Raw genomic sequence first — 142,465 nt, 5'->3', positions numbered from 1 at the left:
TCTCAGATGTTGGCCAGTACAAATGTTGATATTTTCAGTGCAGAGGCGCTGAAGAAACTGCTGGTTTCTCTTCCCTGAGAAAGGAAGAACATGATCAAAGGAAATAGGAACCGGCCCCATGTCAGGGCAAGACAGGGCAGAACCAAACCCCTTTGAATATCTGAAAGGGCCCATATAAACTACCAGGGACTTCGTCTCTCCTAAACTCCACTTGCATAAGAAAGTGGATGCTGTCTTTCGACCTCCCATGCTCATGGATTTCCTTGAGGTCAGGAAAAGTGACAATATATTTTGAGACAGTTTATTCAGGGAAGCCTTGGAGATCACGAAGCTGGAAAACAGCATTTGATCAAGTCCAACAGAGAAAGCACCAGACCTGTTGAGGCTCTGAAGTGCAGCATCATCCAGCGAAATAGCTCTTCAGGGCACCAAGGAGTCTGGTAGGGATCAAAGAGTTTGGGTGGGGGAAGAAGGAAGCAAGGTAGGGCTGCGATGAAGGAAAGAAGCAGCCTGAACTGAGAGACTTCAGTGTACAGCAGGTAAGAGAGCTCTGGGGATAGTTTAACACGTGTTGGAAGTGTTTTCACATGCCTGATCCAGACTAAGTGACCCTATAGGTAGCTGGCATCTGCAGTAGGATCTTATGGTAATGTCTTTTAAAGAGAAAAGAGCTGTGGCCAGGTTTCAGAAGCGTGGGCTGACAAAGCACTTGCACCTGCAGTCTGCTATGCTACACATGCAGTCTCTGTAAGCACAGAAACAGATTAAATGCAGACTCTAGGTGAGCTCTTGGCTCACGCACCCCAAGAGAACGGCCGGCACTTCTTTAAAGACACTGCAGTGCTCTGCAAGTACACAGCTTTGCTTTCATCGTGGCTTCAACCGCACCTTTTTCATAAAGAGTTTATTTCACTACTTGACTGACAACTAACCCAATCCTGTGGCCAGGGCAGTAGGACTTGTAACTGAGTGTGCTGATCACCACCAGCTTGCTCCATTGCCCCTCATTTGCACAGCCCTTCCTGACTCAGCTGTGATATTAACAGGCTGGGCCTTCTCATCTCAGTTTTCATTGTGAGTGTGCCAAGATGGTTTTTCAATACTCTGCTTTAATCACATTGCATCCTTCAGCATTAGTGGAAACATTGCTCTAAAGCCCTGGGCCAGTGTACCTCATGATTAAAGTACCACCTTGGTGCTTTTCTGGTAAAATAGGTACATTCTAAACTGGGACAAATGTTGGATATCTGATTTCTGGGAAGCAGATCAGAGCACCGGAGTTGTACCAGATACTGTTCATCCTTTGTGCTCTCTTATTCTGTTTGTTCTTCCCAGTGTGCATTCCCTGCTGCACTAATGCTATGATGCCAGCTAAAATTACCTCATCATTTGTCTATTGAATTAAAAGATCATCAGGGCATTAAAATGTAATTTAGTAGCTGCTGTTTACACAGATTGGTCATTAAAGATTCCAAGCTCCATTTAGCTTAGAGCTTACAAAGCAACTCATTAAGCTACAACTGCAAGGCCCCCTTTCAGCAAAGTAACTAGCACGTGCTTATGTCCCATTAAATTTAGTGAGCTTTAGGCTTCGATTTCTGAATTCTGCCATTTTGTTCATTGGACATTATAGTTGTTTCTAATGGTTACTTGGAATTCAATCTTTTTTTTTAATGCCACAAAAATTCCTGCAAAAATCATCAAAGTCAGAGCATTGAAGGCCATTTTAGAAACCAACATCCATCCAGTCATACCATGAATAAAGTAGTGTTTGTATACACAAGCTTTGTACTTGAGTGTAAAACCCACAGTTTGTGCATTGCCATTCGAGAGGCGGCAGTGACTGGGAAACACCTTGGCCACTGTTGACTCAAGTGTTACCTTTCAGTAAGGTTGAAAAAATTAAACCAAGTCACAGAACACCTGCATCACTCATTTATTATGTTATTCAATAGAGCTTTTTGTGTTGGCTTCTTTGTTTCTCTCTCTCTGTTGATGCTATCGTAGATTAACTGGCACCATGGCAAATGTTCACAGCTGTCTACAAGATGTTGGTGAGTGCATCATGCCAGTCATGCATGCCATCACCAAGGAGATGAATTTATTTCATTCTTCAGAAAGATAGGGCTGTAATATGACCTAATAAAATAAAATCTTTCAGCAAGAGTTGGGAGAATATCCATCAGTCTTCAGGTTAAACCAAGAAAGCCAAGCTTGTGCTGATACTGCTATGATTTAAACAGCCATGCACTGAAATTTTAATAAAGTGGTTGCAGGACAAATCCTAGTACATAATATAAGCAAGGTGTTTATTAAATTTGATATGTATAGAGCTTCTTGTGTGTCTCCAACCTGGTCAAAAAGGGAATTAGTTTATATACTTTATATGAATACATACATGTACGTACACATACATGTTTTGTATGAATTATAAAGTTAGCAGTTATAAAGTTTTTTATATTATAAAGTTGTATATGGCAGCTAGGGTGATTCATGTTCTCTAATCCACCGATTCACCTAAGCATCTCAGCCAAAGCAACTCCAGTTCATGCTTGTTGACTGGAGTGCTTTTGTGTTTTGCTGAATATTCGCCAGCTGAAACATGTGCTTATGGCCGCTATCTGGATCCAGACCTGAAGTGTGAGGTTCCCACAGTCTGCACCCAAGTTTTTGCTTAAAGACCTCTTGGTGAACTACTAGAGAACTTGTGTGAGAGACTTAGAGACTTCGTATGTGGTACTTTGAGCCAAACCCACACCTGATTTCTGGTCTGGCTGCTGGTTGGAGTGAGTGAAGAGTGCAGGCTGCAGCAGTTGGCCTACTACTTTGATTCATGTGGGATGTCAAGGAACCTCGGGTTTATTTAACTTTTTTTTATTATTTTTTTATTTTTTTTTTAGCCAGAATTAACCAGCCTGTAGCCCAAAACAGCAGCTCTTGCTCAAGTAAAAGTGCTGTGCTGTCCTGTCAGGATGTGTTTGGTGTGCTGAAGCAGGTGGCTATGGGGAAGGCCATCAGGCAGGAGTCAATGCTGCCCACCTGTAGTCCCTCACTGCTCTGTGCAAGTGGGATCTTTTCAGATTGAATGGTAGGTCAAGGTGTTTTCACTCAGTGATTAACACAAACGCAGCTCTTCTCTGAGAGAGGAGGCTGAGGAAACTAGGTGGCTCTTGTGGGGGATCCTTTTGGTTGGGAGTTGAGGCTGGAGTGGAAAAAAGGATTCCTATGTTTCCAAGAGAAAGCTTAGCATGTAGGTGACCTTGCACCCTTTTCTACGTGAAGACAGAAGACCTGTGTATGTGTGTTCATCCAAGGTAATGAACGTGTATGTGTGTTTAACCTAGAGTGCTGATGGAATTGGAAAGTTATCCCCTATCCAGTTCTTCTGAGGAGTCTTTGCAGAAAGTCTTGAGTTATGCTTCTTAAAAAAAAAAAAAAAAAGCTTCTTTTTTCTTGCTATAGGTTTTTTCATAACAAAGGCAGTATAATATATCCTGTTTAATGTTATATTGACTTACTATAACAGACTGCCTGTTTAGTGTAGCTAGAATGGAGTCATTATACCCTCTATCATGTTTCAGAAAGTAGTAACCTTCAATTACATCTACACAGACTTGTTTTTTAAATGACAGAATAATTTATCTAGGAACACTAACCAGATTCATCTTGATTTAGTTCTACAATCAAAAAGAACTAAGCCACTCAGAGCAAAAACGTTTTACCAGCTATGAAATTTTCACTTTTTCAAGTCCAGTCTAAATGCCTTTACAGTGCTCATTCAACGTGATCCTCTCTTAAAAGCACATTACAAGGTCATTGTTGCAGTATTTGTCTTGAGCGATGAGTATTACTTGAAATGATAGTGCATCAGTGTCAAGTATTGGTGTGCTCCCAGTATTTCTAAGTTTCTTGGAAATAAAGTAATAGAAAACCCAGGTAGCATATGTATGGTGGGGAGGTATGAAAGGGAAAAAGAAATTGGTTCATCAAAACAATTCTACTTCATTTTTTTTATGCAAGTCTGAAGAATGTCTGCTGCAAAATACTGGTTTCCTGAATGCTATAAATCTTTCTGCTTCAGTAACTTGTCTTAATTGTTCCTAGCTTTCACTCATCCATGCAGGGTATGTACTCTTAATATCATTCACTTGTGATTTTTAGCCTTTACAAGAGAGGTGTGCAGTTGTGTCAGCAGATTGTGCTCGGCAGAGGTGTAGATGTCTATAACTGTTGTAGTAGCTGTGATTCGCAGCCCCAGGGCTGTTCCACAGCCCTCCTCACCAAGCTGTGATGATGTACTGTGTAGCTGGAAATGAACGTAATTCCAGAGATGGAGAAGGAGATTTGCTGGGCAGTTTGAAGTGGTGGACTTCAAAAATGAAGGAGATGATCTGGAAACTTGCCCCTCTCGTTAAAACTGTGACTGCTGATAAAGTAGCTGGATCCCCACATCTTGCGTGGATTTCTTTGTGCTTTGCACAAGAAAAGCGCCGCAGGGAGCAGTTTTGATGCTCCTGTTAAAGAAGGAGCAGAAGTTATGGTACAAAAACCTTGGAAATGGGACTTGTTTCTGATGAGAGCAGGGCTGTGTTCATATCACAGCAGGTGGTATGGTCCCACAGGTAGGTGAGGCTGATTCAAGGCTTTCAGCAGCTCAGGCATTGCACAATTCCTTGGTCCTAAGGAAGAAGTTATCAGCCTGGCTCTCCTGGTGCTGCCAGCACATCTTGAAGCCTGCGTCATGTCTTTACCATCTACAAATATGTATTCCATAACAATTAAAATGTTGAGCATGCTTTGATGCAACAGCTAAGACAAAGAGTACATTAAGAGTCAAAGAAGTTAAAATTAGTAAAAGCAAAGGTATTTGAACATTTTAACTTTAGGCTACAAACTAAATATCAAAAATAAGAGGTCAGAGAAAGATGTTTCCTGCCACAATTGATGAATAACTAACCATTAGGAGAGTTATATTTTGCACAGTAAAGCCAGGGATGATATTTGATGGGAGTAGACATTCATCTCTTGGTAGAGCAATGCTCTTGTTTCTTGTCTTCTGTAGTAGCAAGAAAATTGATCTAATGCCTTAATACACACTAAAACATCCATATTCTGAGTTCAGTCACTTGTATTGCTACCATGTGTAATTATTGCTTATGGTATTGATTTCTTTAAAAAGGTCTTCCTGTCAGAGTTAACAGCCCTCTTGTAATGACCCACTGATGAACTTTGTTTTAGGGTCTCTACTGCCATGTTGTAGCTGGCTTGCCATCTGAAAATCCAACATCTTTCATCACAGACCCGATAGATTAATGGCAGAAAGGTCCCTAATTCTCAATTACGTTAGCACTCTTTCTTGAGTTTTCAAGACAAAGGGGTGAGGAAGGCAGGGAACTTGGTGTTCTCAGTCTGGCTTCTTTTCTAGTTGAAAGCAGGGAAGCTTGAGTCCCACCCCTGTGGGACTTCATTAATACTTCTCCCAGGTGAACTTAGCCCCTCACAAAAGCTTTCTTTGTATTTTGCCTTTAACCAGCTCTTTGTTTGGGCAGATATCCAGACCAGTAAGAATAAAATGTCAATATTCTGTGTTGTCTGTGGCCTTTTCCTGCTTTACATTTGAAAAGAGAATTTCAGAGAGAGTTATAATTGCACATAGAAATAAATGCATTTTGTGTATATATAAATGAGGAAGAAGAACAGAATTTATATTGAAAATGTAAATTTCAAAGAGGAAGAATTAGACTTTACAGGAAATGTTTTTGTTTGTTTTTAAAGCCACAAGTGTTTTGCACATGTCAGCATGGGCTTTATGCAGCTAAGGAATTGCAATTCTTATTTACAGTACCTGGTAATGTGAAAATAGCCAGAAATTGCCCTTTAAACAGGCTGACCCTGATAATCAAAATGTTGCTATGTAGCTGTGGATAAAGCGAGAAATGCAGAACTCTTAATCCAAGCACGCTCTCCTGAGTATATCCATTAATGGTGAACTGGGAGTGTCTATACCCATGACTTGCTGCTAGTAGGATTCCCACTGGTGGTTCTGCAGGATGGACGAGGCTGCTGGCAGCAGCTCCGCATTTCCCTTGCATGCTGCAGGTTTTCTTACTCCTTTGACCCACTGCACATAGGTTGTGTGTTAAAGCCCTAAGTGGTTCAATTCTGTTCATTTTAACACTAGTCCCTCTACTGATAAATGGTATCCCAAAAAGTCTTTTACTGATAATAACTTCTGAAGATATCCTGAAAATAGTCAACTTCGGCATGAACTGCTTGCACGAACAGGGGACAGACACTGTGCCATGTAGTCCTTGCTGGTATTGTCTCCCATCACTGTGATATCTGAGAATCTGTGACTTTAATGTAGTTTTTCTCTAATTCAGAAGGTAGAGTAATATTACTGTTCTCATTCTAGCAGTATGACAATAGTGGGAGTCACATCCAGATTCATCAAAATATGCCGGTCCCTAATCAAGGACAGGGCAATGAATGCGGCACTTTAAATCTGAGGCTATCATCTGATCTGCTTGGTCTTTTTGTTTTCCCTTCTATAAAACAGTTCATAAGTAGTTGTCTCATCCTGTAAGTGTGGAAGGATTCCTCTTCCTTACTGCAGACATTTATGTAAATAAATTTGCTTTTTCCTTGGTAAACTTGTGTAATGATGGAACTGGAAGGAGAAATAATAATTGAAACGAAGTGTTACTGCTAGGCTAGTTTCTATTTTGGAGTTTAAATAGACAATCTATTCCTGCAAAGGTCCCCTACACCTGAATGTACCATGACTTTTTTATTATTATTTTCCCCCTCTAATGCAGAGAACATGCAACAACCTTGGCAGACAACCACTGCGTTTTGCTATGTTAATCTGGCACTAGACTGAGACCTATCAGTGGCTCTCTTCTAAAGAGCAAAAATAAGAGGAGGAAAAATAAATTTGAAAAAGACCCAAACAACTTGCATTTACTTCATCTCACCAGAATGTAAACTACAGTGGATCTTTGATGTTACGTGCACAGATGTTGTATCCAACACATCTCATGGCAAGCGCCAAGCGAGAAGCGACAGAAGCACAGGAAGCTGAGTAGACCACAAACATTCAACGCTATGAGGATGGCCCAGAGCTGCAACCTACATAAACAGTCATCTAACTCAAGTCTAAATTAAAGCAGTGCTTTCCAAGATACAATAGATAGGCTCAGAAAGATGCATGTACTGCATTCTGCCTGCATGCTGTGATATCAGGCGTTCTTCAAAGACTTAGTATTTTTTGGATAACCAAAGAGCTAATGCATGTCAGTTGCATGCCCACGAATTTAGCCACTAATTTATTAGCTAGACAGAGACTCCTATTTCACAGTTTATTCTGCTTTCTGTTCTTGTTGTATCTGTGGGCAGGAAGGATGTCTTCCTCTTGTCATAAAAATAAACTTTTGTAATAATACTTTTAAAGGCTATTTGAACTTAATCACAGACCCCCTGACTCCACATATTTTAAGCTTAGTATTAAAGTAGGGTTTTGATTCACCCTCTCTCATCACTTACATTCATGTTTTGGGTCTGGGAGTTCAATGTGCAGAGTTATAGAAGCATCAGTTGTGTTGTAAAGGGGTCAAAGCAGGAAACTATTTGCAGAAATTTGGGGGACAGTGTTGCATGGAAAATGAGGAATTGTGAATGTCTGTGTTCACTAAAACACACAAAACCATTCCTTCGTGGGCCAGCAGAGCTTTGCTTTTCTCTTCCTACAAATTGACTGTGTGTGTTTGCATGGTTGTTCTGTGAAATGTGTTTTCCACCTATGTGTCACTCTTAATTCCCCTCTTGAATTTCAGGCAGCTTTGGGAGAAGTATCTCACACTGCTTTAGCAGTGCTCTGTCCTCCAGATTATCTCTGGGGCAATTCGTGTGTTTACAAGCTTAACGTTCTGAACTGCAAGCACTGATGCAGCAAACACCAATGGAAAAGTCAGGCTGCCACAAACCCATTTTTAATGCAGTCATAATGCTCATGGGTTATCTTTTCTTTAATTATTATTTTTCCCCTCCTCTTACATGTTCATGGTCTTATTTTCATTGCCTGTGTGCTTCCCTGTATACTGCTGTAGCAAGATGTTAGTATGCTGCATAAAAAAAAAAAAAAAAAAAAAAAAAAAAAGCCAGTTAGACCCATGCTAGAATAGGCTATTTATAATGGATGTACTTGGATTCCATTGTGTGTACCAGCGACACTATTGTCACTGTCCTCAATATACTCTGTTAGCTTTTGATGGTTTTGACATAGACAGTGGATTGTTCTGATTTCTCCAGACTTGACAGTTTAAAATTAAAAGAAAAAAAAAATCAAGATGATAGGAGATTGACTGACATATTTGGACCTAAATATTATAGATACGTGTAATAAAAGGATACACGCAAGCAGTCGAGATCTAGTGCAAAAGCTGTTGAATGTTACCAATTTATCACCCATGTTAGTATCTCTGTGGGGGGGTTGTGTTTCGTGTCTGTACTTCTGGGCGTTGCAGTGTTCCCAGCAGGGAGTCGGAGGGGACATGTTTGGGACAATGCACTGTTTCTAATCAGCTATACAAAAGTTGATGAATAGCAGCAGATTTATCATCTGAAATTATTCCTTCCAAGTAGTTTTTTATTGTAATACCAGGAAACTGGCCTCTTTTTTTTTTTTTTTTTTTTAAGTGCTTTATTGAAATCATCTGGATATACGCTACCTAATAAAACGGTAGTCTACGGCTGCTGGACTTCCTGTGAGAAAGAAGAATTAATCAGATATGCACAGACACTATAAAGAGGAATGGAAGTTGTATCCATTGCTGTAACATAATGGAAAACGCGTTGGATCTGTGTGTCAGTGGGTGTAAGATGATTTCAGCACAGTGCTGGTTGCTGAAGCCATATCCACTTTCCCCAGCTGAAGATGGCGTGTTTGTGTTACGGTTGCTCTCATTTGAGACAAATTGAGCAGGAGCACTGGTACAAATATTTTTGGGAGTTATTTTCTTTCCCCTGCAGTCAGCAAAAGCAGCGTTTGGAAGCTGTTCTGGGTGGAAATCATTCCAAGTGAGAGGTTTGAAAGCAAGCAGCCTATTGTCTGCTGCTTACCCAGAGCCTCTCGCAAGGACACGTGTTGTGTTGTGGGGTGCCTCGAAGATGTGCGTGCTGAGCTGCTGAGACATCTTGGATGAGTGCACAGAGCAACTTGTGGCTTTGTTGAATGCAAGAAGCAAAAGCAGAATTGGTTCCTAAAGCTGAAAATTGAAGAAGCAAAGAGCTGCCATTCAGGATGTCTGATTTAGTAGTGTGCAAGCAAATAATGGCTTGCCCACATGTCACTGGCTATCTTAAACTCCAGGATGCTCTGCAAAGGCTCTTTCTAGAGGCACTTGTACAATTTAGGTCTGTATTAGGAAAAAAAATAAAATAAAACTTCCTTCCTGGCAGTTCTGTGTATGTTATTGCAGTTGTCTCACTGCTGCAATATCCACCGGCTCACTAATCATGCACCAAGTGACATGGCTAATATAAATCCAGTGTGTTTCTCATCTGGGGGCAACTATCTGCTTACTGCTTTAATTTTAGGGAGGGGTAGGTTTTTTGTTTTGTTTTTCCAAATTTGTATGCTCTTCTGTCTCCTTTAGAAAAGAGACCTGGTTAAAAGATGTGGGGTTTGTTGGCTTGTGGTAGGTTTGGTTGGGGTTTTTTTGAGTACTTTTTTCAATAGAAGAGGAAGAAAGTTAGTAACATGAACCTGGTCACTGCTTTTATGCAAATCATTTCTTTCTTTATGCCTGAAGCAAAAGGCATATGCCTGAAGCTAGCAAAACCTTCTTGTGCTTTTCAAAGAGCCAGTAAGTTAATTTTTAAAAATGCAGACATGCTCTGCGCATTCTCCTCTGTTACCTGCTGGATAAAGTGAAAGTGCTTGAAAGGAGGGAAGAAATCCATCGAAGAGCGAAATGATGTAGACTGTGAGACCGTGAGGAGACCAGGCTGCAAGGCAGACTGATATGGGAAATGTAGTGTCTGGCAGCGAGATAACAGGACTTGTGGTGTCTGTGGCCAGATTGGTTTTGATGAATGACCAGCTTAGTGGTGGTGTCTCTTATGACTCACTTCTTAGCTATCTGAAGAGGTCCCAGCTTAACAGTGCTTGTAGTTTTGTACTCAACAGTTTTCTCTCTCCCACCGGGAATTCAGGGCCGGAAAGCACTTGAATTAGCTCTGTCCAGGGTAAAATCTTGGTTTGGAAGCCTCATTTTATATTAAAACCATATTTTTACTTTTTAAAAGAAGACAAATTCCGAAGTCTTTTGTAACATCCATCTTAAATGAGTGATAGATAATGTGGTGCATTGTCTCCAGCTCCTGCTCATCTTCAAAGGCAGGAGCACTTAACATGCAGGAGGAAGGGCCATTCGCTTGTTTGCACCTTGCTGGAGACGCATACATTGGCAGTCAATCTGGAAATGTCACGCGGTCACGGATTCTTGCTTTGAGCTCATTTTGCCTTATTTATCCCTCGGTCAGGCCAGGCTGGCAGCTGCCTCGGGACCTGACGATTTGCTTCAGTGGTTCCCAGGCAGGGAAAGCAGTCTTCCCAGCAAGTGGGTCATTGAGCAAGGACAAGTTCAGGGGGTTTCTGTGATTTCCCAGCAAGGCAGAGAATAGTGAATAGATGGCTCACCTCCTTTTGGGTGCTGGCAGTGAGATACCCTTCTTCTTAGCCCGTGCTTCCTTCCAAGTGAAAAGAAGTTTTCCGTGTGCCACAAAGAGCTGTGAGAGCGACAGTTACTGTGAAAAGCTGTCTGGAGGATCTGTCTAGTACTCTAGAAAGGCTTGTCTGCATGAGGGCACTCAGGTGACCCAATTAGGGTGATTTCAGTGTGAATTTAAAAGGGTGTTAGGCTGCACTGTCTTGTAGTTAAAGGAAGCTGGCTTCAGTTCTGAATAAAGGTGTCTGCCCGGAGTTTTTTGCTGTAGTCTTAACTCATCCACCATGAACTCAGTGTTTTTGATGAGTGTCCCAGGACAGCTGAGGAGAGGCAAGATGGATAAGCAGACAAAGAAAAGTGCTGAAGATCCCCCTCTCGTCAACTTTATTAATTTTAAATGCATCCTCAAGCCAGCCTCCCGCTACTCCCCTCAGTCTTGGTGGCCTCTTTCATTTCCCTGCCCTAGAACGTCCCCTTCATCCTCCTCACTCTGTACACATTGCAGTTGTGGAACTGCATGGACATTTTTCATGGTTAATTCAGAGTCCCTTATGCCCCTGTATGAATTTTGCACGTAATTTTTCATATTCTTGAGCTATGTCCACAGGCCTCCAGGTGCCAGAATAAATCTGATTTTTTTCCTACTTTCTAATTGCACAGAGTTTGTTTCTGACTTGTAAGGGTTAGGAGAAACAAGCCACAGTCCAGCTGTAAGCCCTGTGAATTTTTATATGACTTTATTCAATAGCACCCCTGAGTAATATTTACAAGGCACTGCAGTGGGCCTCCAAAGCTTGACTTCTGAGCACATGCAAGCAAGACAAAGCGTCTGTGGAGAATTGACTATTAACTCGTACATTTAACTTCAGGCTTGTCACCCAGGCTACTAGGGACAGAAAGGCAAGTCCTCAGAGCTAGAGCGGTCATCCTGTTTCTGCTGGTCACTTTCACCCTGCTGAAGAAAAAATTAAGGTGTTTGTTGGTTTTTTTTTTGGCATCTGAGTGAAATCTGACATCCAAGGACCAGTGATGGCACAACTAGTATTGGGATCTCCTTCTGTGCTGGCTACAGAGAGGGGTTCTCTATGCAGTCATTCAGGGCCTGGGATGAATCTGCCCTCTGCACCCTAAAAAGCACAATCAAAGAAAGTCATCAGCATTAAGAATATATGAGGCTGTTCCTCAGCAGCTGTCTCAGTCTTCTTGTAACCTGGACAGTCTCTGTGGTGTCTGTGGAAAATGATGTAACCTCAGGCAAGTTACGAATAGAAATTTCTGTTAAAGTACATCCCCGCCCTCTGCTAGCTGAAGTCACTGGCAGCAGAAGCTGGTTCTGAATCAGCTTAATGACACCAGGGAAGCAGAGTTTTTCTTTTTCTTTCTTTTTCCATGAAAAGGAAAAAAAAAAAAAAAAAAAAAAAAAAAAAAAAACCTTATTGTGTGGTCTTTGGGAAAAGAACTGCTAATTCAGTTGCATTTGTTAATAGTTTTTCTGTTCTGAGCCTTGCCTGACATCTTGGATTTTGCGTGACCTTTCGTTTTAATTAAAACCAAGGGATGTTGTATTTCTCCCTGACTCACAGCTAGCAAATGAAGTGGGGGTACAGAGTCCATACACATGGCATTGCTTGAACAAGAGGGTGTTGCACTCAGGTGAAACATGCTAAAAACATGTCCTCTGCTTGCTGTGTTGGTTTGGTTCAGCCTGGCCCCTTGTTCCCAGGCATGACTGTGCTGCAGAAGCTGCTCGGGATGGGGAAACCTCTGCATCTCTGGGATGGAGAATTGGGAAAAATGGTCTGGGCTTTAGGGAATCGGTTCTGAGCAGAAATATTCAGTATGGGGGCTTTTGGTTTGGGCCCAGATAAAGGTCCTACTCTAGTGTTCATGAGGGCTTTTCTCCTTTTCAGTGTGCTGTGGAAATCCACCTTTTCTATGATGCTCCCTGAATTTTCGCTCTTTATCAATCAAGAATTAGCTCTGTGCCAAATATTTGAGTGCGAAAGTTTCACCATGGTGTTCTACGAATTCCAACCCTCCATTTAAGGAAAGTTCCATCATTTTTTTTGTTTGTTTGTTTTGTTTTGTTTTTTCCAGGTGTGCCCAGCCAGAAGCCAAGTTTGATTCTGTGCAATGGATCTGATACCCATTTCCTTTTTGCGCTGAGGCTGCAGGCATTCTGGGGACATCCATGTAGATCTCATGATGCCATTGGCACTTGTAGGATGTCAGAGGACGTCAAACTTTGGCAGTTAATTGACTGGTTTGGGAGGTGGTATGGAGGAAGAGGGAAGCTGCCTCTCAGGCAGGGGAGATATCCTTTCTTATCTCAGTTTGACGAAGGTAGATTTGACGTTAAATCTCCAGAAGTCTCATGAGCCCTAGGGATGAGGATGTGAAGCAACTTGTAGTTTTTCTCTTCCATCTCCCCATTCCTCTCTATGCTCAACCAGTTCCAGCTTCCAAGTTGTTTCATTGCCCCAAAGAAAAGCTCTTGTTGTTATCCTGGAACACGCAGTCTGGGTGTCTTGGGGAGGCAATGCCTGTTAGCTCCTGTGTCAGGGATGGGGGAAAAATACTGATCATAAATCTTTGTTTTAAAGAAGAGATATTAGGAATAAACTCCTTCCTTGTTATTGTCTTAAGTAAGCATAAATATCAAAAAACCAATGAAAATACATAATACAGATGAGTGTCCTGCAATGTACTCTCAAACAGTAAGTCTAACATCACAGTACTTGAAAACTGCTGGTATTTTACTGTTTCCCTGTGGAACATGATAAAAAGCCTTTCTCCTTTGGAATATCTTGGATAAATTGGTGAGTGAAGTTGGTCGGTGAAGGCAGTCACTGGTACTGGGGCAAGCCATCCTCCAGGCTGCTGGAGCACAACGGCCAGGAGCTGCAGGGCTAGCCTCTGTGCAGCTGGCTGGGCTCCAGTCCCCTCCTCCCCTTCAAGGGAAAAGGGAATTCCAGGGGAGTACCACCTACATGGCAGGATCGGCTTGAAGTTCACAGCTCCCCTGCACCTGCTGCCCTGGGGAGCCCCGTGACTCAGTGGTGTACAGTCATCTCTGCTTCCTCTGCCCGGGTCCTACACTGTGTACCATGTCCTGACCTTCACCTCTGCCCCTTCTTTACCTCACTGACTTGTTTTGTTCTCTTTAGCAATTTCCTAAGTACACTTTAATTGACTTTTCCCTCCTCCTCTACTTCATTCTCCTGGCTACTCTTCGTCTATTCTTCATGTACCAACATAAATAAACACTCAGAAAGTGGTACAGCTCCAGATCAGAGCTCAGCTAATGCCTTCATCTTCAAAGGCTTCAGCTATCTGGACAAGGAGCTGCTAGTCATGTCCACCTTGAGATGTCTCTGGCACCGGGGAAGGTATTTTTCCTTACTAGACAGGATCCTAATTTTTTTCCCCCCAGGTTCAAAGGCAGGGCTGTTACCTCCAGAGCCCCTCACCACTTGCAAATTAATGTGAATCATTTTCCCTCTGTGCAAGGTCTTTGTTGTTAGAATGAAATAATCATCTTTTTTTTTTTTTTTTTTTTTCCCTTGCCCTTTCTACTTCAAGAAGGGTAGAAATGATGACTGGGTGTTGTGTGCACATTTGGTGAAAGGCCATTCTCCGTACTGTTTCAAAGAGGTAATTACAATTGTAGCTTATAAATCATTGGGGAGGTATCGGACTGTCCCTTCCTAATGTGGCTTTTTGCAAATGAGCGCCGATTATTTGCTTCCTGATGGTGTAACTGTATCTGGTCTGAACTTTCCATACAGATTGCATACCGCTGTGATTAGGTATTCGCCTCTCTGAGGCTGCCAGATCCATACAGGGAAGCATGTGCGAGCTGACCTCTAGCAGAGCCTCTGCAATTGCTGTTCCTTTCCCCTTAATCCCATTTCCAGGCAATGGTATTGCTAAAGCAGGGCTTCCCACCTCAACTGTCTCAGTGGGACAGGGGGCAGCAGTACCTGGGTGCCCTTTATCCCGGGGCAGGATTCTGCAGGCAGTTTGTGTAGCTACAGTAAGTGGCATCAACACTGGGGGGATGCGCTAAGCTGCAGCCAAAACTCAATGGCTTAAGGGCTGCATTAACAGACTTGTAATTAGCAATGACATTTTGGGGATTAGGCACAACATGGCTTGAGCTTGAATTTAGTAGAAATTCAGGAGCAAACTGGTAGAGATCGGTTCTTATTGTGAAATATCCAGTCATGACAGTGTCATACTAAATGGGGTTGACTGGACAGTGCTGAGTGGTGGTTGCTTACACACGAGTAATGCCAAGGAAAAAAATGAACTGTTTAGCTTGCAATATTTCCTCCCTTTACAAATGGAGGAAGCACTGCCTTTGGGATTAGCAGCACTTAACGCAGTACTTGAACAATGATATCTACGTTTTTGGGTGGTCAAGATATCGTACAGAAAATAATCTACTGTTAAACTTCTCTGAGAAGTTGTTGTACCCATGTAGCGTAGCAGAGAAGGCAGCCATTAGCCAGGTCCCATTAAACCCACCAGCTCCAGGGCTGGGAGGTCCTCCCTCTGGTTGATGGGTCCATGCTCAACAGGTCCCCCCTCAGCCCACAGACATTCCCGTCTCTGCCTCTCCCTGGATACTCCTCTGAAGTATCCAGGACACCAGAAACATCAGGTGTCTGGCATTTTAAATAATAAAAAAGTTCATTAAATTTGTTTTTAAGCCATTTATGGAAAGAACCTTTAGACTGGGCACCTTACTCACTTGTATGTCACCTTAATGTCGCTTCTCCTGGAATAGGGCAGGAATTCAAAGCAGAAGTTGCTAAATTTCAAGCTTGCATTCTGACCAGGAGACTGTCTCTGCAGGGATGCTTCCGTTCCCAGTGAAGAAAGGGGAAGGGGGGAAAAAAAGGAACATTTGAAAGAGGGAGGAGAAGGAAACAAAACACTTTGGCCAATCTGGTAATAGGTCTTTTTTTTTTCTTTCCCCATTTAAATCTTTCACATACAGACAATCCATAGAAATCACTAGTAAAAGTCACATAAAGATAAAAATTTAGTCCATCTAAAAAAGAAGTTCTATCACTTCATTTGTAAGTTGGGAAAGTCTGTGGTATTGTTACAAAATTTCCATGAATACCCATCAAATATTCAAACAATTCTATTTCATCATATCTGAAATGAACTCTTGTTAACTTTTGTTTTGAACCTTATTGGTTATAAACTTTGCAAGTATGTTTTCTGTATGTTTATGAAACTTCAGCATCTTTCTGCCATGGTTTTTAACATCTCAACCTCCTCTAATGGCTGTAATGTTTTGAGAACAGGCTGTGTGTAAATCCATGAGTTGAACTTTGGAGGGATCTGTCATAGGATTTATCCCTGCCAGCCTTGTAGCTGGTCATATCCTCAAAGAGACATGGTCAGATATGTCCATTTTGGGGACTTCCAGCTCTAGCTTCCCATTGCATCAATGACTGTTATGGTAATTTCTTTCATCCTTACCATTTTACCTGTGGTAGGGATAACACAACGTTTTTCTGCATGCTTAGTGACCACCAGTGCCTGCAGGTTGCCTGTGTGATCCAAGCAGTCTGGTCACCCACCGTCTCTGCCTGATGCCAGGTACACAAATCCCCATCTAGGGTTGCTGGAGACGCAAGACCCCATGCTTGAGGATGTTATTCAGCTGGCAAAGGTGTCTCAGCCTGGCTGTGAAGCTGTCCTTATGTGTGTGGCATTATGCAAGCAAAACACAGACAGAAATGAGAGGAGCATGTTAATTTCTGTGATGTGCTTTTGCCAGCCTTGTGAAATCAAGGCTTGCAAATTGAGTGCTGCAGTTGTGCTTCATTGTGAAACCAAGTGTGGTGTGTCCACTTCTGTGTTTCATATGGAGATAGAAAGGGCAGTGATCAATACATTTGAAATTGTTTTTTTTTTTGTGCAGTTTCGAGAACCTCTACTTGCCCTCCACACATGTAATTTTCTTGCATCCAAAGGACGTGGCTGAATTCAATCCAGGAAGGAAACTTTTCCATGGGGGAAAGTAGTACTTTTGTTCTCTTCTTTCTAAAGAAGAAAAAAAAAAAAAAAAAAGGAAAAAAAAAAAAAAAGCTACAGAGCAGAAAAATGTTGCATGTTTGTAGGTGTTAGTTAAGAGAGTGGGGAGTAGATACCTGAAATCACATCTGCGTTTGTTATGTTCCCATTAGAGTATGAATATAATGTTCAAACAATTCAGATAGTTTTATAGTGCATTCAATTATCCTGGCTCCTGAGAAGCTTTTGCAAATTAAAGTGAGCTAGTAATTATCCTCCAACTATCCTTCAGTTCTCCAAGTGGCACTGAAGTAGGTTTTACTGGCTCAGATGCACTGTGTGCCTCTCAGCAGGACAGCAGGAGCTTGGCTTTGCTGTTGTCATGGTCTATCTCAGTGTGTCGGTAAGCGTTGGAAGCTGGAGACAGATAATTTTTTCCTTAAAATATGTAGTTAAAATGAGGGAAACAGAGCCAACCAAACACTTCACAGTTGCTGTTGTGGCTTTTCATATTCACTGGTTTAGGAGGAAATATATTTATTTTAGGGTACATTGAGATCATGATTACACTACATTAAGTCTATTAATTCTGATGAATCCAGCAGATTTACCAGAAGTAGTGCTGTTCTCTACAAAACCTCACTTTTCAGCTCCTGTGTTCCCAGTTCTGGCACTCTACCAATGGGGGATTCAGGCTTTGGTGCCCCTGTCCCACTGCCTTCTCTTTCGGAGTGAAGCCTTATCTTTTAAGTTGGGCTGTCACAGAATCAGACGTCTTCCTTCCTTCCCTGTTTCATGGTGACATAATTTGGTCCAGATTTCTAAATCCACTGAAAAATCTGGTATACCTATTGATGCCTGAAGGGTAGATTTTTGGGACACTGCATTTTTCAAAGTTGCTTTATTTGTGTATGTGGCTAGAAGGGAACTGAGTTCCCCTTGAAAAAGCAAAGCAAAAAATCCCACTTAACCTCCTAAAGAAGATTTAGATCCTTTAAACAGAACAAATAAAAAAGCTCTTACATAAATATATCCTGAACTGCACTAAAATCTGTTTACTGTTAAAAGTTATCTCTGAGCGTGCAGTTGTAGGAGATGGTGTAGCAAGTATAGCTGAGCCATATAGCACATACTTTAAAGCAATTTACAGTACTGAGAATCTAATAAAGGTAGCTGACAAGATAATTGCCAAATTATATGAATTCATTACCACCACTCGCACACAAATGCTCTTTAATTATGTTTTGGCATCTGGGGAAAGGAAGAGAAATGCTGAGCTAATAGACTCCATGTAATCCATCTGTGTTTGTTTTGGTGCATCCTGGATTTGTGGAAGATACCGACAAGAGATGTTGCCTGGGGTACAATGACCTCCAAGCACAGGAAAAAAATTGCAGCTTGCTAGCCTAATAGTGTAAAACAAGAGAGTTGCTTGTCTTTGGATTATGACCCGGTCACCCAAAGCATGTGGGAAAAATGTGCGCAGATAAAGGCTACAAAATTGTTAACACTTTTAATTATGTTTAGATTACAGAGCATTATACAACTAGCAGTGTCCATGTTATTGAAAACCTTATCAGCTGCCATTCAGTGAATGGCCCTGCTAATAAAGTGCTTCGTGGAATTTCTGCATGTGTTTGTGCCTGGTGTTTGTCCAGCCACATCTTGGGGGTTTTATCCTGAGGTACCCATCCAACCCTAATCCCAGCCAACAATAGCCAATTTACTCTATTATACTCTATCACGCAGTACTTACAGAAATCGTTTCCTTGCAGTCATTATCAATGCTCGTGTATGCATCACACAGATTAAAATAAGAAAAATGTTTCTTGTTTAGACAGTTGTCTGAAGTATTATTCAGCCATTTGTCTGTTATGCTTTCTTGATCCATTTAGAAAATGCCTTCAAATTACAGTGATAGGGAACTTTTTAATAGCATCATTGTCTACTGATTTCTTTCTTTTCTTTAAATTAAGTCAGCAGTCTATTCTGTGAGCTGTGAAGGGAAAATATTTTTCATGTATAATACCTTGTTCAAAGCTTCCTGCTTCAGGTGGCAGAAGTGAAGGACTTAATGAAACCTGACTTAAATTAGAAAAGGGAACATTGGTCATGTGTTTCTTACATGAGGTGCAAATGGGTGAAAAGCTTTTCTTGTGAAGGATGGCTCTGGTGGTGTAGAATGCCAGTGTTATGTGACCACATATCTCAGGAGAGGGGAACACAGCCCTGAGAGAAGGGGAGAGCAAGGAGGAATGGAGAGGAGGATGGAGGAGAGGGAATTAATGTCATGATTGTGCCATAGCCCTGCACAGAGCACTCTCCTTATCTGTAAAGGAAGGATGAGCTTGTGCACACACAGGGCTGGAGATACCTGGCACAACCAGGTTCTCCCAGAGAATAAAAGTGGTGATCCGTAGAGCAGGGAAGTGATGACAGATAACAGATATCTGTGAACTGTGAGTTGGTTAGAAATCTCTTCCAACCAGAAGCCAAAAGTTTGGACTGCCTTATGGCCCAGGTCGGGGTTTCTGAGTGACAGCTTCCAAGAACAACAAAGGCTTGCCTTGAGGTGTTATTTGAAAGCCATGATTTTGACTTTTTGGGATGGGAATGTTCTTGGGAAAAAAACTTTGTGTGGCAATAATTTTTCAGCAGCAGTCAGAGGGCTGCACTATTTTCTTCTGTTTTCTGTTTAGTCGTTTCCTTGACAATGCAAATCAATCATGTCTTCAGTCACCAGTGGCCCATTCTTTGCAGCTGTGTAGAATTTGGGATGGGCATAAATAATGGTAGGATGGTATAAAATAATGGTAGTGTCCAGACACACCCTAGCTGGGGTTACCATTGCCATCAGACTCTTATACAAGGAAGCTCCAGATGGCAATGTAACTGTATTGTCTAAAACTGTTTATCTATTGTTAAAGGTATAGGACTTCCAAGCAGGTTTATTTGTTGTTCTCAGGACGAGGCCTATCAAATGTGCTTGTGGTTACAGCTGAGGACAGCATGTCTGTTCTCATTAGTTACTCCTGTTTGGTCCTCTCCCTGTGCCAAACAAATCTAATCAAACCAACGAGATTCATCATCCCTGGCTTGAGCACATGGCACAATTGCAGGTTATTTGGCTATGAAGATGTTCTAGCTGGATAGGAATTTTGAACAAGATTTCTACCCAGTTTTACAGTTACCTACTCAAATAAAATTTCCACTGCTATCACTGTCATCAGTGGGAAACCTGCCTCTCTGTGACTACATTACAGCAAAGTCTGAAACTCAAGAACAGCACGCATCTTTGCAGGGGATTATGAAGGGATGTTTTTGAATACCTTGTGTTAATGTCATCTCTAGCACAAAATAATTAATCTTTACATTAAGTCTTTATGTTCACAAATGTATGGCTGAGAAGTATAAGCTGATTTTCCAACAGTATTGATCCTTTAGGTTACTTAAACATGTACACTACATAGATACTGTTATATAACAAATAATGTAATAGCAAGTTTTACTAGAACTTAGGTATTGAAGTGATCTCATTCAGCAAGTATTGGCATGAGAGCTGTTCCTAAGGAGCTTTGTCTTCCATGATCTTTTTTGTTTGCAGACTCCACTGAGCTGAGCTATGCTGTGATTGATAGGGATCACAATGAGCAGGTTATCTCCCTTGAATGCAACTAATTCCCACTTATTTTCTTGATTTCTCTGTTTTTCATCATTCTAAAAGTGTAATTGGTGGGGCACAAAGTTTCTCAGACAAACATCCTCAGTGCACAAAGATCTGCAGAGGCGAGAAATACAGTAATTCCCCACAGGAGATCTTCAGTTCCTTTGAAGATTCTGATTTCTTCCCTCACATGATTCCTACTTTCAGAAATGGTCTAAGTACGTGTTTTCACTCATGTTTTCAATAACCCAAGAATGTCACCAGACTGTGGTTGAATTTTGTTTTCTCTTTTTTATGAGAAATAGGATAAGACCAAGCCACGGTTTTGCTCAGCAGTTTTAGCAAACAAGCTTTGTGTATCATTGTTCTGTTATAAACAACTTTCCAACTGTGAGTGAATCGCTTCTTGTTAAGTTTTTCTTATCTCATGGGGTCTCTGAATCAGATTTCACTCCTGTGCAGTTAAGCATGCTTTACTTAGGCCTAAATACACGTTTAAAAGCAATGGTGTAAATGAGTGTTTTTCTAGAAATAAATGACCATAAATTCATGATGAACTATTTTCTGAAATGTCATTTGAGTCAATTTGCTCATGCACCATGGTGGTCCTGAGTTCTGTATGTCTCTCGTGTGCATAAACTTAACTTGGTGTTTGTGGTATCTGGACTTTGGTTTCAGGTAAATGTTTTGTGAATGTAAGTATTGTCTTTCATTAGTATGCTCTGTTATTTGCTTGAAATATGTTGGTTTTGCAAAATTCCTAGCAAAGAGATTTGCTAAATCTCTTTTGTGAGAGATTTGCTTATGTTCTCACAGCAGCACAACTGAAGCAAACTCATTTTCAGGGTAGGATATGCACACAAGCTACTACAGACGGCAGTCATCTGGATTTCACTGACAGTGTTTTCATTTCAACACATTTGTGATTAGGAAAAAAAAAAAAACCTATGGAGTACAGTAAAAGCTGGGCTAGAGTTTCTCTTTGTGAAGAGAATATAGACACTCCCTTGCTCTCATCACTGATTCTCTGTTTAACATTCATGATACTTTTAAGAGTTACGCTGCTAGCAGGTAGAGTAACAACTGATTAAAGCTGTTTCCGAACTATTTCTTTCTAGCAACTAGCAGGCATAAATATTTACTCTGTAGTTATCAGTAAAATATATTTTTCTTTAAGTACTAATAACAAACCGATCCCCTAATTAGGATATAAAACAGCTGGTGGCATTCACAGAAATGTTTCCCTTTGACAAATAACTGAAAGAAGAGAGAACAGGGCTACTAACAGGACCCTTTCAAACAAACAGGAGTAGAATACATATTTAAGACTCCCTTGCTATGTGCATGTTAACTCCTACATTTTCTGCCCAAGATTATAAACAATGTTTATTGAGAGGCTTTAGATTTGTTCATGTTTCAAAGGGAACGATTAAAAGCGTGGAACATTGATCTTGTGGTGGAACATCAGAGATACCTCCAGTTTGTGCATCCCAAGCTAGATCCTGCTCAAATGCTGGAGGTGCACAACCTTACTCCTTCTAGCAGATCATTCTGTAAAAATGTCATCAGCTACTTGGCTCTTTTTGACATCTGCCTATATGGTGCCTGTCAAGAGAGAGATTGGTGTTGAATAACTACTGGTCGGATCCAGAAAGCTTTTAATAGCTATATTACAACCTCTAGAAACTATTCAGTGATTCTTTAACGGTAGTTAATGATCATCTTAGTGACAGAACAAAATAAAGTCAGGGCAGGCTGAACCCTTCCAAGTAATTTGTAAATCTGAAATAGGAGATAAATTCTAATCTTAACTTCATTCAGCAGTTTATAAATTGATATGAGAATGAGGGTGATAGATCAGCTTATGGCTTATGATCAGCTGTTGTCTCATCCTTTTGAGAGCAAGTAGACTCAAATTCAAAGCATCTGTTGCAAAATTAAATGAATTCTGGTTGAAATTTATTTCTAGAAAAGTTGTCCATAGGGACATTCCTGTAGTAAGTTGAATATTTATTTCTGCTGTGAGACAAAATTGCATCTGCTGTGTGTGTTTTTGATTTCAGCATGTCTGAGGGCCAAATCTCAGTTGCTGTAAATGGGCATAGCTCTTCTCCTTTCTTTTGTTAGAGATTTTTTTTCCTTGAGATATCAAGCCAAGAGAGAGGTTTCTTGTGAGGAGAAGACTTTGGATGTTGTTTGTTTGTTTGTTTTCTTCTTTGTGGAGATAGGGTTAAGCTACAAATAGAATACAGGAAGGAACAATGCTCTTTTGTGGCTGGTAAAAAGCCCAATTTAAAATGCTTCCTTAATAGAAAATAACTTTTATTGGAACAGTCCAAATTTATTTCCTATGAGCACAATAATATTTCATTTAAAAATCTAAACACTTTCATTCAAAATGGTGCTACTGCTCTTTATGGGAGTATGAGGGATTCATGCTCCAATCCTTCGCTGTGGGCCGGGCTCCCAGGCTGGACTGACATCCCATATGGGAAGAAATGCAAACCTTTCCTCTGCCTGGTTTCAAATGTCATATGGTGGTGGGTTATTTGTTGTTTGTTTCAGATGAATACATTTGATTTTTGAATATGCTTTGTTATGCTTTTTGTTAATGTCCATAGCAAGGGCAGCACTTCATCTCAGTGTAAGAGTAGTAAGATACCTTCAGGTTATAATTGTAATACTGAAGACTCGGGGGTGGATTTCAGTCTAAGTTAGTTTCTTAACTCTTCATCTAGCTACTTGTGTATGAAATAATTGATGTGGTTTGGATGTCTACTCAGAAGGCTTTAAGTTCAACTTTTAAAACATTCAGCTTGAGGATGAGAATTTTTTCCCCACTAGCTTTACTTTGGGCTATTAGCCATGGTTGTATCCTGGCCAAGGTTTTTCATAAAGCATCAAGAATTTACTGAGTACATATGTTCAATTTCTTTTTCCCATGGGAATACCTTTCTCCTGCAATCCGCCCTGGAAAAGAAACTTACTACTAAAACAACCTTGACATTTTGCACAATGTTTCTTTTATTTATACTCAGGGGTTCTTCAAGAAACCAGCACCAGTGGAGCCATATACAAAACTGCAAGTAAAATGCAACTTTACAGTTGTACAATTCTTACATAAAAATTACAATTTATACAGAAATAAATATGGGTGTTGGGCATATGCCAGGAGGCAGAATAGAAATTATTTAGCAACATAGTCGCTATGCAGAAATCCCTAATGCTCTATTAACATTGATACCACGTGCCCGTCTAAACTTCAGAAAACTTCAGAAATTGGGAAAGAAATTCCTCATTATGAAGGGTGAAAAGTGGGATGTGTTCGTTCCACATCAGGTGAGGAATTTAATCAAGGCACTCCCTTCATTTGCCTCATTATCCCCAGCCCTCAACAGTGAGTAGGTGTGACTAAGCTGTGGAGCTGGATGTCTTGCAATTGCCACAATGGATCTAGCACCAAGTTTTATAATGGGTTAAGGTTGTTGTTTCTTCAGCATAGACAGAGAACACCTATATGTATATTACCTGCCAGAAAACTGGACTTTTCAGTACCAGGGTTCAGCAAATACTGGAAATGGTGGGAGAAGCTGAGAGCACATTCAGCACCAAGGTGTTCAAGGGACTCATCAGAGAGAGCTACATATATAATTCTTCCTTGTGAATTGGCATTAGGTGGTACTTTCAGCACGGAGATGAGCTCTAGAGCTTGCTGTGTATTGGAGCAGTTGGTTTCGACTGTATGAGGTTGTATGGAGAACATCTTATGAAACCTAGAAGCGAGCTTAGCTTGCTTCTCTGAGCCAACTCCTTCAAGTATTTCCTTTTCAATTTTACATGAATATTTAGTGCTGACATAAGATGCCAGATTGTTGTGTCTCTGCAGCTAAGCAATCAGTATTAGCTGTCAGGCTTGACTTGGTGAAGTCATTTATCAATGTAAGATGTTTGTCCTTCTTGAGACTGATGAAAGTCCCAGGCAGTGAATAGAAGATGAAACCTGTTACATTTTTAATGAAGTGTTTCTTGACTCCTGATGTCCACGTGTAGGGTGCTCAGATTTGCTGCTCTGAGTTACAAAGACCCGCTTCATGTTGATTTTTAACTTGACAAAGTGAGCATGATCTGACTTTCAACAAAAGACAGGTGACCTGGGAAGAAGGCAATAGCCCTCAGCCCACTGATTGTCTTTCTCCTCCAAAATCCTGTCCTTTTCTATTAGAGTTTCATAGGAAACCCAGCCTCATGGCACACTAACCATTTCCTCGATGTACCTTTTCCTCGGTGTCTGTGAGTTATTTACAATATTTAAGATTATCCAGCTTGAAGCAGACTTTCCAGCAAGGATGGAGTGCTCCAGCCTCTTAGGTCCTTCAGGAGGGTTTAAATTAGGCAACCAAAAAATCATGTAAACAACTTATTCATTACACCTGAAACTCTGGGCTGATGATTATTCACTTTATATTAAAAAAAAAAAAAAAAAAAAAAAAAAACTGTTGGTTCTGTTTGGGCCTTGTATCTGAAGTCCAGTCCATATTCTGTAGCTGTCCTCAGCATATGTCTGGATCTGCATAGCGTGGTGTGTTGTGTGGCTTTTGCATGCAGCTGGTTATTATCAAGCTTTCTATTTTTTCTTAAGAAAAAAGCTGTATAGATTTCTTTGTCTATTTTAATAGGGTGCTGTGCTAATGTTAGCAAAAATGAGATTGCTGAATACTCATGAATGTGAAGCAGAGGCTTTCGTGGGTTTGTGTCTTTGTCTCATCTTTGTTGGCTAGACATTTTGGACTGAAAGCTTGGTAGAAATGAACTTTGTCTTTAAAATGAACAGCATCATTCTTTCCATGGTTGTCAACCATATATTTCATGCCCTGGAACTCCAGGGGCTCTTGTAAGTGTCTTTGTTAATAATCACTGAGTGTGGTTGGCTGAGGACGGCGATCTAGAGGTCAGAGTGACAATGTTAGTTGGACCTTTCCCTCCAGCCTGACCAATTGCCAGGCAGGGTGCAGATGTTGTCAGGTAGCCCCACTTGTTGATATCAGGGCATCATTTTATACATTATTGCCCGTGGAATAATTCTGCTTCTGTGCTCTGAGTTGTTGACCTAATTTTCTTATTATTATTATTTTTAAGGAATCTCAGCTAAGTATCACTGGAATCTGTAATAAGTAACCATCCTTGTTTTGTCCTGGAAAAAAAAAAAAATCTACCTTTTTAGCTACATTTATTGCAAATGCTACATAAATGTTCTTTTTCACAATGCAATGGACAAAGCAGAATAAGTTGCTGCAATTTGGGGAGCTCGTATTTGGTATTCAGTTCCCAGCAGGAGTATGAAATTTGATGTTTTTGTCCTGTGTTTTGCAGAGGACTGTCACTAACAATGATAAAAATGACAATATGACAAGGCCACATGTGCACTTAAGGAAGGGGGGGGGGGAGAGAAGAGGCAGGATAATTCAATCTGTAGATTTAATTTCCATACTCCTGCAGTCTCTAGGGACTTGTATGACTGACAACTCTAATAGCAAAAATCTGGATCTGAGGGTCTTCCTCCACTGACCCAGCAAACCATTGCCAAGACATGATGGTTGCCTGATGCACAGCCTGAGTTTCAGCTGAAGAAAGAGAAACACCTGGGATTCAAGAGCTGAAAAATCCATTCACAAAGGAAATACAAGCTGAAGTGGAAGAAGGTCACAGGCAAAGAGCAAGAACCAAGTACTTAAAATTAATAGCATGGAGGAGAAGGCATTGTTTGGAATGGGGCTGTTCCTGCCCCATAGATCGTGTGGATTTCCATCCTGTGTTTTATTACTAGCAATAATATCAGTGCTCTTGTGGTATTACTAGGTCAGGCCTGGATCCTCTCTAAATGTCCATCGTGTAGCAATGCTCTCGGTGATGGGCAGTCCCCGACATCTGAAAAGAGTAGCACCTACGTGCGTGTGCAAGCACAAGGAGAAAGGGTGTACCCAGGAGAAGCAGCCTGCAAAGAAAAAAGCCCTTCTGCCAACTGGGAATGGCACAGAGCTCATCTGCAGCCTTGAACTCCCATTTAATGTGATTTCCAGCAAATCTTGAATCGAGTTCATGGTTATGGCCGGCTAGCATTCTTACGTCGCTTTTTATCAGGATCTTTCGTGTCTCACCCCATAAAAAGTGCTTTTTATGAAGATGTGGAGTGGCCTACTGAACGAGTGACACATCACCTCCCGAAATCTAATAGAGCTGTCATCCTCGTGTCACCATTGTATCTGTTAAAGCCATCAGCTGCACAGCTGTCCCTCCATATTTTATACAGCATGAGCCTCTCTGCCAATTCCCTCCAGCCAGCCAGGTTCCGGGAAACACTGTATTTTAAAGGCTTTCAGAGTGGGAGGAAAGAGGGAGTGGACTTCTTTTATTCATTTTTCAGTCAGCTGTATCTGATAAAACAACAATTTGTAGTTCTGGGTAACCCCAAACATGTAAAAGCTGGTTGCAAGTTATAATGCAGTATTATAATAGAGCTGGAGTTCTTCAGACCCATTCTATTGGAATCACATTGGTCCTGAATTTGGCAAGAAAGCCACCTAATTTCAGTGCTGAAATCTGTAACAGACTGGAAGTAATTCTCCATTAGCATGGAGTTCATATAAAACAAGGCTTCTGCTTCCAAACCTGAATTACCCACAACAGCACAAGCTATCTTTGCTTTTGAGACCAGACATCCAAAACCAAGCATGGCTAGTTCCAGGTGTTCAGTACTCATAATGGAGGCCAGGTTTTCTGAGGCATTTGGATGTGTTGAACAGCTTGTTGCACTCTTTCAGAGAGAAAAAAATAGTCTGCTCTTGGCTGCTATGGAAGGGGTTTTTACTCTTTCAAAAAAAAAAATCTCATCCTTCTCTTGATTCTGAATACTTTTCAGAAAATTTTCAGAAAGTCCTGTTTAGACAGGATCCTTGTATTTGGTTCGATGTTGCCTACAGAAAAGAAATGCCAAGAGCTCGTGACTCTGGCATAGCAGCAAAAAAGCTGGGGAAAGCAGTGATGAACTGGAGAGAGCAGGAAGAGATCAGAGTGCAGGGCACAGCCAGAGGAGCTTGCTTAAAGTCCCTCTTTTCCAAGTGTTGGGGACATGAAACTTCATCACGTGTACCTTGAGCAGAATTTCGTCTCCGCCTAATGAAGCTGGGCTGGATGCTATTAAAATCTAATGGATTTCAGAGCATTAGCTGTGGGCTTGCAGACATGGAATAACAGATTGCTTTTTTGCCCTTGTTTTGATGCTTTTTTTTTGCCTAAATAGCAGCAGGTGTTCTGAACTGCCCTGCCAGCGCTTCCATATGAGTCAGAAATCAAATCAGCTACCAAATACTGACACAAAGTAATTAATTACATCTGCAGTACTTTTCAGTTCTCTCTTTGCAGGTATTAAATTTCTTTTTAATTACAGGCTGTACTTGTCTATGAGGAAAGTTTCCAGGTTAGCATCTGTCTTTTTGTTTTTAGCCTGATGTGAGTCAAAAGAGGAGACATCCTTTCCTGCCCCCAATTCTGGATTTTACTGTTTGTTTTGTTTTTGTTTTTCTGACATGCTTTTACTTATACGTGGTCTGAGAGCAAAACCACATGCAAAGATGATGTATGTTTAATGCACTGCTCTCAGGATTGACACGGGATATGGAGTATCTAAAAGTTCATCTTGAGGGAAAAGTCACAGAGCAGGTAGTTTATTAGCTGTGATGGCTCTTGATATCTTGAGAAACTCAACCTGTTACACCTGTCAAGAAGCACTGCCTCCTGGAAAAGCTAAGGCAGTTTATCTCAATAAATACTTGGATACAGCTTAAAGGACATTTGCTGGCTATGTACCTGCAAACAAAATGGTTTAAGACTAAACCAAGTGTGTGTGTCTGCAGCCTGATTATGTGCTACTGATAAACTCCTAATCAAAGGAGCAGAGCTCTTTTGAAGATCAAAGGAGCTCTTATACATGTGGATGTATGCAACATTTCTGAGTACAGGCAGTGCTCTAGTGATGTCTTACAACAGCAAATAATGTTCTAAAGTTGTGCCGGGGAGGTTTAGACTGGATATTGGGAAGAATTTGGATATCAGATATTAAGAAGAGTGTCTTCATGCAGCAGTCAAGCATTGGAATGGCTGCCCAGGGAAATGGTGCAGTCTCCCCTCCCTGGAGGCATTTGAGATGGGTGGACATGGTTTAGTGATGGGACTTGGTAGGTCAGGTTGATGGTGGGCCTTGATAATCTTGAAGGTCTTTTCCAACTTAAATGGTTCTGTAAGACTGGGGAAACAATCAGGGCCAGTGAGATGGATAGATGAAGGGCTTCAGTGTTTTCTTCTCTTGGCTTTTGCACTCTGATGCAGTACATTGGGGGAATGCATGTTGTGGTCAGGATACCACTTTTCCACTTCCAAACTGAGTTTTTAGAGTCAACTGGAGAGACCTAGGAGGGATAGTGAAACTGTCAGAAACATTTTTTCATGGAAATCCATGAAATCCTTGTAGAGAAAGGGGAGCTGTATCTTCTCTCCCTGCTTTTCACTGTCTGTTGCAAGCATGGCCAAGAACCAGAAAAAAACAGTCAAACTCAGCTAAGACATCTCACATGTTCAGTGCTATTCATGTTGCGTGCTTTAGACTTAGTCCTAGCAGTAACGTACTCTCTGGTGTAGTAATACTAACACTGAAGAGCTCTCAGTGCCCACTTCTGCTAGGAGGGTATACTCTCAGCACACCTCACAAGAAGTGTAACCCTATCTTTCCCCTAAGTTTTAGGGGACAAAAGGAGATTTTTGTAGACTCAGGCCGCAGAGTTCAAGAAGTCCCTGAGACAAAAGCAGTTGTGTGCCAAGGTGAGTGCTGACAGGCTGTGGAGGAGTTTGATTTATATGCTGAAACTTAAGCTGTGTCTGCCAGAGGCTGGTACCAAAATAGCATAAAATTTCATGACAAAAAGATGCATGTTTGAGACATGCTATAGATGGCCTGAAGTTGCCTTCAGTGGGGCTGGTGTACAGTGGGGAAAAATGTGTCTTCTCATATATCTGTGCAGGTGAGCCATTATATTGCTGGTAGATACCAAAAAGCATTAAAAAAAGGAAGCATCAAATATCTAGCAACAGGGATTTCCACTGGGACCACCCCAGTAAGAACCTCAGAAGAGGCATTTCAGTCTGAGGCAGATCAGATGCACTACCATGGGCCGTAACTAATCATTCCTTTCCCCATTCTCCATTCCAGGCAAAATTGCCTGTGCCTTTCAACACCTCTAGGAGTCATGGTGTAAAGGGTCCATACAATGATGCTAGTTTCCTCTAGGATGTGAAGTGCTCGTGCTTTCTTTCTTCCCTTCTCTTCCATGTATCCCAGTGATGGGTTTCCCAGAGCACTTCTGCCTTATTTATAAGCTGTGCTGTCACTGCTGTTCGTCTGCCAGAGAAACTGGGTAGCACCTGAAAATGTGAAGGAGAAGAAAAGAATGGTTTCTAAACTAAAATTTATAACAAATGACTCAAAAGTACATCTTGAGGAGGAGGGAGGTTTATGCTATAGGACAGTAAGGCATTGTCTATTGAAAGTTGGAACTGCTCTTAAGACTCTTCAGTGAAGGATCACGTTGTTTCAAGTCCTGTATCAATGTTGTTTATGACAAATACCTCACAAAGAAAAAAAAATCTCATGATTTTAAGTGTGTCCTGGTCTTGCTATTTCCTGGGCATGTTGAACTGTCTCTTACTCTTTGTGAGGTCAAATTGTGTCATTCTGATAAATCAGAGCTATAAATGGGGCTGGTAGGATGCTTGCTTCTTACTAGTTTTCACACACTTCATGTAACCAAAAACTGAAGCATAATCTGTCAGCGTGAGGGGACTGAGCAGACAAAGAACTTTTTCAAATACTTGAGCAGTTGATGTTTCAGTCTCAACCATGGTTTACATCTGAAGTAATTTGGAGGTTTGTTTTGATTAGAATCTGAATAGTCACTTTTGATTAGCAGGCTGCATAGATCAGAAATGATACTGCAAAACTGAAGCCCCGCAGATTGCCAAAGGTAACACACTATCTTTGCTTACTCAGGCTTTTAGTGCTGAACTTATTTGAAGTTCAGCTGAACCATGGAATATTTGTTTGTTTTGCAACTGTTGTCTACCCATCTGCTTTAGGTTTTGCTCAATTTCAAGAAGGCTTGGATTGTTTGGGCTTTTTGCTTTTATTGAGAACATTAGGTGCATTTATGTTTTGAAAAATCCAAGCGCCCTCAGGATTAATTACAGATATGGGTCAGCTATTTGTTGCACCCTACCCATATGAAGCAGGTGTTTGGGTTGGCAAGTCGCACAGAGGCTCGAGGGGATGACTTGGTAAATGAGAAGAAGCCCTGAGATTCTTTTTGTTTGTAAAAAGGTGTGAGGAGCTCCACTGGTGATCAGTCACCAGTCAAGCATCAAGTCACTGAGCACTGCCCTCTGAGCCTGGCAGCCCACCTATTTGTTCCACGTGTCTCCACATGTCCCCTGAAGGGTCAGCTTGGGTAGAGGATAGTGCATACAAGGTCTGGCAAGGCAAGATGGAAAGGTAGCGAATGCATAATGAGAGGGAAGACATCGCTCGCTAATGGCATTCAAAGGGAGGTGGTAGGCCGCAGTGTTTTCTCTCAGGCAAACTCCTTCAGTAGCATATTTTGGTGCTCCTGAGACTTGGAACCCGGGTTTGTTTTCCTAAGAGCTACTTGGCAAATGAAGAACGCTTCCAGCAGCCAACAGTGCTGCAAATTTGATACAGCAGGGAGCCCTCTCATTAGGTAGAAGGGATTCAGAGTGGAGCAGTTAAATCCAGTGCCGAAGTCCCAGCCCAGCCTCACGGAAGGCCACTCTTAAGAGAAGCGTGTTTGCCAAATGCTGACAGATGACTGTCTTTTCATCAACAACTAAACTCTTGTTTAGCTTTATTTCAAATGTTTACATTTCTGCTGGGATTTCAATAAAAGACCCTTGTCGTGCAGCAGCAGCAAGTCATCCAGCACAGGAATGGGGTCTGTAAAGCTGTCCTCGTTTTGTGCTTGTAAAGCTCTTTGAGAGGGCTGCACTACCCATCCTGTGTTTTGCTTTTGGAAGGAAGTTAAACATACAGCATTTAAGCTATTTTTGTTGTTGTTAGATCATCAGGACAAAAGGGTTGACCGGTAGCAAGCATAAAATAATTGAAATATATGCACCACAGATTTTTTTCAGGAGAAAAAAAAAGTGGGGTAGGGAAAAGAGACAGGAAAAAAAAAATGAAATGGGGGGAGGGATAGGAACTGAAGATCGGTCACTAAGTTTTGAGCTGTTTTGGTTTCTGTCTCTCCTGAGCTCCCATTAGCATGTTGTACAGCTCCATCCTGCTCTTCTCGGGCTACCTTCAGTCCACAGATATAAGGCCAATTGCACAGTTTCTCTGATAGAGCAATTGCTATTAAAAAGGATATTCCATAGTTAGATCATGGATATATCAGGTCCACTGAGAAGGAACCATCCACACACAGTTGTGTGCATTGCTCCTCTCACCTGGTGGCTTTTTCTCCTACACAGTGCTCATCTCCCCATCACTGAACTAATGCTTCAGCAGCTCTGGGCAGAAGCAGAAATCAGTATTTTAAATTTCCACTTGCTTTTTTATCTATTTCAAGATTTAAATGGTGCTGAGCAGTGAAAAAAATGACAGCGTTGAGGCAGGGGCAGGATTAACTTTGGAGCCCAGGGTCCCCCAGCTGCTTGCAGTTCTGTGACTTTTCAGCAGCTCCCACCCCATCCAGAATAAGTACAAGACTGAATTCATCTCTTCTCCCTGACCTCTGAAGGGGGGGAGTCACAGAGGCAAAACCTGCTGTCCCTCTCCCCCCACTGGTGTTGACTAAAGCATGTGAGAGGGATTAAGGAGACCAGTGAAGCATTTTAACCCTGCTCTCACTGCAAAAGCAATGGGGACACGGTGTGTTCACTCAAAAACTGGGCGCGTGTATCAAGCAATATATGGGGGGAACAAGGGGAAGTTTAACAAACAAAACAGTCCTTAATCCGTCAGCTCCAGATGCTGGTGGGGGGGGCAAAACTTGCTGCTGAAGAGCCTATGTTGTGGCATTTTCTGTATGGGAGCGGAAAAGCAATGTGTTCCCTCTGAATGGCGAGCACTAGGGATCCTTTGCTGCTTTTAAGAAGGCAGCAGTGCTGCAGCACGCTCTTATATCTTTTATCTGGAATATCTTATATCTGGAATATCTTTTTCCAGACTGGGGGTTCCTCTCACTGTTCCTCTTTCCCATATGGCCATGACCATCCCAAAGCCATTCCCGTTCCTCCCCGCAGCTTTCCGAAACCTTTTGCCTTTTGATAGCGGCCCAGCTTCCCAGCTCAGCGCCTCGTCTTTGTGCACGCCGCGGCGTCGGGGCTGGAAGGCAGATAATGCTTCCTCAAGTGCTCCTCCAGCCCAGCGGGGGACAGGCAGCCGGCAGCGGCCACGCTGGTTATTAAGCTGCCCTGGAAGCAGACCACGGAGTTGTATGAGTTTATTTATTATCAGCGTTTGTAAGGTACCTGTTGCCTTAGTAACGGAGAACAATGTGGATGGCTTAGGCCATGCAAAACCACCCTCTGGTCAGGGAAATAAAAGATTCATGGCCTTTCCTCGGGAGCCACTCCTCCTGGGCTTAGGAGGGAAGTTGAGAGGCAGAAGAAACGGGGCTGCTTGTTATGATCGCATGGTCCCGGCTGCCGTGCCTTCATTCACTGCTCGGGGACCCCCGCGGGGCTGCTAACAAGCTGTGTGGATATTGAGAGCAGGCAGGAACGCGTTGGAGGCAGGGGGGCAGAGGGGTGTGCAGGCTCGTGTAACCCACACCATGCCCGGCGCCCTTCAGCGCGGGGGGCTTGGGGTTATCCAAGGCTGTCCTCAGCCATCCCTTTGGTCCCCAGCTCCAACAGACCTGTTGCACTGTCCTCATTTCTCTGGGCTTACTGGTTCAGCGTAAAATGGGAATAATAACAAAGCTATTGTAGGTCTCACGATAGCAATGCTCCTCTAACGTGGGCTGAATAAGTAAATGCATTAGATATTTCTCATGTCTGCATCACAAGAAGGTCCTGGGGCCACCACCCTGGGCAGGGAGTTCCCAGTGGGGTACAGGCAGGTCACCCCATGGCTGCAGCAGGGAGCCCAGCACCAGTGAGTGGCCCCCTGCAACTTCAGATGCTCGATGTTTGATATTTCCCTGATGGAAAAATGGTCCACTCTGTATTAATAGCATAACAAGACAAACACTGCGCTCAGCATGACAACCAAGAGAAATACTACAGGGTTGACTTAAAGGCTGAGATGGGTTCGGGAGACAATGTGGACTTTGTGTCGTGGTCAGGGGAGGCTCATCGCACAGGTCCCAGCAATAGCAGGAGATAAAGCAGCACTTTCTGTTGCACATGGACCAGCTAGCATGGGCTTGTTTCTTTTGTTTATTCTATGTGTTGGCTAATGACAATGTGCTCATTGTTCTTACACCTGTTTGCAAAGGGAAATGAATGGAGGACAGAGCTCTAGTGCCTCTCCACGAAGCAAATGGGTCAGTTGTTTTTGCCAGTTAGTACATCTGGGTTCACAAATCTGAGCTGCGGCCCTAGATAAATAGAGACAACTCAGAGCCTTGTTTTATCATCATCTAAAGGATAATAAGGTAAATCACAAAAATCTTCACCGGGGTGAAATAAGAGGGTGAGATTCTGATAGCTCTAAACCGGGCAGCCAACTAAGGGCACCCAATTACTTGTGGCAGTGCAGGTTTTTGCAGCAGAAACACATCATACATGGTAGCCAGCAGCACAGAACTTGCCTTACTTTTGCTCAACATTTGTTTTCACAATTGCTATACAACCAAAAAAAAAGCATCATCTGTTACTGCTCCATACTCCTATTGCCCTCTTGCTGTGGCTGCCACTACTACTTTGCCTGTAACTTTAATTGCCTACGCTGCACTGACCTTTATTCTGACACTGAAAGATTTAACAGTGGAGCGAAGCTACAGAATCGATGTTAACAAGTCTTTATTTGGGACTATTTTATTTAATAGACTCTTATAGCTACTAGAGGTTATTTACAAAACTTATCTTTACTGCCTTTCTGGAAAAACAGAGTATTAGCAAACATTTCTTCAGCCAGTAATGGATCCTTCTTTATTGGGAATCACTGTGGCCCTTAAGTCATGGCCACAGTTTTACCTGCCCAGAAATACTACCTGCTCTAACATTTAACCAGATGCCCCAGCAAGGGCAAGAGAAAACCAAGCTTCTCATCCAGTATGCTTTGAGATGAGACAGGCTAAAGCAGCCGATTACTTGCAGAGCCTCTTCCCATGCCCATCCAAGCTAACAGTGCAGTTTTAAGTGTCCCAGGTAATAGGAGTCTGGACAAAATGCTGTAAAAGAAATGGTACGGAACAGCCAGGCTTTGATGGAGACATGGCTGGCTAACCTAACAGGCATTCCTTGTCTTTAACAACCCTGCTACAATGTGCAATGATATGTGCAGCGTTCAGTTCGATGTGCAGGTTTCTGCTTTTAAAAAGAGAAGGGAAAAATCGCATTGGCATTCTATTCTGGCAGACAACGTGCCATCGGGGCTGTGCTCCCCAGCGGAAATGCCACGGAGACAATCTGTCTGCTCCTACCCATCACATTTCTTTCCATGCCAGTGGCTGGCGGGGCGCTGCCATCCATATGCAAAGCCCAGGCTGCCGACTGCAGTGGTATTTGCAGAGGTGAAATTGTGCAGCTGTTGAAGAAGCTTGCTTGCTCCTGATCAGAAAAGTCGATGAGCATTTTATGGATGATAGGTTTGAGCAGTTCTGAAGTGACTCCACTCTGCTTCCTCTTGCCCTCTGATTCAGCTGTGGTAGCTGCTGTATGTACTTACTACCAAATGATATAATAAAGGGTTATTAAGTGATGCAAATGTGTTAAGAAGTGCTATCCACAAATCAGTATAAAATATTCTAGGTTATTATAAGACCCTATTACAAGAAAATTGAAGGATTTTTGCATCAGTTCATTAGTTACTTATGAAACTGTGTCTCTTACTCAGCTTTCACATGCCATATTAAATGTTCAGTTGTAAATGAAAGAGGACTGGGCCATTTATTGAAAAACAACTGGATGGTTATGATATAAAAAAGGGTTTGTGCTTTTGTGTAGGGATCCTGCCAAGAGGGATAGAAAGAGCAGTCCCCAAAAATGAGAATGCCACAACGTGCCTTTACTCCAAAGAGTCCTGAATGTGCTGTGTTAGAAAAATCTACCTCAGGGACTTGAGTGAAGCATTATCTAACCATCTGAGACACAGCCCTATAATTCATGGGTCATTGACACAGTAGAGAAGATCAGTTCTGTCTATTGTAGCAGCAGAGAGACTCTTAATCCATGGATTATTAACGTGGAAAATTGAAGGGGCTGTTACAGCCTTGTGGTTTATTAGACTATTGTGGATTTAGGGAGCTTTAATTTGAAGATTATGGACACAATGGAGTGCAACAGATCCCTTGACAACGTCAGTGGCAAGGCTTTTGTACAGGAGAAAGCTTCTGCCTGAATTCTGGCCTTCCCCATCCCACAGGATACTGCTTAGGGAAACACTTTTGGGTCTGTAATCACCTTTGAAACTCACTTGATCAAAGCAACTAAGAAACCCAATTTGCTGAAGATAACGTTCCCTGAGCTCTTCAGTCTGGAAAACGTTTCATTCTAGCAAGGCTTTTCTTGCTGATTGTTGTTGTTTAGTCTTTCTGATGCTGTGCTTTGTTAGCTCCACGCGACGCTCCATGTTACTGGCCAGCTGAATGTGTGTTGTGTGTTATAGAGGGACCAAGGAGTGAAACCTGGGATTTACACTAGCAACTGTTTTAAGAAATATGTTCCTGGCCCTGAGCATCATCTCAAAGAAAGAGAGTGAGCTCTTCTCTGTGTCCCATCCACCTTGAAGGACTAATAGAGATGTAGGGCACCAAGGCATGGTGAGGTTAAACACAACCATCGTTCTAAAGGGAGCCAGCCTGCTATGAAAGCTCACCAGGGAGAGTTTCTCGCCTGCCCAAGCATCTCACAGTTAATGTATTATCCTTTTATCCTCTCCACTTCCAGAAGCAGGGCAGAGAACCAGAAATCATTATGGGAAATGCTGCAAAAATTGTTGGGCTTAACATGTAGCAGGGAAAACTCAGAGTAGGCCATAGGGTGAGCTTTGTAACTTCAAGGCCATTTGGGAACAGGAGTAGTTTGCCTCTGGAGGGTGTGAGGCTCCATCACCAGGGTGTCTGAGGGCAGGTAAGGTGTCTGTTGGGAAGCGATCAGCTGTGACACCCTCCACAGCATGACTTGGACAGCCTCATGGACAGACTCTATCCTCTGATGCTTCCGTGTGTGCTTAAGGCTTGTGCAAAGACCCTAAGAGTGATGCAGAGCCTTGGTTAAATCATTGTAAAATTGATTGGTGTATTTCACAGCTTGGGTGATTATTTTAATTGAAAAAAAAAATGTTTAGCTGAAAAAGGTTTTATATCAACTATACTTACATTAAGCAGCTTGGTTTATACTTAGTAGAAAAATGCTTAATGTTCAGCCTGGGAATAGTTGTTTAGCACAAATAGTTATTTATACAATATTAATTTTCACTTTGAATACTTAGATTTTCTTAAATCCCTCCCTTGTCTTCTTCCATTTCCCCTTACCACCCTCTCTCCCTCTGAAAACACACACACACACAAAATAAATAGATAAAATAATAATAATAATAATAATAATCTATATTTCCCAGGGAATATGCATGTTTTAGAGTAATGCAAAGCAAATGATAGATTGAGTGTATTTGCAATGGCCTTTGAAAACTGTCCCAGTATCCAAAGACTGCTCAGTTTTATTCCTCTGTGTTCTGTGCTTACTGCTGCAACATGTCATCTACACAGCCAGGAAATTGTACAAGATATACAAGACTCTAGCCAACAGGATAAAATCCAAGTGAAGTTTTAGCCAGCTCTTGAAATGAATAGAATTTTGTGACCCAGGACTCCAGCAATGAATATTAACTGAGTGGTCAAACCCAGATGGTCCATATGAAGTTTTCTGTGTAACTTCTAATTTGACACGTGAAACATTTTATATCCTTTAAAAATATACTGGGATTTTGAACACTGCATTATTTAAGGAAGTACATATTGTTGCAACGGAACAAGAGCCTTTTGAGAAGTGCTTGTTTGTGGAAGATAGCTAGACTTTAAAAAGGTTGTCAGGGTTTATGTAGTGAAGTTATTAATATTCCAGCCTAATCTGTGGGCTTACGGGCAGTGAGATATTTTGAAGCTGCAGATTGTAAAATCTGCTCAGTTTGAAGATAGCTTACAAAACTGAAGGTTTTGGTGTTCAGATTTGTTAAAGAAGACAGGACATGGCTGCAGATGCTTTTACAGACTGGTCTGTAGTCGGACGCAGTGATATGGGTTAGGGCTGTAGCTGGTAATGGCGCTGAATCAGAACCAGAAAAAGAACTTGAACTTTCTCTAAAGGGGAAGGAAAGCTCATATCTCCACTGAGCAGGCGTACCTTCTGCTTGAGCCAAAGATGTCTGATTTTTGGAATATGAACCTCCATGAAATGGGAGTGCACCTTTCAGTGGTGACAGAGTGGACGTCTGCAAGTTGTTCTGAAAACTTTGGTTGCCTTGAAGCTTTAAACTCTAAAGCAGTGGGAATCTTTCCTTAGACTTTGGCAGATGACTTTGAAATACGCAGTAAAATGTTTCCGTTAGTATTAACAGTAGTTATAAGGTTATGAAATAACCTAAGGTCTGGTTTTTTCTTCCTTTTTTTTTTTTTTCCTCTTGAGCATGATGCTGAATGAACAATAGCTGAATAACTTTTATTGACAGTATTCCAGTCACCAATTGCACTCCCTCAAGATACACACTCACCTGTTTTTCCAGCTCTGCCTTATAGCATGGTTGGAGTCTGGTAAACAGCTGGAGTGGGATGTGGGAGGTAAAAACCCTGTAAAACTGAGGTAGGTAAGATGTTCTGGTGAGTATATGAAGGAAGGGACAACAGAATTCCTGGAATTCTGGCATCACCCTGAGAGAGGATTGTGAAATAATGCATGCTTTGGTTATTTGGTTGCTAATGTTTAGAGCTACATCCCAGCTACAGGGTTTTTTGCTAGCACACCAAGCTTTCTTAGTGCAGTCTAGAGGGCAGAATGGTCCTGTCTGACCCTCACCTTCAGAGGGGCACCTGGGGCTTCGTTGCACAGATTCCTGGCATCATGTGGCAAATGGGATCCACGTGCCATGGCTCCCAATGTAGCATAAGCCTCCAAAACCTGACCTTCAGGGTGCAGGTGCGTAATGCTGCCTGGAAGATTTCACCAAATTCCTCCGATTCAGGCTACTGCTCTCCTGCCTTGAGGCTTTCCTATGCAAGGTCAGATGGAGAGCCTGGAGGAGAGGGCAGGCACCAGTTGGAGCAAGCCTAGCCATCTCTCTTCAGTTTTGCCAAGACAACCACTCTGCTGTGGGGAGAGCCAAGGTGGGGATTTCTTCTTTCTTCACTTGATCAAAGAAGTCAAATTATGTTCTTTGGGAGCTTTGAAATTAGCATCGCGTAACATCTCTTTTCACTTAACTACTTTAGCCATTCATTATCCACCCAAACAGGAACCTGGCAGTGATTCCCGCATTCAAGTTTTTTTGGATCAGTAGTTATATCTGTTGTCGGTCCAGAAAATGTCAGCTTTCATCTCTCTCTCTCACAGAGCTTTTCCTCTTAAACCAAAAGTTTTGTTTAAATATTTAAACAATTATTTATTTAAGTAGCAAATTGATGCATCCTCCGCTCGCGTCACATTTCACTAGGCAGCATTTCTCTGGCTTGGCTTATTGTCCTATGGCTTAGCAGATAACATAATAATGACCTGTAGGAAACCCCCGCAGGATGTATCCTGGGGAGAAAGTGGACAATGTCTGGACTTCTTGATGGTTGTTCACTTGGAAATGTTTCTCAGAAACATGTTATTCAGGTGCAGAGAATGTCTTTGCTGCTTTGCATGTGCTGTAGCTACAAGGAAAGATCTTCTGTGGTCCCTTGTCTTGTATCAAAGGTTGATGGTATTTCCTACAAGAATGCCAAGCTCTGTGCTTACTAGCCTGATAGGTGACTGTCATTTAATATTCTACCTATTCCCCCTAGTACTGGCAACCAGTTCCCATGTTGTGCATCATTTTTTGTGAACTTGTTTCAGTAAATTCCCGTGAATCACCAGTAGAGCCAACACAGTTAAAGTAGACAAGTCAAACTACTTATTATATAGTTAGAGGGCTTTTATTCTTTTTAGGAAACCAGGCTTTAGAGAAGATTTCTGCCATCAGACTGTTGGTCACGTTCTACATCTGAACACATTGCCAAGTTTCATACAAATTTGACAGTTAGATATGTCAGCAGTATTAAGATAAGCAGTGGGGGAAAGGAGAGATGAAATTTGCACATCCCTCTGCCACAAGAGGGGGGGAAAAAAAGGCCTGAAATCTCAAACCACAGTGAATACTCATAGGAGAGAATATTTCCTCTGTAGGAGATGCTTGGATTTGATTTTTACTGTCCAGAGGTTAGCCCAACCCTGAGCCAGGGAGCCAAAGGAAACAAGGCTTAGCAACCTCTGTTTCTTGTGAATTGGCTTGTGGTTAAATACTTTCCTAACTTCCTAACTTCACCTTCAGAAATGCATGCCAGCTTTTTGCTCTTTTCTTCTTTCCTTTTTTTTTTTTTTTTTTTTTTTTTTTGTACATACAAAGATGGTTTTTCTATTAAATATTGTGCAACTGCCCTGGAAGATGCATTTCCAGTATTTTCTTTACTAACAATTTTAAATGACAGAAGGAAAAGAAGCTTGAGGGCAGAGAAAGGTTTCTTGCATCAGGTGGGATGGTGACCAGAGACCACTGGTTTGGGGCAGGGACTTCTGTAAGTCCAAAATGCAAACGAGTCAGAATCATGATATAATGTAATGTTTCCATGATCCCAGAACATGGATGTTTGGACTGTAATGGTCCTGTAATGAAGACTGATTAAAAAAACATGTGTTTGTGCTAGATGCCAGGCATGTTGTGTGGCAGGGAACACATAGGAGCTGTTTTCCAGCTCGGTGGTTTCATAGACCCTCATAACCAACTGCTTGACATATCATTGCTGAGAAAAGGGGTTAGAGCTGAATACCACTGTTGGTTCTGAAGCTCTGCTCCAAGTCTGCACCGACATTTGTTGTTAAATGTAAAAAGAAAGGCAATGTACAGGAAGCCATGATGCCATATAGGCTCTAGGTAGCATCGCCTAATGTGAGGGGAATTTTTGATGTTCTCTTCATACGTTTCTGCCAGCAAGTATTTTATAAATCATTCGTGATGGTAAAGGGGAGAAGCAATATGTTGAACTTTTCCTTCCTCTGTCTCCTTTTTTCAGCTGACTTATTTGTCAGAGCACCTCGCTCTCCTGATCTTTCCTGATAAGGGAGGAAATGACTGTTTTTGCCATTTTTCTGAAAAGGAAGAGCTGGGGCAGAGAGAACTAAATCTGTTGAGGTGAATTAGGAGAGAAAGAAGCACACAGAGCAAATCTCAAAATTCTCCCCAGATGTCCAGCTTCCTTTGGCACCTGGCATTAAAGAAATTCCTATACATTTTCTATCTGCTTCTTTGCAAACCTAAATCCCCCTGAATGCCTGGCACTAAATCATCTACCCCTGGTTACAGAAGGAATTTGAAATATCACAGGGAACTGATCCTTCTTCAGCAACAAAATGGTATGTAATTGCTGGTCTTTCTGTCTGGTGTGGTGTGTTTGGGAGAGTTAGGCAGACCAAGCCGGGCACGTTTCAGCTGCCAAATTCTTTGTTGGAGAACAGTACCAAGAAGCCTTACATCAGTAATAAGTATGTGTGTGTGTGTAAAATATATCTACAATGTCAAGAAAATAAGAAAAGAGAGCTTTTTGGGGTTCCACATCCTCCTCCAAAGGAAGATTATGCTTGTTGGTAGTTGTTCATGAAAGTGTTTGAGCTGAGTTGCATGAGGTTCCTCCTAAAAGCTTATAGGTGGCAAACGAACACAAGTAACTGCTGTGTAGTTCTTGTTTTGTTTTGTTTTTTAACTTGTTTAATTTTTGTTGTAAACTCCCTCCCTCCAGAAGTTCAGCTGGGATTGCTTACTTGAATTTATTTTGCTAAAAACAGGAACTGAGCCTTAAAACCATTATTAATAAACAGTTTATTTTTTACATTGAGGCATCCAATGCAGTTCATAAATTATTGTCCACTTAATTAAAGACACTCACCTTTCCAGCTGTTTCTCAAATCAGCCTAATCCAAAGACCATCAATTCAAGGGATGCTTTGCCAGGAATGTCTGGGACCTCAGTGCAGGCACAGCAGTTTCGGGGCTCCCTCCCTTGTCACCCCTGGGTTACTGGGTCCCTGTTGGAGCTGATTTGCAGAGCCATGTGTCAACTTCTGGGGACTCTGCCTCCTCGCCAGCAGGTTGTCCAAAATGAGGGTTGCCACGTCTGGCCAGCACGGTGAGCCTGGTTCTCCTCTTTACACCTTTTTTCTTATTTTACTTGAATTCAAGAGTGGACCTGTGAGAAATAAATGTAACTTAGACACAGCAACGTTAGAAGAGCAAGTCTGCCTCTGAGGTAGCCAACAACTTGTTCAATGACCCTTTCAGCTGAGCTTGAAGATCTCCTGTGAAATGGAATGGGCTGTTTCAGGCAGCCAGCTGGAGAGAAAAGTCTGTCTGCAACTACTACTGTTTTAAAAAATAATAATATTAACTATATAATTTTTATTCCTTTCTACAGCTGTGAACTTTCTGAGTTCAGAAGCAACCAAATGAGTTAATGGAATACAATTCTACTGATGGCTGTGAAACACCAACATGAAGACATGTCTCTGGCTCCTGAAATCATCTGTGAACTTTGTTAAAGAGGTTTAAGAAGAAATGAGATGGGAAAAAGAAGATAAAGGTAAATGGAAATGGCTGGTTGGTAAAATCCCTCTACTTTAAAAGTGACCTGCAAAAGAGGGGCAGGTGGATTAACCTTTGTTTACAGTGATGTGTCAGAGAAGTGCTTTTTTTCTTCTCTGCCTCTCACCTTTAACTGATTTCTGTTACCAGTCCTCCTATATCCTCATGTGAAGTGATTCAAATGAGGGTAAGAGAGAGCCTGGGATGCCTGCAGGTGGGAGAGGAAAAGATTAATAATTGCAGGTAGCTAGGTATTGTTCTGCAATAATACAAAGTACAACCAGCCAGCTCTGTGTGATCTGCTCTAGCTTTGTCAGGTACCACAAACCTCCCTTGTACCTCCATGATAATATAATAATATAAAAAATGCCAGAGCTGCAAAAGGAAAGAATGAAAAGGTCTGGAAGTTTGTTATTTTTTTATCTCTCATTATGTAATGCTTTTTAAAGTATCCGAACAGTCTCCCCTGACCAAGTAGCCACATCGAAGTGACTGTGTCATCTGTCTGGTGACGTCAGTACTGACTTGCCTTTGGGTGACACTTCTCAGAAAGGGAAATTTAATCTATTGGATTACTTTTCCAAGTAATTTTGCGGTTAAAAAAAAAAAAAAAAAAAAAAGTACAAAGAAGAAAGCTTCGCAAGGTCAGCATTTGCTTTTACTTATGACATCCTTTAAAGCAAGGGTTAGCCATCTGGTCAGACAGCCCGAGTAGGGCCAAGGTTCAAGTAAAAGTAGCAGCCCTGCAAAAGTGTGCCAGTCAGAAGTGTGAGCAAGAGCTGTGTTTCAAGCTATGATAAATCTGAACTGGTACGAGAATCTGTAAGGGATTGTGCTGGCTATTTTGGGCTATTTTTCCACTTTTCAGATTTTTCGTTTTACTAGGGCACGCAGCTAAATTGAAGGGCATGCTTGCTTGTTCTTCACGATCCCTATAAAGAGAAACATTTTAGGTTGGAGGGAGCTGGAAGGGAAGGCTGAAGGCAGCCTGGGAGGCTCTCCTTAGAGGCAGATCTCCTCCCTGCTGGATGACCTGGGTCAGGACTTTCCCCTGGGCAGCCCTGTCTGGCCTTTCCCATCAGGGAGGATCGCCAGCACCGGCTGGAGGGGGCACTCAGGACAAGGGGCTTGCTGTGCAGCTTCGTGCACCACAGTGAAGCTGGAGCTGGTGCCACACAGCTGAATCAGGGGCTGTGCCTGTGGCTTTAACTTCATTTTCTGCTGCAGGCCTCCTGGTATGTAAGAAAGCAAATTCAAGCATGCCGCTATGTTCACCGAGGCAGCAAACTTGGGGGGGGTGGAGAAAATTCCCCTCCTTCTGCAGTTCATGGTGTTCTTCTAAACTATTTATAAATAGGTCTACTGTAGCCAGTGTTTGCATTTGGACTGCTTCACTGTTCTCATTTTCAAGGCTTCTCTTAGATCTGACAGTAAAGGTCAGGTTGACTCCCCTCATCTGAAATGAAGAGGGGAAGAAAATTAACCCTGTAGTCAGGTGGCTCAAAGGCAGTAATTTCCATCAACGCAAGCAAGTTCTCCGTCGTGCGTGGCTGGGGCAGAGCACCGGACCCACAATCCCTTTTGCTCCATTTTCGATTCTCTGCCCTCTTCATTAGCTGCTGACATTTTTAGCTTCCTACGTCCATTTAAAGAGATTCCCCCCGCACATCATCTGGGATTCATGAACTGCAGAGATCTGGTAAGCAGCACAAATCACACACTTCTGGCCTGCACTTGCCAGAAGCCCTGGATAAGTTTTCAGCTGAGTTTATGCTTCGCCTACTTGCAGCCTACAGAGGAATAATATATGGCTCCATTTTCTCCATGAAAAAAAACTTGCAGCAAAAATAACAATCTATTTTGTGAAGGATTATTTTTTGCTGATTGAGAGGTGTTTGGAGATGACAGGCATCTGATCTCATTTTAAGCCTTAAATTGCAGTAAATCCTGTATTTATTTACTTTTTGCTTTAACCAAATAGGACATTATCCTGCCTTTGAGTTAACACTTTCAATGCTTGCTTTGGCTGAGTGCAGCATGCTCAAGGCATTAATATCTGCTGTCACTGGAGAAGGAAGAGTACAGAGCTACTGATTTGTTTATGGAACAGCTAAAACACTCAATGGGATTATGTGGCTCCTAGGACACACGGAATCAGAAGCAGCCTGCTAAGCAGTCTTTATGTTGTGCTGCGGATATTTAACAGTCTTTTTGCTTCTGTAAGGGGCAATTGAAGGACAGGTAAAACACCCTGGAAAAGCCTGAGATATTGTGCTGTGTGTACAAGCACGCTATGCAATGTCTCTTCCGCTTCCCAGTGTTGGCATCCAAAGTCAGGCAGCAGGGAAGGTCTCAATGGATATTTCCATAAGGTCCTGCCCTATATCTGAATGAAGAAAGCATGGTTTTGTATAACAGTGTGCAAAAATTCACTTCTGAATTTACTTTTCTTTCAATTATTTTTTAATAATCAAGTGCACCTTATTCACAGGGTCTGGCTAGCAGCCTTCTTCAGAATAGATGATCTCTGAAGCAAATGGCACACGTACTTTGGTATGGGTCACTGATAAATAGAGGTTTCTAGGTGTTCTGAATGTGGGGAATGTATGTGGTAAACTAGTGCGCTGTGAACCTAAACAAAAAAGACTTATATGACTGATTATCATTTTATTGCCTACGTAAGAGTTCAAGATGAAACATTTGTATAAAGGAAGGTGCATTATCCCAAAATAGTGTTGTTTTTTTTTTCTTCTTCTATTGCTGACGCTACTACAAAGAACCAAAAGCTCTCTGTAAACTCTCTGCTCTGAGCTAAGAATTCAGGGCAAGATGAATTTCTAAGAGTAGGTCCCAAACACGAAGAGCAGGCCCTTGCCTTTGAGGAATTGTCCTGAGCAAGAGGCAGCTGGAGGTGGTCTGTTCAGTTACAGTCGTAGTTCACGAACATTTTTACTTTTGTGTGCTTTTCCACCCAACAATAACGTGTCCAGGTGTAATTTCTTTAACTGCAGAAGCACTAGAAAAATAAAGGTTGCTCTTCTTGGGTGTGTTCAGCTGTTCCCAGCTCTGAACATCCCATGGGCTCTCAGGGCTGATTTCATTGCAGGCAGGAGCTGTTAATCTGGCAAATGAATATTCAGCCTCTGTTCAGAAATGTAATTTTCTCCCCGTGTGTAGTGGGAACAACTGCATGGCATTCTCATCACAGCATTCCTTTTCTAATTTTCCTGCATTTTGCACTCTTGCAATCTCCACAATTATGTTTGGCACAGTAATTATTACTGTACCAGCTGTACTACTTGCAGTAGGGGATCCTAATGCAGCATTACTAGGTGTCTCGTGACCTCCAGCACTGGTGCATATGGACCCTGCTAGAGCTTTTATTATAGACTTTAACTAATTTGTTTGGGTATTCACAGGAAGGCTTTGATGTGATTTACCTCAAATGCTATATCAAAGTGAATTGCCAAAATGATTTACCTCTGAACTATGATGTTTTATCTAGAAAAGTGCAGTTCCTGACAGGTGTTTTGGAATGGGTTTCTGCATAGTGTGTTTTTCTATTGTTTGGTGCCTCAGTTGAATGGTACAGGCTTTAGTCTTCTACATCATGGAGCAAAGCAAATATTTAAAGCATTATTCATGAGCACTATCTCTATTTCAACAGCTGTTATGATTACCACAAAATGAGTTATTTTAACATATGGAAACTTAGATTTAAATTTTTTGTAGATTTATTTCAGCTATAGAAACTAGCTATATATATATGTGTGTGTGTGTATATGTGTGTATATATATATATATATATACACACACATATCCATGGAGGACTTAAACGATAAATTTGCTTTAGGACTACATTTCCATTTACATTGATTAAATGTCATACACTAAATCATTCTCATACCCATTAACATATGATTTGCCCACTAGTAATTATTTTGTCATCCTTACTTCCTCAGGCTATTTTCAACTTTAAGCCACAGTTAATCCATGACCGTAGTGCTTTTGTCTCCAGGTCTGAATTATGTAAGTATTACAGAACAAAGATTGAAATGAACTACTCTTGGCTTTATTTTACCACTACAGTCACCTGATTGGCTTTTCTATTTCCACTAACTAGAATAATAGAGTGAATTTAATTCCTTTATGAAAAGACCATAAGGGTGTTTTTTTGTTGTTGTTGTTGCTTGTAGGTTAGTTTTGTTGTTGTTTTGTGGGGTTTTTTTTGGTCAGCGTGGTGAGGCCAAATAAGAAATATTTCTACAGGGAATGTAAAAATGGTGGAAAATAGTAACTGTCTGCTTTTCTGGCTGTTCAGGATTCCTGCCAAGTGGACACAAAGACAAATGAAGCAGGAATGTTCCCTGTACTCTGCAGTGCCCACTGCAATGGTAATTGAATAAAATCCACTGACAGTGGGGGGAAAAAAAATTGGTCATGGAGCCTGAAATAGAAAAGCAGGTACGTTTAAAGGACCTTTTTGTAATGTGTCTCCTCAAACTCCCTCTCCATCCATGAGACTACCCAAGAAGCGGAACACCTGTTGAATGTCAGGTTTCCTTTTGGATGCAGGAGTGCAGCATCGTATAGCATGGCCATTCTTCTAACAGGCTGGACAGTTTGCTACTGCTTATGTTCCAGACAAGCTGCCTGATTCTTGTTTGAAATGCTATCTCTAAGCTGCTTTTGTTCAATCAGTCACTTTCATGAAAGGTTATAATCAAAAGGCCTTACTTTGGGAAGCATTTGGCACCCTTACATGATACTGATTTCCAAGTGGCATGTAAGTAAGGGGTCACATTTTCCAAAGAGAGTACTACCCCACCGTCAGTGCTGTGAGAAATCTGCTTTGCAGCTCCATGGCTGTATTTAGGGGGGAAACATTGCTGACAGGCTGAGTCAGTGGCCCAAATTCTCCTCCCTTTTTATCCATGTAACCACATGAAAGCTTGTGCCTTCTATCCACAGAGTACGCATGAATAATTTGCTTGGCATGGGACTGGAGCTAGCTAGCACAATAACTATGCTTTTGTAGGCTCCATATGTCCCTTGCTTTGGAGCTTTTCAAACGGTACAAAACTTTGGTACTGTGACTAAAATGAGAAAAGCCTGGGCAATGACTTCAGAAGCAACTGGGAGTGACCTAAAGCTCATGAAAGCACTCCTGGCTTCAATGGAAGTTGACCCAAGTCCATATGAGACTTGAGTTACATCCAGACCCTATGGAGATCCTGGAATGACCCCTGCAGTCCACAAGGAGATTGCTGGGGTTTTGTGGTTGGTTGTGGTTGGTTTTGGGGTTTTTGGTGTTTGGTTTTTTATTCAGAAGGGGGAGGCAGGGCTGGTTGTGATTTTAATATTTTTTTTTTCAGTCACTGCAAGGGCATCCTACTTCCCACATGCTTCAGAAACACCAGATACTTTAACTGTGCTTCTCAAAATATGCTCAAGAAATGTGTGTGCACATTGCCTATCCTTCCCCTCCTCTGTGCACTGAATATTTTTGGTGTAGAAGAGTTCAGTAACGGAAGCGTAAACCTTCTGTTTACATCTATAAACAAGATAAGGTACAAATTGCTGCAATACAAACTTCCTTGCTCTGGCCCTCCACTGACCTTAGCTATAAACTAAAAAGGACCTCCTTTCTCACAGTTGTAGGAGGCTTGAGTCTCTAGGGCAAAGTTTCGTCCAGCAAATGAGCTTGCAAAATCTTCTGTGTGAATTTTCCCAAGTGCTGTGCCATTCATACATCCCCCAGGGCCGGGGGGCTCATTGCTGTGGCACGATGGCAGGATGAGGTTGAACCCATGCCTGCAGGGTACTCCAGACACCTTCAGCAGCAGTGTAAGGCTGTTTGCTTTTGTGCATTTTTTTTTAAACCAAGATTGAGAAAAAAATTGTGACCTTTTGCTGAAGGGCTTGGTTAGGGAACTGCAAGCTTCTAAACCATTTCAGAAGAAAAAATATTTGGTAACTGACATTGGTAACTGAGATCCCAGTCACTGTATCACACCCTAATGTCTTTTCTCCTGGTAGCTCTTTGCTGGGTCAAATAAATTGGTTTCAACATATCTAAGGTTTTGCCAAGTAAGAACAATCTACTTGTGTAGGTTTCAGTGAATGCAGAAAGAAAAAGCCATCAGTAAGGTGAGCTGGTTTCTGTGCGCAGGAACCTGACTCGCTGGTGACCTGGGCAGATGACACATGGCCTGAAGGAAGGATGCAAGGAGAGGGCAGGATATCCAAAGAGACTCAGGGGATGGGGCAGAAAGGTGAAAGGGATTTCCATCCTTGAAAACTGTAATTGTAGCTCTGTTCACCAAAATCCTCATAGCCTTTTTCACTAAAAGGTCACAGCCAGTAGCAATCCCTGTCTGGCTGTACACAATAGCCATTGACACTATGAGATTTTTTGTTACTCTGAGACTTCCCTGGCCATGGCTGCTCTGGGTACTTGGTGCTAAGCTATCACATTTGTTATCAACATCGGACAGTAGGGGAGTGTAAGGCTGAGCTTTTCAACAGGAACTTTGTATTTGCAAACTGGTGAGAGTTACAATGGTGTGTGCATCTCACCAGGCAGGACTCAGATACCTCTTTTCTTGGAGCAGCTCAGCAGAACACAAAGATGTCACTTCTGGCATGGATCACCCAGCGGCACATCCCTGGAAGATGGACTGGTGCTCAGGTGAGGCACTGCTGTAAGCTTACCACCTTCTTATGCTGTTGCTGTCGTGTGGTCACCACTGGCATGCCCTGGAGTTGGCATGAGATGGCTCCTAACAAGACAGCAGTTTTTGTGTGTTAAAACAATGCAGAAGCTCCTCTTTTGTTCCTTGTGTTGTGCAGTGGATTGTAGGGGAAAAGGGGCATGGGGACAGTTCTTGGTCCGTGCTCCCATGAAGCTGCCAAAGCAGCAGAGAGGTGGTGAATCCAGGTCCTTCCTGAAGTTCTTGGTAGAAGCATGTCAGGTCTTGAAAACTGCTGATTCCTGCCCCTGTTTTCCATCCACTGCGGTGCTCAGACAAATTTCATGTGATCAATTAGATGCTGCTGCTCTAACCAGATGGTTTTATACGTACCTGGCTAGGGCTACAAAACTAAGTTCTCCCTATTCTGAGGAGTTAGTTGATTCCCAGAACCAAACAAGATAAGCATGAGTTTGTGTTCATGAACCCAGTACCATTGCTTGCTCAAGGGTGCCCTTTTGGCTCTTGTGGTGTTTGCCTCACCTGTGGGTGCTGAGAGATGCCAGCCTGGCTCACTAGCTATGATGGGGCTAGGGCTCTCGGCCAGGGACTAGCATCTCCCTGCCTTGGAGTTGTATGAACACAAAAGCCCACCTTGTTGGTAGGCAAAATGGCTCAGATTTGGACAATTATCTGTTCTGAATATGGGCTTTCAGTTACAAAGGGCCGTGGGCAGGGAACCTGCTATGAAAACAGTACAAAGAAACAATGGTGTCGCTACGTCCAAGCTAGCCCTCCCCCTGTAACAAATGCCACTCTCAGCTGGCTAGCTAGCATGGAGTAATGCATTAACTGAGTGTGATAAGGCAGGGGAACTCCGATACCGGCTTCGTTTTCAGGCCTGTGTTTGTACTGCAGTTAGCACAAAGGGGTCTTGGTCCCTCAGTAGGCCCTGACATGTCAAAACAACGTCAGTTAAGTCAACAGAGCCATTCACGTTACAGTGATTTCTAAGTCATGCTTCCTCCCTTTAAAAATTCTGGATGGAAACGTTAGAGGTATCTGAGAATTAAGCTGATAAAACACAGGGAGAAAACGTGGAAACAGCTGGCTTAAAACTCGAGCCTGATTCCCATCACCAGCATTCAGTAATGTTATTTATATTCTAGTGTATACAGAAAGCAGAGAGGCCTGAAAAATATGGCATGTGTATCCCAATGCTCCTGGATGGTAGGACAGGAAATTAACTCCTCAGTCGTGCTGCTGTATCTGCAGGCGTGCAAGACCCAAACAGAATGGTGCTTATTTCTCCTGGCATCCTCACGGAGAGTGATCCTACCAGGTCATCCTTCCTCTGACCAAAAGGACCAAGTAAGGCTTGGTTTAAAGGCCTGGGGAATTTGGGGACTGACCTATGTTTGTGTGTGCTTAAAGCTGACACAATTGGCACCTTATTCAATTGGTTGAAAACAGATAAAATTAAGTCCCTTTTTCTGCAATGTATAATTCATCAGTGAAAGACAATGTTGCAGGATACCATTTAGCATGAAAACTGCTCAACGTTAGTCTCCATGAATCAGTCTGCTACCTATAAAGTTAAAGGCAGATATTCTTCAGGAGGGGAAAAAAAAAAAAAAAAAAAAAAAGTCATATAAAGAAGAAATCCTCCTCTTGACTGCCTGCATTTAGAAGCAGCCTGCATTTTGGGTAATTAAAACTGATGATCCTGACAAACATTCGCCTCCAAAGAAGTACTCTATTGTAAATGTAAACTCTTGAGATCCTTCCAGGCATACCAGCATAACTGTCTCCTAAAAATTCTTCCCAAGCCATCTGGTGCCTTATCTTTGTAGCCAAGCCATATAGTAACTTTAAAAGAAGATTGTTTCTAGCAGGCTTTAGTCCCAGCACTACAAATTCTCTTGGAAGTGTCACAGCGAGCTCTGAAACTGTCAGCCAGGCAGCTTTGGCTGCGTGGATACTCCACTTCTCTCTATCATGATGCAAGATGTCCAGCTGGGGTTCCCCAGGGAGTTCTCGTTCTCCTGTGGTTTGCAAAGGGAGTGAAGGAGTTACAGGGAGAAGCTGGAGAGGCAGTGCACTTCCAAACAGGGATTTACACTCCATTAATTCTCTCTACGGCAGCCCAGGCTGAGTGGCACGACATGAATGTGGTTAGGAAGGCTGCAGCCAATTCACATCATTCGCATAGCTCTCCCCGCACCTGCAAGGGGAACGTGGGGATTCCAGGTTCAGTCCTACACAGCCTTTGCCATCAGGAAAGGTATTTAGTGAGTGAGAAGGCAGGAAGGCGTGGAGCAGAAATGGCTGGTGGAAACAGGAGAGGACAACTGTTTTAGCTTTGCAGATCAGCCAGAAATTGCTCTCCTTTGGTTGCATCCCACAAATTCTGAGCCTGTTCCTTAACATCTCTTAAACCCCATCGTTTAAGAAACACTGAATTCCTACTGGGAAGCAGGAATTTTGTTTCCCCAAGTAGAGGTTGACAGTAAAGTCAGGTAACAAAACCAAGGCTGCGGGCACCTGACAGCAGAGCAAGACCCATTAACATTCATGCTTTTTAGTTATTGATGATCTTCTGGTGGTTGTATAACCAGTACAGAGTTCCTACCGCTATACAAATACGATGTCGCCAACGCTTCCCCCAGGGAGATGTCTGCTTGTAGCTGGCTACCTTGTGACACCCTCAGGGAAAAAGAGCTTGGTATCTGTAGAGCCGCTTAGCTTTTTCCCTACTCTATTAGAGGTTCGTATCTTATTATCTCTGGAGACAATCTACTATGTGGGGAAAGAATGAAAACAACCCTCCTAAAATAGAGTTTTACAGTTTAACGATGCCTGCACTGAAATATTAAGCTGTGCTCTTACGTTCTGTGCAGGCTGGTGTGGGAGGGTAGAAATAATCACGGGGTCAGGGCTCCGTGTCCTGTGCCAAATCGACCATCTCAGGCTCCTCTTCATAAGGTGACGGTGATACCTTGCAGACCTGTTGTGATAATTAGTTTATGTGAATGTAAATACGTGGCTCAAAGGGCAAAACTTTTTGTACCTGCAGGACTTGCAATGTTCCCAGGTTGCCTTTTGGTGTGGGGTTACAGAACATCTGCTCTGCTTGGTCCTCCCAGCATTACTACTAATGTTTTGGCAAAGGCACCTGGAACTTAGCACAGATGCACATGTCTGTAATATCAAAAGTCAAAAGGAGTGCACTCAGGTCCTGTTTGATTTATGGCGTGTCAAACGCAAGGGATAAACCACTGTAATGTTTCACTCGATGGCTTCATTTGCACAAAACTGGGCAGATGCAGTGCTAAGTGTTTCTCAGCTACTTTGGAACCTGCCCCAGATTGCTGCCTGCAGTAACGAGGGTACGGGATGGGGGCTTTAAGTGCAAGTCAGCAGTGGGATCCAGGAGCTGGGCTGCTCTGGGCATGCGTGTCCCCCGCTGCAGATAAGAGGTGCAAGCACAGGGCGCAGCGTGTGAGCGGTCAGCAGCAGCGCTGGGAGCCGGGGAGGGGCAAGCTGGAACCAGCAGTTTCAGTCAGAAAGCCTCAAGGGATCATGACGTCCATCCGTGCTGACCTGAAACCAAAAATCCCACACATTTGCAGTGTCCATGTGGGCTTTACTGTTCCTCCCATGCAGTCCCTAGTTCCTAATGAGTTTTCAGGGTCAACGTTGTTCCAAATCAAAAACCGAGAGGCGTGCTTCCTCGCAGAGCACTTTGTGACACTTGTTTTCTCTCCCTCCTTCACCTTCTGTTCTCAAGCCTTGGTTCCCAGCCCAGAGAAGGAGCAGGGACACAAGGACAGCTCTCCTTGTGTTCCCATTGCACGCAGCTTGTGGCTCCATCTCCCCCAGACACGCAGCATGCTGGGTGGGAAGGTGCCAGACTTGCACCCACTGACCCCAGCCCAGGCTGGAGGACATCTGGGTCTTATTTGCCTGTGTGATCTTGGATGAGTCTCCTCAATGTGCACATCACAGTATTCAGGGCACCAGGACGGGACTAAGCTGAATTTGGAAATGCAGGTACCACCATCCAGCCCTCTGAGGTCTGAGGAGCAAACCCCAAACCCACCAAATGGCTCAGACCTCGACAGCAGCAGCATGCTGCACAGGGCATGGCACAGGGTGAGAACACAGAGCCCAACAGAGAAACCAGGAGCTGAAGCAGCTACTGTAGATGAATTACTCAGTATATTTAAATCCTTTTAATCAGGATCGAAAGAGTTGTCTTGGCACTGAAAATAAGTTTGAATATTAACCGTATGGTGAACCTGTAAGTCTCAGTCCCTCCAAATAAATGGGAAAATATTAAAACAAAACAAAAAGCATTGACATGTTTGCTGAAAATGTCCTTTGAAGAGAACCCTTTATGTGAGCAGAACATACTCCAAATCTGAGAGAAAAGCAGCACAGAGCAGTATCTTCGCTGGCAGTGCAAGCAAGCGAGGCTGAGGTCCGAGCAGCTGTTTGAAGGGAATGAAATCTTTCACTTTCTGACCATGCAGATTAGACACCAGGAGAAAATGTTTGCTCTCTTCAGTTATCTGCTGCCATTGAAGAGAAGCTATCAAAGAGAAACTGTCTGCCTCCCGGGATAATTGTTGGGCAAGCGAATGGATGCAGCAGATAAAGGAAGATGCTGCTTACCCGGAGAGGCAGAGCGGCAAAGAACAAAGATCAATGTCTGGGAACTGTGCTCACCTACGAGGAAAAGGAAATGGTGAGGAGGGTGAAACGCAGCGCAAAGCCTGCAGGAGGCTTGGTCTCCTCCAGCATGTTCTTGCAGCAGCGTGTATCGCCTGAATTCTCCTACTGAAGTCTTGTTGTTGGGATTGAGTTCTCATTTTGTAGTTTATAGGAGAGGCGTTTGCAGCTCAACTTTTGCAGTATTTATGAAGGCAAAATTCTCAGTGTTTCAAAGGGATTTTTCTACGAGTAGGTATGGGCTTTTAAGGGGTTACTTTTTGACTGGCTGAGGACTTTGGAGCCTGCACAATTACCATACTGTAAGTATTAATAGATCCTTCCTAATAGGAAAGTTATTTAAGTTTGTAGCTTAGCTCCTCTAAACTCCACATCATCTATTTACTTACACTACAGCTTTCCTTCTACGCTTTCTAATCTCCAGCTGTGAAGATTCAGAACGCTGCACAACATACAACTTTTCTGCCTGTCAATGGAAACAACGTTGTATGTAGGCAATGCCATGCTCCTGGGAGGACAGACCATTTAGTGCCATCACAAAGCCTGAATTTGGTCCTGGGGACACTTCAGTGCACTCCCCAGCTCTGCCCCAGAAGCGAGACCTAATTGTGGTCACTCCATGGGGCAGCTCCCCACTTCTGAAGAAGGAAAGTTTCATTTCGATCCTGTTCTGGATTGCAGGTGTTAAGGTTTCAGGTAAGACATAACCCGTGGGGATGCTTCTTCACACACCAGCCTGGCTCCATCCAGCTCTTCAGCACCAAAAGGAGGCATCCGACCCCCCCACGGCACAGGTACATGCAGCCACATCACCCCATGCCAGCTCCTGAGCTCCTTGACCCCAACCCCAGAGCTAAATTTGCTGATTATCTGGTAGAAAACTGAGCAAGGAAGTAAAGCTTTGATAGATTTTTTTGCACTAGCTCTTGCCAATGCCCAACCTGGTGCAAGGGGGTGGTGAGGCTGGGACCAGTGGGATGCGGGGTGCTTGTGAAATCCCCTACCCTGGGGGCACTCTGATAAAACAGCAGACCATTTCCCAACACCCCCCTGATGGGAGGGTGAGGAAATGAGTTAGGGCTGCATCCCTCACCCAGGACACCGCAGGATGAGCTCCACGTAAGCCTCTTCCCCTCCCCTCTGACTCAGCTCCCGTGCTATGCTCGGCTTTTCACTCTTTCCTCAGGCAACTCCGCTGCTTGTCCTGCTCCTGCTGACTCTTTCACTGACCGGCAGCAGCCTGGTGTTGCTCAACGCTCCCGATACATGTCTGTGCCCACCTGAGTGCAGGATACGGCCTCCCCTTGCCCATCACAACCGGGGCCATCACCCACGCTCAATCACACCACATCCCTCTGCATGTGAAGCCTCAAAGTTTTGGGGCACATGTAGAAATGGTGAGGTGATGGAACACCGTCAGAGGTTCGGTAACACGTGGTGTGCTCCCAGCAGACCAGCACGACAGCTCAGGGAGCAGATACTGCAACGTGTTAAGTCATTTATTTGATGATGAGGCAGAGAAAGCCAAGAGGACTAGCCTAGAGGAAAGCCTCATTGCTATGTGGTGATGTTTCAAAATTCCCCTTTTTGTTCTTCCAGCAGCCCAAGAACCTCGTTGGCTTTTCAGATGTGATCAGGACACTGCTCAGCATGGGACGGGTGGGGATGCCACACTTCCATGACGAGCCAGGAGAGGCCATGCTAGCCAGGGTTTGCACGGTAGCCCCAGCAGGCTTTGCAGATGGAAGCTGTTTTAGGATAATTTGGTGTCTTTCCTATTTTGCAGATTTCTTAACGTGTGTGTGAGCAAGCAATTGGCTGCTGGGACAGGAAGATGTGACCGTGCAGGCCCTTTGCAGCACTGAAAGCAAACCTGGTGCAGGTTTGTTCACAAGCTGGTGAGTGCTTGAAGATCCACCCATGCTTGGTTATCCTGAAGAGCTGCTCCTGGCAGCGGGTGACACCTACCAGGAGAGGCACTTCCCCATTCCTCCGTACCCGTGGCAGACATCTCTGCTCCCTAGAGGCTGTGACCATCATGCAGCCACAGCTGTCCCCTCATCAATCCTAAAGGTGGATGCAGTGAGACCCAGCACCATCAGAGCTGACTGCACACGAGGCAACTCACGTCTGGAAGCAGTCAGGCTCTGCCGAGCCACATGGCACATGGGTGAGTTACCTTATCATAAGCAGCCTAGACTTAAATTAAACATGGTTTATAAGCAGAGGCATAATGGTGGCATATTGGGAGGTTATGTGCCATTATAGGGTGCCCTTGGGATGTGCTCATGCGGGTCTCCACCAATGTGGAGATCCTGTACTGTGCTCTGTTGTGGGGCTGCCGAGGAGCCCTCCTCGTCCAGCAGCTACAGACGATGGCTTTGTGGGTGATGATCTGCTTACATGGGCTTCTGCATTCATTGTATAGAATAAATAATTTACCACTAATGTTTGCGATTTGTAGAGCTTCAGCAGTTAGTTTAGAAGAGCCAGGAGGTGCTGTTTTGTCTAGAAGTGAATTCTGAACTTATTATCTTAAAGTAAATTCCCTTTCTGCAGGAAGTACCGGTGTTGCTGCTCTTTGTCCCAGAACTGAGTGAAGTAAAAAAAAAAAAAAACAAACTGACATTTTCTGTGGAAGAGCAAGTCAAGCTCCCAACCATCTCTTTGCATTTGCCTTGCTATAGGCTTTAAATTTCATAGCATCCTTCCCCATCAAGGGGAAAAAAAATACACAGGTTTGACAAAGGGCAGAAAACAATGTTGAGTGGCACTTAGCTCTAAAGGATGTCTTAATTTTTTATGGAAATTTTCCAAATTGTAAAACAAGACACCAACTGCCTTAGATAAGGAAATAATCTCTCTTTTCCCACAGGGTGCTGAAAACTGCCCGGCATAAAAATAACCCTGCCCCAAGTTGCTTCAAGTGCTTCATATCTGTGAAACGCAGGAGACACCGAATGCTATAAAAAGTGTCACACATGGGTTTCTCCGTGTCCGCTTCTTTGAGCTGTCTTAAAAAAAAAAAAAAAGAAAAAGAAAGAAAAAGGTCAAGTTGGGTAAGAAAAGCCCTCTTAGCTCCCGGGGGAGGACGATGAGGTTCTCCCTGCCCCCCGCCCGCCCCGTCCAGGCTCGGAGCCGCGGTGAGGGCTTTTCTCGGCGAAACCCTGCGATTCCGGCGTTCCTCGGGAATGAAAGAAAGTGACATGTTGGAGAGGGGAAAGAGGGGGCGTGGGGGTGGGAGGAGGAAGGGCTGTCCAGGGCGGGCTCTTTTCTCCTTGCTTGATCTATGGAGCCCGCCCCCTTAAATTGGCTCCCGGGAGCGCCCCGTCCACCAGCCCGACGGGGGGAGAGGAGGAAAGGAAGGGAGGGAGGGAGGGAGAAGCAGCAGGCAGGCAGGCGGCCGGTTCCCCCGGCCCGGCCCGGCGGTCCCGGCCCCATGCGCGGCCCCAAAAGCCCCGCGCCCCGCCGGCCCGCCCGCCCCTAACGCCGCCCGGCTCCGGCAGCGCACCGGGGGGCGGCGGTGGGGGGGGGCAAGAAAAAAAAATAAATAAAAAATAAACTAAAGGGAGAGGAAAAAAAAAAAAAAAAAAAGAGGACGAGAAGAGCCCGACCGCCGCAGGGGGAAGGCTGCGCTCCTCTTGAGGACAGCGCTCAGCACCATGCATCTTGCGCCGCTGGCGCTGGCACTCAGCACGCTCTTCATCGACGGCTTGAGGACGGCAGCGAGGAGGCAGAAGCTGCACCCCAGGCAAGGTACGGGGCAGCGGGGATTTGGGGGTGGGAGGGCACGGGGTGGGATGCTGGGCTGCCGGCCCCGGGGGCTAAGGGGCGAGGCGCTCAGGGGTCTGTGCCTCCGTTGCCTTGCAGCCAAGCTGCTGGAGAAGCTGAGCGAGTACGACATCGTGACCCCTACCCGCGTGGACGAGTTCGGCGAGCCCTTCCCCACCGATGTCCACTTCAGGAGGAGGCGGCGGAGCGCCGGCGCTGCCCCCGACGCCTGGACGGCGGCTGCTGCTTCCTCCTCCTCCTCCTCCTCCTCATCCTCCTCGTCCTCCCCTAAGGCTCACTACAGGCTCTCCGCCTTCGGGCAGCAGTTCCTCTTCAACCTGACGGCCAGCTCGGCCTTCATCGCCCCCCTCTTCACCGTCAGCCTCCTGGGCGAGCCCTCCGCCGAGCAGCGGCGCCTGTACGCCGAGGCGGCGGACACCGACGTGAAGCACTGCTTCTACCGGGGGCACGTCAACTCCCGGCCCCGGCACACCGCCGTCATCAGCCTCTGCTCCGGGATGGTAAGAGAAGCCCCTGCACGGCCCCGCCGCGGCGGAAGCGAGGAGGAGGAGGAGGAGCAGGGGGAGGGAGGGTGGTTTAGGAAAGGATGGGGCCGGCCCCTTGCCCCCGCCCCCGGTTGGGGCTGCGGGATGGGGGCGGCACGCTCGCCCCGCGCTGGGGTTTCGCCCGGTCCCGTTTTTTTTTTTGTAGCCCGTCGGGGTCAGGGGATGGGGTGAGGACAGCCAGCTCCGCGGGTTTTGGGGCAAAAGTGCCCCCCAGCGGCACCCCGCGAGGGAGGGAGGTGATGGTCGGGTGTAGGGAGAGCGGGGAGGGCACTGTCCTGCTGCACGGGGTGCTGCTGGGGTCTGGGAAGGGGTGGCTGGGGGAGCCGGCAGTGCTGACCCCAAAGCCTTCCTGCAGCTCGGGACAAGGGCATGACCCGAAGAGAGAGGAACACAGGCTTCCTTGCAGCCTGTCCTGGTGTCCTTCTGCACCTGGGGATGTTGGCAGAAGGATGGGCAGAAGCTCCCCAGCAGTGCTGGTCCCTGACCCCTCCAGCATCCTTGCACCCCAGGGTACCAGTGATGCACAGGAAGGGATGTGCTTGTCCCAGGTGCACCTCTGGGAGGTCCCTGCTGACCCCTGCCTGGACCAGGGGCCAGCAGGATCCATCCACCCCTAGGATCCATCCCAGTGCAGCAGTGCTGCCCCACGGGGTAGGCTGGGGGCTGAGCCAAGCTAGCACACATGTGGCTGGGCAGGCCTTCCTCCCAGCAGCACATCCCAGCTGCCAGCCCTGCTTCCCAGCCTAGGATGGCCACGGGATGCTTTTTGTCCTGGCTGTACTTTTCTTTTTCTTTCCCTTTTTGTTTTTTTTTTTTTTTTTTCCTCAAACCCACCAAATCGCATTCATACTTAGGTGCAACTAGGAGCATTGGTGTCTTTTCATAAGCAGGGGCTACACTGGCTGGATACATCCCTTGGATCCTCATGGGTGAATTGAAAGCCTGTTTCAGGGAGAGCTGCTTTATGAAAAGCAGCACAATGTGGTGGGGCTGTGCTGACGTGCCCTGCAGCACCGTGTCCCCTTGGGCAGGAGTGGCATGGTCACTGGCGTACGATCTGGCAGGCATCCCTCTGCCACGCTCCCTCCTACAAATTAGTAGCTTGCTTTCCATAAGTTTCATCAGGACAGCTGCAGGAAGCAGTGCAGCCTGGTGGGGGTGTGATCCATGTGGTGGGAGCTGGAGCTCCAGCCTTGTCTTCATGGGATTGCTGCAGACCCTCCTTTCATGCTTGCTTTGGGTAGTCCTGCTCTGTGGCTCATCACTGCCCAAAGCTGACTGCCTGCCCTTCTCCGGTCCCTCTCAGCTAGGCACGTTCAAGTCTGATGATGGGGACTATTTTGTCGAGCCGCTGCTATCGCTTGAACAGGAATATGAGGAAGAGCACAATAAACCACACCTAGTCTACCGACACCGGACACCTCCAACCAACTCTTCAGGGGACAGGCAGACCTGTGATACTCCAGGTACTCGTTTTGTTTCTGCTCTTAATGACTTGGCCCTTGTAAAAGGGAGCTAATTTGCAGTAAAAAGTCGCCAGGTTGATGTAGGGCAGAAAGGATGTGAAGTCGAGGATCCTTTTAGAAGTGGTACGCTGTGTGTTAGGAAGAGGCTCACAGTGGTACTGCTGTCCTGGAGAGACGTGATGCGCCTGTGCTTTCTAGTAATCAGTTACAAGGAAGTTGTGGTCAGGAAAAATGTTATGGTTTCCATTTCATCCCTCCTGGCAGGAGATCATCTGGGCTGTCTCACTGTAAATATCCCATGAGCCTTTAAACTTGCTTTCTGTCCCCACCTCCACGTGATTCCTAACCATCCTAATCTGATTTGCTCTCTGTCTGAAATTCTGTTTCTGTCCTTTTAATGACATCCTTCTGTCTTGGTCTCGCTGTGCCCCTGGTCCTCCCTCCCCAGATCTGAGCACAAGCTGCAACGTCTTGTTTCTTTCTAGTGGAAATGAGAAGGTACTGACACCAACCCTGGCAGTTCTGCCCTTATTAATCACTTTTCCATGGTTCACTTTCAAAGGCTCTTTTTCTCCTTATGGCCCTTCCTCCACCAGCACCGTCTCCTGACCTCTTCGCTCCCTCTTTCTAGTCTTTGCACATATGAAAGAGCACAAGCCTTTTCATCTCCCCTTCACGTGCCTTGGTGAGCAATAGCCTTGCTCCTACTGTCCCTATTATCTGCAGTGGCCTCCTGCTGCTCCCTGCCTCGTTGACTTCCTGATTTTCACAACTAATCCTCTCCTTTGGCAGCAAATACCCAAGTTCCCTCTGAAGAAGCTCGCTCCTTTGGTCTCCTGTTTCACCTGCTGTTTCTCCCTCTTCCTTTGGCCTGAAGCTAGATCCACAGGAGCTTTAGAGCCTAAACAGAGTAGACCTTGACTGCCTTCCCTTGCGTGGGCTGAGAGCTGCCCACGTGCTGCAGAGCAGGTGGAGCTGCTTGGGGAGTAAGAGTACCACCGGAGGAGAAGTGTGGTGCCAAACTTGGCCTGCATTTAGCACGTGTGACTCATTTGGCACCCGTGACTGTGGATCGTGGCCATGCTGTTGAGCTGTCGGTGGTTCAGCTAAGTCAGAAGCTCTGGTGCTTTGTGACAGTGTAGAGCTGATGCACTAGGAACGTGCTTCTTCTCCTAGAAGACGTGTGGATATGCGTCCACATACAAACGTGTGTGCTGGGGGACCATGGTGCCTCTCACAAGGCTGTTTTTGTCTGTTCTTCCAAGGGTTGCTGCTGGACTATGCCATTCTGGTTTCTCTCTTCCAGCTGTTTCTGCTCCCTTCTTTGAGATCAGATGCAGGAGACTCAGAACAGTTGGAAAGAAACCCGGAATCTGGCACAATTCATCAGTAGCCCTTGGAGGAATGGAGCAGCAGATCACAGGACTCATTGAACCAAAGGTAGCTGGGAGGGCTCTGACAATTGTTTGTGGACTTGACTCTGTGTAGTCCATTGTATTTCACCCCATTTGTCTTGTAGCTTCCATTATTCTTCTGGATCATGATTCATGATAATAATATTCAATAAATGGTATAACATACATGTACCCATGTTCCTCTCTTTTCCAGCAAACTTTGCCTCTTGCTTGTCTTTGTTTTCTTTATCTGTTTTCAGCTCCGTCCTGTAGTGGAAGGAGGAGGTCTTGCCTCTCAAATGCAGGAGTAGGTTCCAGGTGGCCATGATCACCTTGCTTTCCCTCCATCTGTTCCTCCCCTTGTACTGTTGTCCCTGTTCCTGAAAGGGAATGCTGCTTTGGTCATACATGTGTGGTGGACAAGTCTTGGTCACTTCATTTAAGGAGCAAGTGTAGTGTAGACAGTGGCTGGTAGAGAGAAGGTATCTCGTGTGCCTTGGGAGCAGGGGGGAAAACACAAGCTCTTGCAGTTCTCTAGCACTTTCGGATGGGATGTGTCTGTCACTTCTAGCAGAGAAGAAAGGTTTTGTGAGAGTTTGGTATCGCTGTAGGGCGTTGTGTGAACCCAGCCTTTTGTCAGAGCAACGTGTGAAAAGGTGTGTTTGCATTGCAGGCTTTTCCTGGCAGAGATCTTAATTTGCTCAAAGAGGAAATTCACGCGAGGGAAGTCTTAAGTACCCACCCTGCAGTGAGCAAGGGAGAGCGCCTTGCCAGGCAGTGGTGCTATTAAGAATTGCCTTCTGATAGTGTTCTTCCTGGAAATGATTAATAAGCGGCATACTGTGTGCCCTTGCCGTGATGATGTAATTATAGACTTCTGGTGGAATTCAGAAAAAGTGTCCCTTGTGAGCTGACTGATAGAGTAAAAGCTTTCATTTCCAGCAGCCTCCCTTGCATTGCTTTTAGTTTTCAGCATCGTCAGGTCAACGTGGAGAAACAGGTGCTTGATTTTTGTTAACTTTTAATTAGCAGTTTCTGATAATTATTTAGGTACCCTATACACAAGACACTGCAGATGTTTTGGAAAAAAAAAATCTTTCTCCTCTGGATGCTGATGGATCTCAAATGCAAGCTGTGCTCTGCATATAAACTTGTGTAGCACACCACTGGGGTCTCCTGGCAGTGCACTTCAGCCGTCTGGTGTATAGTTCAACAGCTGCAATAAAAACTTTTGTCAAAAGTTTTCCTTGGGGCAACGGGTAATGTAGTTTCAGGCATAGGAAATGGTGCAATTTCTCCTCCTTCCCTTCTTTTAGTTACTACCGTGAATCAATTTGTCATCTGGCCGAGGATCTGGCGGAATAATTAGCTGTGTATTACTGAATAGCCCTGACGGGATGAAGACTTGGCCAGGCAGCCTGCGTGATGTCACTAGGTGCAGCGCCGCTACCACCCATTGCTTCACGATAGCAAGCTCTTCCGATCCATATTATTAATATCTGTTCTTTTGAGGTGGAGGAGGAAGAGAAAAGATATTCAGCTCCTAAAAAAGAAAGCGGAGGAAGTTGCTCATTGCGTAGCTGGAGAGCAGGGCTTTCCTGAGTCCTGCAGAGGAACCATCTGACTGGGATGATAAAAGGCACGGAGCTGCATCCTGGGGTGATGTGGATGCTGTCGGGAGGCTGGCCTGACCTCCTGCCAGGAGCAGCCTGATGAGACCTTCCCATTGGATTCCGCGTGAAACCCCCAAGGTTTGGTCTTGCAGAGGGGTGCCCAGCTCCTGGCCTTCCTCGCTCTTGCAGTGTTTTATTTGCATGAGTGCAGAAGGGGCTCAGATTTGCATCTGGGCATTTAGCTGCAAGGTGTTATAGCTCAGGAGGCAGCACCTTGCTCTCTGGCTCCTGCAGCAGGCATGACAGCTCTGAAAAGTCACGGCCCATGTACTTGTTTGAGCAAGGAGGTGGAAAAGAAGCTCAGTGTGTGTGAGTAGTGTTGGGAAAGTGGCTGTAATAGGCACAAGACAAATTGGCAGTGGGAACCAGGTCCTGTGGCTGAGCTAGCGTGACACAGGCATAATCAGTAATATGTCACTAATTTCCTAGTTGCATTAATGAGTAATTCGTAATAGATTACCCTTTCGTAGTAACTTTAACAACTTTTACCACTGAGCACGGCGCTGGGAAGTCACCAGAGCAGAGGGGTGCCGCCCTGTGTCTTGAGCAATCCGGTGCCTGGTGCTGCCAGCTCCATGATTGCAATCCTGTTCCCATGTGCTAATTAGCACCTGCCCGCTCAGCCCTGGAGGTGGTTGTTGTCTCTCTCCTGTGCCACCCAGCTGTGTGGGAAAACAGCGGTGGATCTGTGCTGCAAGCAGGAGGTGGTCCTGCCACTGCATCCCCATGTGATGGGAAGGGGTGGCCTGGTGGAGGGTGCAAGGATGTGGGTTTGTAACTGTGCCGCTTGTGCTGTGACTGGAGGGACCCAAGAGGGATGTGGTGGGAGTTGGATGCTGTGGCTAACGCCTGGCTTTGTCCCTTTCCATATAACACTGTCTCTTGCTGTGAGCTCTTGGTCCTGTCCATGCTCAACTCTGAGGTGCGCGCCCACAGTTCGAAACAGCACCACTGGAGAACAGTGGTAGAAAATCTCATACCCGTTCTACAGACCATTTATTTGCATTATATAATGATTTTTCAGAAGTTTTGAGGCACAAACTTTGAATGCCTTTGCCACGGGACTCAATGTTGACACTCCTCTGAGTCATGAAGCCCTGGATGCTTTGCATCACACTGTTGGGTAAAGCTGCTTCACATTTTTTGTTATTTCTTTTGGACTGTTTGTCTTGCCTCCAACCATGTTCTTGTTTTGGTTTTCAAGTCTTTAATCCGGTGGTATTTCGTGTTGTAGGTGTCTGGTTTCCAGGCAGGTCTTCAGGCAATCTCTGTACTGCTGGGTCTCACGTAACTGTGGGGCTGCAGAAGAGCTGCGGGGAGGTTTTCCTAAGCCTTTGCTTCCAGGTTGAGTGATCCTTGAGCTCTTTCAGAAGTCTGTTTAAGCTGTCAGCTTTGCTTTTGGCTTCAGGGTAATGCATTGACTTCGTTCTTTCCCTCAGAAAAGTTTTTCATTGTAAGGAAGCGGATTGTAATTTATAGCCAGCGAGTAATTATTTCAGGTTTCCTTCCCTCCCGAAAACAGCAAATGAGAGAGTTACGTCACGGATCCTGTATGCTAATGTAATTAATTCTATTTCTGGCCTCCCATTGAGGTAATAGTGCAGCAACAGCCAACTAGTACTGATCAGATGGGCCTGGGATGTCCGACACGAGCTTTTCCCATACTGACTTGGGAAAGGGATAGGGCTGCAATGTTTGTGTTATCTCGCTGTGGTGTTGGCAAGTGAAGTAAGTTTTTAGGCAGACTTTGGTTTAAAAAATTGGATTACCTACACTGATGCAGATCCCATAATTGCGGTTTTGTGTGAAAATTTCTGAGTGTTGGAAGCAAGGTGCATGCGTTTTGTTGTGACTCTCAGCACTGAAAATATGTCAAAGATCCACCTGGCAAGAAAGGTTAATTCTGTAATGGTTAAAGACCAACACTGGGACTAAACAAATTATTATTGAGTGAGTTTTGGTTTTAGATGTGGTAAATGAATGGAGTTATATTTAGAGAAAGTTTCTCTCTTTCTGGTGAGATATTTCCTTTCATCTTTTACAGAGCGCCAGCACAAAGATGCGTGGTGGTCTCGGTGTTGTTTCCAGTTGGTGTGGGAATACTTCAGTCTGGGGTATTGCTGGACATGTGTGAATAACATGCTGGCATCCTAATGATCCTGTCGTCTCCAGGGCAAGCATACAATACTAGGTTGCTCCTCTCCTGATGCAAAATTAGGGGCAGGTCATAAAGCTAGCAATAGTTTTCTCAGTGGTGGAGTGTTTGTGACCACAGGAACACGGTCTGCCTAGGGTGTCAGTCCACTGGAGAAGCCATGTCCTTAGTGAATGACTGATCTGGCTGTCTGAAGTGACGTTTGGTCCCGCTGTGTTGATGTGCTGTAGGCTTTCCACGTGTTTGTCACCTTCCCAGATACAGTAGCATCATTCAGGCAGGTTTTGGAGGATGCTGGAGACGGAAAACATCATGTATTGTGCACGTTCAAAGTGGCAACGTCCACGATGTGTAATTAATTACTGCTGTGGGGTCTCTGCTGCCTGCATGAATCACAAAGCTGTACTGACTTGGTAAATCAAAACAAGAAAACATCTTTGCACCAAGTCGTTTTTGCAACAACCATTGTAATATGTGTAAATGAGTTGTCAGTCACCATGGCTTTGTTTCAACCTCTTAAGCCTGGCAAAGGCAGCTTTGAAATCTTTGTTTTGCTGCTGCAGCCACCAAACAGGAAATGTTTATTCAGAGTGATGCAGGAGAGTCTCTTCTCTAATGGTCTGCTTGTGGTCTCATTCATTCAGCTCTTCTGGTGTGGCATCACTGGCCATGACTGGTCTCCTGGCAGGCTGAAATGCCACTGGTTGTGTTTCCGTGGCTGTGGTATGTACTGGTCTGACCCACAGCCTGGCTGAGATAAGTGTCTTCTCACTGATAAAACACTGGGCTTAGTGTCAGGGTGATTTCTAAGAGTATTTTTCAATGGTTTTTTTTTTTTTTTTTTTTTTTTTTTCTAGTCATTCTGCAGGGTCAGTTTATTTTTCCTTCCAAACCTGTGGGTTATGGAACTGGTACAGGTGATTTTCAGCACTGTAACTTTGTCAGCCATCCTGTAAACCAATTCTCTATCAGTTCAATGATGCTTTTGTGCCTTGCAGTTGTGTGATGCAGTTATTTAATTATTTTGTCTGTAAGACGATCTTGAACCATTTTCCCCCACATACTTAACTCGCATGTGCCTTAAAAAGGCAATTTATTGTTTTGTTCATTAATCTAGTTTCTGTCTGCTGTGCAAAATTGATTGCTTTCACATACAAGTTTTTACCTTAGGCAGAGAAAAGTTCTTTAAAGCTGGAATGCATCCTCTCATGCATCATTGGGAAAGGAAATGTCTAGAGTACGTGTGGTCTTTGGTGCTCAGATGGTGTAAAAACAGCGAATATTTTTCTTTCAACGGGAAGTTGATTGGTGCTAACTGCGAGCCCGTGGTTCTCAAGCTGTCTGGTTCAAGCAGCAGGACAAAAGGCAGGATCCAGCTGAGAGGTGGAGGTGGGTTCAGCATCTCTGCTGAAGTCTCCTGGCCTCCTCTGCAGCGTGTGGTCCCTTAGCAGGGCTGAGGGTGGGCTGGAGGGGCTGCTCTTTCACATGGTGAGGAGCTAGAAAAAGTTTTCATGTGCTGGGCAGTTGAAGTTGAGGGTTTTGTAGAAAAGGCATGAATTTTTGTGGGGAGAGGAGCATAATTGGTGCGTCTTTGGAGCTAAGAGCCATAGCGATGGAGAAGTTCAGGACGGCTGCGAGCTCAAGGGGACACTGAGAGGAGAGAAGACAGAGGGCATCTGGGAGATGAGTAGGATCCCAGACTTGCAGAAATGCCCTTTGGAGGATGCCTGGACTTCACCTCCATCAGCATCCTGCTTGGTTTGAGCAGGACTTGGCAGCGCTGCACAGCCAGCCTTGGCTCAGTTCTGCCTCATTGAGCCCTGACACCTCCAAGGATGAAGATGCGGAGGGTGAAGGGAGATGGGGCTGCTCCTTCTGCCATCACCGGTGCTTCATCGAAACAGCTTATGGGACTGCTCCATTGCTTGATGGTCTTTCAAATTGCGTGCTGTGGGCTGGAAGCGGGCACTGACTGCAGCCCCAGGTGCTCCTGGGCACGGGCCCTTCCAAGGAGCTTGGCTTGGCTCCAGTCGGGCACCTAGGAAGCCACTTAGTAGTGTAAGTGTGAAATTCAAAGGGAAGGAGGGGAAGGAAATTAGCAAGCAGGTATGCTTGGGTAGCAAGCAAACGTTTCTCTTAACAGCAAAGAAAAAATTTAGTTTTGAAGGTCAATATTTTGATTCTTCTGGAAGAGGCTCAGAGGGAGCTCTTCTGTTCCAAGGTTATTTCCTAATTGAAGGGAAGTATGAACGTGGAAAATTAAAACTTCCCTCCTTCGTTGCTCTAATAATGGCACCTATGAAAGGTCTGATATTTTACTGCATTTTCATTAGTTCCAGCCATAAAAGTTTGATTCATGTGGTTTTGTCCAGCTCTCGCTCATGAAGTTTGAAACTCCGGTTGATTTCTGGCAGTTATGTGGTTCAGATTAATTTGCATTTGAGCACTTTCTGGTTTGGGGATTAGAAAAGTTAAGGAAATTTTCATTTTCACCCTTAGTGCAGACTGCCCTTCTCTGTGGATCCTGGCTGACCTGGACCCTTCATTTCTCTCCTAGTGCAGGTCATTAATCTCACCTCTACCAGTAAAAGCTACTTTCCTTTTCTGCTGGTGACAGCAGCTCTGGATGCAAAGCCAAGGGGCAATCCAGAGCGACAAGCTGCCAGCAGCAAAGGGTGTTCTGCTCTGGGTTGTGCTGGTGTAAGTGTGGGCTTCCTGCCTCCAGCAACGTGCCCATGGTAACAGAAATGAGCGTTTGTCCACCTATAAATTCATCTGAGATGTATTTGTAGATAAATCTATAGATAGAGATATATAATGTATTGATATAGAATGAAAACGGAGCTCCTACTTATATTGCAGACCCAGGGCTAGAAAAGTCCCTTGGTCCAGTTCAGGACCTGTGGGGGACCTCACAAGGAGGCAGTTTCCATCCCATTTCTTGGCAAGAAGAGCATGGTTGGATGTCATCCGCTCTTGACCTCTGCATGCAGAAAATCAGTTTTGCCTCTTGCATCTCCTTTCCAGGGGTGGCAGCTGCTTCAGCAGCTGTAAATGCTACAGGCAGCAAATTTGGGCAAGCTGACTGTAGCCAGAGCTTGTACCAAGGCATCGGGGCAGGGTTTGCTGTTGTGGTTGTGCTGGAGCCAGGGGAGACAGGGCACATGCTGCCCTCAGGGAGCTCCATTGAATTTTGATCTGCTTTATGAAGGTGTGCAATAAATAATTAACTCCCAAACTAGGGTGTTATCATCTGCAGGGCTGGATCAGAGCAGTTCTAGGAGTGTTCTGGGCCAGTCACAGGGTAGCAAACTTCGTGTTAAAAATTCTAGGTCACAGGCTCAGAAAACTCACAAGAGTAAGCTGATTTGAAAGGACCATGCTCCTTTTCTAGCAGGGAGAGGTCATTAATGTTATTAGCTCTAGAAATAGACATTTTTTTCCCTCTCCTGCTTTTTCTCCTTTTATTTTTCCCCTGCTATGTACAGCTCTCATGAACTTGGAGCTGAACTGGAATTGCTTTCATTGTCACATGTCTTATTTAATTGTGCAAATTGCTTTCTATTCCAAGGACAAGTTAATGCAGAAATGGAAAGGATTAGAACTGTTGGGATAAGCGATCGCCCTTTCTTTTAATTTTTGGTTTTAGCATAACAATAGCTACTATTTCAAAAGCAGTCCCTGGCTCTGCCCTGTCACCCTTTCATGCATGCAAAGTGCTCGTGGAGGGCCTGATTCTCCCTTGGGATACTCCATTAATCACCAGGATTCGTCCATAAATCAGCTCAATGGGCTCAGGGCTGAGGCATCTTAAGCAAGCACGAGCAGCATGTGTTGGAAGATGCCATCAGGGAAGGAATATCCCTGTCACAGTGAATATCACAGGATCAGACCTCTTTTTTAAGTTTCACGTAGCAAAAAATAAAATAAAAAATAAAAAATAAACCAAATAAACAAACAAAAAAAAGAGAGATCATGCACCTGTCTAGAGATGGTATGACTACCATGTATTGTCTTAGTAAAGCAAGCAATAAAACGGGCATTACTCCAGCAGCCTTTTAGCCATCTCATAAATGAATATTAACTGTTGAATCAGTGCATAGATTAACCTAGTACTTGAATTATTGATCTGCAGCTTGCGTGGTTTTGAAGTGTTTGTCTACTCGTTGGGGTTTTGTTTTTTCTGCAAATTAAGGAAAATGTTTTGGTACTTAAACCCATCCAATTATTGCCGTGTGTAGGTAGATGTTTTTCAGGTCATTTGCAGAGATTGAGAGCTTGCCAAGCAGACCATTTTGCTTCCTGATTTCTGTTAATATATTAACATGATAGGGGGGGAAAAAAAGTGCAAAAGCATGTGGAAAAATATCACACCTTTTTTTGGTGTTTGGTGTTGTAATGGAAGCTGGTGGTATAAGACTACAGTTTTCTTGTATGATGTGAGTTTTTCACTTGTGTTTAATTAAACTGCAGTAGGAGTAGGACACACCATTGAGTAAAAGTGTTTCTGTTGTGTTGTGGCCATCATAACACAGTATGAGAGAGAGCAACAGCAGAGTGCTGGCAGTCCCTGGGTGCGACTCCCAGCAAGGCTGGTGGGAGTTTTCATGCATGGGTTGAGAGCAGTACACTGCCATTAGTGTTTAATCTTTTACAGGTGAATGTGCACCATCTCTGAGTGTAGTTACACGCAAGATGGGTGAAGATAACAGCTCACTACTATCAAAGTCCAGGAGGGGCTTGACATGAAATGTATCCCCACTCGCTTGAGCTTGGTTTTACAGTAACTAGGTTGGCAAACATACTGTGCGTGACCGGTGTCCAGATATCATGCTGTAAGTGTTGGAGTGACTTCATACGTGGGAAAAAATATGTTGGGCTTTGAAGGGATGAGCTGTGTGTTGGAGAGAGGAAGTACCGTGAGACCTGTGTAACAGGGAAAAAAAAAGGTGTTTTTTCCTGTTTTTCCTGAGCAACACAAGCCTGGTAAATAAAAATTAATTTAAGTACCTACAAGGTAATGGGTGTCACTTCAAAGAATCCTTTACACTTCCCTCTTTCACAATCCTTCACATGGCAGCCCTACCTCCAGCCTCGCTGCAGCCCCCTTGTTGAGCATCTCTCAGTGTGTTTTTCCTCGAGTGGCCAATCCCTCTGGAAGTCAGTAATTTAATATGGAAATTTAAGTGACCAGCCACGGGTGCAGAGAGGAGCCCCGTAGCGTGCGGGGGACTGGGTGAAGGGCTGAGGTTAGCACTTTCTCCACCGTCTGGTCGTCTTCTCACCTTTAAGTTATTTGTATGCACGGTTGGCTCCCTGCGCTGACTGGCACTGCACAAGTCGGGATAATGTCACGGTTGCCCACGAAGCCGTGCCAGCATGAGAGCACAACCTTGCCAGCACAACGGCATTGATTAGTGCAGAGGAACTAGGGCAATCCAATTATAACCACAAATGCCATTGGCTTTCTCGAATTCTTACTCAAATAACTGTGGACTCTCCGCTGTATTAAGGTGGTCTGGACTGTATCAAGAAAGGGGAATTCACAGGGCTTAGGTAGTGCAGAGTAAACGGAATTTAATTCTTAAATAATCCATTGCCTATGTACATGTGGGGGAAAAACAGTATTTTTCAGATGGCTAGATGCTGGCCAACCCCTTTGCCTGCCTTGATGTTAGAGAATATATTTCATATTTCTTTTTTTGGAAATTATTACCAAATATCCTAGGAGGAAACCACACATGAGAAATAGCTAAGAAGTTTCTTATCGTTTAAATCTTGTTTGAGCATTGAATATTCCTTTGTTCCCTAATATTATGCTTCCTCTAACCTACTCACTGGGTCAGATAAGGAAATGTGATATTTTTCACCAGCATGACTAAATTAAACTAAAGCTACAAAGACCATGAGGGTTGTAGCCTGGAGTCTTAGATGAGTAGTTCAGATCTGGCTTTATATTAAATGCAGAAGCGAACAGACTCTCGTGGATGAATCACATTCAATTAGCAACTTCCTATGATGAAATGATTAAAAATTAAGTGGCATCAAATAAGACTGATTTTGCTCTTATATTTAAGTAATGCTATAATTACATACTAATCAGATGGTAAATCTTAATTGTACACGTTCCATATGTTTTATTTGCCTGTTCTCCCTCTTCGCTTTGCCGTCTTTGTGTCAGCATGGAGTATATTTTCAGGCTGCTTTTATGTTTGGCCTAATTGAATATCAAAAGCAGTATATGTGAAACTTCCTGAATTCTATTCTTTAGCCAGTGGCAGCTGGCTATTAGATGACCTTTACCATTCCTGTAGCACAGAATAATAAAGGGAGGGGGGGAATTGAAGCCCAGCCATGTTATTGTTAGAGACAGAAATAAATCATATATAATTGCTTCACTATGAAGGCCAAATCCTGCTGTCCTTCATGCCTGAGTTAGAAATACAGGATTTGGACCTTTGTTTCCTGTGGTTTCCTGGCCACCTTGGACGTGCCCAGAATCCTCACGCTGCCGCTGCGTTGGCTAATTACCCTCACCGGGCTTGGGACGAGCGGAGCCGCTGCAGCCTCCTGCTCGGGGCCTCCTGCACGGCCACGGGATGCTCCTACAGCTGGAGAGCCCTTACCCGAAGTGTCATTGGCTTCAGTCTTTAAGAATTAAAGACATTGGATTATGTGGTAGGCTTCCACACAAGGCTTCTCTTTTGGTTATCTGTTTAGAGCAAGCCTACTACATCTTGGTTGAAGTCAATAGGTATTTTGACATGATGCTTGGGATATTAACTCTACTCACTCCAGAATGTACTTTATGTGTCTGCTTTTTAATTGTAGATCATGAACATAGTCACAAAAAGAACAAGCGGAAACACTGGAGAAAGCAGTGGGTAGACAGCAGCATATTATCCGACGTGGAGATGTTAAAGCACAGCCTGGAAGTGAATTCATTTTCTGCGGATAGCAACAAGACCGGGACTATCAGTGAAAAGAAGAGCCACAGAAGAACAAAGCGGTTTCTCTCCTACCCTCGGTTTGTGGAAGTGATGGTGGTGGCTGACAGCAGGATGGTCGCCTACCATGGAGCCAATCTACAGCACTATGTCTTAACGTTGATGTCAATAGTGAGTATGCAGCTGCGGGGAGTGGGTTCACCCCTGGTGGCCAAAGAACTTCTTTTCTGCCATGTGAATACCATCAGTTTGCCTCAGCTGGGTGTAATGTAAAGTTTGGTAGAGCTTGGCTGGAAAGCATCACTTGGAGTCTTCTTCCTTCTCAGACCAATCACATTTCCTAACCCTTCCCACACCTCTCCCTTTAACCTACAGATTGTACTCCTTTTTTAGGCTCACATCAAATAGCAGCTAAATTAAAAATGTGCTTTGAGGACTGAGCCTTCCTAGGGATGGATGCTAGTAGGTTATGCGCTTGCGTGGCTTCCCTTGCTGTTAAAGGAGAAAGAGATGGCGATCACTTTGGTCCTCAGAACAGTGCTCGGGCTGGCTTTCCAGGCTGAGGACAAGCATTTTAGTAGCTGCTGGTAGTAGGATGCAGTTGGGCAATCCCTGGACAGGCAGCTCTATGGATACATGGTGACTGGAAGGGAGCATCCAACCTGGTCATGTCATTGCAGGGATTCTCATCCTGTTTGAGTGCAGAAGCACCCTGGATATTGTGGTCTAAAATTGTCCGTGTCAAAATGAGGCACTTGAGAGAATAAGCTGCTCTTGACAGTCATGGTCAGCGGTCATTGGGTGTTGGAGCAGAATGATCCTGTAATTTGGTGATGTGGTAAAGCAAAGGGAAGCGTTGGGTATCTGCAATATCAGTGGCTTGTTCCATATAATGTCGTGCTGCTGGCAGGAGGTCTCTGCAAGGTGTGCAGTGAGTTCGTGGGTACATACAGGGCCAGGTAGCATCAGAGCACAGAGCAGGGCGGAAGAGTGGCTCAGGAGAAAAAAGGTTGCAAAATGAAAAATATGCAAGTGTTGTCTTATTTGTTTCCTTGAATAATTCTGTTTCTTCTTAAAACAGGTGGCTTCTATCTACAAAGACCCAAGCATTGGAAATTTAATTAATATTGTTATTGTGAAATTGGTCGTGATACATAACGAACAGGTAAAGGAAGTGTTTTTCTTCTCCATCTGTTTGACAGTGACATTTGTAGCAAGCCTTGAGATGAATAACTAAATACCTGCTTTTATGTGTATTGCTTTTTAGGATGGTCCTGCAATATCTTACAATGCCCAGACAACATTAAAAAACTTCTGCCAGTGGCAGCAATCCCAGAACCACCCCGAAGGAAGTCACCTTCAGCACGACACAGCCGTCCTTGTCACCAGGTATGGTGGATGTTCTCATGAAGACCATGGCCAGTCGTGTGTCAGAGGCTGTGAGCACGTAACATCTGTAGCTGTGCAAAACATTCAGTTTGATGTGGGTATAATCACATGCAGTTGTTGAAGTAGTGTAACTACAAGCAGAACTGGGATAACGTGTCCCCCATGGCAGTAGATGACTTGGGTTCAGGACTGCCCAGGGTATCAACGTGTGTGAAACCCCCTGGTTGGGTCGGGCTCTGACTGGGCAATGTGGCAAAGCAGCACGAGAAGGCCCGCTGGAGGAGCAAGAAGTGCTTGTGGATGTTTTTGTTATTGTGCTTGTACTTCATCTCACTGCTGCACTGAAAACTAACATGTCAGGTCTGTTCTGCTTTCAGACAGGACATTTGTAGAGCGCACGACAAGTGTGATACTCTGGGTAAGGAAAACCTTTTCTTTGTCATTTAAAAACTTTTTTTTTTTTTTTTGTAGTGACAATGTTAGTTGCCTGTGCTAAACTACGGGTGACGCTTCCTTTTCTATTGTACACCTCTTTGTTCTCTCCTAGGTCTGGCAGAGCTGGGTACTGTCTGTGACCCCTACAGGAGCTGTTCAATTAGTGAAGATAATGGACTGAGCACTGCGTTCACAATAGCACATGAACTTGGCCATGTGTATGTTTTATGTAAATACATTTACATTTAAATAGATTGAGATTTATGCTAGCTGGGACTTGCCAGCCAGGCTAGGACTCAGTACCTGCTGAGCTGAATTATTTGAGGGGAGATAAATATACTTGGGTAGAAGGCATACCACCGAGGAGGATTAAGCTGTGGTGTGACTTGGAGGCGGTGGAGTGCTGTGGAGTTTATCCAAGAGCAGCAAAAACATCAGATCCATGTTTTGGGGCGGATGAGTGACGGTACCCCAAGCTGGGGGGGAAAGCTAACGAAATATCCTAAGGTACTGCGGGGAGGATGAAGGCAAGGGACAGGGGCACATCTCACCTGGCCTTTGGGACTGAAGTCTCCGAGAGCAGGTGTCCAGCCTGCCACCTCAACAGTACATGGGGCTGCTGGGGGCAGCCAGCAGCTGCAGGAAAGAGGGGAGTTACCCAGGGTATGTGGCAGTTGGTTGGTATGCATAAACGAGCCCGACCCACCTGCTGAGCCGTTTTGCCAAGGTAAATCTCATGCTACTGAATCTCATGCTACTGACATGCCCTGAAGAGATGCCATCATTGAAGATTCACCTCTTCCGATGGAAATTTATTTTAACTCATTTTGATTTTGAGAATGAGTAATAAGAGAAGTCATTTTAGGTCATATAGTCCCTTGTCCCCAGCCCTTTTAGGCAGCTGGCTCAGTCTGAAACCACCTCCCACCTGGTTTGCAGCGGGAGCTGTGGGTGTGGGATGGATGAGTACCCAGGCACAGATCGCTCATTGTCCTAAACTCCCTTTTTCTGCACAGAGGGCTGCCTGAAACGTTCTATTTTGAATCGCAGTAGTATTTATTTACATGAGATTTCCCAACAGAAAGTCCCCCAAGGCTTGGCTTTCCCCACACCCAACCTGTGGCTAATTCCCTCGCTAACGCTGCCCCAGAGGGGTTAGCCGAGCAGGAAATGCCTCCTTGCTCTTTTGCAGGGAGCAGAGTGGCAAGGTGGTTCACCAGAGGTAATCTTAATGGGATGTAAACTCCCCAGCCTTCGAGCGCAGGATCACACTGGGTCATTTCCCCTTTTCCACTTCAAACAGCAAAGTGGTTTAAGCCGTTCTGTCTCCGTTGCGTATTTGCCACATTCCTCAACGTGTCATGTGCTGCAAGCTTCACGTGGGTTTGTGCTGATACTGATGCTCGATGGCATTTTGGAAACCTGCAGAAGAAAGTATAGGAGCCAAGTCTATCCCCAGTGCAGCCCGTTATACAGCCAACACAGGGTACTGCCTACATACACGAGGGACTTCAGGCTCTGGTTGTCCGTGGGCTCAAGCCATCCCTCTCCTTTGCAGACCTATTCCCCCAATCATCTCTTGGCTCTTTGGATCAATTCCAGAGAGGCTGCGTTATTACAAAGGTAGTGTAAGAGTAGAGCCTGCAGGACCAAGCCCATCAGCTGAAAAGAAAGCCCCAGCTGAAGTCGTGTCTTACCCCAAAAAGGGTCCCTATGTCCCTAAACGAATCATCTATTTTTATGCTGTAATGCCTACCAGTAGCCTATCTGTGGAAAAATCTCAAGTTTGCTTATATTTAGTTTGTGCTGTTGATCTTTCTACACTAGATACTTTGTCATTTATCCAACTGAAGCTGTCACTGCTGTGTTTCTCTTAGGTTTAACATGCCACACGATGACAATCACAAGTGCAAAGAAGATGGAGGAAAAAATCAACAGCACGTTATGGCACCAACGCTGAACTTCTACACCAATCCCTGGATGTGGTCAAAATGCAGTAGGAAATACATCACTGAGTTTCTGGAGTAAGGCCTTACATCTGTGTGTGTCGGGCTGTTTTTACATGTGCATGTGTCCCACAGGGTTCATCAGTTAATCTGAAACCCTGGTGTGCAGAGCTTGGAGGAAATGAGAGGGATTTGTGTGTGCACGCATCCTTTACATAGGGCAGGAATGCAGCCCTGGCATCTAGTCCCTGCCAGTTCAGCCTCGTGATAAGCTGGCAAGGACTGGCCTCTCTAAGGGGAGGAATAAGTCTTCCCCCATGGATGTTGCTTTTAAGGAATGCGTGCTCTCCTCTAACCTGAAGAGTGAGTTTTCCAAGCCCTGTGGCCCAGATATGGAGCTGTGTTTTGGGAGGCAGATTGCATCTGCCTTTCTGCTCCACAGGTCAAGAGAAAGCCCTGGCACTAGTCCATCATGGAAACACTGTTGAAGGAGCCCTCGGGTCAGTTTGACGCATGGTGATCACCCATTTTGCTGTGATGCCTTTCCACAATTTGTGGTGGGGAACAGAGCGAGACCCTTGATGGTGTCCTGGCAAATCCAGGGGCTCTGTCCCATGGGTGCTGCTTCTGCTAATCAATGATTTTATTTTTAAATGTGTATCGGTGCTTGCTCAGCAGCTAAGTGCAGGTTGTGCACGCTCAGACACGCTTTTGCCAGGGTAGCTGGCTGTGTTATGGTAGATGGTTGTTAGCACAGTGTGAGGAGGGGGTGGTGAATGGGTAAACAGCCTCCTACACCCCTGTGCTTGAGCCCACAGCAGTTGTTGTAGTGTGTTAAATAGGGTAAATGTGGTGTCTGTCTGCCCTAAGGCTAACTCAGATGAAAAACAGTGGGTTCTGGTCTCATCACCTCCTGTTTGATGCTGTTCTGCTCTGTGTTGCAGCACTGGTTACGGGGAGTGTTTGCTTGATGAACCTTCATCAAGAACTTACGCCTTGCCGCAGCAGCTTCCTGGGCTGATTTATGATGTCAATAAGCAATGCGAGTTAATTTTTGGACCTGGATCCCAAGTGTGCCCCTACATGGTAAGTGCAATTCCACACCTTGGTCTTGCTGGTGTTGCCAGAGCAAAGTAAGGCTCCCAGGGTTGGGTGAAGAGGGCAGGGGGCTGGTGCGAAGGATGCTCCTACCAGCTGGCTGTTGGCTCTGCTGGCTGCAGGGGTGGGATGAGCCATCAGGCTATCATCAAGCTTCTGATTTAATGATGAATCCTAGGGGGATAATTTCATAAAGGATTCTCTATCCAGTAGGGCACGTGGGAAGAATTTATTTAATATTTTGATGTTTTCAATAACTTAAGCAGATGCAGTGCCGGCGACTTTGGTGCATTAACATTGATGGCGCGCACAAAGGATGTCGTACCCAGCACACACCCTGGGCAGATGGGACAGAATGTGAGCCTGGAAAGGTCTGTAACACCTGGTGGTTTTTGCCTTGTAGTACATCTCCCATGTTTGTCACAGTCCCTAATCCCGATGGCTGAATGGGGCACAGCTTCTGCCTGCAAGTGTGGAAGCCCAGGGCCAGCTCCATGTGTCATAATCCTGGTACACAGGAGTCAACTTTACCCCTCATAACGTGATTAAAATTGCTTGATATAACTTTGTTTAAAGCAGGTATTCTTTTTGGAGTGCTTATGTTAGTTTTTAATTTAATGCCCTTGAATGAACTCTTGATTAAACTTTTGTAAAACTTCCTTAAGCTTTTATTAGAAATTTCCTATCTGATGTGAGTAATTAGTAATTTTGCATAATGTAAATTTGCCAACTGGCTTCTCATCTTGACAACTTATGAGTAAAATATAGAACTGGTTGACATTTTCTGTATGGAACGGTTTTGGCAGTAATTCATAGAAACTTTCTATGTGCAATGTTAGCTAGAAGCCACTAGTATTGTGGCTTCTAGAATAAGTTTTTAGTTTTCAGTTGTCCAGATCTCAAGAAAAGTAGCTGGGAGGAATTTTGTTTTCTTTTAATTGAGTTGCTGAACATTTTGAAGAAAAATTCTAACTAGTTTTCTAATCCTAACTAAAACAAACAAAGGTTGTAGATCTTTTTTTTTTTTTTTTTTTTTTTTTTTTGAATTAATCTTTTGCTGCATATATATGCCTGAGAAGTCATTTGTTCAACAAAACTTGACTGAATTCATTCAAAGCAACAGGCACTGTATCAATTTGCCTTCCTTTCTCATGGAAAAGAGCAGTCAACACTTTTGCTTTTGTTGTTGAGAATGTGCTTTAGAGTTGTGTCTGGAAATCCTATTCCTGTGATACTCTTTGGACCCAGTGGCACACCAATACTTAGGCATCCCTGGAGTCTCCTTGACTTTAGACCTTGTATCTTCAACTTCTCCATTTGTGAGTGCTGGTCACTGCTGGAAGCTCAGAAATGACTATTTTGAGGCTGAAAATCTGGGCTGCAGTTTTTTTTCAGACCAGCATTGTTACCCTCAGATAGGGACCAGAGTGTTGTTCAAGCATCTGCAGTTCAGCACGTTAGCACTTCCTTGGAGTTAGCATGCATTAGCTGAGAGGCTGTGTACATCTGCATGGCTCTTAAAGCCTATGTAAGGGAAAACATTTCACTCCACAAATTTAGCCAGTCTGACAAGGCTAGACAAATTTAGACAAATGTGACCTGAACTTCCCAGCAGAGAGCAGAGGGGCTCTTAAGAAAGGATAACAGTCCAATCGTGCTTAGGCGTTTGAATGTACTCTCAAAAAAGGCTTTATGGAGTAATTCTTATATCTCTGTGTTGATCTAATTCAAGCTCGAAGTTTGGATTGTCATCAACTCTCTCCTCCTGAGTGTTTTCTTGGGCTTGTAAAGTGCTGAGGTGTGAGTCTGGAGTGCCTTTCCTTGGAATAAATCACTATTTTGGTGCTCTGCTGTGGCCAGGAGCCCCATCAAACTGCTGCTTGCTGACTAATGCCTTACTTCAAGTCTGCATGTTTAAAATCCATGATATATGGGTTGGCAGATGGAGAAAATACCATGCCTTTTTTATGGAGATATCTTTGGAAATGAGGGAGCCTGAATAGCTAAGAAAAGTCTGGCTAAAACTGCTGGGATGTAGATTTAATCAGGCTCCGCATTTATTCTTAAATCAAGTATACTAAAACAACATGGGAGCGTTAGCTTATGCATATTTTGCATGTGAGGACACTGAATTTGATACCGCTGGCCCAAGGAATAAGCTCAGCCTGGCGTTTGGGTGAATACCAGCCACAATGGTTTACAGTATTTCACAGCTCTGGTGCGTTACAGGCAAGAAATAAATCACCGTGCCACAAAGAAAGGAAATAAAGAGGGTCATAAACTCGGACCTCTATCTCTTGCGGTTTTTGGGTTTGTTTAAAGAATGGTAAAAGAAGAGTAGACGAGTAGTAATCATTTCTGTCTCCTGCCTTCTGGGCAGCAGGTAGCATATATGTTATGCATGCATGAAGTTTCACAGCACTTGTCTGCCCCCTGCTAATCTATTCAGCCAAAGTCAGCCCGTGGATGGGAGCTGGATTTGGTGAATTATCTAGGACTCCTGTGGCAAGACAAAGGAAAGGAAAGTCTGTTATAGTGTCTCCTGTCCCTTCTATTGCTCTCCTGTTCAACTTTGTGTCCGTTTAAGTTATTTTGAACTTGCTCCAGACAAAAACTCTTTTATTCTCTTCATTGTCTGATCTGTAAGCTCATAGGAAAGAGAACCCTGGCAGACTTTTTAGTTTTCTGTTGTAATTCAACATAGAAATTATTTTTAAAATACAAAAGGCATGAAGGCTGCACAGCCAGACTATTCACAGCGTGGTTCCAAGAAACACCATTGCGTTTCCATAAGATAATCTTGCTGCTTATTTAAAACAGCTGCTCTTTTTTTTTTCCCCCACTTGGTTTCCTATCACCCTCAAACCCCCAATTTTAAATAAAATCAAGAGATGTAGGTGATTTCCTGGTTAATTCTCAACCATGGGATGGGAGACGTCTAAGTCATGTCACGGTCCGAAGGCTGTGCACATTCACTAGTTAGCTATTCAGTCGTCTTCTCTGGGTCAGTGGTGCCAAGCATGACTGCGGTTATATATTTAGCTGGGAGCATCAACATTTCTGCAAGAAATTCTCTGCTGGGACAGCTCTGCTGTATTGATGTCGTGTGTTTCTGTTCGCTGGTGATAGCCATCGGACCTCTTGGTCCCTGCACAGAACTGACATGGGGGCCCCCATCCTGTTCTTCAGCCCCCTACGTTTTCTGTTTTCCCAGATAGCTTTCCCTAAGGTGCTTTGTAAGGATGTCTAAAAGGGGGTGAGCTTGTGGTGTGTCTTGATGCAACCTTGTTCTGGTGTTAGTGGAGGGGATAGATAAACACAGCACATCAGTAAATTCAGCCCCTTTGCCATGAAGATCTTCAGGTGTGGAGAATTACTGCAAGGGAATATTTTAGTGATGCATCTCCGTGTTTTCTCCTTTAAGTCTCTAACCTCTTCTAATCTGTGAGCAATCAGCAACGTTTGGGCTTCATATAATTGCAGAGATTTAGGCATTTGCCAGCAGAGAGGCGTGTCCATGGGTGTCAATCTGCATTAACAAGAACTACTCGGTGAGAGTGAAATGCCATTTCTCCATCCATCCATTTCGATCAGCAGTACCATAATGTGGCTGTCCTCTAGTTATTGCCTGCCCAGAAGTCTCTGTAGTTGTGCTAGCAAACACACCCCAAAGAAACACAATTAATACCATAAAAAATCAGGGACAGGGGCTTGCTGAGATAATTTAAACCATTTTTCCAAACAAAAGAAAACAAGGGTTAGAGCTGGAAAACACAAGCACAGACCAGGCTTTGGCAAGTTCCGTGTTATGGCTGAGTTTAAAAAAAAAAAAAAAGTACTTTGGACTGAGAAATTCATTTTTCTACTTTTAATTTGCCCTTTGGATTTAGAAATTTCCTTTCTCTCTTCTGCTCTGGGCTCTGTGCAGCTGTGGAGAGGTTTGCATTTTTTCTCTTCTTTTCCCTGTGGTCTGTCTCCTCTCCTGACACTCTGCGGTTCCTGCTGCTCTTCAGGAAATCAGATAAGCAGCTTTTCCAAACGCCAGTGCCATGAGCGCTGCCGTGCTGTTCGGCACCAGCAAACAGGGAGTATTTGGTGGATGCTGTTGTCCTCAATCCTCCTCCTGTAAATCACTGCCTGAAGCCATCCCTGTGTGTTTGCTCTGCTATATAACTCTAAAAAACAAACCCTGGATTTCTTTCAAAAAAAAAAAAAGGAAGGTGACAAAAACAAGTAAATGAGTTCATTTTTTTTCACTGTGAAATAGTTCTTGCATTATGAGTTTTGGCATCAGGGCTGGTCTCTGGCACCCAACTAGTAATGGAATGTGATGCAACCCTTCCCCATCTCTCTGCACGCAGCACTGCCGCTTTGGGATGTGTGTGCCCAAGGAGCGAGAGGCGCCGGTGGTGGATGGAGCCTGGGGGACCTGGAGCCCATTTGGGACGTGCTCGAGGACCTGCGGCGGTGGCATCAAGACGGCCATACGGGAATGCAACCGGCCCGAGTAAGTGCTGAGAGAGGGATGTGCGGCTCTGTTCGGGGGTAAAGTGTGCTAAAAAGGGATCCATTGAGTGGGGGAGAAAAAAGGAAAGAGCTGTTACATTTGCATTTATTTATTACCTCCTGTTTTCCCAGTGGGTACAACTGGGGTCCTGCTTAGTCCCAGTGGTGTTTTTCTTTCCTCAAAGTTGTGGGTCAGAAAGATGCTGGATGGAGAGGAGGAGTCCGGGGATAAGATGTGCTGCGTTATTTATCCATTTTTCACCATTTTAGCCCTGCTTTTGCAACTATTCCTGCAGGCCAGATCTTCTGCGTGGTTTTCTACCATTTTTCTCCTGCTTTGGATGTTTGTGCAGTTTTTGGCTGCTTTCGCAGCTGATCCTTTATGCTGGTATGTGTCAGCTGGCGCAGACTAGCAAAACCTCAGTTGGAATCTGTGCCCCATTAAAAAGTGGTGCTTGAAAATGTTTGCCATCAGCCTGGAACGCAAAATCCTGAGCTATTTGAAATGGCAGGGAATTTGGCCGCAGGCTTCGAGGAGATGAATGTGTGGCCTGTGAAATACTAGTAATGGGTTGAGCAACTGGTATGAAAGCAGAGTGTTTGCACAAATTGTGAACTGTGATGGTTTCTCTGCTTCCTTTTGTCCCCTGAGAGCAAGAAGGGGTGAACAGGATACTTTCTGGGCTCTCATCTGGGGCAGAGCAAGGCGATGGAGGGCAGACAGCTCAGTGACTGGCTGGAGGAAGGGGCTGTAAAAGGCCATGCAGGCTCGCTGTGCTTTCTCGCCTTTGGTGTCAGACAGCTTATTGCTGAGGAAATTGCCATCAGCAGCGCGACAGCTTCTGCATCCCTCTGCAAAACCTGCTGCGAGCCTTTGAAGCCCGTGCTGGAGGAGAGTTTGTGCCTGCGGTGACAGTGATGGCAACAGCAGGGGCTGGCTCAGCTCAGCTGGGCAAGTGCCGAAAAGGAAGAGAAGGGGTGAGGCTAAGGGAGCCGGACACCAGCCCGTGAATTAAAACAACGCCAAGAAACACCCAAGTGTGAAGGAGTTCTCGTCTCGCTGTGCTGAGTCAGCACGTGCCATATGGTCTCCCAGTAGCCATGGATACACAGAAATTAAATACCTTTCCGTGCACAGAAATAGCTGTGCAGCCAAACCTTCGGATGCTGTCAGTGAGATGTATTCCTGCTTTCTGGAGCAGTGTCTGTTTGGACTGATAGGTTTCCTGATAGAAAATCTTCTTTATCCTAAAGGCTAGCCAAGGGATTTTAAATTCCATCTTCTTTTATAGCATCTGTTTAGTGTCTTGGTGTCTTGCGAGGCACATTGCTTTGCCTGGGACTTTCAAAAACACCTACATCCACTAGGCACCAAGCTGCCTGTAAAATCCCCTACGCTTCCCACTGTTTATTTTTCAGCTCCTTGTCCTGAGCCATGGACCTGATGCTGGCCCCTTCTCGAACCCCTCGTAAGGGCTCTGCAGGGAGCCATCTGCTGTAGCACCATGCACACAGCTTTGTGCCGAATGTGTTGTTTTGTCTCCAAAATTTGTCATCGTAGTGTGGGCTCCCACTATCCTCCCTCCCGCTAGCGTGGTGCTGAGATGATGCAAGTGAATGAGGCAAGAACAAAACATGCCTGCCTCTCTTGCTTTTCAAAGTATCTCAAAAATATACAGAGCAGGTTTTGTCTTTGCTTTTTGTGCTTTGTGAAAGGCAGCAAAACCAACCTGGAGTAATACTTTTCAAGTCTTTTATATTCAAAGGCTGTTTCCCTTTTTTAAAGCCTTTTCTCAGCACCAGGATCTGGGGTGGCATCTTGCATGCCAATAAAAGATTCTGCTAAATCTGGCATTCAAAATGACCTCCCCATACTGTGCTGCAGCTCCTGCCTCTGTATGCTGCTCTGATACCTGCAGGGCTGAGCTCTTTGCAGGGCTGTAGGAAGCTGTGGGCCTCTGGAAAGGAAGCAGCCTGTGTTCAGACACAGGTTTAAGGAATGTGTTCACTGACCAGACCCATCCCAGGGCAGTCCCGTGGAAATTCGAGGCTGGATGGTCCTGACAGAGCCACAGGCTGCAGCACGTCATGTAGAGGGTTTGTGGTGCGAGCCCTGCTTTCCAAGCAAGGCATAGCTACAGAACTATGGGGGAAAGGCATATTTCTCAAAATGTCAATGCCAGGAGCCCTGTGTTCAGGAGTGCCTCTCTGCATGGGTGAGCATTGTCTCTGGATGTGAGCTGGGTCACGTCTGCATTTTAGTCCATCACCAAAGTCTATACCTGTGCTGGGAGCTGTCTGAGCTGGCCATGTGGGCATGTGTGGGGATGAATGGGCTGGCAGCTCGTGTCCTGAGGCTTCCTAGGGTGCCTTGAAGGAGACCGCCAGCTGAGGGGTCAGCAAAGCAGGGCTGCAGAGTTTTTAAGGAGAGCAATGCCAGAATGGAAGTGGGTCCAATACTGGCCATTACTTGATAAAATAGATGGGTCAAAGATAAGGGAAATCAAGCCAGGGCAAGGAGGTTTCTGTGTGTGCACTGCTTCCCTCCCAGCCCTGCGGTACAGTGTTGATGATCCATAAAAATACTACACAGCGCTGAAGAATCCAGCATTTCTTCATAGCACTAAAAATTGATGGTACATGAGGCAGATTTATTTTTCAGGGTCAGCTCTTTTTGTTTACCCAGACTGTGAAAGGCAATACTGGTTTAAAAACACCCTAAAATTGTCAGAGTGGTTTGGGGCTATTTTTGAAATGTGAGTGTGCTTAAGCCCCAAATGCTTGCTGTGGGGAGATTTACTGCCGCACTTACCAAGCTGATGGTTTCTAACGCGATGGCAACTTTTAGGATCATTCAGTTTGTGGTGTGCCCATGTGTTCAATGTTATCTCAATCTCATGTGTCATGTCTAGAGAAAAGGAAAGTATAGCTCGGGATCTTAGATCATGTCAGACATAACCCTTTAAAAAAGAAAAAAGGCTCCTGCACGTTCTTCTTAATTAACAGCATTTAGAAGTCTCATATTAATTAAACTGATTTGTATTGGAAGCCATGTGGTTACCATAAAAATGTCATCATTGCAAGCTTTTTTTTTTTTTTTTTTTTTTTTTTTTTTTTTAAGAAAAGCTCTGTTAGATGTTTGCATTATTTAAAGGCTTTGTCAGATTGCAACAATCCTACTGCGGTATAAATGCTTTCAAAGAAAAAACGATGAATCCTATTAACTCCCCCATGGATGATTCTGGCTCACCAAGGCCTGGAGCGTGCTGCTGCTAGGAAACTTCCAGAGATGGTCAGGATGTCCCTTTGGGGCTGGACGGGGCCAGGCAGGAGTTGGTTTGACAAATAACTTGGACAAATAACTAAGGTGGAGAAGAGGCTCACTCTACTGAGAAGTGGTTTGAGAGCAGTCTGTGAAATGAAATCCATCATTAGTGCTGCGTGGTCGGCTGGGCTTTGTGTCGCTGTTACTTGTTTAATTGCAGGCACCTGAAAGGTTTGCAAGTGGCAGCACTGAGTTTCCAGGCGGCACGTGAGAGCTGCCCTCGGAGCAGGTGGAGCTGGTGTTAGCGCTCCTGCTGCAGGCTGTGCCTGAGGACAAATCATACCCGGCCGTATTTGGGGTGGGACTGAGGGATTTCACAGGAACTCTGCTGCTTGTCACAAATAGTTTTCGAATATGTTATGTGTGGGAGGAAAGGCACTGCTGGGCTTCCCAGGTGGGTGATGCACCTGTACTTTGAGACACTGAAAGGTTGTGTTGAGCAGTAGGAGCCTGTGTGCTTGCTGTGTGTAGAGACCCCTGTATGTACACAGTGGTTTGCTGTCCAGAACTTGCTGTCAGAGGACAGCAGTAGTTACATGACCACAGCACTGAATCTGGGACTGGAAAAATTTAAAGGATGATTTCTCCCAGCGTATCCACTGGCTTTTACGTGGTTTGGAAGATACCGGTCTCCCCAGTTTATACCATGGTTGTCTTATGAAACGGGGGTGAAGTATTTACTGGCTGTCTTTGGTGCTTTCTGGAACACGTGGAGTTGAAGCTATTTAAAAGTGTCTGGTGTCACCATTTCTACAATTTTGGGCTATAAATCCCTAAGTGCTGCCTGGCCTTTTAGCCTCCGCAGGGAAGCAGCTCTCTGCTGTGATGTTCAGTTATTTGCAAGCCAGTAGATCAGAGACAAACCCTCCAAATCTATAGGGCTGATGAGGTTGTAGAGGGATGGTTCTTCCCCTTATGGGGATCCTTCAGCATGAAGCTTAATCTCCAGCTGGGGAAGAAAATGCTGCACTTCCTCTCCTCTCTTACTACAGCTGTGGAGGGCAAACACTCCCTTTTTCCATCCCTTTTTAGCATCACTTCCATGTTTTGTTTTGGCTTTTAATAAGACAAAACCTCCCTGCTGCACCGCATCCCACATGCAGAAGCTTGGTGGGGTGGAGGTCAGAGGCAGGAGGCCAGGAGGAGAGGTGAAAGCAATGCAGGAGGCACCGGTAAAGGCAGCCCTGATGGGACGGTGCAACCAGCTTCTCTTTCCTTTTTTCCTGCAGGCCTAAAAATGGTGGGAAATACTGCGTGGGGCGCCGAATGAAATTTAAGTCCTGCAACACCGAGCCCTGCTCGAAGCTGAAGAAGGATTTCCGGGACGAGCAGTGCGCTGACTTCGACGGGAAGCACTTCAACATCAACGGGCTGCCCACCAACGTGCGCTGGGTGCCCAAATACAGCGGCAGTAAGTGGCAGGGGCCGGGCTCCTTCCTCCGGGTGGCCCGTCGGGGTGATGGCAAGCGGGTCATGTTCTCCTGGTCTTCCTCCCTCCCCAGTCCTGATGAAGGATCGCTGCAAGCTGTTTTGCCGCGTGGCGGGGAACACGGCGTATTACCAGCTGCGGGACCGCGTCATCGACGGGACGCCCTGTGGTCCCGACACCAATGACATCTGTGTGCAGGGCCTCTGCCGGGTAATGATCTTCCCTTCCCTTTGCAATGATGGTCTCCATTTTGTGCGTTGGGGGTGCGCTTTTCTCTATGGGAAAGACGAATTGCAAAAAGTTTCCTCCAGCTAAGGCACTGCCGGGTGCAAACGGTGCTCCCGAGTCTTGCTTTTTGTTTGTAACCAGCGTGGGATGGCCGCGCTGTAAATCAGCACAGAAACGTGGGGAAGCAAAGCAATTTGTCCCGCGGCAGCCTTCTCCACACAAAGCTTTTGTGGGGCTTAATTTGGAGGTTTGTAAATGCTGTTCCAGTCTGCGTTTGCTCAATCTCGTTTTTCAATTTTTTTTTTCTCTTAAAGCAAGCTGGATGTGATCATGTGCTGAATTCAAAAGCGAGAAGAGATAAATGTGGTGTTTGTGGTGGGGATAATTCTTCATGCAAAACTGTTGCGGGCACATTTAACACGGTGCATTATGGTAAGAATCTGTTGCTAAAAAGTTTATCATGAAAAATGCGGGTCTATAAAAGCCATTACCACACTTAATCTACAAAAACACCGATGGAAAATGCGAAATCCTTCTAGCTATAGCAAATTCCAGTTTATATCTATTTACGCTATCCCTAAATGAAGAGTATTGGGTTGTGTAATGTGAGGTAATTTCACTCAGCTCCCTTCCCCCCATAAAAAGCAAATGAAATGCCTGTGTAATAGACTTTGTGTTAAATCTGTTCTAGGCTATAACGTTGTGGTCCGCATCCCAGCTGGTGCAACAAATATTGATGTGCGTCAGCACAGTTACTCAGGGAAACCAGAGGATGACAACTATCTGGGTGAGTTGCAGTGAGTTTCAGTCCCGAGTTTGGCTCTGTTTTCTGGTTGTGTTGATATATCTGCTGGCTGCTCTCTGCGAGGGAGATGAAGAACTAATTTAAAGGAGGTTTTCTTTTCAAGAATATATCTTGTATGTCAGCCAAGTACATTCAGCCTCATCCTGCTCTTTGGTTTTGCCATCCTTGCAGCAATGTCGGGGAGGCTCTCAGGTGATAGGAAGCATCCCCTTGCAGGATCTCTGGGGCTAGGAAGGACGATTGAGCCCAGGCTGTGGGGTGACAGCAGAGGCACAAAGCTGGGGAGCAGCCAGACTTGGGACTTCTGATGGAGTCTTAATTGCCAATTAATGCTCCTCTGCTGTCACCATGCCTTGGCTGAGCAGTAAATGTGACATACCTAGAAAGATGTGGGTAGAAAGTATCTTCTATTGCAGTATCAGAATAATTCTGATTTCACTTAGTCTGAGCCTTTCTTGTCCCCGCCAGCCAATATTGTATAGTAAGTTGATTTGATTTAGACCTAACAATACCTTGGCCTGTGGCAGTTGGCTATTCATAGAGAGTGATTTCTCTAAACCTGTGGGCACGTCTCTAGAGCCAAATGAAGAATGCTTGCAGTACTATGTTAGACCAGTCTGCTGCATGCACATAGCTTTTAACATGGCCATGTGTTTGTTTTTTTCACCATGCCAGGCAGTAATCTGTAGCATGATCTTCTTGGGCTCAGTAGAGGAAACAACACGTTGTGGCTGACTGTATCCCTGCTGACAGCAGAATGGGTTTGCCAGCAAGTCCTGCCCGTGTCCCTTAGAGCCTGCTGGCAGCCTGTTGGGGAGGCTGGCTGCTCTGGCTCTGTGTCCCCTCCTCTGCACACCCCGTGCCTGGCACCAGGCACTCGGGGTCACTTATTTATTAGATCTTTGAGTTCGTTGCGCCTTGTTTTGCAAAGACAGCTCAGCAAAACAGGCTGGTGCTGCTGTTTTGTGGTGATTTCCATGTGTACTTTGGGAAAGGGGTGTGCAGAGAGGAGCGTCTTTGACCCAAGGGGAGCGAGGAGCAGGGCAGAGCAGCACCAGCACAGAGGGAGCGAGCTGTGTCTTTCAATAGCAGGGACACACAACTCCCACAGACTGAAGAGAGGATGAAGGGACAGCAATATCCATGAGTTGTTGGCACCTTTTCCCAAAATGTGGAGCTTAGCCTAAGCACTCTATGTAACTGGGTGCACTAGGAATGGGACTGGGGGTTCTCAGCAAAGGCTGGGGGATGAAGAAGCTCCCTTCTTTGTGTAACTTGGAAAGCAGGTAGAGGAGACCATGGTGTAGTTTTGGCTGTCACTCTGAAAGGCTATCCATGTTTCCAGACCCCTTATGTAGGCAGAAACTGCCCCACCAGTTCCCAGACTGTCCTTGCACAGTCTTTGCTTTCACAGCAATGCACCAAAATGGGGCAGCACGGATGCACATCAGAAAACCCCACTGAGGGGTGATAGCGTTCTGTCCTGGGGGAGAGAGAGATGTTTCATCATTCCTCTTTTCTAGAAAAGCAATCGTCCCCATGTGGTGCCTATTCAGAGCGGCTCACCCCAGAAGGAGCCCCAAAGAACTTCTCAACTCTTCTTGGAGGGCCCTTAATCTTCTTGGGAAGCAATGAACTCAAATCTTCTTTAATGTTGCTTTAATATTGCTGGGAAAGCATCTCTTCATATTAGGCCTGAAGAGAAGCAAATGAGAAGCGTGCATGTGTCCACTTATTTTGCAGCTCACTGAGTGTGAAATCTTGGGCCCTCAGTACCGTGAACCCTGTAGTTGCTTAACAATTTAGGAGGAATTTGATGTTGTCATCAAGTCCAAGACGCGTACCTACTGTTGGGGGAAGATACAGTAAATGGGAAGGAATCTTTTAATGAGTTTTACCACTGCCTAATGACATTAAAGCCTCCAAAGCATGGAATTTGGTTAAGTATAGAGTCTGCTTTCTAAGTTTTTCTCCATCTACGATTGTTAGCAACCAAGCAGTGTTTTGCTTCATTATCTCTCCTCATTTGGTGTAAAAACCTTCCCTTTGGTGTTTTGGTGTTAAGTTTGGATTTTTTCAGTACAGAGGCTTTGTAGTAATGTAGCTGTGATGGGTGAAATGGTGGGGAAACTAACTTAGGAAATTAGCTACATAATCGCATTAGTGTGAAGTTGTGCAGCAGACTGCTGTTTTCAGGAAACTGTTCCTTTTATAAAGCATTTAGGCTTTAAGCCTTCGGTGCTTTCACATACCTTAAGATTTGGAATAATAAAAAAGTAAGAGGGGAGGAGGGAGGGAGATGCTGACCAAACTCCGTGGTAATTATCCACTGGAAAATGAAGTTTAGGCAATTAGGGCACAGAAATTTACCTTAAGAACACACCTGGAAGCAATGTGAAAGTCACCCTATCTGCACGACAAACGAAAAGGTTTGGGCAGAACTGTTTCTGCGTTACACTTGGGATCCAGACAGCCCACAGCAGCCTGCTTGGCATGCCTGTTCGGTGTCTCTTCACCCTAGGTTATGGGTGAGCTGTTTAGGAACACCTTCAGGCATTCAGCCTTCATTTTAATGAGGTTTCCAGTGAAAAAAGGAGTAGGCATGATGTCTGTAAGACCTCTGCTGCTCTCTTTACGTCCCTTCTGTTTAAGGGTGCCAGTTGACTTTTCCTCCAAATCCAGTGGAAGGGAGCACTGAGAGCACATGACCCACGTTATTATGTACCTCTGAGTTAATTCTGCGTCTTTAGTTCTTGTTTTTTGCACCTATGCAGCCTTATCTAACAGTCAAGGAGACTTTATATTAAATGGAGACTTTGTCGTCAGTATGTTTAAAAGGGAAATCAAAGTTGGGAATGCTGTGATCGAATACAGCGGATCGGATAATACTGTTGAAAGGATTAATTCTACAGATCGGATTGAGCAAGAGATAACACTTCAGGTGAAGTATATGTTGTGCGTGTGGAAAAGTCTGCCGAGCATTATTGGACTGAAAACAGTAGGCGGTGAAGTCTGTTAGTTTACTCTGCTTTATCCCTTTTTCCTCTCAGGTTTTATCAGTGGGCAATTTGTACAATCCTGACGTTCGTTACACTTTTAATATCCCCATAGAAGACAAACCTCAGCAGTTTTACTGGAATGCCTATGGCCCCTGGCAGCCCTGCAGTAAGCTCTGCCAAGGTAGGTGCTTGGGAAGGCTTTAAAGAAGATGCAGTGGGTTCATCTGGGATCTCAGCAGCCTTTATAAATCCTTCTCCATTTGCTTCCTTGGAGATCTTCATATTATGGGCTTGAGCGTTTCCCTGGCCACAGCAGTTGGTTGCTTGTGGTGCCCCGTACCAGCTTGCAAGGTATAGCGCTGCGTTGCTGCTGTTTTTCAGTTGCAAAGCAGGGAAACCTCACTGCCCCCTCTGAGCTAGGTAAGTCCTGCAGCCTGGTTTGCAGATGAGGCAGCTGGAGCACTGAAAAGGTTGTGCATTGCCTAAGGGTGCAGAAGGCATGGGTGTCTGGTTTGGGTCTATCACCCAGCAGTTCCCAGCTATGTATGCAAATTGTGCTAAATGCAGTGCAGCACGCTGCAGCTCTCCTGCCCCTGTTCCTTCTGTTTCTGAAGGAGATTTTAAAAGCATAACTAAATGTCTCTTAAATACTGCTATCAAAGGAGATAGAGGAACAACTGATTTGATGGCTATCCTATGTCTCAAACAACATGCTTGTTTCTTTTTTCATGTGTAGGAGAAAGAAAAAGGAAACCTGTGTGTACAAGAGAGTCAGACCAGCTCACGGTGTCAGACCAAAGATGTGATCGAATTCCCCAGCCTGACCCGATAACTGAGCCTTGTGGCACGGAGTGTGAATTAAGGTGCACTCTACTCACTCATGTATATACATTACATCATATATTTATTGTTTACTCCTCTCTCCTTTCACCTCTGGCCTTAATCCCTTTTCTCAGCAGCCTGTCTTAGGTTTTAAAAAACAACCAGAAAAAAGGATTAACAGTTGCCTCCCTCTCAACCAAGAAGGGTCGATGCCCACCAGCTGTGTTTTGGGAGGCACTTTTCTACATTTGCAGGTTTCTCATGTTGAATTAAATTAGTGTTAACTATAGAATACATTTTTAAACAATCACGTAATGTTGAAAAATCTCATTGTGCAGCATAGTGCTTGAAATTTGCATCTGTTTAGATGAGAAAATGCTCAGTGCTGTTCTGCAAGCAGCCTGCAAAGAAAAATTGTGCTCAAAGCAAAAGGGTCACTAAGGTTTGTATTTTTTGCCTCAAGTGAGGAGTGAGCTTAAGTGTGGAGTGGGTTTGAGGCTGTCCCCAGACAACTCCTGGTGAGCTGGAATCGATGGAGTGTGGCCTAAATCATCGCAACCCATTTTTCTTTAAGCGGCAATCTGTTTTCCTTTCGGGAGCTTAAATATGGTGGCATTAAGCGGCTGCTGGCGTTGCAGTTTGCATTGCCGAGTTTTCTGAGGGGTTTCTCTTGCTTTGTTAAATCTGGGGTGAAAAAAGCCGGCTGCGGAGCTGCTGCAGGCTGGGTTGTCGCGGTAACAGCTGTTGCCATTGCGACAGGTTGGAAACTTGAGAAGGGGAAATGCCCAAGTTTGAAAAGCGGGCAGGGATGCGAGGGCTCCTGTGATTGCTATTGACTCTAAATCCCCTTGATCTTATTCTTCTCCTGGCTTTGCAGCGGTTGCTCTCTGGGCTTAGGAATGGGGCTGTGTGCCTGCACAGGCTGCTGTAGTGGCCAGAGGTCCCCAGGCCCCACAGGGGATGTCACCGCCACCTTCCCCGGGAGCTGCCCCTGCCAAGTGCTGGGTGCTAACATGCCCCACTGACCCAGTCAGTGAAGCAGGGGCTTTGCTTCCCCAAAACCTCCCATCTGGGTCCTCAGGAGTTCCCCATGCTGCCCATCCTGGGAAGCAGGCACAGGCTGGGTGTCCCTCCTGGGTGGGGGGAGTACCCCAAATCCCCACCGGCACCTCTGGGCCTTGTGTGCCTTGTGGCAGTCACATGCTTGCACTTCAGGGAGCTGAAGCTTTCATGAAGGCCTCACGCCACATGCATTGACTTTTCACACCTTTCAAGCCTGTTCGGGTCACTTTCCGATGCTGTGTTTTTCAGCTTCTGGTTTTTAGGGGCTGAGGTGGCTCTCCTGCATTGCAATGTGGGGCAGAAAGCTGTCAAAGCTCTGTGCTTGGCCATGCACTCCCTCCCCACGGGACCACAGCATGGCTTCCTTCCTATAAGGAGAAGCTGGGGACCTTCCCTTCCCTCCAAGAAGTAATGCCAGGAGTCATTGCCTAATATTTCTGGAGTGCTTGGAGACCACAGAGCATTGGGAAGAGTCAAAACTTCCCATTTAAGAATGCCTTTCTTCTCCCCTCGCGGGTTTTTGTGGTGTGGGGGCTGACAGCTGCTTTCCCTGGCTCAGGTGGCACATCGCGAGGAGGAGTGAGTGCACGGCGCAGTGCGGGCTGGGGTACCGCACCCTGGAGATCTACTGCTCCAAGTACAACAGGCTGGAGGGGAAGACGGAGAAGGTCGATGACCGCTTCTGCAACAGCCAGCCCAAGCCGAGCACGAGGGAGAAGTGCACGGGAGATTGTAACGTGGGAGGGTGGCGGTACTCCGCCTGGACCGAGGTAAGGCCTGCCTCCCTCGCCTCCTCGCTCGGGGCTGATTTGCTTTACAGACGGCTGTGAAAGTTGTCCACAGCCATTCTGCTCTCACTGATGTTTCTGCAGTGCGAGTGAGCCCAATGCTTCTTATTTTCCACTGCGATTAATGGAGGCTGTGTTGCCGTCAGCAGAGGACTTTTGAAATTTGTCCCCTTTACCCTTTTCAGCAGGAAGCTGGGCACGGATATCCCTGAGTGCAGACACAGCACGGAGAGAATCACGAGCCCAGAGCTTTCCAGGGAGAGCACGGGGAAGGAGGGCGGGCTGGGGAGAGGGAATTAATCTCTTGTAAAATGAGAACAAGCATCAGCCATCGGGGGGAACTGAAAGGCAACACTTGTAAAAGTAATAATGGGGTTATAACCTGAGATGAATTTGTGAAACCCATTGCTGCAAGATTTTATTAAGCTTAGCGAGATTGGATTTTTTAAAGGAATATATAAAGTAATAGCCTGTTACTTGGAGTACAAATTGTTCTTGTGGAGGTTTTCTGCGGTGTCTTTGTAGTCCTGACTGCAAGAAAGGAGGAGATGAGCGGGCTCCCAGCCCGTGACAGGGCGGCGGAGCGTGCTTGCTTAGTGCCTCCTCTTTGCAGTGCTCCAAGAGCTGTGGCGGGGGCACGCGGAGGCGGCGGGCCATGTGTGTCAACACCTACAACGACGTCCTGGACGACAGCAAGTGCAGCCAGCAGGAGAAGCTGACGGTGCAGCGCTGCAGCGACTTCTTGTGCCCCCAGTGGAAAACTGGCGACTGGTCCGAGGTAAGGGATGGCGGGCTCACATCAGTGGACTGCTGCCAGCAGAGAGACATCTCCTCTTCTTCTGCTCGTCCCTGTTGTGTTGTGTGCATTGCCTGAGTGCCGTACCCTATCTGCTCTGGCTGCCACTGCAGGGAAGGATTTCACCCTATTAATATCTTTCTCAGCTCTCTCCCTGCCTTTTATTACCGTTGCTGCTTTCACTGCAGCTGGTGTCCTTCATAATGCAACAAAGCCGTACCTTAATAAGCTTTCCCTGCAGCAGGACTGGCGATGTAGGAAGTAGTCTTCAAAGGCTGCTCATCACCTTTGTGGCCAAATAGCTCTCATTTTTATGAATGTATCGTTTTAAGAAATAATGAAAGAAATTAAGTGGAAATGGAGACTGTTAACTGACCATTGTTCTCCACAAAATACCTGTCTGCTGGGATGAGTGCTGTGGCAGTGGAAGAGATGCTGGAAGAGGCACTCACACACAGCTTTATCATGCATGCTCAGTAGCGAGCAAGTATGCTTTGCTTTTACAAGCCTTTGGCACACTGTTGTGTTCTACCGAAGCCCCAGAGGGCAGTGCTGCAGCTTTGCCCTACATCTCACAGCTGCTGGGAGCTGCTGGAAGATGTAGTCATCCCTGGAGCCAGGTTGTATCTGCCTTGGCAGGGGGGAAAGCATTGTTGTCTCTGTCTCTTTCTGGCCATCCTGCTTGGCACTCACATTTGCTGTGCTTTTCTCCATGTCATTTGGCACATTGGAAGAACTATTGTTTGGAAAAAAAAAAAAAACGATGAAAATAGCCACGAGGCTGCGTTATGCCAGGGTATGGTATGTGGACCTTGATTTTGAGAAATTTTTAAATCAGTCTTATACCAGGATTTAGCCACTTGTTGAGTTTAGTGTAAATGAAAAGCCTCCATGGACTGGCACTGTCCTTGGTGCAGTTCCCCACACGACTGTGTTCTCCCTGCGCCCAAGAAGCCCCGTGTCACTGCAATACACTCGTGTGTTTTCCAGCACACGTGGTTTTTGGCTAGAGCCATATTTCCAGCCGTGTTCAAGTGATGATTTCGGGTCTGTTTTCAAGCTCCAGGGAGGTGCTGCCTGGGCACCACCTGAGCTCATGTTTTCCTCCTCGCAGTGCCTGGTCACCTGTGGGAAAGGGCACAAGCATCGCCAGACCTGGTGCCAGTTTGGAGAAGATCGGTTAAACGACAGGTTTTGTGACCCTGAAACGAAGCCGGAGTCAGTGCAAACGTGCCAGCAGCAGGAGTGTGCGGCGTGGCAAGTGGGGCCCTGGGGCCAGGTACCTCCACAAAGGATTTATCCTGGTGATAGCTGTGTGAATGGATTTGCACACACAAATGTGCACACCCTCCATTTGCTTGGGGGCAGCAGTAATAACACCTGCCCATTGTGCTAAATTTGATCTGTGTCATACTGAATTGGTCATGATTTTCAAAAAAGGGTTGCTAAGGTTACACTTCTAAGTCCATATCTAGGCACACAAATACGTGGCCTAATTTTTCACCAAAAAAAAAAAAAAAAGCTTCTCCCACTGAGTAGTGGTTGTTGCTTTTAATGTTTTCCAGTTTCTGAGGGGAGTTATTAAAACAGATTTTTTTTTCTGTTCAAATGCAAGTTGCTCATTTCTCCTGGAGTGTTCTGGCATCTTCTTTTCCACAAAGCTGGTAACTTTTGACTTAAAAACAAACAAAAAAAAAACAACAGCAAAGCCAATTGTCCCAGCCAGACTTATTGCCCATCAGCAAAAATATTCATTAGCTATTTGTGCTACTGTGGGGCTCAACAACCAGTTTTAAAGAAGGATATGGTGCAGCTTCTACCAGACTGTGATTTATTGTGTGCAGAAGAGCAAATCATTTAAACGCTCACACCTTCATTCCAGAGGACAGTAAGTGAAGTGTGTGAGGCTCTGATGGGCACAGTAAATTAAAACTTTGACCTAATTTAAAGCTGAAACTTGTAGAGAGAAAGCAGAAGGTTTTAAAAGAAGGTTTTAAAAAATAAAAGCTGGGTTTTATTTTTGCTGCTCGTGCAACGTGCTTAAACACAGGCTGGGCTGATTAAAGCTGTCTAACCAAAGTAGCTACTCAGACCCAGCACTTCTCCTGTCTGCCCTCTCCCAGTGCACAGTGACCTGTGGCCAAGGCTACCAGATGAGAGCGGTGAAGTGTGTCGTGGGCACCTACGTGTCAGTGGTGGATGATAACGAGTGCAATGCTGCAACCAGGCCAACAGACACCCAGGTAAATCCTGCTGTTCCTGTGCCACCTGGCATCAGTTACATGGGACCGTTTGGCGCACACATCTCCAGCACAAGTAAAATCTTAGCAATGCGGAAACGACTTAGGCCATTTGTCAAGGGCCGGGTGATCTCTCTCTTGTAGTGGAGATCAACTTTAATTTCCTGTTTGGCACTGAGTACTTGTAGGCTCGTGGTGTCAAGTCCTGGCTGTCCATTACTTCTGTTGCCAAACCTCCCAGGAGGGCCAGAAAAGACTGGAGCCCCCTGCGAGGCAGCGTAACGAGGCTGAACATGACATTTCCTTCCCCAAACCCTCGCTCTTTTAGTGTGTGGAGAAGATCAGGACGTGGCTACAGGCAGCCTGGTGGGCTATGGGGAACCAGAGGGTTGCAATCAGCTCAACAACATAACCTTTGTTAAAAAGGTTACAGGTCTTGCACTGAACAAAGAGTTTGGGATTTTTGAAGGGAGACAATGGTGCTGCTTTGTAGATATGCCTTCATACCAGAGCTCTTTTAATGAACTTTCATCTCTTGCCTCAAAGCATCAGTTTTTAATGCATGAAGATGGCACTTAGTCATGAGGATCCCAATTTTAGAGTTTTTAATAACTTAAAAGTCCACTGAGGTGCTGCATATGAAGCCTTTAGGGGCACTGATTCCAAATTTTGCTCATTCAGCAAGAACATACAGGGAGAAAGCACTGAAGAAAAGGTGGTTTAACTGAAACATCCGCAAATTCTTCATCGCTTGCTTTATTTCCCTCCTGTGTTTCCCTTACAGGACTGTGAGATCGCAGCATGTCCTCCCCATCCAAACAGTCCTGAAGCCAAGAGATCCGTATCAGGCGTTCACAGGACTCAGTGGAGATTTGGATCCTGGACACCGGTAAGCGTGTGTCGTAATACTTTCAGGATTATTTTACAGTAGACGCTGTGATATTTTTAAGTGCATTTGACTGGCTTTTTGTTCCAAAGCCCTTGTGGCATATAACAGGAAGCTTTCTAGTGGAGTGCTTGTTGCTCTTCCCTAGTGCTCCGCAACGTGTGGGAAAGGGACGCGGATGAGATATGTCAGCTGTCGGGATGACCAGGGCTCGGTGGCCGACGAGTCTGCTTGTTTCCACCTGCCGAAGCCATCAGCCACAGAAATGTGCACCGTGACACCGTGCGGGCAGTGGAAAGCCTTGGAGTGGAGCTCTGTAAGCATCGCTGCCTCTCACAGGAGAGCCTTGTAGGCCTGGCTGCTGGAAATAGACTTCATTAATCTGTTGCTCTCGGCCCTTTATAAAGTGGGGAGATGAAGGTTTTCAGCTGTTCTTTGTTAGTGATAGCGGTCGGTCTGGTGTTCAAAGCTGGAAATGTGACTGTGTCTCCTTTTCCCACTGTAATGCAGTGCTCGGTGACTTGTGGTCAAGGTAAGGCAACGCGACAAGTGATCTGCATCAATTACAGTGACCAGCTGGTGGACAGGAGTGAGTGTGATCCAGACGACCTCCCTGCCACCGAGCAAGACTGCTCCATGTCTCCTTGTCATCCAAACAGCCACGACTACGGCAGGCCCATCCACCCTTTCCTCTATCCGGATCATCGCCTGAAACTGCACCCCGGAGGCAGCCCCAACCGAAACCGTGCACATATACCGGGAGGCAATCAGTGGAGAATCGGTCCCTGGGGTGCTGTAAGTGCCAGGATTTTCTTATTTCCATTTATTTTTCAAGGGCTAATTCAGGCTTATTATTATTTATGACTATTATTATTAACATCACCATGCAGGGAAAAAGAGGGACCCCTCTCCTTGCATGCTGCTCCCTGCTCGCTCCCCCCAGTGCTGCAGCAGGGTGAAGGCACCGCTTCTCCTCCCCTCACAGCACACATTGCCCAGGCTCTGTGTGCAGATAGCATCATTTTCCATAAGGCAAAAGCCAGCCTCTGTTTCTTGGCTGCCTTCTGGGGCATTTACAGCTGTGCAGAGCTGCTGCCAAAGTACAACAGAGCCTTAATGCCAGCTCCTTGCCCCCCCCCCAGCCAGTTTGAAGCACTTTATCATGGAAATCTCTAAAGGGAATTAAGCACGAATGTGATATTAAACACTGTGTTAAAGGCAGGGGGGATTACTCACCTGCTCAAAACCAGGCTTGTGTTTATTTTCTTTGCCTAGTCAGCACCTAAGTCATTGCACTGCTATTAGTAATAGCAGAGTTTTGAAGTTAATAATGCCTGTTAGCTGTATTACATTTCTAGCTGTGCATTCCCATGGTGTGGTGTGCTGGGAAGGAGCAGGGAGTGCTCAATTATTCCTGGACTCAGAAAAGCTATGGGCAATTGTGTCTTGCAGTGTTCTAGCACATGTGCGGGGGGGTTCCAGCGGCGGGTCGTGGTGTGCCAGGATGAAAACGGATACACCGCGAATAACTGCGATGAGAAAACCAAACCCATGGAGCAGAGATCGTGCGAGTCCGGCCCCTGTCCTCAGTGGGCTTACGGCAACTGGGGAGAGGTGAGTGCACCATTAATCCTGTCCTCCCTGCGCAGGGAAGGGTTCTGCTAGGGGGTGGTTGAGAAATGGGGTAGGAGGGGGAAATCACAGTTAGAAATTAGAAATATTGGAGCATGAAAGGCAGCCTCTGATAAACGAGTGAACCCTAGCAACTGCTTGGTGGTGGTTTTGATTCCATTTGTCATGGGAAACATTTGTAGAATTTGCTTTTGCCTGGAAACAAAAATTGAGGTTTCTGTTTTTTTGAGATATGTCTAGTTCAACCAAAGGCCTTTCTTTGTAATAAAAACACTGCTCTGTTCTGAGAACTCATCCAAGATGAGCAATTGGAGATGCTAACCTCAGATAATCCTGCTGGGTCTGGAAATTTCATTGTGGAGCAGCGTGAATGGCTTTGGGGAGAGAGAAGCTGATGCCTCATCTGCTTGGGGGGGACGTGGCTGGAGAGGGTGAGGTGGGAACAGAAACAACCCTGGGGGCTCGAGAGAGCTGTGGGTGCCCAGGTGGTGATCCTCTGTCCTCTGCTGACTTCCAGTGCACAAAGCCATGTGGGGGAGGGACAAGAACGCGGCTCGTGGTGTGTCAGCGCCCCAACGGAGAAAGGTTTACGGATCTGAGCTGCGAAATCCTTGACAAGCCACCGGACAGAGAGCAGTGCAATGTGCACGACTGTCCTAGAGATGCCGCCTGGAGCGCTGGTCCTTGGAGCTCGGTACGGCCATAAACTCTTTCTCTTTGTGAACCGTTTTGTGGATATCCCATAACAACCAATTTAATTTGCTTCAAACTAAGGTGCTAATGCTTCATGTCTTAAAACTGCACTTAAAGAGGATTATTGATGATATATTCAGAATAACACCTGTTCAGGAAGGGCTTACATTAGGGGAGCTCAAGTCCTTTAATTTAAAAGGCACTTTCTGCTAAGTAGTCAACTTCGTCCATTTTGCTACACCGTGCAAGTGCTGTGCATTATGAGTCTTGGTTCTCACGGAGTCCTTTGCATACGGATTTAAACCTGGCATTTAAGCAGTACCTTTGCATCGAAGTTAAATTGTGCTGACATTCAATGGCAACACTGCACCGTATGCCTACTGGTTTACAAGTTGCCTGTTCTCTGCCAAACACAAACTGACAGGGTTAAAATTGTCCTAAATGGCATCAGCTTCCTTGCAGGTACAAGTGTGTAGAGATGCATGTGCATGTCCCTAGCTGTCCCATGCACACTTACATAGAAACGTGTGCATCCACACCCCTGCTGTATTTCTATTCCCATATAAAACACGTGTGATGCACTGCGCAGAGGCACCTGTAAGCTATCCTCACGCATCTCTCTGCTGCTGGAGAGTTTGTCTGGCTGGGATTCCTCTACAGAGATGCTCTTGCAGTGGCTTTAGATCCTGAGTCAGGATCTAAGATGTTGTTTTGAGTCCTGCGGCTTTGAAATTCTCCCTGCCCAGAGCAGCAGCCCCTGTGCCAGTGCAAGTGCCACATGGGGCACCTCTGGTGTGCTGGAAACCATGGACCTGCCCGTTTTGGAGGGGCCTTCAAACAGATGTCGACTTTTAGTGGGTGTTTTGCAATAACAGCTTTTCAAGAAGATTTTTTAAAAAAGGAAGAAAAAAGATAATTTGACTCAAAAGCACTTTACAAAGAGGCCTTTTTTCTCTTATAATGTATCGGACTTCCTTACTTGTCATGGTTTGATTGATGAGCCGTCTTGCTAGAACATAACCTCACTAGTTTCTGTGGATGCTTCAGTAATGCGGATGCCTTCAGTAACGTTTCTCAATATTTTTCTCATACCTCAGTGATATGCAATAGCCATAAAACTGCTGGACTAGTGTTCATACGGTGCTTCACCAGTACAAGGGACAGTGATATGAAATGTTTCATTTGAGGTGCTAACATATCACTTGTACGCTGATAGTTGGTGCTACAAATGAGCGAGGCGAGCTAAGCAGAACTAGCAACCTGTGCAGCAGCTCTCTGGCAGCATTACCAGCTGAGAAGTGCTGCGAGCCTTTGTTACCCATGCTGGGACGTTTGCAAGAACCACAGGTGTGGACAGAGTTGTGTTGCGTTTTGGTGTCACTCAGCGTTCAGCCTCTTCACGGCTGGAGGGCTGCATCTGCTCCTCGGCTTAAAATGCAGGGTGCATTCCTAATGCAGGATGCAGTCCTGTATTTGGCTGTTCTGCTTTTTTTTTTTTTTTTTTTTTTTTTTTAACCAGAAAAAAATTCCTTTGCCTCTACTAAATCTCTTGCCTGCATTAACCTTGGTGGGTTGTCCCTCGCTCGGTCTCCTGGGAAGAGCTGGGATGTCGGGGCAGGGGCATCCTTCCCGCAGCATCTCCTCCCGTCTCCCCTCGGGGATGTGGACCCTGGTGCTCAGCACCCCCTCGCTCCCCTTCCCAGTGCAGGGGCTGCCGAGCCCAGCTCCAGTCACTGCCATGAAGTGACTTGGATTTTCAGGTCTTGCTACCCAAGTGTCATTTGGCTCTGATGGACCCCAGAGCTGTTTGAGGACTGCATTTTATCTATGGGGTCAACAGGGCATCGTGTCCCTCCTGCAAAATGCTCTATGTGTATGTCTACCTCGTGCTACTACTGTAGGTAGCAACGTCCAAATTTTTTCATTAGTGTGGAAGCACCTGATTTGCTTTAGCTCTGTCATCGGTTGCAAACATCATTCTGTAGCTGTATGTACTTCATCTGTTTGGATGGAGTGTCACTACCATATTTTTTTGGTCACTTTTGAAACAAGAGTATAGTATTAGCTGAAACTTTTCAGCAGTATGGATTTATGTATTTATGTAAAAGTGTATTTATTTTTCCAATATTGTTATTTAATTTTATATAAATATTGCATACATTTACAATGTTTAATGTTAATGTTGAACAGTGAAAAAATTAAAGACAAGTAGAATGTAATCATAAATGATTTTGTATAATGATTTCTTGAGTCTTGCTAAATTAAGATCATATACTTAGTTTTTGGTAACTTTTACTAAATTTTCTGAAATGGTTTACTTGCTTTGTTCTCCAACAGAAACTGTCATTCTTAATAATTTAAAAAAAAAAAAAAAAAAAAAACAGTTAAAAGTGTACAAATCGTGAAGTTTGGTTAAACTCATTTCTTGCAAGCATCTGATTGGCTTAGCTTCACACAAGTTGGAATGAAATAAGTGCTATAAAATACGTACAAATGAAAGCCAAGAGAATCTGAAGAGTCCAACCCTCAGTCCTTAGGCAAAATTCCACTGCAGTTTTATACAGTAAACAAACGATTTTATCTGGCTGGTTAAATCCAGGTTTATAAAGATTATTAAATGAATAAACAAATTCTGTATGGAAATGATAATTTTATAATAGGAGACTGGTGAGATGCCTTGTTATTATGATGTACTTTCAAAGAGGACTGAGGGGAGGTGATACTTTTATTTCCTTGCTTACTTAAGAACATGTATTTAAACACTGCAGAACTGTAAGCCGTGTGATAGACCTGACTTTTTTATTAAAACGATGCTTTAGAAAACGTGCAGAGACTGTCACCAGGATACAGAGACTCTTTTTTCTCCTCTGAATGCCTCATGATGCAAACACAGATGTCTATACATGCTCTTGAATAACGAGAGGAAATCTCGCCATGTTCTCCAGAATGAGGGAGATGCTCATGGAGTGTTATTTGTGTCTTCCCTTAAAATACAAATCTAAACCCACTCCTCTCAGAGCAAATCTGCTCCTTGCCATAACCTCTGTGAAATTTTGGTGCTGGAGAGTTTACGCTAACGTGCACTGTATCCTGATACAACTTGTGAGTAACGCCAAATTCCCTTGTCATGGGCTTCTCAGTCTTTCCACGTTAGGAAGCAGACACAGATAAGGAAACACAATTATATCTCACAGCACTCTGCCCTGGGTCAGGCGGGTCAGTCCTTTGGACCTCATTGTGGTGGGATAGTAATTATTTGAATTTGACCTGCGGACAATGGGTGGGTGGCTTACTTCCTAAAGAGTCTTATAATTTTAAAGGTAATCTGCTCGGCTGAGTACTTATCGCTCTTTGGTATCAAGAGTTGGAGCTGCTAATGCAGTGGTTGGGTAGCTTGTGGAGCCTGGGAAGCTGTGCTGTGTGCTTCCTGGCTCTTATCAAACAGGCAGAAATGCTGGTTATCATGATTTTTGGCAGATCTTTTGATCAAATGGTGAAGAACTGGAAGCTTGTAATGAAATAATTAGAATGTGAATTGGCTAGAATCCAAACCCTGTTACTGTCAATGGGAATGCAGTTTGGGGTTCAGATGCTGTAGCCTATTAGCCAGCACTGGAAGCTGGTGGTGCTGGTGGCTTTGCAGGGCTCCTTGGCTGTGTGCAGGGCTGCAGGTAATGGCAAAGTCTCTCTGGACACGTGGGAGCACAAGGGCTGCCTGGCACGCAGGAATTTCAATCTGAAAACGGGTGATGATGCAAAGTTTGGGTTATTTGTATTTAATTCTCTCAAAACCCCAACCCGTTGTTTACAAGATGCCCTCCCTGTGAAGCTTGCTGAAAATAGGCTGTTCAACAGCAATATTCTCCCTGTCGTTGTTCTGATAACATTCTTAGCAGGCAGTGTGTCAGCTCTTGCTAAGGCACAAGTGATAACCAGGGGCAGATTGGGTTGTAAGTGTATATAGCTCTGCTGTTCTCCTCCTCTCTTCTGCAGAAGATGAATTTGCTGTGACAGCAGCATTACTGAGCTGCGGCATGATCCTTTACACATGTTTTTGCAATAACAAAGCCATCCTTGAAAATGAAGTGATGGGCACGCTGAACTCTGCAGTCAGCCAGCGCTTCACATTGCTCTTCCTCTCCTTCATTCATACGATGTTGGTTCAGGCTCTGAGGCTGCGAGCCTGTATTTCTGTGTAGTGCCAGGGATTGTCAGAAAACAAATAATAACAATCCTACCCCTGGGAGCCTTGGGGAGAAGGACAAATGCAGCAGAGGAGGGCTGCACAGAAGGTCCCAACACCCGTAACCCAGGCAGAGGGATGCTCTGTGTGTGGCTTGCACGTCTTTGGAAAAACATGTAGAAATAGATGCAGTGCAGATTTAATAAAGCTGATACAAACCAAAATAAGGACTTTGTAGCCTATGGATATCTTTAGCAATCTGTCTCCATCTCAGAGCTGTTTGCTCAGGCCGGCCCACCAAAGCTGCTGTCTCCCTGTCTGTCTCCTCTCTGGGGTCAGGCAGACCTCCTGACTGCAGGGACAGCTCTTTGGTGAGCTGATAAAAGGCAAAAAGTTGTCTGCTTTGGCTCCCCCGTCAGAAAAAGGCCTTTGACAGTGCAGACCTCTTTGCTTTGTTTAAAAACAAGCAAACCAGACCCGCCTCAGCCCTGCAGTACTGTGTGCCATCTATCCAGCTTCACCCAGCCCCAACACTGCTAGAGGGGCAGAGCCGTGCCTGCTGCCTTCCTCCTGCCCTGCCCTTGATTTTCCATTCCATTCTTGCTGTTTGCCTGTTATCACCACTGGTCTTTTGCTGCCTCTTCTCCTTAAAAGATGAGAGCTGTGTAGGCTCAGTTCTGCTGCCCCGTTGTGCCATGCTGTGTGAGCAGGACTATAAGCACCAAAGCCCACCCATTATGCCTTAGGTGGGGACCCCACTGTGGTGCTCTGGGCATGTGCTTAGGTGCTTTGCTGCATCAATACCTCACAGGGTTACCTCCTGCAGCAGCTCTCTGCTGTTGCAATCCCCATGCTTTGTCTTTGCACCTGGTGGGATCTGGTCTGGTGGTTAAATTTCACATCTCTTAGGCTGACGGAGAACTAAAATGACGAGGTAGCAGTGGTCGCTCAAACCCCCCACGTCCAGGGTTTGAAGGCTAAGGTTAAATGCCAGGGTACGAGCTGCAGAAAAAGCCAGCTCATTTGTTCTTCGTAAGCCTCTCCTGTTGTCGCTGCCAGCGGCAGAAGCTCGCTGCACCAGGGGCCTCAAGAAGGGTAATTCCTTGTGGCTTGAACCTCTTCGCTTCCCCACACCCCCAGGTGCTGCATCTCTTCCCAGTGTCTTTCCCAACTACATCAGTAATCCCTGATGTTTCCTACCCTACAAATAGTCCAATCCATGCCTCTGTCCTAACCTGCTGAAAATATTCACCTTTCTCCTCCCGGAGTGAGCAGGTCCCTCCTCTGCCCCTGCCCATGGCTCCCCTTGGGATGTTACACGATGCCCCTTGAGCAGGGGGCTGCAGGACCCCATGGAGGGGAAGGCTGCATTTTGTGTGCCTCCCTGGCTGCCTTTTACACTTCCCCTCTTACACATTTTCTCAGTGAGGTGGTTATTTTCCAGGCCATGCACAGCTGGCCTGAGCTTGACCAAAAGGTTTGGGGATTGCTGATCAGAGAGGAGTGGCTTCGGTCTCCGGGTCATGGATGGCCCCTCCGTGGCTGTGGGCAGACCTACTGTACACACGCATGCACACACTCACACACAGGAGAAACAAATGATAAATGGCAATTTCGGGGAACATTTGTCTCCCAAAGCACTTTCTGTGCAGTGATTGCAATCTGTCAGACTGCAGCAGACACGTCCGAGCAGAAACACTTCCAAAGATGAGCTGTGAAGTTCAGCAACTTCCCGCAGGTCCCTGGGCTGGGAGCTGGGAAGTCTGCCTGTGTTCTTGTCCATGTGCCAGGTTCCCACTGCATACCCCAAACTGCAATAATTGCTGTCGCTCAGATCCTAGGGATTGTAGCATTTAGAAGCAAGAATGTGTGATGATGAGGGATATTAAGCATAAAGATATTGACTGTGTTTCTAACTTTCATGGTGACAGATTTGTGCAGTCATTAAGGAAAAACAATGCAGTTAATCTTGCTCCAAAGGCACTTAACGCTCTATTCATGTTTTAATTTTTACTAGCTCACAGGAAGGCGGGTGAGCCAGCAGCACGCAGGAAAATCTGCCTGATGCCCAAGACTATGCAGGCTGACAAAGTGTTTGATCGCTGGTGCATTAAGGCAAGATTTTTCTTTATAAAATTGGGGAGTAAGAAGCAGCCCCTTGCTCCTACAGGCACCCAGTGTGATGCACACCTGTGAAATGGGGCTGGCATTCTTTGAGGAACTCTTTATGTTGTGTTTCTCTCCATCCAACACTGAGAAATCCTATCCCTGAATGGCACTTCTAAGCGGTATTATAATAAAACTGCTCACTGAAAAAACGAGGTGTCAGTTAGCCGAGGCTGCTTGCTGCTTCAATTGCTACTTTTTTAAAAGTGGCACAGCATGGAAAATAGGCTCCATCAGCCCCTTCCACATCCCATTATGCAGGCTTCCTCGGGTAGCTCACACATTTCCTCCTAATTTGAGGAAAAGTCTCTCCTCAAGTCAGTCCTCCTGCAGACTCTATTTGGTGGTTTTTGCTTGTTTGCTGTTTAAGTTAAAAAGCCTGGAGTGGGGCAGGGACGCAGCTTTTAAAGCGGGCTCTCACAGCCCTGCTGATTTCTGCACCTGGCAGTCTCTGTAGGGATGTAACAATGTGAGTGGGAGAAGGAGGGGGACAAGGTGCTACCTAGCAGATGGGTGCTGTAGAAGGGAGATTCATGCAGCTTCTGCGGGTACCTGTTTCCAATATATCCTGTGAGGTTCTGCAACTTGGAGAAATTATTTTAGTGATTTAAGTGCTCAGGATGTTCAGTTTTAAGCGTTACCCTTAAGTGTTACCCATAAGTGTTATCCTTAAGCATTGCCTTTTCTTCATTCCTCACAGTTCTCTGGGGAGCCAGCACGGGTTGGACATTGCTTAAGGTTCTCCCAGACTCTAGGGCAAAACTGGGAGCAACTATTTCCTAAACAGCTCCTAAAGTGCTGCAGCCACGGGAGAATACGTGACATGGAGCAGCACCCTGGTGCTTGTCCCACCAACGCCTAAGGAGTTACCTGCTAAAATGCCTTGTTGCTTTGAAGCTAATTGAGTTGGTTTGCATGCCATGGAGCCTCTGGTGCTGGATAACACAAAGGCTCAGGCATTTTAAGACTTTCAGTAAGGAGTCAGCTGGCTAGGAACAATCCAGGCTTGTCTTGGTGGTGTCTCTTCTGATGTCCTTTGTGCTCGAGAGACTTTAGAGGTACAGATGTCACGGGGCTGTGCCAAAGTTTCCAGAACCTGGTAGCAGCAGCATAAGTTGTAGCAGGAGGCTGATGAACACCAATAGGGTGCTGAAATGTCACTGTGAGGGTGCATGGTCGGACTCTGCTGGCAGTGGGAGAAGTGTGCTGACATCCAGGAGCACAGCTCCTAATGCAGATGGGATGTAAGAGCATGAAGCAGTGCTGTAGGACTCGGTGTTTTTTCTGTTTTATTTCATCTAGCACATGTTTCAGCTCAGACTGTTGGAAAGGATGAATGAGGGCTTACTTACGAGCACTCACTTTCCATATAATCCTTAATGCGTGGAAATCTAAATCTACAAGGATTGATTTTAATTTCCTCTGAAAAGTTGCTCCTGGCAGAATCTGATAAAGACGTTTTAGTCTAATTCTTCTCAGTCCCCACCACTGCCCTTCCTGAGCTATCTGAGCATACCTATCTTGGGGAATTCATTTGGTGATCACCACAGCTTGCATTCATTATCTCAAATACCTCCCAAATCGTTCATTGATGCACAGGGCCTGGAAAAGCAGTCTGGCAGCATTTTCTGAAAGTTTCCATTTTTGGTGGAGAATTTACCCAGATTCTTGACTTACTCGCATTTCTGCCCTGTGTTTGGGTGGAAATTTGGTGCACAAAGTTAATGAGAGCAGAGCTTCTCTGCTCCTTGGTGCTGGGGGCTGGCGATGCTCTCAGCAGCACAGCCTTGGCACAGGATCAGAACCTGGGCCCAGCCAGCCAGAAACTGTACAAATTTTTAAGAGCATTTTGGGTGCGGTGTATATTCTGTTTTGTTTTTTTGTTGTTTGTTTCCCTCTTGTTTTTCTTCCCCTGCTCCTAACCCAGTGAATCAGGTAGCAGCCGCCTTATTCTAGAAAGGCCTTACTCAACGAGGTGTACCCTCATCTTCCAGGAAGGCTGAGTAGGAAATGCAGTGAGGATTAGTATAAAGCAATGCGCACGTATTTGGTAAAGTAGCAAAATCTTCATCGTTCCTGAACTCTGAAACAGAAAACAAATTTCTGTGGAAACAAAAATACAAGCGTGTGCTGGAACAGAGCAATGCATTGCAGGAGAGATTTAGCATCATGTTCTGACCTTTCTGGAAACAGTTGGTACGGAAATATTTTTCTTGTATTTATTTAAACTGTTTTTGTTGCATTTATTTAAACTAAGCAGTGTATTTATTTGAAGAAATCAGCAGCATGCCAATCCACCGTACTTGCGTGATCAGTTTTGTGAACATGCCAATAAGCATAATTCCCCTAAATCTGTGCTCAAAAGCTTTGATCCTAATGCTGTAAGGAGGGACCTTTTATTCTTATTTTCCATGTAAAGCACCAGGTGTGACTGCGGTCGTTTTAAGGAGATAATAAAGATGATTGCAAGAGGAATGTTTACTAGCGTCCTTACCGCAATTGCTGTGGCTTGTTTTTTGAAATAGCCCTTCTCTGTTATTTTATGTGCCGCGTTAATCACCACCACCACGCGTTGTTTTTGGACCATCCTGCACACCAGGGAGAGGATAGCTGCCCTCGCAGGCCCAGATATCAGGGGTGCTGATATTTGTTGCCGTGCCTCTGCCTCAGGCTGGAGACAGCATTTCAGAGTGATGTTTCCAAGCACTTTGGCAGAGGCAGGTTGGCCATGGGCATGTCTGAGAGCAAGTGATCCCCGAATCTAGGGAGCTGGTCAGTGAACAAAGTCAATACAGTACCTTGGCTGCACCTTCAGGGCTGGATCCAGAGGGAACTGAAAGCAGTAGGAGCCTTGCTGTTGGCTTCAAAGAGCCCTGGATGAGGCTGCTGTTCCACAGCCAGCCACCCGTCCACCCCCAGCACTTTGAAGTATTCTCCACAGGGAGGGGGGGAAGGAAAGAAAGAAAGAACGAAAGGAGTCGGTGAGAGGAGTGTTTTTGTCTGTGCTTTTCAAATGTTTAAAGAAGGCAAGGTCAACGCTTACCTCACCGTGGCATTGTTACTGATAGATATTGTAAGCGTTTCCAGCGATGAAAAGAGCCCTGCTAATGAAATGCAAAGTTCCTCCAGGGTCAGAAGTAACTGATGAGGGGACCGCAGTAGCTAGGTGCATTGCTCCCCTCAGTCACGCGGCAGTGAGATTAAGCACTGTTGAATTATTTTGTGCATGTGGCTCGCATATGCCTACAATCTACGTGCCAAATAAAAGCTGGAAATAGCTGAGAAGAATTAGAAGGCAATTACAAGGTGGGCCCTTTGCAGAGGAATTGTTGGTCTCTAATTCTTGGTTACATCAGATCGTTCAGCCTCTATTGTCTGTCAGAGCAAATGAGATCATAACTCAAATGTGCGTGAAACCAAATGGATGTCTTAGATCTAAAAACGTACAGCTGCCTAACTTTAATGTACATTAAAGGCAAACATAGAAATGATTAATTGCAGCATCTTGAGAATTACATTCAAGTATTAACAAAATTAGTCTGATTATGTCTCAGCCTCAAAGTGCACCAACATGTGCCTGTAGCCCTGCCATGTTATGGCATCAGATGCCAAGATAAATGTCAGAATCTGGCTCCACACCAAAGGTAAGCAATTTGTAGAAGGGGGTAGCAATTTTGGAAATTACTGGTACCATATTATTTGCAAGATTAAATGTTTATCAAACAACTTCAAGTCCCCAGAAACGTACGTGTGTTATAAAACGATGTTACTCTTCCTTTACAATAAGTACCAGGCCCAATGTGTTTTTTAAATTAGAGAAAGCATGCACTTTGCTTTACTGGCTCGGGATGTGGGACAAAACAGGGCCCTGACCAAGTGTGTGAATTTATGCTTTAGTTTTCACTGTCACCTTAAAGTGGTGTCGACCTGCACAGAGAGCGCTGAGGAGCACTTGAATTTTTGCTGAAGTACCGCTGTTGGCATTTAGCCCAAAGACACTAAAGGAGTGGACGTATTAGAAGTTTATAACTTAGTTTGTTAGGACTTGATGTTTTTTTCTCGTTGCTGATGCTCATTGCCTGAGGAGAGATGTTGAAAGAATGAAAAAATGAACTCCTGATGAGATTTGAAGGCTTATAAAAGTAGAATAACAGTAACTCGATCTTTTTTTCCTATTGATACTAAAAAAAAAAAAAAAAAAAAAAAAAAGTGAAGTTTATGAAACTCAATGATTTGTGAAAGTCTTATTTTGGAACAAAGGGACAGCATTTCCTCTGTTTTCCAGTGCAGGGTTGAATGTTGGTCTTCGGGTTTCTTGGCCAATTGTGAAATAGCGGCTGGGCTGAGGAGATCTCAGCCCCACCACCACGTACACCAGCACGGGGCATGTGGGGATGAGGGCTTGGGGACAGGCTGTGCCACCAGTGTCATCTGGGGCACCCATCTTACACAGCTAGATCTGCCCTGACCTCCTAAAGGGCCCTGAAATCCCATTGACCTCAAGGGACGTTGGCTACCTCTGGTAGTGGTCTTACAACAGGAAAACTGCCTTTTTCAGGGCATTGCTTTTGTGTGTAAAGCTTTTACGTAAGCTTTTAAGCAGCAACATCTGATCTTATGAGTTGCATCCCTTTCTCTCCACGTTTGCCTGAACTTTTTCATTTTGGAGCAAGTTACTGCTCTCTCACTGTTTCTTTGTATACCTCTTAACACAATGGGGGCTGAGCGATTTGGAAGTAGTGCTGTAATTTAAAATAATCATGGCTGTCAATGCAAGTGCCAATTTCTGGTCTAATGGATTTTCCAGAACTGCTACATATATAATCTGTAGTTTGTTAGGTTTCAAACGTATTCATAGGCAGGGAAGAGCTTGGGCTGTAATTTATTTCTTAGCAAATATACTGATGGAGTAGCTTCAAAAAGAAGGAGGAAGCTTTATCTCTGTGTGTTTGCTCCTTTCTGTAAAGGAAGCAGAGCATTTTATATGGAGAGATGGTTGGAGCAGTGTGTTTGTGCTCAAGGATTGAGCCAAGATGCCTGTGATACAGTACGTAATGAGTTGCATAACGTGTAATGAAGAAATTGAAACTGAGTCTCTGGGTGCATCATGCTGAGTAAGAGGCTTGTTCTACAAGAAACTGTCATATTAAATTCTTGTCGTGATTCCAGACCCCTTTGATTCCTAAATCTTTTGGAGGAGACTAATCTGAAATCAAAGTGAAGTTGCTTGGGGTTTGCATGCCAGAAATGGTCACATTTGAAAAAGTTCAGTGAACCTGCAGAGGGAGGTTGAAATTCGTTGCTTCACTACAAAGCTTGCAGCTAACATACCTGCTGGTTTCCTTTCTGCTTTGATTCTCCAGGCTCTGCCTTCTTCTGAGTTGTTTTCAAAATGCATAAATCTTCAGGATGAGCATGTCCTGGTTTCAGTCTTTGTTCAGAAGAAAAAAAAAAAAAAAGTAAATCAGTCTACAGTGGTACAGGGTAAAACAAGCATGGAAAGATTGCATTTTGCTCCTCTGCCTTGTCCTCTGTGCCGTTACTTCCCTCTCTGAAGGTGTATATCACCCTTTACTCTCCTGTTTTACCAACATTTGACCCCCTTTTTTACCAAGGTAAATGGAAATGGTCCCTTTCAAGTACTGAGCAGATACTGAGGGCTCCCACCTTGATCCCCATAAGATGACTCTGCTCCTTTGAAACCACAGGAGCAGTGCCAGGAAATCTAGCCCCAAAGCCCATTGTCCCTGCTGAATGCCAGCTTCTTCCTTCAATTTGATATTGGCATTCGGGGGGCTTTGACCACAAACATGAGATATGAAGTACAAATGGGAACATTTCCAGTTCCAGGTTATGTTCTGCCCCTCCGTATCCCCTCTGAACTTTGTGTGAGCTGCCGGGAGCCTGGGGATGTGCTTTTCGGTCCAGATGAAACAAAAATGCCCTGTGTAGTCATGGCCCATGTGGAACCGCATAGCTGGCCCTGCGTGAGAGCTGATGTGTTGTTACTTTATATTTACAGTGTTCTGTCTCCTGTGGAAGGGGCCAAAAGCACCGCACTGTGTACTGTTTGACAAAGGAAGGGAGGCATATAGAAGACGATTATTGCAAGCACCTTGCTAAGCCCAATGTGCAAAAGAAATGCAGAGGGGGCAGATGTCCGAAGTGGAAATCAGGAGATTGGGGACAGGTGAGACATGTTGTATACCTTTTTGCACCCTTTGATATTCTTCTGTCAAGTTGGCTAGAAGCTGGTTTTCCCGTCACTTCTGTCCTCTTGAATTTTACAAGGGTAAAAGTCTTGGGCCAGCTCCTCAGGTGGCGTAAAACAGTGTAGCTTCATAGGCAGCAGTGGAGCAGCACTGATTTGTACCAGCTGAAAATGTGGCAGCTTGCTTTTAGTATATAACTGAAAGCAAATTCCTTGCTGTATATTTTAAGCTCCCGCTAGAGAAGCCAAGAGTATGTAATATTAAAGAGAATCTACTATTTATTCATGTTTTTAATATTGTCATTATTTAAACGTGTCACATCCCAAGCAAGATCTTCCTCAGTTTTGAGAAATCTGAAATTAATTTTATTATCAGCTTCCTGGGAAAGCCTAAAGAACAGTCAGAGCTGTTCATTAAAAATGCTTTTCACTACCTTTTGTTTCCTAATAAGCTCATCACTTAATTTTCCTTCATTAAAAAGTCAGGCACTGATGCATAGAGCAGAGGCTGCTGGAAATGCGAAAGCGCTTGGAGTTATTAAGCATCTTGTTTGCTGAAAGCATATCTTGAATCCTTGTTTTCCTGAAAATAATGTCTTTGTCTTCACCTTGAATCTGCTGCATCACATTTTTAGCTCTGAACCTCAGTTCTCTGTCTACCTCATTAGTGTGCTAATCAGCAGAATTATTGAAAATCCCAGACTAAATGAACTGTTACCTTGTAAAACATCGTGTTCTCTTGCGATCTGTCTTCTACATTCAGGTACAAAACACCAATTCTCACTGTGTGCAAGTTCCCTAAAAGATAAATCCTTTACATGTCTACTGGCACACAGGCAAACGTTAGGACTAGGACAGCATATTGTTGTTTAATGTCGACTATTAAGAAAGGCAATAAACCCATTGATGTTTTATGATTGTTTTCAGACTTGTATTTTATTTTTTATGCTTACCTTTGAATTCATGCAATAGCAGTGTTTGCCATTGCATTTGTTAAGGGATAAGTGTATGTTCACCATGGAGTTTCAGCTACTGAGATTGGGGTCCTTTACATCAGGACTGACTGAGAGCACCCAGGGGCACCCACCCAATGGGAGCTCTGCTCCCATGTTGACAATTAACCCCCTGCTTTATTATCTGCGGGACTAAACCCTCAGCTTCATATAGGAAGCTAGATTGAAAATAGAAAGCTATTATATGCACTTGTCATATCCTATTTGCACCTTATTTAAAGTGACTGCTGCTGAAAGCAAATTTTTTTTACAGCTAATAATTGTAAACATAATAATGTAATGGTCTGTCGATTGCTTTAAAACGTGCTAATTTTAATTGATAAAAGTAAGTGTTTCAAAATTCCCAACATTCCTCCGCATGATTGGAGTTAATTTTATGCAAGTGGAGAAAGAAACACAATTTAATTGGAGGACGAGGTGATTTATGGCCTGAGGTAATCTCTTGTGACTAGGCAATTAAGGAATATTTGTATGCTGATGAGCAGCGAGGAGCAGGCAGCGCGCTCCCAGCACACTCTGAGCACCACACCAAGGGTGCTGCGGGTGCTCGGCGTGGAAGCACCCACTGCAACATCAACCCTGGCCTCAAAGCGCTTATGAGTAGCAAAGCCAAACCCCAAATGCAGCAGAGACAGCTTGCCCCGGGTAGTTTAATTATGTTTGATTCCCGCAGAGGAAATAGAAGCAGGTTGGAAGGAAGCGCAGAGTGCTGAATGCAACTCAGCTCTTGTCTTTGGGTGGGAAAATCAGAGGGGCTCCAGGAGGCAGCAGCACAGCTGTGGTGGTTCCACCAACTTGGTCCTGAGCTTGTTGTTATCCTGCCCTCCATTTCTCCTCCAAAGCATTTGTTGGAAACAGGACAGCAGTTTGGGCACCCTCTGCCAAATCGAAGAGGAGCATGCTTGTCCCTGCAAGAGGTGTGCACAGCTTGCGGGGTTTTGCAAAAGATGTAACGCCGAGCTGGATGTAGATACCAGACTTGTTGGTGAGGCTATGAAACAGGCAGGGGCTCAGCACCCTGCTAGCCAGTAGGTCAGGATCTAAATGGGCACGGAAATGTGGCATCACCTTCCTTATCAGCAGTGACACTGGAGCTGTTCATAGGAGCCCGGTCAGTTTGCTTTTAGGTATTATTAAACGAGCTTTCTGAAGGCCTGACTGCCATGTAAAAACAATCCCAAAGCCAAGCTGCTGAGAGCTGGGCACCTTTGGTTGTGGGTAAGCCAGCAAAGGTGTGTGTGAGAACTAAGGCAAGGTTTTCCTTTACAAGTGCATCCTCCCTGTCAACGCACAGAACATGTGCTGCACGTGCCTTTAGTTTTTTTTTTTTTACTCCTTTTCCTTTTGGGAAATGCTTCAGAAAGATTAAAAACGAATCCCTGTCAGCAGTCGTCTGAGCCAAGCGCTCTGCTCCCAGGTGCTTTTCTCTCTGGATGCTTTGTATTCAGCGGCTGGGTAATTCTTTTCTGGATTGTTATGAATCTGCTTTCCTACAGCAAACCATTTTTAATATCTCTTAATAATCAGAAGGGAAGAAAAAAAGTCTTTTTCTCCAAGGTTTAAATTTGCTTGTGTTAGCACCAAAATGTCAGATTTAATGTGTTTGTATCTCCTAAATGCTATCAATTATGGCCATTTACCTTTCACTTAGTAAAAATACCAATATTTATTCTGCTGTCTGGCATTTACATATTTCAGCTACAGGCTGAAATCCTGCCTTGTGTTTTCATAAGGTAGAGCTTCTCCACGGCCGCGCTGGTGCTCTGCAGCTTGCTGGTAGACTTGCTCAGTAGGAAAAGAAGCATTCCTAGGGAAATGTATAGACTCCATAGGAAGGACAAAGAGGCTGCCTGGCTCCTGGCATCCCATAGGGGAAGGAATATATGGGTACAGCACAAGCTGGCTGCCCCAACCTGGATAGCTTCAGGCCCGCTCTGCTTGTAGCGTTGAGCAGAGTCAGCTGACTGTGTTTGCCCAGGACAGGTCACTGACCAGTATTCTGGATTAAAGCAGTCGGGATGAAACTGGTTCAAGACGTTGCCTTTTCATGCCTCTGTAATGCCTCTTTGGGATTTTGAAGCCCGATGTAAATGCTACCGGGGCATGGCAGTGCTGAGGGCACTGTGGTGCCTGGGCCACTGCGTGCCCTGAGAGAGCCTTTGAGCCCTTGGCTAGGGGAAGCCTCTCTGTGCCCACTGCCAAGTAGCCAAGAAAAAGCTCTTTGCAGGAGGGTGTTTGCGCATTTCTCCCAAGAGACATTCAGGACACGGCGGCCCCGGCCCAGGGTACCAGGGATTTCACACCCTGCACCAGTGCAGTGCTCCCATGGCACAGCCACCTGCGGATAGGGCTGGGTGGCAGCATTTATCCCCCTCAGCTTCATGGTGGGGGGAAAGTTTCACCCTGAGCATGCAGTAGAACAAGTTGAGGACTTTACCTGGAGCCTCACACCACCAGGGACCAACATCCCACTCTCAAAACCTGTGCTGGAGAGCCCCAGCACAGCTCACTTCCCTTAGCACAGGGCTCCCGGACCCATGCTTCTTAGGTGGGTGATAAATGCAAACCGAAAGGCATTTTAGAGCATGGTATGCATCCCGGTGTGTATGATTCTGCAAGTTTGTTGCCATTATTCAGTTTAAGCATCCCGTGTGGAATGCGGAGGACAAACAGCGCTGTTAATCACAGGGAGGCAGCACAGCATATGGGAAGCATTTGCATCAGCAGTGACAGAAATCTAGCTGCTACTTTCCAAGTTACACACACACACAGAGGGAAGAAAAAAAAAAAAAACAAACAAAAAAAACACCTTACAAATCTCTGAAGCCAGCTGAAAGTTTTCAGTCAGCTTTCTAAGGTCCTTTTGGCTTTATGGGGTATTTGCGTAGCGAAGCATTATGGAGAAATACTCCCCAGAACTAGACAGGAGAGAATTGCTCCCCTGTTATGCGCCGCTAAATTCCCTGCCTTGAGAAGGTTCACTTCGGTGGCTGTTGAAATGTTGGGCCATAATCTCATTTGCTAAGTCCCTCCTAATATATTAATAAGGATGCTTATACTAATTGTTAATTCAGCAAAAGTTAATAGTAATAGCTGTGTTTTAAATGAACGCCTTTGATTTTTGCACACTTTCTTTTATAAACACCAATCCCTTCTGTTCCACACCTCCATAATAAACTTTAAGATCTAGCAAGAAAGAATCCATAGCAGAGAGAAGTTAAGTATTGCTAAACATGCTACATTATGCAGTCACAACAATAAGAAATGTTGTGTGAAAGAAAAAAAAAAAAAAACAACAAGCTGTTAAAAGCATTGCAGTGCAGAAAATAATTTGAAGATGTCTGAGACAGAGAAATTGAGGCTGTTCTCGCTGTGCCTGGAAGTGGGCAGATATGTGCCCACAGTATAATGAAGGAAATGTGAGGGGGGGAAAAAAGCAGCTAATTTAAAAAAGACATTTGTTTTCACAATGATACAGCATGTCCTGACTCCTGTGCATGTTTAGTGCATGCTGAAAGGAATTCCGGCTGTATAACTTTACCTCCTTGTTGCTGCACTCTTTCCTTCTGTATCATTCAAGTTTGCTTTTCCTTAAAGCCCACTCTGGTGATGCTGGTGGCAGTCGATGTACTTTGAACTCTTCCTTTTTGTTAAGAATGCATGAGAAGTAATGCATAGAGCCGTGCTGCCTCTGGTTTGCTGTGATTTAACGGCTCTCCTATCTTAGAGGCCAAAATTCCCGCTGGCTTCAGCGAAGCAGCAATTCCAGCCTCTGCTCTGCCCTTGCAAACATTTTCCCTCGTGAAGCAAGCGGTGCAAAATGCCTGGAAGTTTCAGCTCCGGCATTTGCACCTTGCCGAAGGCAAAGCAGGGAGCGAGCCCCACGGCCACCGCCACTCACCTCTCGTCCCTTCCTCCAGTGCTCGGTGTCCTGTGGCCGTGGTGTCCAGCAGCGCTCCGTGCACTGCCACGGTGGCTCCCCGGCAGCAGCCGAGGCGGCAGCGTGCGACCCGGCGAGCCGGCCTCCGTCACAGCGGGACTGTCACCTCCCCGAGTGCCCCACGCACCGCTGGGCAGCGGGTGAATGGCAAGCGGTAAGTGGGGCCCCCCGCGCCGCCTCCCTTGGGCTCTCGAGCATGAGACGATGCTGGAGGAGGGTGGGGGTCTGGGTCCTGTGTCCTCCTTTTAGTTGGGGTTTGGGGTTGCAAGCAGGGCTTGCTAAAAAAAAAAAAAAAAAAAAAAGTTAGAGATGCTAATGCACCCTGGCTGTGCCCCTTTCCATGCCGTGCTGGAGGGGGAGTGGAGAAATACCCCGGTAGAGTTAGTTTCTTGCTTCATGCTGCCCTGTGTTTGGCTGGGACTTATGCAAATATTTAGCGGATTTTGGGTCTGGTTCGTGAGGCTGGGCTGTGACGCTCCTCGGCTGGAAGACTTCTTGAAAGAACGGGTGGATGTCGGTGATTGTCCCTTTCCTCCCCCAGCTCTGTCTGACAGCTGCTGCTGTCACTGAGCTGCCCCAGATGCTGCCAAAGCTTCTTGCTTAGCAAGGGCAACGTGGAAATGAGGTCTCCCAGGGGTGATGGTGGTCAGAATCGGTCCCAGCAAAGCCACCATGGAGCAGGGATAGAGCTGGGGTGGCTCAGAGAGTGCCCGGCAGTGCAGGTGAAGGATGGCCAGAGGCTGCGTGCGCCCAGCTGCCTGCTGGTGGTCCTGGGGATGGGCTGGTGGTGTGCTGGTGGTCCTCAGAAGGTGGCTAGCAGTCTGTGGCTACCCAAATTGCTATTGAGGAGAGGCAGGGCAGGGTCAGAAGCGCTTGGGGCAGGAGGAGGTGAGTGGCTGGAGGACAAAGGACGGCTCTCCCAGGCCCCTCCTCACGGTGCAGGGTGCTGCCAGCCTTGGGAATGGGACCAGCTCTGGGGGAGCTGCCTCTGGTGGTGCAGGACACATCCACTCCTCACATCCATGCAGGGGATGCCTTTGTCCTGTAGGCGAGAAGCCCCCACCCCAGCTGGGGACCAGGACAAACATTAATGAAGCAGGGGCTCGGCTTTCCTTGGCTCTCAGACTGCTTTCATATTGCTCCTGAATTGCACAGGGGGGGCGTCCTGAAGCAGGACGAAGTTGTTTGAGATGCCTTCCCCTGTCCAGGCAGTGGAAATGCAAAACAGGGCCTCCAGCTCCAGTAACAAAGGATGGGGAGGTGCTGCCAGCGCAGTCTCGCTGTTCAGACACTTCCAGAGCCCCTATTTAAAAAGAGAAGAAGGAAAAAGAGAGGGAGGATAAGAAAAGACAATTTACTGATGAAAGAGAAAGCATTTTGTATTTGCAGAAGCTGTGCAACAAGCACTGCAGCCAGAAAAAAAAAAAAAAAAAAAAAAAAAATCTCTGTGAAAGCTGCATGTGCTTTCCTGAAGCCTTTCCTTCCCTGCTGGCTCGTGCTCAGCGCGCTGCTGCTGATCCAACAAACCTGCTGCTGCGCCTCGGCCCCACCGGGACATCGCAGACAAGTTCAGCTTCCTCCCCTCCACTGTGCCTGAGTGAAAATGCCACTTTTCCCACCCCATCCCTTGGTCCCCTTTCCCTTAGTTCTGCAGCTTCTCAACCCAGTGGTGAGAGTCCCCTGCCTGCCCCGACCCCAAGCCCTAGGGGCGGACCCAGGGGAGCCTCAGGGCTTCCCACTGCACCAAGGAAACCCTTAATGTTTTACCCAGCTTTTTATTCCAGGGGAGCTTTGTTAGCGGGGTGACTTGAAAGTTTCCTCATCCATAAACGATGGTTAATAGAAACATGCAAGCGTCACCCGATGCGAGCTCCCCCCTTTGGCTGATCCCAAACAGTTCTGAGCACTTCTTATTTTGTTCTGATGCACCCGAAGCAACGTCACCTCCTCTCCAGCCGTAAGTCCTGGCTGCAAGTTATCTGTAGCGAGGAGACACAGATTGCATTAGCATTCTCTGAGCAATGAGCCCTAATTGACATGAAAGGCAGGATGCAAAATAACATCCCAGCACTGTCTTGTTCTTGATTTCTTATCTTTAAAGGGAATATGTCAAGAGGTTTTCTTTTTTTTATTGCTCCATTTTGTTGTTGTTTAGAAAAAGTTCATTTTTGCTGACGAAAAGTAAAAGAGAACTTATTGGGAACCATTTACTGATCTGTTATGGTATAGCCGTTAATTATCTGTGCCCACACCAGGGAGGAGAACATCAGCAGAAGGGGCCTGGGTAATGTCAGAGTAAAGCCGAGGGCAGGGTCACAGAGAAAGAGGGGAAAGTGGTGGATAGAGAGTTTTTTTACATGAGCTTGTGGGGAGGGACAGTGCCCAGCTCTGGAAACTGCTATGTAATTCTTGAATCTTTGACATTTTCTTTTTGGGGGAAAATTAAGCCATCCTTGCATGATTTGGATTCCAGAATCACCCAGGGGATGTCTGAAGTGGGGTTTCTTCCCAACTGTGTTTCAGAGTTAGATTTAGGAGAAAAAAAAAAAAAAAAAAAAAAAAAGCAATGAATGCTTGCACAAAGCAATGCCTTTGGGATTTAAATTTTTTTTGTTATTATTACTTGTCTAAAATAGCTGCAGAGCTGCTTGAAACCATCCTTAATTTGAACTGCCAGGAAAACAATTCAGATTTTGGGAAATGGGGCAAAAGAGACAAATACTGTCACATGCCTAGCCAGTTTTGAAGTTCTTGCTGTCCATCCCTGTTGACCCCTGCTGCTGCTGTTTTCTGTGAGGTTTCGATCAGTCACGAACATGAGATTTCATACAAAATCTGTCCCCATTCCAAAGGACAAAAACAACCTTTCTGTGCTAGCTGGGATGCCCATTTTCTCTGGGAGTTATGTTTTATAACCTTGCTGTGGCTGATTGGAACCTCTACAATGTTTCTTTGAATTGTTTTATTATGGTCTCTCTGTCTTTGTACTGTATTTAATATCTCAGTGGAATTATTTTAATTGCCAATTATCCCCCAAAATACAAATAATCAAACTTCAATTAACTGATGGTAGCAAGATGTGCAGAGCTGGCGCAGCTTTAGTGATCCATATGACCATTATTTGTGGAGGAAAAACAAAGGAGGGTGGCATATGTTTCAGAGTGCCTATCTCCCATCAGCAGTCAATGGTTTTAAACGAGGATGGGCTCATTTGGGCTCATTTGGGATGTGAGAGCTGGTCCTGGCCAGTGTCAGAAGACCCTTTCACAACAAAGAGATTGTTCACCCACCTAAAGTTAATCAAATTTAGGCTTAAGTTTACATGAGGAAGGGGAAACATGAGACCAGGGGAGCTTTGGGCATCCCGCAGCCATGCCCTGCTGTGGTGAGTGCCTGCTCAGGGAAGCCACATGGGTTATTTGCAATAACCCACTTCCATGTTTTCCTTACATAACATATCAGAGACGGGCAAATACAGCAAAGTTTCTTTGCTCTCTGGCTAAATCACTCTCCAGCAAATTCCTCCAGCCCCCGTAGCACCGCCGTGTTTCAGCACAGACCTAGAAGCAACTTCCACTGCGAGGACTTAGAGTAAGAGAGTAAATAAGGTTGAAAGCACACGAAGCCCTTGGGGTCTTCTGGAAAACTGCAGATTTTGCAGTGCTGACTGTTGCCTAAGAGCTGCCGAGTTATTCCTTTGGAATAAGCTCTGCTTTGTAGGGCTGGCTCCCCTTCCTGCCCCCCGGCTTACGTGCTTACTGGGTATTTATGACAAATATTATGCTGTGTATTGATTTGGATTTTTAAAGCCCTCAAATAATTTGCCATCCTCATCCTGACAGCTAATTACAGAAAGCGGGGCCTGAGGTTCCTGCGTTTTGCAATTAGGTGAACTCTCCAAGATCTTGCTAATTGTAGGTGAGCCAGGAGAGCAGGAGCTGCTTCAGGGAGCAGAAAGCAGCGTTCAGATGGCGAGGCTGTAACTAGATTAAGCTGACACGGTCCTACAAGCATAGGTGACTTCAAACGGTGTTCCTGTGCTGATAGCGATGGTCTGGTTGGACGTCTTATCCTTTCCTTAGGGCAAGAAGCTCCCTGCACGTTCCATAAAATGAGTGCTTTCATGCATTTTTCTCTTTGTTAATCCAGTTAGTTGAAAGCGTTAGAAGCCTATTACAGATGAGAACTTTAAGAAAATATGGTTTTACTGGGACAGTCACCGTACAGTGATTTATTTTGTTTTATTTGTATTTTTTGCAAGACAAATTGCTCCCAGGAGCATTGCAAGGGCTTTGCGGGTGGCAGGCACAGCCTCACAGCCAGGCTGTTTTTCTGAGATGCACAGAGGAAGAGTCGAGCCCTTCATGTCCCCAGAAGACCTCGGGGAGCGTTTGTGCTCGGACAGCCTGGGACGCTCTCAGCGTGGTTCAGGGCAGTGTTCAGAAAAGAAAGGAAGCAGAAGGGTGCTCACAAGGCACAATGAGGGGCGTGATGGCCTGTGTCATGCACGGGGCAGCTGCCTTGTCTTTCTCCCAGCAGCTCTATTTAGTAGGGGACAAAATGATGGGGCTTGGCCCCTTTTTTCCCCCCTTGTCCTGGCGTGGCCCCTCTGCATCTCTTTTTGCTGTCACAGCTGGATCCTTCACCAGCCCCATCCATACTCTGCTCCTCCCCATCCCTACGCTTTGCCTTGGCACCTCCTTGCATCAGGGACAATTTGTCACAATCATCCTTAGATTTGCCCCAATTAATACCATGAGATGCCCACACCGAGCCCAGACCCACAGGCTCACTCGGCCTGGTGGGGGAAGGATGTATTCGGTCTGGGGGTGCGGGTGGATTTGCTGCAGTCCCTGATGCGTTGGGTGAGCTCTTTTTTCCCGCGAGCAGTGCGTGAAGACATGTGGCGAGGCGTCTCGGTACCGCAAGGTGGTCTGCATGGACGAGAGCAAGCAGGAGCAGAGCAGCGCCTACTGCGACGCCAGCAAACGGCCCCCCGAGATTGAGAGCTGCCAGCTGCCGCCCTGCGAGTACGTCTGGATTACCGGGGAGTGGTCAGAGGTGAGTCCCCATCCCCAGTCCCCATCCCCTGTCCCCATCCCTGTCCCCACCACTCCCTCCTCCTCTCGCCGCCAACCTCGCTGAGATATTGCAACCCAAATCAAAGGTGGCAGAGCAGCGCTGCGTGGTTAAGCGATTATTTGTTGGTTTGCTTCTCTGTGCAATTTCCCTGCTGGACAGGTGGAGAAGGACTGCGAGAGACAACAAAATATTGAATTTTCTCCCAAAGCATATCACATCCAGCAGGCACCCTCCTTGGTTTTGTGCCATTTTAATTTATTATTATTATTATTATTATTATTATTATTATTATTATTATTATTATTATTATTATTATTATTATTATTATTATTATTATTATTCCCACCTTGTCCTGGGATCTCTGGGGTTCCACAAGTCTGCAGCCAGGTGCAGGGTCCATGTCTGGAAAGGCACGCCTGGATGTGACCACGGGGACACATCCTCCTCAGTGTCAGATTTGCTCTCACACTGGGAGAAGGCTTGGCAAGGGAAATAGATGGGTTTTCTTCGCAGCAGGCGCTCCATGCGGGAGGACCCAGGCTAATCTTAGGCTGTTTCCTTCTGCAGCGAGCGAAGGATTAGTTTCCACTCGGAGGAACAGCAGAGGGAAGTGACGAGGCAGTTGCTGACACAGCACTGATTAAAAAGAAAGAGCAAGAGAAGGGAAAAAGCAAACATGCTGGGAGTGAGGGGGAGGAGAGGCACACAGCCTGAGATAGCACAGGAGGACAAGAGGTGGAGATGGGAATGTCTCCAGCAGCCCAGTCTCCTGGGTGGTGTTTTGGGAGAAATATTAGGGTGCCTATGAGCCCTGTCCCTCTGCCCACAACCCATCTGTGCACCCTCAGCCCCATGAAGATGAGGTTATGGACAAGGGCAGGCAGAGCTGAAGTTTACAAGGAAAGCCTTCCCTTTTTTCCAGGTGTTCCCAAGCACCTGCAGCTCAGGGTCAGTCTTGACTGCGTTCTTTCTCTATGCACCCCATGGCCAAAAAAGAAAGAAATAAAGAAAGAAAACCCCAATAATGGAGACATTTCTGAGTTTAGGATCCTCTTCTCCTCTCTTTGCTCATGGAAAGGGAACTTGTGGTCTGGAGCCCATGCGGGACAGGGGTCTTGGAGCAGTGCAGGGAGGCACTGGGGCTCAAAGGCAGCATCAGGCCCCAGCCACGTGTAGCCAGTGCTCGTGGCTGGGTTAAATAGTTATCAGTGATCCCTCGCAGCACCTTGTCTTGTTCACCACGAGCGTGAAGCACTGACAGGCGCTTCCTCTGCCCCCAGTGCTCCGTCACGTGTGGCAAGGGCTACAAGCAGCGCCTGGTGTCATGCAGCGAGATTTACACCGGCAAGGACCACTACGAGTACGGGTACCAGAACACGGTCAACTGCCCCGGCACGCAGCCGCCCAACATCCAGCCCTGCTACCTCGGCGAGTGCCCCGTCTCGGCCTCCTGGCGCGTCGGCAACTGGGGAAGCGTAAGTTTAGTGACTTTTTTTTTAACCAAAAGAAACTGGAACAAACTTATCTATATGTATGTTTATTTTTTTACACAGGGGGCACGTTCCTAAGGTTTGGCAGGGGGATGCTGAAAAGTTGTATAAATGAATGCACCGAATGCCTTGGTGTGTTGTAGGGTGAGCGTAGGGCCTGCTGCTCTACGCTGAACCCCATTGTATGGGGGATTTTCAGCAGCCACGAAAGTCACTATCTCCATAAAAATACAGATGTAGCTAAAATTTGGGACCATACTGAATGCTTAGTCAGAAAGTGGGGTCATTGCCAGAAAAGGGCCTGAATCCCTTGAGCTAGAGCAGCGGGAGTGATGCATAGCTGGCAGCCGGGGTTGATCTTGCCTGTCCGTGTGTGTGAGCAAGATGTGGGAGCCAGCAGAAGGCCAAAAGATGGGTAATTTGAGCCTTAAAAGGATTTTTCTTTCTTCCCCCCACCTTCTTCCTCCTCCTTCCAAATGCTGGGACAGGGCAGGGGAAGGAACTTAACCTTTCTGTAAAAGTTATTTGTGCCGACCCATTTCTGGGGCCTGAACTACAAGATCAGATTTTAGTTAAGGTGATAACATTTCACTTCTTTGGGCTTCTGACATTCTTTGAAATGTGGTGTTTCTCCCATAAATTTGATTTATTAACCCAGCTCAGGCATTTGTAGGAATTTGTCAAACCTTTACAAGGCAATGAGGGTCAAGTCAAGCAAAATGCAGTGGAAGCTGTCACAGTAAATGGCAGAGCTGTTTGAAACCTTAGTTCCTCGCGCCCCGCAGGAAGCCTCAGATCCTCCCTGCGAGTCAGGGCAGAGGAGTTACAGCAAAGAGCTCAGCCTCGATTAATTGGCATTTCCCCCCAGAACTTCAGTGCAAAATACCCAACTCGTTAATGCACCTCTGTCGAGAAGAGTATCCATTTCAGAGAGCAAGATCTCTATCCCTGCTTGGGGCTGCTGTACATACCAGGGACTACAAAGTGCCGTGACCTTTCTCACCTCTGATTTTCTGAGGGGTTCGGTGTAAATTACCATCACCTTTGATGGACAAATAGAGCATGCTGCTCTGCTCCATCGTGAGGTTTTATGGATTTGGAACTGATAAAGAGCAAACGCCAAGCTGCGAATGGCGCGAGCTGCTGAAGGCAGTCTCCTTCACGGCGTGCTGATGCACACAAAGCATTTCCAAACAGATGAGCACCCTCATTTTCTTGGTGGCCTAAGCTGGTGCCTGTGAACAGAGCTGATTTTCAGTTCTCAGGTACAGAAATAACAAGGTACAGAGAGTTAGCAAGTGTCTGGGCACAGCCTGCGACCTGCTGCAGCAGCCAGCTGGGCCCAGCTGCTCGGGACCTCCAGTGGCCTCTGGTATTGCAGCCTTGGTTTGGACTATGGAAGGATGACCCAGAATTTGCACAATCTAGTCATTTTTCCAGAGGATGAGGAGGAATAGAGCTTGCAGGCTGTGTATTTTTGGTGCAATTTGGTTAGAAGACAACAAACTCTGTCATGGTTGCTCAGAGGTCAGTGAGTGGCAGGGGAGCACTTCTAGCATTCAGGCCTTCTGGTGGACGTTTCTTCCTTGTGCAACCTTCCTACTGCAAAATGAACATTTTTGCTTGAGCACAGGTCTCATCCAGTAAAGTATGTAAGTGCTAAGTGAAGTATAGTCTTCTTGAAATAATTAAGGATGATGATAATAATGAAAGGATTAAATAATCAAAGGGACTACTTGCCTGATTAAAATTAAGCCTTTGTGGGATTGGGACCTCTGCTGCTGTCTCTTTATACAAGGGAAACTGGCTGCCTCTGTTCTTCTAGTCCAGAGCCCAAAAGCCCTTGAGATAAAACAGGAACCTCTGTCTGGTCTTGCAGTGCTCTGTGACCTGTGGCGTTGGAGTCATGCACCGGTCAGTGCAGTGCTTGACAAATGATGACCAGCTCAGCAGCTTGTGCCACGCGGATTTGAAACCCGAAGAGAGGAGGATGTGTCACAACGTCCATGACTGTGAGTCTGCAGCTTTGCACCTTTCTTTCCTTTTCTTGCACCTTGAACTTCTGTTCACTCACGGAGATGTGCTGTATTTCCAAGCTCTGGGGCCATCCAACAAAGCACTAAGGCACTTCAGGGAGCTCTCTTAAAAATAAACATCTTGTCTTGAGGCTGTAGATGTCTCATAAAAGAAATGTTGATGTACCATTGCTCAGTGACTGTAAGTATTTCTGTTTTGTTTCAGGTGAATTACCAAGGAGTTGCAAAGATGTTAAAAGTCTCAAAGGTGTCACTGACGACGGTGAATATTTCCTTAAAGTCAAAGGGAAGACATTAAAGGTGCGTTTCAGCAACAGATTGATGGTTTATGCATTTCCCAAAGGTGCAAGAGGACCCTGCGTGTGCTCCTCACTTCCACTTGCATTTTCTACCTCCAGTTTTCTAGGCATTCCTTTTGCTTGTGATGCCTGTCAAAATTACGGCTTCTCTCTTTCAGGTGTATTGTTCTGGGATGCAGACTGACAGCCCAAAGGAGTACGTGACCCTTGTAAATGGGGATGCAGAGAATTTTTCAGAAGTGTATGGATACAGGTAAGAAATCCCTTTAATTCTGAGCTTTCCAATGTTTTTGTTTGCTATGGCAATATTTTCCTGTCATGAGTAGAAAGGGTTTTCTTTTGATTTAGATTGCATAACCCGACTGAGTGTCCATATAACGGGAGCAGACGAGAAGACTGCCAGTGTAGGAAAGATTACACAGCAGCTGGGTTTTCCACCTTCAGCAAAGTAAGGCTGGACCTGAACACTATGCAAATAATAAGTGAGTAAAAAACAGGGCCTTGCCATTAAAAAACAATGTTTATTTTACATAAATGTAGCTGTAATTACAAGCAAGCAGAAGTAGTCTAGTGAAGGTTATTCCTGAGCTCTCCTATTAAAAGCTGCTTTTAGACCTGGTCACCTTTGCACTTAAAGGCTGCAGCCCAAGCACATCAGAGATGCACTGTGCCAGCCTTGGGGCAGTAGGAAGGTGAAGGAGGCTCTTGGCAGGGTCAGACCTGGTAAAATAACTGGTGTTGAGAGTGATGGAGAGGGGGCTGTGGGTTTGCAAAGGGGAAGGTAATTGTAGCTGTGCAACACCAGTGGTACCCTGTGACCCAGCATGCGAGGGAGCTGGGAGGTATCCCCACTGCTCAGGTACAGTTTCAGTCCCCTTGGCTCCAAGGATGCTCTTAGTTTCCAGCAAACGTTTTTAAAATGCAACAAATTGTTGCTGGTTCATTCAGTAAATAGCAGAGGTTTTTTGGCAAATCAAAGGCCTTCCTTGTAAAATGACTCTCTATGTGACAGGGTTTTTTATCACTTTATTTTCAGGACATGAGACCTCACCATCTATTAATCTGTAAAAAGCTTCTAATAGTCTGTAAAAGCTCCTAGGAGCCACCCTCAGGGAATCTGATACCAGCTCCCTTTGCATTTCAAAAGGAGCTGGGCACCCACCTCTGTCAGGCAGGAGCTATCTTGCATCCCCATCAAAAGGAGTCTCACTTACTTCAGATCGCTGCAAAATACCTCAAATCCCTTTGAACACCTGAGCTGGAGCACCCAGGCTAGGGGCAGTCTGGGGACAGTTGTTTGGCTTTGTTCAAAAGGAAGATTTAGAAGTTGCCCCATCAAAATGGGAAATTGTCCGACAGAGAAATAAAAGGAAAGGCATAGGTTCTGGTTTTGTTGTTATTTATACCTAGGCCCTAAATCTTGAACCCAACCATAAAACTGAGCATATGAGGGTCCTGTGAAATTCAGTCCTAGTGTGCTGGGAGTTGTGTGGGATGAACTGGGGATTTAATATTAAAAATCCAGCAGATGAGGTCTCAACTCTCAAGATTAATGCGTGAAATGAGCTTTAGTGACTTCAAACATTAGCATAGAACATGTTTACATGTATTTTGTCTCTCACTGCATCTTTCTTGCCATGTTATTCACCAACTCTTCTCCACAGCAACTGACTTACAGTTTGCACGGACGCATGATGGACGACCTGTTCCTTATGCCACTGCTGGGGACTGCTACAGCGCAGCCAAATGCCCGCAGGTATTTGACAATAGCGTTTCACAGGAATTGGTGCCATTTGTCATGTCCAGGCCCTCTATTAATTACTGCTGATCACATCAAGCAGACTCCAGTGAGTGTCCCATTCTCAAATCAGCAGTCAGAAACTTTTCCCTTCGGCCGCTCTTCCTGTTTCTTTAGGAAGGTGCCAGGTTGTTATCAGACAAGCAGCAGAACTAGCTAAGGGACATCTCCCAGGGCCTACAGCCCCTGAGGGTGCTGAGAAAGTCACCATTAAAGCAGAAAAAGCAGAAGAAATGAGGCTAGGAGAAGGGCTGTTGTGTGCACGTGTGTTTGAAGGTAGGGAGAGCAGCCGGGCACAGGCTGAGTCACATCCTCAGCTGCTTTGGGAGGTAATGCAAGATGTCAAGCTCAGTTGCTTGGAAGAAGTATGTGCTCTTGAAAGTCATTAGGAGACTAATTAACACCGTGCTACAGGTGGCTTGCTCTTTGTCCTTGGCACACCTCGCTTTTGTGGAGCTGGGGGATGATGAGTGATGTGTTTGCCCAGTGCCTTGGACTATGCAGACCTTGTTGGCAAAGGGCATTAGGTGAGGAACTGCAGCAAAAGGTGGCAGAGGGCAAACCTCTCCATCTCCTTCTGGCACTTTTCTGCACGCCTCAGCAGCTTAGGGATTGCCTTCTTACCTCAGGAAGGCTCATGAATGTTAATGCCCATCCTCCCGACCAGGCAGCTCGCTCCTCGCAGAGCATCTCCATTGCCAGGGTGGTGATCACGGGGAGCAAAGCTCAGAGTCACCTGGTACCATGATGGGTCAGCCTCGGGGTGTGCCCAGAGATCCCAAAATGGGCCAGGCTGGTGTATCCTGGGGGATCTCAGGTGGATGCAGTCATAGCCCTGAATTTTCTATCCACTTTGTGCATTTTGAGATGGGGGGAAATGAAGTGAAGGACATTTCTAAGAAATAAATGAAAGAGTTCTGATTTTACTAAAAAGCTCAGTGGAAAGTACAGAAAAAAGGACAAGTGTGCCCTCTCCAGTTGAGGAGGGAGAAGTGAGAGCAGCTGCAGCACATTCCTGGGGTACCTTCTCCATCTGCCGCTGGAGCACATCAGGCTCCGCAGCTTGCCGTGGAAAAGCCAAGAATGCCCTCAATCGGCAAACCACGAAAAAGCAGCGGAAAAGAGCAAAAGCAGTGAAAAACCAAGCAAAAGCCCCTCCTTCCTTGCAGCCACAAATGAAAATGAAATTCCTGACCTGAGACATGCTGTGATTTGTACACTATGTGCTAATTACTGTCAGAGCGATGGAAAAATTGGAAACATTGCTGACACGATCCTGTTAGAGAAGTGATGCTGTGGCAAGTGTGCTGAGGCATGGGGCTTTGGGATAACCAGGCTTGTCTGCTTGCTTTTTAGGGTCGCTTCAGCATAGACCTGTATGGGACAGGCCTGTCCTTAACGGGAACAGCGAAGTGGCTCTCGCAAGGGAATTATGCAGTGTCGGAAATTCAGAAATCCCCAGTAAGTTGCAATTTTAATTATGGTTATACCCTCTCGTGGGAAATTTCTAATGGCCACGTCATCTTTTGTGTCAACATCTTCCAATTAGATGCTAACAAAAATCTGACATCGATCATTAGAAACAAAGTGTTGCCCATAATTGTAGTGGGGAGGATGTTAGTGGGTTTAACTTGATCTAGGTTATTGCAGTTAATTAGTGAGCCTGCTTAGCTTTGCATCTGCACACTGTGAGTGCTGTGGGGCAGACCTATCTGTAATTAGTTGGCTTTGGTGGTGGGCATAGTGTGTGCATTTTGTGGCAGGCAGGGCTGGGGACACTGGGGCAGGGATGCTGAGTGGGGATGAAGCATGCACCCTGGGAAGGAATAGTTCCCAAAACGCTTGCCCCGGTTAAAACTGTCCTAAAGAGGTCACTGCAGCCCTTTAACAAGAAGCAGATTGTAAAATGTCCTCTCCTGGGCTGCCTCGAGCCCATGAGCCTTGTCAGTACTGGGGCTTGTAAAGGAGCCTTTTCAGCAGAGGGGTTGGATGCTTCTGGTCCGTGCCCTGGTGCAGGTGTAAGAGGACTTAGCACAGACCCCGTACGTTAGTTCTGGCTGGTGCTTTGCTGTTCTTCTCCACTTCAGAGAGGAGAAGCTCAGGCGACCACCTTCGGGGTTGCAGAGGGCAGACACAATCACAGCTGGCAGAATTAAAACAAACTTTAAGGGCCAAGGGAGGCTAAGAGACAGCTCTTACCTCCCTCACCCAGTGGCATCTGTCAAGCGCTGCTCCAGGGGTTTAATTGCCAGCAGGAGCAGAAGAAAGGAAGGGACAGCGAGAAGAGATGATAGCAGCCTGCTGCAATCACAGATCGATAGTGTCAAGGGCAGGAGGGAGCTCGCCTAAAAATAAATGCTTTGTGTGAGCTTGTCCTGCACTTAAGCCCAATTTTCTGATAATTGAGGGTTGAATTCCCCTCAAGGACTGTCTGTCCATGGTAGTCACCAAGAGGAGAAAGCCTGTGCAGAGGTGGGGTGAGGAAGGCCAGATGGAGGTGTTGCTGATGCTGGCATTAATCATGACTTGGGGCTGGAGTTGCCCCATGCTTACTGGAGACCTGGCCAGCCCAGGACTGCGTTTTCCTGGGTCTCCTCTGGATTTGGAGGTACAGAGCTGATGGGGAACGGCACCATAGCACATGGCACAGCCTCACCACATCCCTGTCGTGTCCTTGCTCTGGAGGCACACCAGCTCTTACCTTCCAAATAGATGTTTCTCGGTAATGTCTGCAAATGTCCTCTGTGTCCTTCACATGCTCGCTCACCACCAAGGTGCTGTTCTTGTCTAGATGTGTTATTTCTCTCTCGTGATCCAAGTTTTCCACTCATTACAGTGGAACAAGCAGTTACTCACTGTAGGGCAGATTGGAGAAAGCAGATGTCCTTGAGATATCCCTCCAAAGGGCCTTCTCCTTGGGCATCTTGCAGTGTAATAAATCAAAAGTACCCTTTCTTATTTGTGTTCACCATCTGACCTGGCAGTACTAAAGGGAATTACATTTGCATACATTTAAATATAACTGTAATTTTGCAGCTTGATTTAGGCATTATTTGTTTTTCTTCCGAGACATTTTCTATCAAAGCCCTGGCTGGAGTAACCCAGATCTGGCTCTTTCACAGCCTGGAGTTCTTAAGCCCTTACATGAGATGTTGGTTCTGTTTTTGCCTGCAGGATGGTACCAAAGTAGTGGGAAAATGCGGTGGTTACTGTGGGAAGTGTACTCCATCGTCTGGAACAGGCCTCGACGTCCAGGTGTTATAGCAATGGTAAGTGCCCTGCCGAGAGCAAAGGGGAATCTTCCCCAAAATGTCCTGCTGAAGGCACACAGCAAGCGATGGCTCCAAAGCATCCGGTTCCCATTCCCCAAAGCCAGCTTGTCACTCAGGTCTGGGGCACATCTTCTGGAGACTTGCTCCAGTGATAATCTGAAAAATGCCTGAAAAGTCCCACGGGACAGCTGGATGCATGCTCCTTTGTGAGGGGCTTCTTACCTGGGGCCAGCGAGCGCACCCTGGGCAGCAGGAGCAGCTCCAATGCTCCCAGTAATGCCCATGGGAGTGATGCTGTCAAGGGGAAGCACGTTTCCACCTTGCTGGCATCTGCCTCGGCTCAGATCCCACACTGGTCTCACTACTTACAGGTTTTGAAGGCAAAACTGATGGCCTGACTCTGACGTGCTCCTCATCTGTGCTTTGCAGGTTGTCTGGGAGCGGCCCGCGGAGACAAGATGGATGAAGGATAGCGATGCAATACCTCTGCCTTCCACTTTTTTATCTGTTTATGTGTGTATATAGATCGCATATTCTTAATGTACAGTATAATATTTATGTTTGGAATTATTTATTTTGATTTAATATTTTTGTACGTAAAATCATTATATTAAGGCTGCTTTTACTATTTTTATTTTTTATTGTTAAATCCTGCAGTCAAACCACTGCATTTTGCGTACTCTACATTATATGTAGCATTATGACAAGTGATACTTTATTGTCACTGTATTCAGTTGTTTACTTTCAATCAGTAATTTTCCTTCAGTTATGGGCTGCTTTGGCCCTCTACGGTGCTACACAATCTGCATAGGGGTATTTTTGGCATTTCAATCTGTCTTTCTGTAAGGAAAATAGACAAGACGTGCTTAAATTTGATGTTAGTGATTAGGCCAACAGCACTCAAGGAAAACATGACAATGAATACAGTGCTAGTTGCATTAGCAATCTTTATCTTTTAGGTATGTTTTGAATTTCACATGACCTCTGTGGCCAGTGCTAAAGCACTGGTTTGGTGCTAACATGGTATTTATTAACGCTCTGTAGTTTTAGTTAATCCAGTGCCTTTATCAGTGAGAAAAGGAAGAAAGCAGAAAAATTGTCAGGCGATTCGAATCGATTGAGATCTACCCCAGGTTCAGGAAAATTCCTGCAGATGGATCTTCAGCCGAGCCCCTTTTATTGGTAGGGCTCCGAAGCAAACTCGCTTTTCAGAAAAAAAAAACAACACCATACATTTCTCTGCTAATTGCATGTGCCACCATGCTTCCTGGCTCCATCTGGCAGCGCGGTATTAACTCATCCAGGCAGGCTGATGAGCCCATATGTTTCCCCAGGCTGAGAAGCACCGCAGCTTATTACGGACATTGTCACAAAATCCAAACATGGAGCCCAAAGCATCTCTGCTGCGCTCCCACCACCCGCAAGCACCTGCCTGCGTGGCTGGGGGGAGCAGGGCACGTAGGGGCTGGGGACAGCACGTCCTGCCCTGCTGCCCCGCGATGCTTCCTGGCTTCCTACTCACTGGCAGCCCATCTGCAAGCACGCAGGGCCGGGCAGGCGGCAGCAGCGAGATCAGCGTGTACTTGCAGATAACTCTGCCCCCCTCTTTGAAAACAGCCTGCTTTACGCCTACTTCTGTATTGCTTCGTATCTTCCTGGTAGGGCATCTGCGCTCTTTGCTGTCCGCAATCCAATGTACAACCAGACCTTTAATGTTGTTTTTTTTTTGTGTTGTTTTTTTATTTTATTTTTAATTGAGGGGAAAGCTCCCATAGGCACCACCGCGGCTGTGTGATGACTGCAGCTCCGCCTGTACATAGCCTGCTGCTTGCGGCATGCCACGTTTTTCGCAGAGCTTCGTAGCACGTTGAACGGGGGTGATGTGACCAGATTATTTTTGTAGTCTATGACTATGTCTCTTAATTCTTTCTCCACAATTTTACTTAGCTATAGGAAGAAGCTGCCCCGCTGCCATATGTCAGGGCAGCCAGCAGCACAAAGTACAAGGAAAGGAAGCTTTTTAGCACAAAATTGCCAGCAGTTTGGAAGACCAAAGAGTCTTGTCTGCTGATCTGGCTAAATCTTTCAATTTTGGATGCAAACACTTAAAAAACCCATCCTCGGGATCTTCTGCAAGTCTTTTACCTGCCATTACCCAGCTCCCCAGAGGAGGAGCAATCAGTCTGTTACAAAACAGTCAGATCAATAGCAATAAATTGTCAGATCCCTGGATTCATAATGCATGTATTCAGCCTGCAGAATGAAACCCGTCAGCCTGACAGTCAGGTATTGATATATTCACGTAAATCGGTAGACATCTAATGTGTGAGCAGGGTCCTGTTAAAAGGCAGCAGCTAAAGAATCGGTGCTCAGCACTTACCCGTGCGTGCCTCTGCCGCTCTCGTTAATATTCAGGCTTAGAGGAAAGAATGAGACTATCTTACTCATCATTTGGGGTGATTTTTTTGTTTTTTTGTTTTGTTTAATAGCACATAAAATAAGTAGATATGATCATATCTTAAGGCTGATTTCACCTATGTTGTATGCCTATGAGTAGCAATGAGGAATTATGCCTTTCTGAGAAAAATGCCAAAAATACCATTTCAAAAGTCAAAGAAAAGAAAAGGGAAAATGGAAAGGGAAAAAGGGATAGGGAAAGGGAAAAAAGGGATAGGGAAAGGGAGAGGAAAAAGGGAAAAGCAATAGTTACGGAATAAAGATTTTTTAATGATAATTGCTCATGTATAACTTCTGTAGGGGAAAAGGGAAAATTGCACTATGAACTTTAGAGAGAAACAGTGGTGCTTAGAAAGTACAGGCTTATTATATTTTCTGTAATGAAGTGAATGGCTATTTATAAAAAGAAATATTATTTTGACCTGTACACATTCCTGTCTACCATATAGTTTCATAACAGCTAATAACAGAGCAAGAGAAACCTAAAAAAATATTAAATAAACTATAAGGGAAGAATTGATAGATCACTGATTCACTAGATTATGATTCATTAAAGGGCTTCATTAAATAGGAACAGACTTTGAGGACCAGAGGCCTTCAACACTTCTTGTTCAGGAAACAACTCTGGGTTTTGTATATCAATGCCATTATTTTTCTACAAACTTTTTTGTTTTGTTTTGTGAGCACTTTCCTGTACAGTATTTCTTTTCTTTCTGATTATATTCAAAAGGAAACGAAGAGACCTGTAAGAGATGTCTGTATGGTCTTTCTGCATTTGCCATCGTATTTCAATACCTGTGTGCTATTATAGAGGCAAAATACTTTGTACACAAGGGAATAATACAGTGAATGGTAAACATCCATTTCTGTGCTGGTTTTTATTCCCAGGCTTTGGGTTCCTTGTTCTCTTGTCTCGTGTGAAAGGAGCAGGAGGGGCAGGAATGCTGCTCGTGCAGAGCCCTTCCCTGTGGTCCAGTGTCCTGAGCTCTGCCTGCTGATGCTCCCAATTCTTGTCCAGGGGGGAACTGCCCCAGGTACAAGGCATTCCCCTCATTCTACAAATGTGCCTGAAGGATGACTTGGGATACCGGACCCGCTAGCGACGCTGCAAAAATAAATCAACTTAGAAAATTTTTTTGGGAAAAAAAAAATCATTTCAAGTCTACAAGAAAACGTATGTGGAACAAAGTTGGGTTAAAAGGAGGCAAACATGGGGACCAACTCCCAGGAAGGAAACCAAGCAGCAAATTGCAGCCAGAGTCTGGCATCTGCTGGCTTGCCCTTAGGCTGGGTGCTACAGGCAGGCTGCAAATGGGGTGATGGTAAACAGGGATGCCTCCTGGGGAGCCCTTTTAGCCTCCACACAGCCAGGATGATTTCCTCCAAGCTGGCAAGCTGTCATCTACTACAGCTCCTGCAGAATTCCCTGTGTGGATTTAGTTTTTTCTTTCTGATGTTAACAAAACAGACAATAACAGAGATGTGGCAGCAATCACAAAAGCCTGGGTTTTCTCCCAGCTCCCCCTACTCCTGGCCGGTCTCTCAACCTCCCACAGGTCCCGGTGCTTCAGAGTTTCCCAGGTTTGTTCCCACCCACCGTGATCACACGATGTCCAGCTCTGACATGCCCCATCTCAGGATGAGCATGGTGCAAACGCAGCAGAAGCACATACCTGAAGCTGTGGCTCACCAGAGCCTTTAAGCACGTACTGAAATCCCACAGAAGTCATTTGCTAGGTGGTGATGTGTCAAGAGTTCTCCTTTGGGCTTGCAGCCAGCTGCCTTTTCCAAGAGGACGCTGAGCTGTGTCATCCATCCCTGGAGCTCAGTGATGTGATGGTGCCACCACGCTGGCCAGCACCAGGAGCAGCCAGGGAGACAGCTCAGCCCCACAGCTACTTCCCCAGACTTCTCTCCTTAATTGTATTAACTGTCTTCAAATACTTGCTCTTAAATGGCCCGAAGCTTTCCATCAGTCAGGCTTTGCCCTGATTGATAACCAATGCTGTTTCCATTCACATTCACCAATAGGTTTGAAGGCCAAATTTAGCATATTGGAAAACCAAAGCCTTTCTCTTTAGCAGTGTGTGTTCTGCTTTGGGAGCTAAGCTACATGCAAAAGCACATTCCAGCAGCAGGCTTTCTGCAATTACGTAGCAGTAGAGATATAAATAGACCAGACTATTTCCTAAAACATAATTTAATTTATTGTCATCATGGCAAATCAGCAATTATATGTTTTAAATGATACTTTTCTTTATAACATATCATTACCCATTTTCAGATTACATATTCTTAGCAAATTTTGACTGTGGTGCAACTCTCTTCACTTGGTAATTTCAGTGTTGCTAGCAAAAAAAACAAAACATGGTTACTGGTTAAAAATTCACTTGACAGAAAAGCATTTGTTTCTGAGCTGAAGGTCTCTATTTCTGCCTTGTGGCAGGCAACATAAGTCCCAATTAGTGGTACTAATTAGTTAACTTTCTATAAACAATTTTATGTCAACACAGCCCCAAGTCAGATTTACAGTTTAAAAAACAAGGTTCGGAAATGGAAGTAGAAATAGACCTGGAAATGGAAGACCTATAAATGATTTGTTGGAAATTTGCTCTAATTATCAGGGAAAAAAAAAAAAAAAAAAGTAGTCCTTATAGTCCTTAATAAAGCTGCTTTGGGGAGAATTGTAGAGTCAGGCTGAGGATCTGTAGCATGACTGTGATCAGCTACAGGATGTAATTGCCACCCCACCAGCTCTGAGCACCAAAGTTTGGCAGGTTTTTGGAGGCTGCAGGTCAGAGTGAGGAGTTTGCATTTTTCTGCCCTTCTCTATATGTTCATCTTGTTTTGATTTTTTTTTTTTTTTTTCTCAGAAGATGCAGCAGATCTCTCGATACCGGCAGCTCCAGCCTTTTTCTGCTTCTGTATTTTTATTCCAGAGAGAGAGGATACATTTCTTGTACTCTCCCAACCATGATCAAATGCAGAAAACAGACCATGAAGTACTTCAAAACCTTGGCTCTGACTTTCAGTACCTCACCAATACCTCAAAGGTGTCATTCTTTGCTATCATTTATCTTTAATAAATGACTAAAAAGGCTCCCAATGTGGGCTGCATGGAGCCACACTGCTGTGCATGGCTCCTGAATAGCATTTAACTTTCCAGCCCTAAATAATGAGGGGGTTATTTAAACACTTTTGACTCTTAGGTCCGGTAATTCTGTGAAAATTACAGTGCTCTTTTGCAGCCCTGTTGTACAGCCTACCGGGACTAATTGCTTCAGAGATGGAGTCGATCGCTTCATCTCTCCAACCTTCTCTTCTGTCCTAATAATGAGTGTTTTTCTTCTACGGAGAAATTAAATTAATTTTGTTGAAGGCTGTTGGAAATGTCCATCTCAGAGAGCTAGACTTAAATTGGGATGTTCACTAGAAAACTGTCTTGTCCTGCACAGGCGTGCTTTGAAAAGTGTATTGAGAAATGGGGAGCGGCAGAAATGACCAAGGAGGGCAGTCTGGCTTGGAAAGGACATTTTCTACCAAGGCACTTACAGAGCGGGTCTGTTGGTTTCTCTGACACAAGTCCTCCTCCCAAGAGCGGTCTGAGCATTGGCTCAGGGGAAGCACTTCTGCATGTGGAAGCACGCAGAGGTGAGGCGGCGCTCCCCTCTCCCAGGGACAGGCATTCAGACAAACCAGCAATGATTTCCAATGACTGTCATTAGCAGCTGACCAGCTCAGCTCTCCCATCACTTGAACTCTCGGCATCAACAGAAATGGCTCTGAAAGGACTTCTGAGTTCATCCTGAAGTTGCTAACCCCGGTAAGCTTCTTCCTGGCCGCAGCTCCGCAGCTCGCTTTGTGCAGGGGAAGGAGCAGAAGGCCCTGGCGGTGCCTGCCAGGCTCACACCAGCATTTTCCAAGTATTTTTTGCCTGTTCTGGAGTAATCCAGGCAATGGGGATCGCAGCCTTCCAGAAGCAGATTTAGTTGACAAGTTTCTGACCTCTCTTTGCAACAGTGAGATGAAGAATGCCGAGAAGTTATTTTTGGACTTCGCAGAAGAGTCTGCGCTTCCACTTCAAAGTTGGCTTAATTTTTAAGCTATTTTATATTACCAAACATAAGGCACAGTTTTTAAAAAATCAAAATGGGAACAGAATACTGTTTTGACCTAACACATATGCTCTTTATACTTTATTTCCTAGGGGGAAGTTTGGTTTGTTTGTTTCAATAAAAGGGGAAAAAAAATTCAAAACTGTGAAATTTCCATGAAATGATTTCTGTCTCTCTCTGGTTACAAATGCTACTTCTGAAGCGTTTGGAGATGTGATCTGTTGGCTGGAAGTGCACGAAGATCTGCTGTAGGTGCTGGTTTAAGCAGGGAGAGGTAGAAATACATTTTTAGTGGCGAAGCCAAGGCAGCGACTGGAGGCAAGGTGCCGCGGTTGAGGCCCGGCCGTGTACACCAACCCATTTTCACCGGGGAAACCTCAGTTCTGCTGAGTCCAGGGGACAGATCTGTGGTGCTGGGACCATGCAGTTGGGCACTTGCCCTTGAGGCCTGTGCCTTGCTGCAGCTCAGCTGGAACAGACCAGTCCCTGCTGGGGGAAGCCTGGTCCTGCCTGGGGAGATTCAGCTGCAGGTAAAACACACCTGTGCTAGCTCAGCTGGCATAAAATCTCTGAAATAATTACCCACAGATGGTGTGGGAAAAGCTGCTATTTTGGTAGCCACCACAGCAGGCTGCCTGCTGGCCCAGGAGGTCCAAGTCCTGCCCCATGGGGCAGCATCAAGTGTCCTTTCTTCCCACCTGCAGTGGACCTCAGCTGCTGAAAGTTATCGCTGTGTTTTAACTTCACCCCAGGTTGGCTGCCCCCTACCCAAGTCCATCTGAGCCCTGGCACCTCAGGGGCAAGAGCACCGGAGACAATGGCACAGCTGAGCTGAGAAAAACCTCAGCAAGGCCACCAGAGCAGGACCAGGCTGCTGTGCCTCGCTTCTGTTCCCCCTGCCTGGATGGAGAGGTGGCTGCGCCAGCACAAAGCTTCCCTTCAGATGCAGTGGTATTTTATTTTATTTTATTTTATTTTAACAGATGTTTCTAAATTCTGCTGACTACACTGCATTAAGTGCTTTGGGGTGTCTTAAAGTCCTTCCAATGCTCTCGTCAATGTCTGCAGCGTCATGCTGCTCCCTGTGGAAAAGCCACGGGTGCTCCTGGCACTGCTGCACCGCTCTCCTGGGAGGGGCTGCCTCCGTCAGGTGCCTGAGATAATCTGATAATTTCCTCCTCTTCGTCATCTTTCCTCTGTGTTATGCAAGTGGTACGTAAAGCCTTCTAAATATGATTTCTGTTTGGATTTCACTGATGGCTTTTTCCCATTTCATCACACTTGGGCCTTTCAGGAGCCTAAATGCAGAAGCATTTACCTTGGGAGTACCGTAAGCCTTAGACAGTGAGTAGGTCCTTGGGCAAAAATCAGCATCTCCAGCTGGGAAAAATGACACAAACGAAAAACCTTGCAAAATAAATATGCCCAGAAGAGGGCAAACAGGGAAAAGACCCTTGGTTCTCTGAGCTTTCCCTTGGAGCAGCTACCTGACTTCTGCCTGCTCTGAGCTGCCACCCTCCAAACCACTGGCGGTCTCTTTTGCACAGGTATCTCATACCCCCATTTATCAACAGCTTCAATCTTGCACAAAGGGAAGAAAAAGGCTATTTTCTTTTCCTCCAATGAGAAGAAGCGGGAAAACATTAAAAAATATATATATATATATATATATATATATATATATATATAAAATAAAAAGATATTCCACCTGCGGGATGGCAAATGCCTGGTTAATTTGAGCACAGAACAATGTGCGGTGCTTCCAGTACCATGGCAAGCAAACAACAGGATGGCTTCATCCCCCGAGAGCCCTTCTCCCCCCTTGGTTGCTCTTACTTGCTTCTCCTCATGTTATCCCAAACAGGTTTGCTTTTTTCTCACCTTCACGAATGGTCCTGAGAAGTTAAAGTAGCATTGAAGGAGTGTGGCTTTACAGCACAAAGCAAATAATCTTGACGGATCATAAGAGAGCTCAAGGGAGCGAGGGGGGATAGTAGAAAATTACTTGTTGCTATAGCACGAGGAGATTCTGCACAAATTGGCAGCGACCCACTTCATTGCTTTGCTTAGCCTCAAATTGAGCAGCATTCGGGGAAGGCACGGAGCAGCTTAACCTACCCCCGTCCCTCAGGGTGAGAGGCTCGAGGTAGAGCTGCACCCAGGGGTTCTTGAGCTTGACAGCAAAGAAATGCAGTTCTGGGAGAAACTGCTAGGCTGATGTTAGTGGGAGCAGGGGCAGCGAGTGGGCTGGGGGCTGCGCTCCACACCGAGCAAACACTTCGCCGTGCTGGCACCAGAGGGCATTGAAGCTTGAGTTAACTTCCCCTGAGCACAGCACCCGTACGGAACCTTCCCAACCCCACAGCACAGATTTTAGAGATTTTGTGGTTTTTTTTTTTTTTTTTTTTTTTTTTTCTTTTCTTTTCTTTTTTTTTTTTTTTCTTTTTTTTTGGGCGAGCTTTGTGTTTCCTCTTGGCTCCACGTTTCCTAGCAGGTGCTCGCCTCCGCATAGCGGGACCAGGCTGCAAGTTTTATTGGTTTGGAGTCCAACTCCTAAATGCTATTTACAGGGAAATTGAAGACTCCTTCAAAATTAACAATAGATGACTATAAATCTTACTCAGTTACCTAGCAACTAACACAATAAAATCCTAAGGTTAAAAGGAGAAGGGTTATTTGGCAATACCTCTGGGAGCACATAATGGCCATTTGCATTCCTGGGTGGGAGGACAAAAAAAAAATTCATGTGATATTTACAAATTACTGTATTGATGAAGGAGAAAAGGTGAAATTACTCGGTACGGTTTTAATCAAAATACCTCAGAACTGACAAATACAACAACAACAAAAAATCCTTGCAGTGGTCGAATGGCTGTGATTAAAGAGCACTCCGCAAACGTGCGGCGATCTGTGGAAATGATGGAAGGGTTTTGTTAAGATGCTAAACCCACTTTGTTACTGCTTCTGACATCTGAAAGATGTGTACCACAGATTAACAGTGTAATAAACGTTCAAAGTAAATTTGACCAGTATGAGCCTGATGGAATATGCCCTAGAAAAACCTACGCAGTGCAAAAAAAAATTTTAAAAAAAATCAAAGTGAAGTAACATAGCATGATTCATCCCGGCCCGGGTTCCTGTTATGCACAGCACAGATTGAAATTCCATATCCCCACCTCAAACTGGGGTTTCTGTGCAATCTTTTCTGCCTGCAGTAATTGCAAATCTTGAAGCTGGAATGAGCGGAAACACTGAATGGTTTCCCTCCTAAAAGGCCCTCATGGGGGCACGTTTACCCAGGAAGGAGGTCTAGGGGAAGAACTGCGCAGGAAAATAAATGCCTGGTCCTAGCATGTGTCTTCAGCAGCTGTGGCATTTAGAGCCAGTTTCCAAGCCCCCCTTTTGTTGTCAAAAGGCTTCAGACAATAACTGCCTAATAACAGCCGGCCATTTATCACCTTCAGGGTACTGGATGGTGACAGGATCCACGCTGAGCTGTAATTCACCTGCGCAGGCTGCTGGCAGGAGGAACCAGAAGGGGACTGATGGAGCAGTCCCTAACAGCCAAATCCACCTCGACATAGCAGTGGGGAGAAGCAAACGGGTCCAGTGGGCAAAATAAGCTCTGCTTTCTGCCTGATTGCAGGGGGCTGTGCTGGTGGTGCTGGTGCTGATGGCCAGGGCAGCAGGCGTGGGGGTGGCAGAGCTGGCAGAGGGATGCTCAGAGTTTTCTACAGCTATTTCAGAGGTGGTTTCCTAACAGGAGACACGGTTTGCAAGACACAAGAAGGGCTGGGGGCACTTTTCTGGAGAGGCTAGCAAACTTTCTTAGCTCCATAAGATTGTGCACGTTGTCCCCATATTTCTCAGCCACTGGCTGCAGCTACCGCAGTTCCTCTTCTTGTGTGTCCCCTGGGTTTGGCCACAGGTGACTTCACTCCTGCTGCTCAAGCTGCTGTCCCAAGGTCTCCTGCAGAGCTGCTGGGTCGGGCACATGCCGCAGGGTCAGGCAAGCAGAACAGCTCTGCAGCATCACCGGTTTCTTCTTTCCAACTTCTGCTGCCATCCATAACTTCAAAAAGAAAAATGGTCCTTCTTGCTGAGCATGAAAGGGGAAGATGAGATTCAGGCTGATTTAGTCCTGAGAAGGGCTGTACGAAGTGTCATCCCTAGGCAGGTTTGGTTGAAACAGGAATGGGAGGGGAAGATGACGAGCAGAACAATTTAAGTGGCAGCAGAAACAATAATTTGTCAGACAAACTGTCTGGCATATATTATCTGCATGTCTCTGCTTCTGAGTCTATTTGACAGCAGGATCTGACAGCCCCCACCTCCGAGCTGAGGCTTCTCTCAAGAGGAAGATCTAGGTGTACATATTAAAAAAAAATATAGTAATAATAAAGAAAGAAAGAAAGAAAAAAAGGAACTTTTAAAAGTACCTCCTGTGGTAGTGTGAGAGCACAGGTAGGCCTGGAGCTGTGTGCCCGTCCCCTGCCCTCCCAGCCTGTGCGCATCATCCCCCCGAACATGCTGAGCACAAGGGAGTGGGAGTTTATTTCCTGAGCTGTGTTCGCTCTCGGCAGCTTTTCTGGGGGAGGAAAGAGAAGAGGAGCATTCAGGCCAGTGAGATAATGTCTCCCCTCCCTTTCCCGAACACATCCCAGAGATGCTGTTCTGGCCCTAACTCTCTTCTCATGCAGCATTTGAGCATCCCAAAAATGCGAGTTAAGTCTTGCTGACAGCCCTGGACCTCGCACGGACAATTAACCCTCCTTTGTCCCAGATGCCTTGGGTCAGAGAGATTAAATGCCGGCCCCAGGAGGTATTTAGAAGCCTGGAAGCTGCTAAGCCTCCGATGGGGGCTGCGGCACTTGAACCTTTTTATGGCTCTGGGTGTATGTGAGTTCCCCACGTTCCCCTCCAGGACCATCAGAGCAGAAGAACTGAGCTCTTATCTATATTTTCTGCACTCGAGGGCTGAGCCTTCATCTCCCCTCTCCCTCCGAGCACCTCAGTGCAAGTCTTAATGCTCAGCACCTTCCCTGGGCATTGAGGAGTTGCCCGCCAGCACCTGCAGCAGCTGCTGAACTGATGCTGGAGGATAGAGGCCCTGCAGGTCACCAGGCAGTTTTGGTGGCCCCGTGGCCACCTCGGCACCACGGAGGGCAGGAGGCCAGCTCTGCTTGCTTTAAGTTCAGGACCTGCCTCTTCATCAGAGGACGGGAGCCGTGATTCAGCACAGCCACACCTCCAAGGACTTCACCCTCCAACTTTGACTTACTTTTGCTGTTTTTAACTTAGAGCAGATGTCCTCGCCAGCCCTGTTATTGAGGGCACACAGCACCTCTTGCAACAGCGAAGCAATTAAAAGGATTTGCAGGTCACCTTTAAAGCATTTCCC

The 142,465-nt window shown here is 45.3% G+C and overlaps 1 protein-coding gene and 1 long non-coding RNA gene across 4 annotated transcripts; one reads left to right on the top strand and one right to left on the bottom strand.

The window, feature by feature from the left end:
* Positions 1-56,798: 56,798 nt before the first annotated feature.
* Positions 56,799-57,930, bottom strand: LOC116492900. Its single transcript, XR_004253688.1, has 2 exons — positions 57,868-57,930; positions 56,799-56,965 (listed from the first exon to the last, which is right to left on the bottom strand). It is a non-coding gene; the product is annotated as an uncharacterized LOC116492900 (long non-coding RNA).
* ADAMTS9 (ADAM metallopeptidase with thrombospondin type 1 motif 9) lies at positions 57,554-133,116 on the top strand. 3 transcript variants are annotated; one of them, XM_032193888.1, is made up of 40 exons: positions 57,554-57,707; positions 57,822-58,243; positions 59,595-59,754; positions 71,808-72,094; positions 73,005-73,088; positions 73,191-73,312; positions 73,690-73,730; positions 73,860-73,965; positions 75,625-75,771; positions 76,638-76,779; positions 77,058-77,162; positions 81,153-81,298; positions 85,852-86,033; positions 86,125-86,261; positions 86,594-86,711; positions 86,971-87,066; positions 89,859-90,025; positions 90,135-90,264; positions 90,820-90,946; positions 92,527-92,737; positions 93,369-93,533; positions 94,666-94,830; positions 95,675-95,794; positions 96,576-96,680; positions 96,826-96,993; positions 97,188-97,472; positions 98,130-98,291; positions 98,827-99,003; positions 111,374-111,541; positions 116,496-116,669; positions 121,406-121,576; positions 122,878-123,072; positions 124,967-125,099; positions 125,329-125,423; positions 125,581-125,675; positions 125,771-125,904; positions 127,087-127,178; positions 128,577-128,681; positions 130,395-130,489; positions 130,922-133,116. In XM_032193888.1, exons 1-39 carry the CDS (start codon positions 57,614-57,616, stop codon positions 130,482-130,484), a joined length of 5,823 nt encoding a protein of 1,940 aa, XP_032049779.1. In that variant the 5' UTR covers positions 57,554-57,613; the 3' UTR covers positions 130,485-130,489; positions 130,922-133,116. The 3 variants fall into 3 exon arrangements, with proteins under 3 accessions (XP_032049779.1, XP_032049780.1, XP_032049781.1); XM_032193889.1 differs by lacking the exon at positions 111,374-111,541 and having other exon boundaries at positions 77,055-77,162; XM_032193890.1 differs by lacking the exons at positions 130,395-130,489; positions 130,922-133,116 and having other exon boundaries at positions 77,055-77,162; positions 125,771-125,870; positions 128,577-128,663.
* Positions 133,117-142,465: the final 9,349 nt, after the last annotated feature.

Source organism: Aythya fuligula, chromosome 10 (assembly GCF_009819795.1).
Source record: "Aythya fuligula isolate bAytFul2 chromosome 10, bAytFul2.pri, whole genome shotgun sequence".
NCBI classification, from domain to species: domain Eukaryota; kingdom Metazoa; phylum Chordata; class Aves; order Anseriformes; family Anatidae; genus Aythya; species Aythya fuligula.
This window is presented reverse-complemented; position numbering and strand designations above follow the sequence as displayed.

Excerpts from the sequence above, each read along its gene's own strand:
- ADAMTS9 (XM_032193888.1), top strand. The coding sequence starts at position 57,614 with ATGCATCTTGCGCCGCTGGCGCTGGCACTCAGCACGCTCTTCATCGAC. Across the intron at positions 73,966-75,624 it reads GCACATGAACTTGGCCATGT|GTTTAACATGCCACACGATG; the intron begins GTATGTTTTATG and ends TGTTTCTCTTAG. Across the intron at positions 95,795-96,575 it reads CCAGGCCAACAGACACCCAG|GACTGTGAGATCGCAGCATG; the intron begins GTAAATCCTGCT and ends TTTCCCTTACAG.